Here is a 144179-nt window from a genome sequence, read left to right on the forward strand (position 1 = left end):
GCTAGATATTTTAAATTTCTTTAATTTTTGTATAATTTACTTACGTATTTTGTATTTTAACCTTTTCTTATTATTATCCCAGTAGAGGTAACCTTACACATCATTACATTATCTCCGAGTTTCCTCATTTAAGTCATCTTTCTCTCAGAACAATCCCTTTGCATCGCTGGCTGCACAGGTTTCAAATTTTCTCTCGTTATTCCAAATTCAGAAAATATTGCTGGTCTATTTCGTCGTCCAGCAGAGCAGCACTAGGAGTTTTGCCACCATTTGTTTTCAATTGAAAATTTTATTCTCATTCTTCAGTTATATTCTTTAAGTTTTAATTATTTATACAGGAAGAAAGAAAGAAATCAAACACAGTAAAAAAAATTAGGAAAAGAAATATCTGTTTTCTCCTATATTTATTGTTTCCTGTAATTTCTTTCGCCTGTTCCATTAAATTTATTGAAGGAAAATTTGCTAAGTTTTTCTAAATGTATTTCCTAAATCCTTATGCGAATTAAGCCTTTCTGAGCGTTTCGGCTAATGGCCGAAATCACTTTAATGGCTTTCACAATGTAATGTTTGAATATTGACAGCTGCCTATACTGAAATATTTTCTCCATTGTCCTCGAAAAAGGAAGTATTAAAGTTCCAGGAGATTTTACAATGAAGGACACACATTTCTTATTTGAAGGGCAAGAAAAAAAAAAGATATTTTCGGATGGGAATATGTAGCATTGTAAACAGCGTGTTTGTAAATTTCATCATATAGTAGCAACACTTGAGTCATAAGTAATTATGCACATATATGAGAGAGACGACATCGAGGAAAAATGAAATGGCAAAACAGGGCCGAAACAACTTTCCTGGCCGGTACAAACAACACAAAACACAAGAAAGAACGGACACCAATTATGCTTAGCACAAGAGAAATTAAAAAATAGGAACAAAATTAGACACTTATGGACCTCAAAGAAGGTGTTCGAAATTACGACCTGCACCCTGATGCAGGTATCACATCTCTCGCACATCGACCATAAGATGTTCTGGAAAATACTGTGCATCCTCAGGACTTTCCCAGCAGCTGCCACGATATGTGCCACAAGTTCCTGTTGGACTTCTAACAGGGGTTTCGTGCACGAATGTGTTGAATTACCCCGAGCGGAAGTGATAATGCAAGTGAGGTCTCGTGATCTTGCTGAACAATGCACTGGACTACCTCTAACAAACCCATGTTTAGGATACTTTCCTAAGGAACTTTCGAATACTTTCTTTGATGACAATCCAATTTTTTTGTTCTTATTTCTTAGTTTTCGCTGCGCTAAGAATAATAAAGAAATATCTTTACACTGTTCGTACCCTATTTTTCTTGTGTTGTCTCTCGTCACTATAGCGCCAGGAAAGCGTTTCCGACCATGCATTGCAATAAACGATTATATATATATATAATTTATTTCCTAAACAATATTGATTAATTGATTATATTATCTCCTATGTTTAATTAAAGTAGAATTATTTTAAAAGAGTGAATCCATACTGGTAAGTTATATTTCGAAAGATGTTTTGAAGTAATTTGAAAGCAAATAATGTTTTTGGTTAATAATGTTAATAATGTTTAGCAAAATGCAAAATGTTAATAATGGGGACTAGAGTTAAATCATCGTGAAGAATAAAATTTCAATTGTAAAAGGAAAATTAAAACCATGTAATCATTGTCATTGATCGGAAATTAATTGACTTTTCAAGGGGAACAAACCAACTCCCATTCAACGAACAATAATTTATTAGTTTTATTAGTTAATTTATTAGTAATTAACGAACAATTTATTAGTTCCATTAGCAATAAATCTGAATTTTAATTGTGTTTTATGGAATTTGGGAATCGCATAAAGATTAGTAAATCTGTTGTAGTTTGCATTGAAAGTAATATTGAGTTTCTTATGAAAAGTTTTAAACCTGTTTATTATAGATGTTTCTGTAAGGTTGGCTAATTGATAAGTAGTTGCGTTGAGAAGTTCTTTATGAATAATTTCTGCGTAGAATTGTTTTCATATAATGCTAAAGTTATTAATTGTTTAACTATTTTTGTAATAGTAAAAAGCTGTTTTAATTTTTTAATATCTGATGTAAATTGCGACCAATTCAATGTACTTTTAATCTTGAGGTGACTGATTTCGGTGGATATGCGTTGAAGAATTTTGGCTTTCCATTTTTAGAAGGTATCTATGGGTAAATTCAGTTGATAGCTTGCTTTAACTATAACTTTGTTGATGTTGTTTTCGAAAGTCTTGTAACAGAAATTTGTAGTCATGTTTCTGACTGGTCTAAATTTTGTACCACAACTCATTAGTGTTTTAAGTTGATGGTTTTGTATGATACTCAGGTTGCCAGTAATTATGTGCTGGTGATGAGAATCCACGTAATTGCTATAAATTGGTGTCTTACAATGTCATTCTGCTGTTTCATCTATTTCATGGAGGTTTGTCAGCAAGTTGCTTAAGGTCCTTTGATATTTAAATGCAACCATAGGTAATGTATCAACTGCGGGGAAGTAATCTTTACAATCTCTGATGATTCTTGAGAAATGAATATTGTCAAACTGCGGATGTAGAAAATTGACTTTAAAATAAATTTTGCGTTGAGTTAGACTATTAGAGAGTCCGAAAAAACTAAAATCGAGAATCATGTCTTTAATGATTTGTATGTCGTCGTAGCTTTATTGAATGAATTTTTTTAGTTTGATAAGGAATTTATTAGTACAGGAGTGTAACAGTTGAGAAGTTTCTTGGGAAAGTTGTCTGAGTCAAAGAAACATTTCAATTGTTTTTTCAATGCAAATGTATCCAAAGTGGATAAAAATCTCGCATTATTTTTTATTTTGCTTCCTCTTATCCCTCTCTGCGTTTTGTTGCTGTAGTGCTTAAATTGGCTGAAAATAGACTTCTTAGAACTATCTCTATGACTATGTATATAAGTGTTAAGTCCATATGGATAAAGTGAACGTTGTTTTAGTATATAGAGAGATTCCTGAAAAATTCGTGTTTTGTGATTGGGTATTATATCTAGTATCTAAAGTTGAATAGAGTTGAAGTCATGGTGTTTAAAGTGCTCTAATTCTGCTGTATTGAGTTGTGATGGTGTACTTATTTTAATGCTATTTTTTGTGCGTTGAATTTTTTGATTTAAGCTCTATGGTTATTGATTCGAAAGTTAAGATTGTTTTTAGTCTGTCCTATATATTTTATATGTCAAGTGCCGCATGTAATCATGTAAATACAGTTAAATGTTTTTCATAAAAATTGTATTTTGGGTTTATCTGTAGCAGGCATGGCGTTAAATTTTCAAGTTTTTCATCTAGTGGAATGACATTTAATGATTTCAATTTCAGATAAAGTAGCAAGATATAAAAGTAAGGAGGCTGCTAACCTTCAATACAGTAAAGTTTTTGTATAAGAACTTTATAAAACTTAAAAATTAAAATATTAAAAAAGAAGAATGGAGGTAATATATAAAGTGGGTACATTAGGCAAGAGATAAATAGCGCTAATAGCTGCTATTTAGCATATCCAATGTTGTATGATCTTAAATTCATTAAGTGCGAAAAGAAGTTACAATTACTTGCGCAATTGCTGCAAAGTTAGTTAATAATAATTTATTTCCTAAACAATATTGATTAATTGATTATATTATCTCCTAAGTTTAACTAAACTAGAATTATTTTAAAAGAGTGAATCCATACTGGTAAGTTATATTTCGAAAGACGTTTTGAAGTAAAAGTTTTGAAGTAAAGCAAAATGTTAATAATGTTTTAACGGGGACTAGAGTTAAATCATCATGAAGAATAAAATTTCAATTGTAAAAGGAAAATCATATATATATAATAGTTATATAAATATATATATATATATATATATGTTACCGTGAAAGACCGAAATTGGAGAATGTCGACTTTCACCGGAGAATGTCAACATTCACCAAATACGTCGGTGAAAGATCGAATATTGCATTACATTCTTGTACATTCGGACCCTCACCGGTGTATGTCGACACTCACGGATGTGTTCTGGTGTAGGTTGAAAAGAGAGGAGTATATGTACACGCTGTCATTGCAAAAGGAAGTGTTCCACAAATAAATGCTGTTGTAAAAGCAAGGGCCTCTTGTGCAATTGAAAGTGTCATAAGAGTTTAAGTTTTTGCAATAAATAAGATTTGAATCACGTAATTTACTAAGTTTTAAACTTCTATTATTTTCCTTTCTCATTTTGAATGTACAGTGTGTTTTAAGTTCTTATATTCTTAAGTTCTTAATTTAAGTGCGTTTTTTCATGACCGAATTACGGAGAAAATATAATATTCTTATGTGTTCAACATTCTTATGTGTTCACCATCTACTAATGGTGAATGTTGACATTTACTGGTGTAAGTCAGAAATAAGAGTATTTGGAATATATTTTGGACATACAACAAGCGACTATGTGAATGTTGACATTCACCGGCGAAAGTCGACATTCTACAGATTTCGGCGTTTCACCATAACATATATACGATAAACGTATATATATAGATATATATGTATATGTGTGTGTGTGTGAATTAATGTTAGGAATTCTGATCGCACATATTGATCTATAATACAGAGCAAATTTGGCAGATGAATAAGATAAAATATTCAGATTTATTTCAGTTCACATTTGCGACCCCAATTCATTTGAAATTCTAAACCTACCTATTTCTAGAATATTTATATTTCTCATATTGTTGAAATAGAAAGAAAGTAGCACGACGTCGTGTCAGACGTGACAGAGATAGAAAAAATGTGCATAGTTCGACAATATTGTGGCTTAGTAAGAGAAATATTTGATTCCGGAAATTTTATATTCCGACTTAGCTAGTTCATCATCTTTATGTAAAAATCATGTGATGGGTATATATATATCTACATAAATATATTTTAATTAATTAATTTTTCTTTTTTAATTTTCTATTAATTCAAAATTATTTAATATTATACATTAAAAATATAATTGCAATGAAAAGTTGGAATCTCGAAATTTTTATTATGTTTGATAAGTACATTCTCAAAACTCGAGTTAAATAATATTATAAATCTCTGTAAATCTAGAAATATATAGTCTAACAGAAACAGATGAAGAGAACAATTTATATCAGATTTGTTCCGAATAGAGTATAGGATGGATTTCAGTGTTTACTTAATTTGTTTTACATACATATATATTATTATTTATAAACATAAAGTCCTTTTTGTCTTTGTTAGTCTAATTATATCAACTATTTGACATTCAACAACTAACTTCATAACAACTTCTCATTCACAAATTTTACAAACTGGCCGTTTAAACACGTGTATTTTGTATATTAGCTTTCTGTTTAGATATTTCATTAGTTAATGCAATAACGTTTCCTCATAATCAAAAGGTATGACAATAAATTTGAATTCTTCACAATATGATTTTCCAACTTAAACATTTATAATGTATTTTTGTAATGAAGGAATGAAAAAAACATTAAGCATTATAAATCTGAAAACGTATTATTTTCCAGACCAGCGTTTTTGTCAAAAAATTATTAAATGTATAATTAAACTGGACCTGAAACATTATGTTTGGTTTTATTATTTTTTCCGAAAAGACTTACGTCTCCGACACGTATTGCAATCTTAAACATTGGGGATCCAATTCTTTTAGTAGTTGTTCGCTGTAGTATATTTCTGCTTCTCCTTCTTCTTCTTCAAATAGACGTCGATAATTATTTGCGCTGAAATATTTTTATTTTATTAAATATATATGTTCATATGTTTGAATTCATTAATTTAATAAATGATTACTTATACGTTTTTTGTCAAAAGTAGTAAGTTACAGTTTGCGAGCATTTTTACAGATTGTCAAAGATTTTTAAACGCTCAATGTTCCACGAAGAAAATATCTTTACTTATTCAAAATCTTTTAAAAACAATAAATATGGAAATGAATATTCCTCTTATTAGCCTAAATTCCATTATGAGATTATAGAGGTATAATAGGAAATGAAGCTGAAGCTGCTGGCACCAACAGCTCAGGATGCCATATTAAAAGGTCTGATTGACATCTATCATCTCAAATCAAACCATGCAATCAGGAAAAAATTTTCCAAACACGTTTTAATAAAATAACAAACAGGATGGGACGAGACAGATACAAGAAGATTGCTCGACGGTTACCTCCCGCAAGTATCCCTATAAAGAATAAATTTTTTTCTCCAATTAGATTGGCAACAAGTCATGGAAAGTTCCCATTTTATTACCAGAGATTCTTAAGAAGCACGTAAAATGCGAGCGCTAAAAACCTGCAAATCTAGAAAACCTAAGCTTTATAAATGGCACTCTCCCTTACTTTCCCTTCTTAGAAAAAATAATCAGGATTTGCATCAAAAATTCCAGAGAAACGTGTTTCTACAATATGAAGTGTGTGTCTGCACTTCAACAATTTATGAAATATATTATTGAAAGTGAAGGAACTGTGATTATAAGTATCTAATCATATTACAAAAGTGAATAAGCATATATTTAAGAACAAGAAAATTTTTTAAACGGTGGCTTTCGTTGACCATGCTGATGAAATTTCCAGTCGAGCGCAATTTATCAATGTTTGGGATCTCAACCTGATGGCTGCGTATGCTGAGTCGATGACTGATCATTCATTTGGACAATTTCCGCACAGGATTAAAAATTGCCTTCCTACAGACTTCTTCACTTAACGGGCCATGCGTTCAAAACACAGATTTACACGTTAACTGAAATGTATAAAAAATTAGCGAAAACAAAAAAAGTATTTAAACGCACAATATCTCTTCGGATCTTCTTATGTTCCTGATTATTACATCTGCTGAAAACAATTTAATACGTTTAAATGCAATTACATTTCATTGAAGTTATCTATTAATTGTTTAACAGTTTTCTGCTGTTGACTTCAATAAATTTAATGATGTTTGGTATTTCATTTGTTTCCAGCAACACCTAGTCTCCTTTGCAAAGAAAATTAATATTAACTTTTGTAATTAAGAAATGATTTAGATGAAAAATTAAATTGGACTGAAGATAATGCCTCGGTTGTTTTCGTTAAAAGAAGTTGGTGCTTTCCTAATTCAAAAAATATCTCCATATATATACATAACATACATGTAATTAATTTACACACTTAAAAAAAGTATTCTTCACATGGTATCTTCAAATGGGTAGATACGATAGCTGAAAAACAAGTGTCGGACTAAAGCGGAGCTGCAAAGAGCGATTTGTTGTACTGATACTTCCGTTTATATAATTCTTGTTATTCGATGCATGTAGTTTTGTTGAAATTCGTGTTACATATTGCTTTATTCTCTGATGTAAAATGAATTATCCCAAATTTTATTCAGAAGATTTAAATAACTATAACCAAAATTTATCAAAACATCGCGGTATAAAAATACATAGCAACGAATTTTCAAGCCTAATTTCTTTTTATAAACTGACTAACATATTTACATTTTTGTGAAGTAGCATATTTACATGTATACGAAATGAAAAATAGATATGAGGTAATAATAAAAAACTAAATAAAATATGCTCCCAAATAAAGACGTTAAGGCAATAATTGCTACACAGAGACAGAAAGTTGGTAACTAAACTGAGAACTTTTGCGGCGAAGACATTTATTAGTTCAAAAATCTATAAATATGTCAAAATAGAATAAATTCTATGTAGAAATGTTAGCAAAGATACTGTTACGAATTTGGTATTTAAAAAGATAATGTTAGTTCAATTATAAATTAAATGGTTTTATTTCTCGCGCAGTGCAGCGCGTGACGAATATTAAAAGAAAGCTAAGCAGGAAAATTGAAAATACAAGAGCGCGTGCATTAAATAAATAAATATCTCTTTTTGATTTCGAGAAAGTACTGGAAAATTCTAGCGCGTGATTTTAAAATCTTATAAAAGGAGGAAAACATCTCAGTTCGCAGTAGTTGCTTAGTTTGTTGTTGTTTAGAAAACTGCTCTTGTTGATTGTAGCGAATTCGCGGATTAGCGTTCTTTAGCTGTTTTGAATTACTTTCTATTGGTCATTTGAGTAGTTAAAAGATAACTACTGTGAGATATTGTAATACTGCATGATAATTTGAGAAAATTTAAGCATTTTTGTTGTGATAATAATAAATTTTTGTTCATTTTTCATCGGACTTGCGCATTCATTTCATAACGAACTCGTACGCACGCAACAATTTTTGGTGTCAGAAGTGGGATTTGAATGCCAATAACAAGAGCGATGGAAGAGCAATTAAGGCAGTTGATCTCAGCCTTTACCTTGTTGAAAGAACATATGAAATCTAATCAGGAAAGGATTGAAGCGGGACAAGAATCCGTTAAGGAAGAGAGAAAGGCCATTCAAGCTGGTCAATTAATTTTTAAAGACGAAATAAAAGCCGTACAAGTAAAGATTGAAGAAAGTCAATACGAAATGAAAAGAGAAATTGCCTGCATAATGGAAACCAAATTCGATACTATGGAAGGCAGAATAGATGTGGTTGAAAATAAAGTTGGGCAAATTGAAGAAAAAGTTTCTTCCGTAAAAGGTCAAATTGAAGAAAGAGTTTCTTTGGTGAAAGAAGAAACAGAAGAAAGAGTTTCTTCTGTAAAAGACCATATAGAAGAGCGAATTTCTGCCGTCGAGCAACAAATTGATGATAGGGTTTCAGCCGTTGCGAAAGAAGTTGACACTTTAAAGAAGAGCATAGCGAACGAAAGAAACAATTCTGAGGGTTTTAAATTCTTACCGATGCCTGCTCGTCCATCTCTGAAGATATCCACATATGATGGGGAGACATCCTGGCAAGTGTATAAAACACAATTTTCTATCGTTTAGGATGCTAATGGATGGGATTCCCAAACTAAGGCCTGCCATCTCGCCGCTTCTCTGAGAGCAGACGCAGCGGATATCCTGCAGACGCTTCCAGAAAACCAAAGACTTGACTTCGAAGCTTTATCCGGCGCATTGGAACTGCGCTTTGGCGAGAAATGTTTAAAAGACTATAGCAGGCTTCAATTAAAATCCCGTCAACAGAAGCCCACCGAATCACTCCAGGAACTCGCCACAGATGTTGAAAAGCTGTCCACCTCGCCTTTACGGAGTGCCCGAGAGAAACGAGGGAAATCCTGTCCCTGCAGTACTTTATCGATGGCATCCGGAATCCCGAAATACAGAAGGCTCTACGAATGGCGGATGTTAAAAATTTGAAAAGCGCTTTAGTGTACGCCATGAAATTCGAGGCAGCCCAGCAAGCCACTCGTCGAGACCGCCACCCCGTGAGAGGTGCTCAAGTCCAGCAGCCAGAGAATCAAGTCACTGCTCGTCTAGACGATTTAACTAGACAGCTCAACGCCTTGAGACGGAATATTGGTGATAAGAAACCGACCGTTAAGTGCTGGAACTGCGGTGCTGAAGGACACATACGACGAAACTTCAGAACACCCCAGGGCACGGATGTTAAGACCGCTCCTAGCAAGCAGCAGGGAAACTAATTAGTGGCCATCTCTTGGGGCGGAGGAGGTGCCAGATAATGAAAAGCCCCAGTTTAAAGCGCTTCAGATTTCTGCAGTGAGAGGCGGCAGTAATGGACTTTTTGTAATAGGACATATTAATGGAGTTCCCTGCAATATGACAATAGAAACAGGAGCCAACGTTACCATCATCCGAAAAGATTTGGCTCAACAATTGGGAAGCAAACTTATCTGGACGCCGCCCTGCGTTACCCTCCAGACTGTGTCCGGTGAGAAGATCGATATCGCGGGGAAAGTGAACGTTAATATCAGGTTTGGAAGTGCCGCTTACCATCACATAGCATATGTGGCAGACGTTACAGATCCTTGCATACTCGGATTAGACTTTTTAAGGAAATATAATTTTTCCTTGGACTTTAAAAATAATGAATTGCATTCTGCGTCTGAGGACATAACGTTATTTGGAATTAATAATGCAGAAGTTAAATCTGTCCACAGAATCATAGCACAAGACAATATCACAATACCGGCAAGAACAGAAATTTTACTCCCTGGCTCTATAGCCGAAAATAGAGATTTTCGCTACGGCATCATAGAATATACCAATAACTGTAATACCCCGAAAGGAGTACTAGTAGCCTCAACACTCGTCGACTTATCGAGAATGGTTATTCCTGTGAGAGTTGCCAATGTAACTGAGAAGGCGAGAGTTATTAAGAAAGGCGACGTGGTTGCAGCATGTACTCCAGTAACCAGCTTTGAAAGAAAGAGCAACATCCCAGAACCCGTGTCCTCAGAGAGCATTACATCGGAGTTATTGCAGAATGCGCAATTAAACGATGAAGAGAAGAATGCTGCCGATCGCGTCATTAAAAGTCTTCAAGTTGTTTTCTCCCGCTCGTCTTCTGACGTGGGTCGAACTAGTTTGACGCAACATAGAATCGATACAGGCGATCATCACCCGATCAAGCAACATCCAAGACGCCTACCGTTTGCTAAACAGGAAGAGGTACGATCACTTTTAAAGGATATGGAAGAAAGCGATGTTATCGAGCCTTCAGGAAGTCCATGGGCATCTCCCATCGTTCTTGTCAGAAAGAAAGACGGCTCAACAAGATTTTGCGTTTACTATCGCCGGTTGAATGAGGTTACGAAGAAAGACACTTACCCTCTTCCTAGAATTGACGACATTTTGACACTCTTTCTGGAAGCAAGTGGTTCTCAACACTTGATTTAAAGAGTGGGTATTGGCAGGTAGAAATACACCCTGATGACCGAGAAAAGACGGCATTTACTACGGGACAAGGGCTTTGGCAATTCAAGGTGATGCCGTTTGGACTGTGTAATGCGCCGGCAACATTCGAACGTCTTATGGAGACTGTTTTGAAAGGCCTTTCCTACGAAGCCTGCCTGATATACCTGGACGACATCATCATCGTCGGAAAGAGTTTTGAAGAACATTTAGAAAGTTTTAGGAAGGTACTTCAGAAACTGAAAGAAGCCAATCTGAAGCTGAGTCCCGCTAAATGCAAATTGTTCCGAAAGGAACTGACTTATCTGGGACATGTCATCTCTGCAGAAGGTGTACGCACGGATCCTGAAAAGGCATCAGTGGTTAAATCTGGACACGTCCCGAAAATGTCCATCAGCTGAGAAGCTTCCTAGGGCTTTGCACCTACTATAGGAAATTCGTGAAGGACTTTTCTTCCATCGCAAGACCCCTTCACAAGCTGACAGAGAGCAAGCAAACGTTCTTGTGGACAAAAGAATGCGAGGATGCATTTAACAACTTAAAGGAAGCTTTAACATCTGCTCCAATCCTGACGTATCCTCAGCTCGACAGACCATTTATTCTCGACACGGACGCGAGAAATGAAAGTGTCGGTGCGGTTTTTTTCCAAGAAATAGACGGCCAAGAACGTGTAGTAGCGTACTGGACCAAGTGCCTGTCTAAACCGGAGAGGAATTACTGTGTCACCAGGAAAGAGTTGCTCGCCATAGTCAAAGCTGTAGAACATTTCCATCATTATCTATACGGCAGAAAATTCCTCCTCCGCACGGACCATGCCTCATTAGCCTGGCTTTTAAATTTCAAGAATCTTGAGGGTCAAATAGCCAGGTGGATACAGAGACTCCAAGAATATGACATCACTATCCGTCATCGAAAGGGATCATCACACGGGAACGCCGACGCCCTGTCTAGAAGACCTTGCCCAGAAAGCTGCCGATATTGTTCCAGGGTGGAAGCGAAATACGAGCTGCTGACTCCGGTCGCAAGACAAATTACAACATCAACATCGGCTGATCGAGACTCGTGGAGTGATGATGAAGTCAGGAAAGACCAGCTGGAAGACCGTGACATTAAACCCATACTTGATTTAATAGAGTCATCAAACAGAAAACCTACATGGCAGGACATTTCTATCTGTAGTCCTACAACAAAACAATACTGGGCACTCTGGGACTCACTTTGTAAGGATCTTAAGTTTTACTAACGTTTATTTTATTTTAAATCTTTACTATCACTTCTTATTTTCTACTTCCGGCCAGAATTATAAGCGTTAAGGATTTTATGCAATGTTTGTCTGGCGAACGCCAAGTATTTAAGTGTGGCCTTTTTGCCAAGCAAAAGAGAGAGGAAGCAGTGAGTTCGAAGCAGGCCGCTTACCTTAGAAGTTACGCAGTTGCTATTTGCCTTCCAGGCCAGAGGTTTTAATCCTCTTGATAAATTAAACGTATTGTAGTGTTCACAGTCTCTGTGCTACATACGCTTCCTGTTATTATAAGGCCAATCTTCCACGTGTATTATTCTAAAGTTAAATTAGAGTTTAGTTTTATTTTGATATCTTTTACGTTAGACCCCGAGTGGAGGGTCATTGTATTCCGAAGTACGGAAGTGATTGTATATAAAGAAAAATAAAGGGTTTTGTATACCCTTCGTCTGTATCCTGTCTACTTACTACAATTAGTGAACATAGCTTTAGTAAGCTCTCTGTTCCTAGTCAGGTCCTTGTATGTTTCCGAAGAAGGTTAGAAGAAACATTGAAACCGGCGCGCAGTGTTCCTGTGTGGCAGAAGTCTTTTTTAGAAAGTATTTTCGCAAATACCGCATATATAATGCGGATAATAGGACAGTATTAGCGGCGCAAGGAAAAGAATGTAAGTGCGTAGGTAAAGTACCTTTATATATCCGTATCAAGGACGAACAAGTAAAGGTGATGTTTTTTATAGTAAAGAAACTGCAAGCACATTTGATATTAGGAATAGACTTTCTTTCAGACGCACAAGCTACACTGGATTTTAATGAAGCGTCCCTTAAGCTGACAATGAAACCAGTGCGTGTAGAAAAGGTTGAACCGCCAAGGTTAAATCTTGACCACCTGCCTAATGATGAGCAAGATAGAATCCGACAAGTGGTAAGTGAATTTGCTTCCTTATTTAGTGATATTCCAGGATTTACTCAGGTTACTAACCATAGTATTGACACCGGAGATGCATTGCCAGTTCGTCAAAAACCATACCGGTATGATAAGAATAAGGAAAAAATTATAGAATGGCATATTACCGATATGCTACGTAAAAAGATCATAACGCCCATCTCAAGTAGTTATGCTAGCCCGGTGGTTTTATGTAAGAAAAATAATGATTATCCTTTGGAGCATCCAAAAAGGTGGAGATTTGCTATTGATTACCGTAAATTAAATTCCATAACGAAATATCCGGTATATCCGTTACCGATCATAGAAGAAATTTTAAGGAACATAAAATCAACCAAATTTATGACGACTTTAGACTTAACGAATGGTTATTTTCAAATAGGGGTCAGGCCTGAGGACGTGCCTAAGACTGCTTTTATAACCAAGTCTGGCACTTATGCATTTTTGCGTATGCCGTTTGGCCTTTCTGGGGCCCCAGCAACATTTCAGCGATGCATGGGCATTGTGTTAAGACCTGTTCTTGGAAAGTCCACATTTATCTATTTAGGCGATATCATTATTACTAGTGATAATCTCGACCAACATATACAGGATTTAAGACAGGTGTTTTCTTTATTAAATGAGGCCGGTCTAAAAGTTAATGTCGAAAAGTGCAAATTTGCAGCCCCTGAATTAAAATATTTAGGTTACAAAATATCGCAAAAAGGGATCGAGACAGATGAATCAAAAATAATCGCTGTACAAAAGTATCCGACTCCAAACACGGCAAAGAAGCTCTCTTCTTTTCTAGGACTTTGTTCATATTATAGGTCCTTTATAAAAGATTTTGCGGCTATCGCTGAGCCATTGTTAAAATTAAAAAGGAAAAAGGCAAGATTCTCGTGGACGGCCGAAGCCAATAGTGCTTTCGAAAAATTAAAACAAGCATTAACGCAAGCCCCTGTGTTGAAATTTCCTGAAAAGGATGAAAATTTAGAAATTTCAGCGGATGCTTCGGATTATGCGGTAGGAGCGGTACTTTCGCAAAATCAGCAGCCCGTGGCATTTTTTAGCCGAACTTTAAATCAAACACAAAGAAACTATTCCGCGACCGAGAGAGAGGCACTTGCAGTTCTGTTAGCAGTGCAAAAGTTCCGAGTCTATTTTCGAAAGGCGCCGATAACAGTATATTCTGATCATGCGGCGGTAACTAGATTGTACTCAGGGAAAAATTTATCCCCAAGGTTAACCCTTAGCCTGTCGAGTGATTTTTTGCGAATCCCTTTAAAACTGTCGCTAGTTTTGGACCGAACTCCCCGTAAAATGTCGCGAAAATAACCCTAAACCTCTGAAAATTGTCAAGCAGTTCTTTTGTTATTTCCCATCCCTCCCAGAATTTTACTTCAATGATTCCGCTAAGTGAGATTGATCACTAAGTATTGTTCGGTGAGCTCTCAAGAGAATTGCAAAAGGCTAGACTCTCCGTGATGACCGTCTTAATGCCGCAGGGGGTACAGCTGCGAAACTTAAAAGTTTCCTTCCCTTAAACAATCTTATCTCTACATATCTTCTCTACATATAATAAAAGAAAGAGTTTGTCTGTGTGTGTGCCTTTCGTTCGCGCTGCGCGTAAACTAATAGACCCACGGCTACGAAATTTGGTACATAGGTACATCTACACAAGAGCCAGTGCACTTCGAAGCGATTTTTTCGAAATTCGAATTCGAATTTTTTTTATTTCATGTTTTGTGACGAAATCGTGTCATTTTGAAACATAATGGGCTATAGGAAAGCGAGATTTTACTCTACACACTCCATTTTCACATCGTCATGAAACGTAGGCACTTAGCTATTTTACGAACTTAAAATAAATTTCGTGTTTTAATAAATCGAGTAAATACGAATTTATTGAACAAAGGGAGCTTAACACCTTTTCAACGGAATTTTTTCTAAAAAAGTTTATTTTTAAAAATGTACATTTTATTTTTCTTTGATTTTTGGACACGTTAAACTTTCATCCTTGCGAACGCTTTTACAAAAAGAATTTTGGAAAAATGATAATATTTTGTATTTTTAAAAGATTTTTTAAATGAAGCTTCCGAGTACACTTCTCACATCTCACATCTTTAAAAATGTGATTTGGGCAACAATTTTCCTGTCTTATTGTTGTTGATAGATTTTTGATGAAATCGCATTATTTTGAATAGTTTCATTCTTTTAGAAATATGGGTTTGGCAACAATTTTTCATCGTATTTCTTATGTCACCGTTTTTAAGACATTGGCATATTTCATTGTCATTTTTATATAAATATAATATATTTTTATTGATTTTTTTTTTTTTTTTTTTGATAAAGTTGTTCTCGGAATTTTATGTTTTTTGAGTTGCTTTCATGTTATTTTTTGCTTATTTCACTTTTTATAAGATATTGAAAAGTTTTGTATGATTTTTGTTCTTCTTGTTGGTTAATTTTTTAATTAGGATAATTAATATTTGCATTAAGGGATATAGCTTATTTCATTGTTTTTTTTTTCCTCTTGAAAATACAAGATAAAGTATCATTAATTATACTTTGCTTTTCAGAATTTTTTTGTTTTTTTGTATTCATTTATGTTATTTAGTGCTCATTTCACTGTTTTTAAGATATTGAAAAGTTTTGTGTGATTTTTCGGAAACAAATATCTTAACCTCCTTTATACCATTTGAGTTCTTAAGATTTTGCAAAGGGAATTTGGTTAATTTATTTATTAGGATAATTAATATTTGTATTAAAGGATATTGCTTATTTCATTGTAATTTTGTTATACGTAATAACTTTTTTATGAAGTTGTTCTGCAGAGTAAAATCCTACGCAGTTTTTAAATTTAACGTTTGGAGTTCCCTTCAGCCATTTTCCCGGTACATTTAAAAGCCAGACGAAGGCTCGCAGCGAAGCTGCTAGTTTTCAAATAAATTGGTTTTAAAGTTTACCCGGTTAAATTATAAATTATTACGCATTTTTAACCTAAGTAACCTAAATCTGTATGTCACTGATTATCACCGGAATTTCAATGCAGACTGATTAAACTGTTATCACTAAAATTATATTCTGACAAATATCTGGTGCAACTTTCATTCCTTCTGAGATATTGCTGAAACATTTCGTATTATTTCCGATTTTCTGTATTTTTGTCATTAATTAAAAATCTTTAAAACCTTCAGCATTTTCCTATATTCTTCAACTGCATGCAACTAATAATTATTTTAAATTATTTCTTTTTCCTTAATTATTACGTAGTTTTAAGAGAGTAATAAACGAAATATTTGGGTGTTTTTAAGGGTGATAATATTAATATTAAATTTGCATTTAACTTTTTCATATACATTCAAGATATTCAGAAAGGGAATTATAACTTGAAACCGTTTTCAGTGTATCATAAATTTATTGATTCAAATTAAAAATTCTTGCTTTCCTGTCCAAGAAACACTAGTAAATTTTATCTGAAATAGGAAAGATGAGACATATTAATAACAAACAAAGCAATTAATTTGGAAGTCAAAGAACAAAAATCAGCGTTATATTTTCAAATTTTCACAGGACTAGTTTCGATGGTTTTACCGAACCATCATCTTCAGCTGCAAAAGCGCAAATGAACGAGATACGATATAATGAAAATTAGATTGTGAAAATTTGAAAATATAACGCTGATTTTTGTTGTTTGACTTCCAATTTAATGTTTGTTCGGCTTGTTATTGTATCTTAATTAAACAAAGCAATGTTGTTACTTATTAGCTTACAATATAATTTATTCAATATGGTATTTTTGTAAAGAAAGAGTGTTGCTGTACATTTGGTAAAGTATAAATAAGCATTTCATTTAATAATTATAAAAGTTATTAATTATTTAATAATTAATCATAAGAATATGAATAATTAAATATTTTTTCGGAGATATATTTTCCGGCGATATTTTTTTCCTAGGGATCCCAGCATACATTTTTGAAGCATTATGCTCTAAATAAATGTCTTGTTTGAACATAGCATTTATTGTTGACAAATCTCCAACCAAAGGAAATACCTCACTAGGGAGGATATTCAAACAAAAATTTTTATTAGAATAAATATTTTCGTTATTTTAATACTACTAATAATATACAAACATTAGTTTAAGTTCACTTTAGTTGAGTGAATAAGATTGCTGGATGTTGGTAGTTTGTTGTTGGCAACCGAACAGTTTAGCTGCTTGTGGTCTTTATGATTTTTCCGATGCGTAACGGGAATTCAAGGGAATTTTATTTAGAAAATTGCCCACGAAGGTGTTTTCTTAAAGAAGATAACCCATGACTTCTTAAAAACTGTAAAATATAATCTGTGGATATTTTTCGTTATACGATAACACGAAGAAAATGATTTCCTATACGAAACATATGATCAGCGCTGTTATTGTCCGCCGTTTAATTAAATGCATCCATCTTATTCCTTACAATTTATTTTCCTCTTTCAAAGAAAGTTTGATTTCAGTAAAATGTACTATTTACAATGTGTCATTTTATTTTGCTCGTTTTTTATGCAAATATTCAAATTCAGATAGATATTGCGTAAGTTCAGAAAGCCAACTAGTCTCCAAGCGGTAAGATAGCTGAGCACCGGTAAATTCTAGCGGCTGCATGGGAGGTTTAGGGGTTTTTCATAAGTACAATTGATTGTGAATTAACAGTTTGTTTCCCACAAAAAAAATCTACCCTGAAGACTTCCTTTCCCTTAGACAAATAGGTCCTGTGTGCTTTATCATAATCCAAAATCTTAAGCGTAAAAATCTTTTATCATAGCCGATGACGACGATAAAATATTTTCTATCTGATGTGTCAAGTTAGCATAATTGTATATTTCTAACGAAAATTGTTTGACTCATGCTACCCTATAATGAAAAAAAGATTCAAATTGGTTTTTAGCTTAAACAGTATTTTCATTATTAATTATATCACGAATTTTATCAATAGTATTCGTAGTATTAATTGCAGGCATGTATTCAAGAATATAATATACACAAAGCTGTGTCTAATGATTACGGCTAATTTTTTTTATAAAATTTTATAGTTTTAAAGTTTAGGTTCATAGGTCAGCCATATTTGAAAGAGTACTTGTGTGTTATAAGAAAAGAGAGAGAGAAATTTAAGAATCAAAAAAATTTACCACGAAGTAATATAAAAATGCAATAGAATACAAAAGAGTACAATACTATTTCATGTTTTGTGGATATACTTGAAGACAGAAACATGTTTCAGCTGTATTCGTTCATCGGAGAAAATCTTTTCACATGAAGTTATTTTTTTCAAATTTTTCACTATACAAGTAATACAAAAGCAGTATAGGAATTTCTTTTCTTAATACCCAACCGAAGAGCTGAGGGGACGTACAATGATTAACATACATTGGGTGCCTTGAATTATTTTGCTTTACATGCAGCTTCCTTATATATGTAAAACAAAATAAACTTTCACCCATTACCAGATTCACGCACACACAGAGAGAGAGAAGTATTTATAACAAATTTTATTGCTGTTTGACTGATTGCTTCGGCAACGTCTTCCAACTCAAGCTTTCAAGCTTCAAGCTATTCAAATACGAACGCTTCTCAGCAAAGCCATTTGGACCGCATCTGCTTTGTTAAAGAAAACCTTTTGGGGTAAAATCATCCACTTCATCGGGTTTTTCAAACAAAGCAGTCAGTGGTCCTGTTACTACCTGCTGACCTAGAGAAATTTCTCAGAAACTTTTGTTCGAAAAAAACGAGTTTTATATTTTTAAGAATTTCCATTCTGACAGCCAGATTTTGTTATTTTTCCTATGTAGATGAAAAGAAACTAATTTGTTTTTAATAAAGAAGAAAAAATTAATAAGCTTATTTAAATTTTTTACACAGCACCGAGTAAGGAGACGAAATTTAATTTTCTTTATAAATATTTTTCTCAGACAATACTTTAGTGTTTTTCAAATTACGAGAATAGTGCGTTAGTGCATGCATTTTCAAATCAGATTTATTTAATTAATATATATGGATATGCCGAACAAGCACACTTTCGCACACATACACTGTATATTAGTACATACATAAAAATGAAATAAAATTTGAAAACAAGCAATTTAAAAACTACTGTATTGAAAAATTATTGAAAATTTGTTTTTACCTCATTTTTTTTTCGTTATATACATTTACTTCAGTTTTTTTATATGCATTTACTTAATTTTATTTTCTTATACGCATTTACTTAATTTTATTTTGTTATATGCAGCTGTTAGTCTTTTTTAAAAATTTTTAGATTTTTTGAGTATGGCAAAGGAAACGAGATCTATCAGCCGAAAGCAATGAATGTCTCCATGGACGACTTTCTAAGTAAAACGTACTCATGTTCATGTTACACATAGGGAAAATCACAAAATTCAACCAGTTCGTTTGTTTGGGTTCGAATATGAGTCGAAATAGCGATAATCAGATATCTTAGCCAGGAGGCCATTGATTGGGTTTGACAGATTTGGAAACCTAATAAATAGTATTTAATAAATATAATATTATTAAACGAATCGGATTTATATAAAGCAAATAAAATTCTTATATCGAACACAACTAAAACTCGATATAACTTATACTGATAAACTGATGTGTAATAACACTGATAAATTAAAATACTAAACGGAATATACATTAATTCTACATAGATAATTTTTTGTAATGTATTTCGCTTCGAATGTCTGGCCACAAAATCCTGATTATATATACCCTTATTTTAAGGTTATCACATATCTGATGGTTTGACTTTTACCTCAAAACACAAAGAATCCACAAAATTCAGTAAAATTAATAACTTTATTTCCCTGTTGAAAATGCTCGGAATCTTTTCAAATATAAAAGCACACGCGCCAAGCAGTTTGCTTTAAATAAATATATGCAGCAACGAGAAGATGCGCTTTTGACAGCAACTCGTTTCGAAAATCGAAAATTTTTCTAAATGTAAGAGATTTGTCGCTTAAATTAATTTTTCATTAAACAAAAAAACAAAATGGAATCGCATATTATTAAAAGAATTTTATTGATAATTCAGATTCTGAAAACAAGAACATTGTTGTTATAAAAAACAAAGAAAAAATAAACAATATATTTCATTCAACGGGGGCCAACTTTGGCGCATGAACTTTTCAACATAAAAATATTTGAAGCATGTTATGGATAAAGGTTTATTTGATTATGGCAAAGTACTCTATGGTTATTTGCCTAAGGTGAAGGATGCCTTCGTTCGAGGACTGCCTAACGGAAATTGTCTTGCATACATGTTACACATATGGAAAACTAAGAATATCATCCTGGCAACCAGCCAGGATTCGGGATTCGAACCCCGGACAGAACCACCAGTTGTTCCGTTAGACTCCGCTCAGTCGCTGGTGGGCTGTCCGATAACGAAAAAGTTCAAAATTTCATATTAGAGGAAAAGTGGTAGCATAGTATAATTCGAAGTTATTGCCATTTCAGTAATGTGAAGAGATTTCAAGAATGTTTAATTATTTATATAGCTTATGAAAAACTAAATAAAATAATTAAACATTCTTGGAATTGCTTCTCTTAACATACTGGTAGTTTGACCTGCATTCAAACTCCCGTGAACAAGCTAATTGCATGGGCGTTTTTATGGTTTTAACTTTTTGTAGTGCGAGATTGTTTCCCTTAGAAAATCTGTCACGAAAGCATACCTCCCCTTAGACAGATCGCCTTCACGTGCTTAATAATCTAACAAGCCAAACCAAACACAACCCGAGCGAGGACTCGTAATCAAGGCACGTCATCATGAAAAGCTAACTAAAATTACCTCATATTCACATTAAACATGGGCAGGAAAAATTCTCTAAAACTGCTATGCAGGCAATCCATTCGTCAGGATTTGAACCCGCTTTAATCTATTTAGTATTCAACGATTTTACCGCTACTTCGTTGGCGGCCTTTCTATAAGAAAAGTAAGTATCTATAAGAAAAGTAATCGCAAAGACACAATCATTGCGTACCGACGGATGAATTAAGTTCGGAATTTAAAGAATAACTTTCATCTGTGCTATTGCTGTTAGCATTGACATTTGGACAGGTGTTCATTTGTTTTAAATTCTTTTAATGTAATTAATTTATATCTTTAAAAAATTGATCTTCTGACTGTAATTTTTTGTGCGGAGTATATCTAACCCTTCCGTACACTAACTGTTTTAATTAATTTACACTCCATTAATTTTAAGAGATTTTATATCGATAGATTTCTTTCCAAAAATGTTTCAAGTATTACATATTTTTTTTCTTTAGATTTCAAAACATTTTGGATTTAAAATCTTAATAATAAATTTTTTAAAACAAATATTTCTAGAAATTCCTTCGGCGTATTCATTTATTCCATTTAGTTGAAGTTTCGAGTAGAATATCTTCCTTTCAACATTCATATAATTTTTATATGTCAGTTCACCATTTTTACGGAGCATAGAGCCACACATACGAGTACAAAACTCAGGCATGCTGAAAGCACAGTTTTAACATTTAAGAATGTAAAAAGAAGAATATACCATTATAATAACGCGCATTTGAAATACGAAGGCAAACAAGAAAGCTGGTTGCAACATTTTATATTTTTTCCTGACGAATCAGAAATTGTAATCATTTTTCAATACAAAAATAAAATATTTGATTCTATAACATATAGGCATAAAGGCGTCCTCCGTTACAATTCTTATTTTTTCTTGTTTCTACTAAAATTCGACAATGTACTATAACAACGTCGGATCCTGTTTGACTTTCATTTGTATAAATTACCACAAGGCAAACAGTTGTAAAACGATTTATCTTCTTTCGCAAACTATGAGTCGGCACACAGATAATACATACCTGCTGTCTGACAAAGATACTTCACTCTAAGGACTTTTTCCTAAAGTGCTCTTTTCAAAGAGACTTCACACCCTATTAAGACCTTTGTGTCAACTGACAGCCGCCTGCAGAAAGGTAGGGGAAGGAAGACCAGATCGCGTCGTCTAAACACGTCTTAAGCAATCTTCGCGAAATTCGGGCTTCGTGTATACACGTCTTAAGCATTTTTCGTGCGATTTGAAATTCGTGTAAAGACGTCTTAAGCATTTTTAAAGAAATTCCAAAAACGTTTAAACACGTCTTAAGCAGTTAAAGGGTTAATAAGATGGGCACTCAAGCTGCAAGAATATAATCTGGTAATCAAGCATACCCCCGGAAAGGAAAATATCGTAGCAGATGCCCTATCACGAATTAAATTAGACGAACAGGTAATACCGTAAAAGTTGCAATGCTTACAGCGTGTACAATAAATTCCCGAGAAACTGTAATAACCGAACTGGGTAAAGATCCTGAGTTTGGAAGTATTTATGAGTATTTGAAGGATCCTGAAAATTTTAGCCACCAAGATATTGTGGCGATAAGAAATAGGGCGGCCCATTACGAACTAATAGATGGTCTATTATTTTATACAAAAACTACGAATTCCAACAACGAATTTCGACCTGTTATCCCAGCTAGTCTTAGATTAAATATCCTGCATGAGCTCCATGACAGCCCTTTAGCTTCTCATGCTGGTATTCGAAAAACTATCCAACGCGTACGCGAGGCAGTCTACTTTCCTGAACTGCAAAAGTTAACAAGGGCGTATGTCCAGTCCTGCCCAACATGTCAAGCCGTTAATTATATTAATTTCCGCCCGGCCGGGTTTCTAAATAGTATTAAATCCGAATTTCCAAATGAAATAATTGGCATCGATTTATTGGGCCCTTTCCCAAAAAGTCAGTTAAACAAAAGTCGCTATCTCCTTGTTATGGTTGATCATTTTAGTAAATGGACCGAAATTGTTCCCTTAAAACGAGCCTCCGCGAAATTAGTTACCGATTCTATTTTAAATAAATATATTTTAAAATACGGGGCGCCCCTAAAAGTTATATCGGATAATGGTCCTCGATTTGTAAGTAATATATTTGAAGATATGTGCCAAAAACTGGGCATACGTCATTTAAAAATGGTCCCGTATCGGCCGCCATCAAATATAGCGGAACGGGTCAACAGAAATATAGTGAAAATTATCCGTAGTTATGTTAAAAATTTTCATAAAAGCTGGGATAACTATGTCAATGAATTTGCTTTCGCCCTTAGGACCGCAAAACATGATACAACGGGAAAAACTCCTGCTGAGTTATTTCTAGGCAGAAAGATTATAACACCGTTAGATAAACTATTTTATGTGCAACAAAGAGCCCCAGAATTTAAAATGGGTGATATATAAAAACTAATAAAAGAAGCAAAAAAGAATACGGAAGTAGCACAAAGAAAACAGAAATTATATTATGATTTGAAACGACGGGGAGTAACTTATAAAGTAGGGGATGAAGTTTTAAAAATTAAGCATTCACTTTCTTCAGCACCAGAAGATAAAACTGCCAAATTTTTTCCACGATTTGAAGGACCATATGTTATAGAAAAAATAACTCACGCTGTTGTAGTGTTAAAGGCCAGAAATGGTGAAACCTGTTCCGCAAATATTGATCAAATTAAGCCCTACTTCGGTCGTAATAAAATGCAAATCTTTTCAGATCTTTTGCAGGATCCGGCACCGCAGACACCGCAGGTACAAGTTCCAGAGGTGGGAAAACGACAAGTAAAAGGGCAAGCCAATGAGAGACAGAAGCAAGTGAAAAGAAAATTGCCCCGCGGAAAAATTGAAGGTAAAAAGAAAAAGAAGCCGTTCCACCGTCCAGAAAACAGAGTTCACGAACACCCCCAGAATGAAGAAGGGAGAAGGACGACGTATGTGAAGAGGACCAGGAGAAATGACGGCAACTATAACCCGGCTTTAAAACGGAAGATCGACTCATCCGACAGAACTCTCCGCAGCAAAAGTCGCCGAACTGCGGAAGGGCCATCAGCAGCGGAGGAAAAAGTACAAGAAAAATTTGAACGGCCAACAACGAGGTCAGAGCAGGATCACGACAGAAGTTTCCCGGTTCCACCAAGACCAGCTGCCTTTAAACGGCCAAGACCACAAGCAGAGGAGAAAAGGAAGGTGTTCAAGGGTGGCCGTACTGGTGAAAAACGGAAGCTTCCAGAGGAAAGCACTGAAGGGCGAGCCCGTACAAGAAGGAGGATAAACCAAGCTACTATCTGCTATACCTTTAAAGACTGGGCCCAGAAAAGGATGTCCGAGTATTACAAAGATAAGTAAAATTTTATGTTACTTTGCAAACTTAAGTTAATCTTTCATTCTTACTGCAAGTGGCAGATTTCAAGTAGTTTTACCTCATGCGAGGTCTACCTTTATCGCCAAAAGGGCGAGAAATGAGTTGTGACCGATTTTCTTATTATGTTTTTCAATTACTCGCGCGTAAAACTAAAGTTGATGTATAATAGCATTGTGTAAAGACTTAAATATTGTAAAAAGTTATTGTATAAATTTTATTTAAAACATTCTAGCAAGAGAGAAGTTTTAGTCTGAAAGACTTTTTGAAATGTAGTATTATTTCAATGTAGAAAGAATTGGCACTTGCTTTGAAAAGAATAGAAGTTAACAATGTACTACTAATGTATGTTTTCAAATGTGTAAAATTAACGGCATGTTGATATGTTCTTATATACATGTGAACTGTTATTTTAAATGTTAAGAAATACCGTGATATGGTAAAAGTGAAAGTAATGTTAAAAATTTGTTATTCGTGTGACTGTAAAGACTAAATCATGACGAATATGTGGTAAAGGTTGAATGATGTAGTTAGGCTCTCTGACGCTACACTTTAGAGTTAGCCACTTTTAGAATAGTACCTCAGGGTTTAGAGTTGAAATTAGGGTGTGTTAAGAGGTCTCGTTATGTTGAATTTTAACACGTTAGTGTTTTGATTGTAGGAGGAAGTGTGGCACACGTAGACAGAAACACATTCGTGTTTGGTGTTCTTTTACAACACATGTCAGAGAGCACGGGGAGAGATAATTAAAATAGTCATGAATGAAATAAGAATGTTAAGAGCAGTATAATGGTATATGTTACTTGCCATGTCACTGTGTAACATTTCATTAAACTAGTTTTCCTTCCAGATCTCTGGAAGGAACCAGAATTGAATAAAAGCTCCTGGTTAGATGCAGTACAGATGAAAAAAAAAGATTGTTGTATATCCTGGGAGCTGCTATTGTAACAAATTTCTTTCTTTTAAATTTTCTAGTTTCTAACGAAGTTATGATTGTAAAAGGTTGGCCTCGCGTTATATTCTAGAGCTAAAAGTTTTCAACAAGGTCGTTTTAGACCTCAGTTTCAAACTAATTAACTCTGGCGGGAAGTATGTAAGGATCTTAAGTTTTACTAACGTTTATTTTATTTTAAATCTTTACTATCACTTCTTATTTTCTACTTCCGGCCAGAATTATAAGCTTTAAGGATTTTATGCAAAGTTCGTCTGGCGAACGCCAAGTACTTAAGTGTGGCCTTTTTGCCAAGCAAAAGAGAGAGGAAGCAGTGAGTTCGAAGCAGGCCGCTTACCTTAGAAGTTACGCAGTTGCTATTTGCCTTCCAGGCCAGAGGTTTTAATCCTCTTGATAAATTAAACGTATTGTAGTGTTCACAGTCTCTGTGCTACATACGCTTCCTGTTATTATAAGGCCAATCTTCCACGTGTATTATTCTAAAGTTAAATTAGAGTTTAGTTTTATTTTGATATCTTTTACGTTAGACCCCGAGTGGAGGGTCATTGTATTCCGAAGTACGGAAGTCATGGTATATAAAGAAAAATAAAGGGTTTTGTATACCCTTCGTCTGTATCCTGTCTACTTACTACAATTAGTGAACATAGCTTTAGTAAGCTCTCTGTTCCTAGTCAGGTCCTTGTATGTTTCCGAAGAAGGTTAGAAGAAACATTGAACCTGATAACTTCACATTCGAAACGGCGCCTTATACCGGAAATTCGAGTCGGATGATGGGAAGACGTTCCGATGGCAACTGATACTTCCAAGATCCCGGATTCCTGATGTCCTCAAAGAACTACATAACAGCCCTACAGGAGGTCACTTTGGAATTATGAAGACCTTACAGAGAGTTCGTGAGCGCTTTTACTGGAATAATGCAAAGGATGACGTGCAAAAGTGGTGCCGATCTTGCGATGCCTGTGCAGGTCGGAAAGGACCAAGGAAACGCAGCCGAGGCAAGCTGCAACGTTACAACGTAGGTGCGCCGTTTGAACGTATCGCCTTTGACATCTTGGGACCTCTGCCACGAACTGCTGATGGTAACAAATACATACTCGTTGTCATTGATTACTTCACCAAGTGGCCTGAAGCGTATCCTATTCCTGATCAAGAGGCTGTTACAGTAGCTGAGGTGATGATACAGCACTGGATTTCCAGGTTCGGGGTGCCTGTTCAGTTACATTCCGATCAGGGAAGGAATTTTACTCGGTAGTAATCAAAGAACTATGCAAACTACTCGGCATTGACAAAACCCAAACGACGCCATTACATCCCCAGTCGGACGGCATGGTAGAGAGGTTCAATCGAACCATCCTTAATAACCTCTCATTAGTGGTTTCCAGAAACCAGCAGGACTGGGACAAGAAATTACCACTCTTTTTACTGGCTTACCGCAGTGCTGTTCACGAGACTACCAGCTATTACCCATCACAGATGCTCTTCGGTTGTGACCTTCGTCTGCCTTGTGATCTATTGTTTGGTCGCCCTCCGGATTCTCCTTCATCGTCTAAGGAATATATTCAAGATCTCCAGGCCCGGTTTGAAGTGATGCACAACTTTCAACGAGAGAGAGTCAAATTGGCGACAGAGAAGATTAAGACCCGCTACGACACAAGAGCTACTGAACATCAATTCCACGAAGGAGACAAGGTGTGGTTGTGGAATCCGACTCGACGGAAAGGACTTTGTCCGAAATTACAGTCACCTTGGGATGGCCCGTACACAGTCCTAAATAGGCTGAATGACGTCGTGGTTCGGATTCGTAAGTCTTCGAACTCTAAAGTCGTTCATTACGACAGGTTAGCTCATTACTATGGCCATAGTACGTAATGTAAATAATTGTAAATAGTATAAGACCATGGTCCTTTTTGTTTTTAAATGTATATTTGATTTGATTTGTATTTAGTATTTGATTTGCATTTAGTATTTGATTTGTATTTGATAGCATTTGATTTGTTTTATTTATTGCATTTATTGTTCATGTTGTTCATTATTGTAATGTAATGCTTATTAATGCATGTATGCCACAGTTGTAAGTTTAGCTTCCTGTCCAGGGATTGTACTGCCCGGGACGTGCAGTCCTTGGGAAGGGGGCAGTGTTACGAATTTGGTATTTAAAAAGCTAATGTTAGTTCAATTATAAATTAAATGGTTTTATTTCTCGCGCAGTGCAGCGCGTGACGAATATTAAAAGAAAGCTAAGCAGGAAAATTGAAAATATAAGAGCGCGTGCATTAAATAAATAAATATCTCTTTTTGATTTCGAGAAATTACTGGAAAATTCTAGCGCGTGATTTTAAAATCTTATAAAAGGAGGAAAACATCTCAGTTCGCAGTAGTTGCTTAGTTTGTTGTTGTTTAGAAAACTGCTCTTGTTGATTGTAGCGAATTCGCGGATTAACGTTCTTTAGCTGTTTTGAATTACGTTCTATTGGACATTTGAGTAGTTAAAAGATAACTACTGTGAGATATTGTAATACTGCATGATAATTTGAGAAAATTTAAGCATTTTTGTTGTGATAATAATAAATTTTTGTTCATTTTTCATCGGACTTGTGCATTCATTTCATAACGAACTCGTACGCACGCAACAATACATTACTGAGAGCCTGCAAACACAAATTGTAAAACAAGTTTTCGAAACAGTACAGTGGTTGGCTTGTTTACACTTAGATGTCCATTGCAATGAAATGTTTCCATGGCGTATTTGAAGGGCTCGATTTGCAATAGCAAGAACTTGGCATCCAAAACATATCCTCAGCAATCATTCCGCTAATGTCAATGGCAAGCAACTTAATACGAGAATAAAACTGTGTGCATAACATTTGGCCCATTTCACTTTGGCTGCAAAGAAAGAAAATTTAAATGTTTACCTAACAAACCTAACGGTTTTGGTAATTGCATGACAACTAAATATTCACTAAAACTCGAAAACTGTTTTAATGTTTGGCTCTGAAACCGCCGTACCTTCCACAACGGCGTGGAAAAGACAGTGATCATTGTTAAAAAATACCGCTAGTACTTTTTGGCAGGTTCTTACATGATTTACGTGTAAATACGGCTGGCTTTTACATTTATTTTTTTCTTCTAAACATTGGTCATTGTTTGCCCATATTTTAAGATTACACGTTAATATATAAAAGTATCGTTCAAAATATTCATTGACGTATGCGCTCGATTTTTTAATGTATGTTGCGGTCACTTTAAATTAATATCTGTATGAGTTAAAGAAATGTAGAAAGCAACGAGCGAATGAAGGACAAGAATCGAAAGATAACTTCTTTGTAACCATTTACAGAAAATGTAATAACTGGTTTATTTGGACTGGGTGATGAAAAATCTTCCATCATTTTCATATTTTGGTATATTGGCTTTAGAGCATGAAATAAAGCAAGCTCAAAATATGACCTAAACGTATTTACTCATGTCATCAACAGTAGCAGTTAGATACTCACCTCTCGGAAGTTTTATCAGAGCGTGAAATAAATGAAGCTGGATGTATATAAATTGGCAAGATATAATATCGTTGAAACAAACGTAATTTTCCGGGAAACTTTTATTACAGATCAGGTGGCATGGGCAATCCAATGTAATTCTGAACCCAAATGGCTGTCTGAAAATGGAAATTGTCAGATTCTCGGAAAGAAGAAAAAACTGAAGTCAATCATTAAATCAAGAGCTAATTTTTTCTACATCAAAGAAAACTTTTGACCTAATCTGTAAACGATAGAATATAATCTGTTAGATATAGTCACTTTGTCGACATGGGATTCGGTAAAATAGATGAAAGTTGTAAAATATTTATTCACTTTAATTTACCAGGTATTTTATGGTTACGCATCTTTACTGTGAGTTCTCTCTTACCTCTTCCCTGTCAAAATGTAAACCTTAGTTCGTGCGTATTTAAATGAGGTAGAAAAAGGTAGTATTAAGGGAGGTTTTAGACTAGAACGTGTACGGCTTGCTGAAGGACACATTACCAGTTCAAATTCTACGATAGCAGTAGGTCTTTATTGTTATATATTCTTGGCAATAGTACTTGTCCTCCTCGTATATGATTCAGTGAACTTCGCGTTAATAATTTCTCTGCAGCCTTTGGGCTAGCTTAATATTTAGCTAATTTTTTTAATAGAAATACCTTACTTTTAAATTGCAAAAAAAATATAAAAACATGCGTTAAAAAATCGCGATGCAGTCTTAACTGGTGGCATATATATATATATATATATATTTTCATTTTTCTATTCAGTCGATTTCAGCTAATCACCTCAACGCTCAGATTTCTTACTAAGATGGCTTTAAAAACTTATTTTGCCTTCTGAATATTAACACTCTGTGCGTTTACTTTATTTATTAAATATGATACTTTTTGCCCCTTAAACCACCTAAAATTGGATTCAACTACAAAATTACAATATATTTCACAGCAGCATAAATTTAGAATATCCGATAAACGGTCTCGCGTGCTGGCAATAAAAATGTTTTATTCGGTACAGTGTTGCCACTGCTCGCTGGGTTTGTTAATAAAAAATTTGTTTTACAAAATATGAAATAGGTAATAATTCCAAATTCGGCTTTCCATGGGGCCTTGCTGGGGTAAAGGGCAGCGCTACTCTAAATCTGATGGTTATCGGAACAGTTGTTTCTTCACAGTGCGGAAAACCTACATACATCCACGCAGATTCTTCTTATTGAATTCCTTTAAATAAAATACAGTGCGATAATATTTGGTGGGAATAATCTGAAAACTGATACAGCGCATTTAAATGTTTCGAATCAAACTGTCGTTTCGAGACTGATATCCCGTTCAAGATAAACGTCCATTTTGGGGTAATAAGTACAATATGCGAAACAACTGCAAAATTAACAAAAAAAGCTATTGTAGAGAATTCAATCGCAAAAAGAGATGACACCAAATTACGTGTAATAACGGAGGATGTGATTAGGCTACAGGCGAGGTTGAGAATGTTTTGACTTTTATATTTGAAATGGTAAATTTCCTTTATTAACTGTTATTAGCTATTGTTCTATGTATAATATCCAATCTGTACAAGCAGAATTCGTAAACAGTGCAAGAATGCATTTAATCATTTAAACAGTCCCTTGTGTCAAACGACTCGCAAACATTTTACCAATAAGTTAAGTAATTTCGGAAATATACGAAAAGATTTTTGGTATGAAAGTGTTTCTTCAGGAAAGGGCTCTTTCAGTTTCACAAGAGTATTTCTTGACCTGCAAGTCTGATATCCAAATTAATATGGGTTTCGTAATACTTAATAAATATTTTTAGAGCCACAGCGCATTTAGAGAGGAGCCTTGCAAAGATCAACATTAGAATTATACGTATCGAGTGCTCTCGGAAAAATTAGTAGCCTTCAGAGATGCTATTTTATAAATGTTTGTAGCAAAGGGGAATTAATATTTGTTAAATTCATTTTATCGTTTAGGCTACTAAGTCGATATTTTAAATTTTTCCGTTTATTAAGGTACTGTTAAATAGTTTAAATTTGTTTTCATTTTTCATACTAAGCCGCATCATGAAAGAAAGAGATTGCTTACCAGTCGACAGTCCATGTTTTTAATTATTTTTCCTTTATTGATCTTTTTTAAAACTTTTGTATGGGAACTTATATTATTTCATTAAAATTTTTTGAAATAGATTTGATAAGATCGAATGAAGTGTCAAGAATTTAAGAAAATGCTAAACACTTCTCTGACTCCGATAAAATTAACATTTAATTTTCATTTCTCATATCGAAATTCACAAATAGGAAACCAGGCATTCTTGTTTTTCATTTCATGGTGTTCTAATTTTTCCACTTCAACTGAACTTTATCAGAAACTAGATGATGATGCAATAAATCGATGTCATCGAAACGACACTACTATATTAGTAGTGTTCCTTTATAGGAAATTATCAATATTATAGGTTTTTATAAACAAGATTTTATGCCGCTGTTTACATCAACATCCACACGTTTGATATTTTAATATAAATATTTAATTTTCCTTTGCAGTTAATAACAAAACTTTTGCCTTAGTATATGGCTCTACAATTGCATTGCTTTTATTTCTGAGAATGCATATTTTTATAGTTATTATATCCAGGCTCACCCCAAACCCAATACGGTAATTTAAGTAAAGTGTCCGTGAATATTTGTAGGTTGATGTCGAAGAGTATAAAGCCGTAGATGGCAACACAGGGAATTTCTGAAGACAGCGTAGACGCATTGTATTTTAATATTAAATAAACAAATCTTGTACTCTATATATAAAAAGTATTGCCCGCTTATTGCATACCAGTTTTCGCGTCCGCCTATACGGTATAAAAGTTTGTCTCTTTCTTGCTCAGGACACATTTAGTTTCTAAGTTTAGTTGTTTTACTTTTTTGAATGAAACTGCATTGCTTCTTAGATGTAAAGCGGTGGTTTTGTAATGTCTTGTTGTGGAGAAAATGTTTTTCCGTGATTACTAATTTTATGTAACATATATCCGAACTTGTTGGAAAGGTGAGTGCCGACATTTCTCCTTTTAGTGTTACATGTGTGAACTTATAAGAAACTTCCGAAATTCTTATCTAAGGAAATTTTTCTCAAAAATATGGGTAAACCAGACCGGCTTCATGAAGTAAAAATTTCAGCAATTTGAACGTTTTATTGCGAAAAGTTCTTTCCCGGAGGACATTGCACCAAGCTCCAGTTTTTTATTGTTCCATTTACGGGGATTAAGAAGGCTAATGAGCACGTAACCCAGTGCACCAGCGGTTGTGTCTATGGCGAAAAGGAAGAAGGCAGACAATAAATTGCTATAAAAGTTGCTTAATTTTGAACTCTCCACTTCCACGATTTAGACTCCGTGCTTGTTCTTCCTTGCTTATTGACGCTGAAAAATTAAACTGTGTACATTAGAGATGATGGGATGAACATAAATCTGAATAAAATTACATGAAAGAGGGAAGCCGAATAAACAGTGAAATATTCCTTGGGAGATGTGTTGCAAACGGCCTACTTCCGTTTACTAGCGTATTTTTGACATCTTCGCTGACATTGAATTGACAGATGAAACTCCTACTAAATTTCTTTAAGAATGCTTTACTATTCCCAAATTCAGGATCCCGGTGCAGTTATTTATTGCATAATTCAGCAAACCTGAATTTTTTATGCAAAATTCTAAGTGGCAGAGCGAGCAGGAATTGCGTAGAAAATTGTTGTAGTTTTATTCCGGGATAAAATTTTCTTACAAAGTGAAATAGCTAGTACTATTACACTTTCCAGTTTCCTCCTCTCGTATTGCAGTTTTAAAGCATTATTTTTATTCCTTCCCATTTCAACTAAAACTGTCAGTGAAATTCAGTCACTAAACATTGGGGTCGAGCGGAAACAAATAAGAAAAGCTACCTTCAATATCGATGCAGTGGTGAATAGGAAAAATTTGACAGAAGCAAAGATTTAGAAATAAAATATTTAGGAATGAGATTACTATGAACGAGTGCTACTTCAACGAGTGTTTCGTAAAGTTAATTTAAAATAAAAACTCGGATGCAAATTTAAAGGTTCAAATCCCGCGAACGGGCTGGCTGCATGGGCGTTTTCGTGGTTTTCCCCATGTGTAACGTGCATACGAGCCAGTTTCCCTTAGAAAGTCCTCCACGAAGGCATCCCTCCCTTTAGGCAGATAGCTCTCGTGTGCTTTGCCATAATTGAATAATCCAATCCAATCCAATGTGAGCGCAAATTTGAGAGCAAAATGTTGGAACGGCTGCTTCGGACAGACAATTACGGATGATCTGCTCGGAGGATTCGACAGAAGGAGAGAGGCTTGTGACTCGATTAGTTTTCATTATTATCATTTTTTTCTTTTCTGCGAACAAAACGGGGAAATCCCTTTTTATGTCTATGTATAAATTAGAGTAATGTAACATTTCCACTTGTGTGAAATATCGAAAAAGATCTCGACATTGAATGATCCGTGCTCCGATTATTTCAACTGTAACGTGCACTTTGTAACCTAGTGGGTTGCAATATATTGAATCTCGAGAACATAGAGTCCGCGATTTTATTTTTCGTTAAGTACGGATACCAAAATTTTGAAAGCAAAACGAAAGTCGCATTTAGGGTACAGAAATAGCTCAGTCGTATTTAGGGTGCAGATTTAGAATAAAATCGCATTTAGGTTACAGATATTAGTCGCCCAGATATAGCTCAGAAGATTGAAAACAAAAGTTTTAAAAGTGACGAAGTCAGTACGTTGTTTAAACAAATTCAGGACAAAATTCGCACGTTTAACAAACAACTCAAGAATAAATTTCGAATTCGTTGCTAAATGATAATACGCTTCAAGATGAATATTCCGAAGGACTTTCGAAAGTGGAAGAATACCGAGACAAATTCTGTTTAATTTGGTTCGCTGTTGAAAAAATGCAAAGAAGGGAAATTCGGCTACGGAAGGAATAAAAAGCGAGCAAAAAGGGAAATTCAAACTTCCGAAACTAAAATTGAGGAAATTTAGTGGAGAACCGAAAGACATTCTTGCCTTTTAATCCAAGTTTGAAACAATTTCACAAAGATGATGCTATTGTGGATTAAGACCAATCTCAATATCTGTTACAATGTGTGGTAGTAGATCTTAAAACGGCAAGGTTGGTGGCAAGTTTTCCGCCAACTAATGAAAACTATTCAAAGATAATTGCACAACTTAAAGATGGCTTAGAGAGAGATTAACTTTTGGTTCAGATTTATGTACGGGATCCATTTTCCATGGTAACGAAAAATGCTGCTGGTCGGATTAAATGAGATTTAGCTGAACTTTATGATTTACTTGAGAGCAAGCTCATGGCCCTCGAAAGGTCAAAGGTAGAACTAAGGAAGAATTTGCTGAATTTTTGGAGCCACTTGTTGAGTCCTGCTTACCAGAAACTGTTCAATGGATGATACTTCGTCCCAGCAAGATAGTGCGGGCTCTTTGGATAAACGTTTGTGCTTTCTTCGAAACCAAGTGCAAAGGGGGGAAAGGATTAAGCTCGCACGTAACCGGGTCGGGAGCTTCCCTTTCTGCTCATTCACGTCCACATTCTGATGTTCCCTATTGCTCTACAGCTGCTGCCTTCGTAAATTTCCAAGGCACTACAGGTAGGCGGAATTTAGGTTGTATTTTTTGTTAGAAATCGCACAATTCTGCCGAATGTTTTTCTGCTCGCAAAATGTGTTTAGAAGATAAACTAAAGCCTTTGGTGCAAACGCCTGTCTATTCTCGCCGCCTACGAGTTGGACATAGCTCACAGGCCTTCAGAAAAAAAGTAAAATGTTTAACATGTGTATAAATTTCACTATACCAATATGTGCTCTAATAGCGAAACTGTAAAGCGAAATGAAACTGAAAGTACTGTTTTTTCAAGTAATGCATTGTCTAATCAGCCAACTGTTAATAAAAATGTGTATTTGCAAACATTTGATTTAAAAATAGTTTTCGAAGGTACACAACTTACAGTTCGTACGATTTTCGACAGTAGTTCACATAATCTTATCTTTCAGAAAGGGTCATCACGTTTTTGCAACTGCGTCCCAAATCGAAACAAACCATTCTTGGGGAGAGAGAGACAAGTCCTAATTGCCATTTAGTGTTTGATGTTAATTTAAGAAATTTTGAGGGAACGTATGAACATAACTTTGAAGTACTTACTCATAACAAAATATGCGAATTTGTTCCAAAAATAGTTGATCACAATAACCTAAATTAAAAGGTAGAAATATCACCTTGTCTGATTTGCAAGCTAAGGAATATAACATTGAATTACTTTTAGGAGCAGATGCCATCGGGGACATTATTGCTGGCAGCTCTCTGAAACTGAACTCGGGTGTGTCTGTAGTGGCGACTGAATTCGGATACACTGTGATTGGTAAAGTAAACAGCTTATCTGAAGAACCTACTTCAGCTACTATTCTAGCATTACTGGAAAATAATTTGTTCAACAATATAGTGTCGTTGCATTCCTCTAATCTTGTGTAACCGAACTCTGGAATTTAGATGCCATTGGCATAACAGACCCAACCGAAGATGTTAAACTAGAACTTGCTCACACCAACACAGTTAAGCAATTCAAAGAGATATTAAATTTTCTTTCCGATGGCCGATATGAATTGCTACCATCCTTTAAATTTGAAATTCTGTTACCTAACAATAAGTTTATGACCTTTAAAAGTCACAAAAGAATGTGTCGACGAATTAATGAGAAAATCAGTTAGATGAATATAAGGTAGTTTTTGAAGCAACGGGAAGATCTAAAAGTAATAGAAAAGAATTTAGTATGCTTGATTTTTTTCGCCATTTATTTTAACAGAAAGTTGCTTAGTAAGATTTTGTCCAGGTTTTGTCCAGGTTGCTTAGTAAGATTTTGTCCAGTTCTTTGAAGATTTATTTTGAGAAAGCGGATGCCATTGTTATTCTTTTTATTGATGGAAAGGGTCTATAGATAGTCTGCAGGATCTTGCATTATTGTTGATAATATGTATTGGATTTTACTCGTCTAACTTCTGTTTGATATGTGGACCAAGAAATAGCTAAAGCTGGATGTTTACAGTCAAATTTTGTTTCATACTTTTCATTGTTAATCCAACAGTTTATGCAGTACGGAGTTTGGGAATAACAGCAAGAAACATGATATTTTCCGCCGTAGAATGAGCATTTTGGTTGGTTTGTCTTATGAGAGAAATCCTGACAGACTTGACATCTGCGTACACCGATAAACTCGGTTATTTTATTGGTGCGCCATCCAATATATATTTGTTTTTTACTCATAAAATTTTGGAAAGTTTGACCGTGACATTTTATGATCCATTTATCAATATTATTTTGATAATTCAGTTTAAATAAAGGCCTTAGGTGGAAAATATTTGATTATGTTTCTTGGGCTATAATTTGATTCAGTTCATCAGAGTTGAAATTTTTTGGAGTATTATGAATTGTGCATTTTGGTATTGTGGCTTCCGGAAGTTTTACGTTAACTATATCTTTTGCAACTGTTTTGGGAATGAGGTTATAGCTGATTTTTTCTATACCTTCTGGGTTATGACAGTGTATTGCAAGGCTTCCTTGAAGAAAGGTGTTTATTCTTTTGACGTTGATATTTAATGCTTGCAGTGGTATTATTTGCAGTGGTATATGATTTATTTGTTCTATTTTTCTTTTTCGGGTCTTGCTTCGTTTGGTCATTAAATCAATCGTTCTACAGTCGTTATCCAGTTCTAGCTCTTTTCGCAGTTCATCCGGTTTCCTTTTCGGGTTTGACAGTTCTTTTCCGGTTCCTGCTGGTTTTGCAGATTTGGATTCTTTTCCGTTTTTTGCTTCTTTTCCAGGTATTGCGTCTTTTCTGACTCATCTATCTTTCCAGTTCTGGCATCTTTTCCGGCTCTTGCTTCTTTTCCATTTTTTGCATTTTTTCCAGTTTCTTCTTCTTTTTCAGTTCTTCTTTGTTTTTTAGTTTTTGCATTTTTTCCAGTTTCTTCTGCCTTTTCAGTTCTTCTTTCTTCACTTGTTTTTGTATCTCTTCCAGTTGTTTCTCTATTTTCACTTCTTCTATCTTTTCTAGTTTCTGTATCTCTTCCAGTTTTTTCTTGTTTTTCAGTTCTTCTTTCTTTTCTAGTTTTTGAATCCATTCCAGTGTTTGCTTCTTTTTCAGTTCTTGCTTCTTTTCTAGTTTCTGTTGCTTCTCCAGTTTTTGTTTGTTTTTTAGTTCTTCCTTCTTTTCCAGTTTTTGCTTCTTTTTCTGCTTTTTCAGTTCTTCTTTGTTTTTTAGTTTTTGCATTTTTTCCAGTTCCTTCTGCCTTTTCAGTTCTTCTTTGTTCACTTGTTTTTGTATCTCTTCCAGTAGTTTCTCCATTTTCAGTTCTTCTTTCTTTTCTAGTTTTTGAATCCATTCCAGTGTTTGCTTCTTTTTCAGTTCTTGCTTCTTTTCTAGTTTCTGTTGCTTCTCCAGTTTTTGTTTTTCAGTTCTTCCTTCTTTTCCAGTTTTTGCTTCTTTTTCTGCTCTTGTTTCATTTTCAGTTCTTGCTTCTTTTCCAGTTTTTGCTTCGCTTCCTGCTCTTGCTTCTTTTTCAGTTCTTGCTTCTTTACCAGTTCTTGTATCTTCTCCGGTTCTTGCTTCTTTTCTAGTTTTTGTATCTTTTCCAGCTTTTGCTTCTTTTTCATTTCTTGCTTCTTTTCTAGTTTTTGTGTCAATTCCAGTTATTTCTTGTTTTTCAGTTCTTGCTTCTTTTCCAGTTTCTCCTTCTTTTCCAGTTTCTCCTTCTTTTCCGGTTCTTCCTTTTTATTCAGTTCTTGTTTCTTTTCCAGTTCTTGCATCTTTTCCGGTTCTCGCTTCTTTTCTAGTTCTCTCTCGTTTTCCAGTTTTTGCTCCTTTTCATCATCACAAGGAGGGTTTTCCAATCTACAAAATAATCAGTATATCTTTATTTCAGTAGTAAGAAAGTGAAAGTAATGCAACGACGATCACGTTTAACATGTACAACACTTTAATATTTAGATACTATATAACACTTTGGGCTCAGTTTCATAGGGAAAAATCTCCCCGTAGATTTATTGCCTGACAGAATATTTTTCTACAAAGGGCGAATTTGTGTTTTTCGTTATAAGGACCTAAAGCCAAGCAGAGAAGTTAAAGAATTTGGCGTGATTTGTATGCAATAAGCGACCACCATGAATCTCACGTAGAGTGTGATAATTTGCAAAGTTTCAGTGCCTTACTTTTCCTTACTTAATTTTTACATAAGTTGTAATAATAATAATAGTAATAATAAACAGGTGGCTTAAAAACAGAGGGGAAACAATGGGGAAAATTGCAAAATAGGAGAAAAAAATGAAACTGAAATCAAAAATGAAACAACTACAAAAAAGGATGGAAAAAGCATCTTAGAAGATATACACGTAACGTTCTTTCTGAATCAGAAAAACCTATATTTAAACGAGTATAAGTTTGAGAGCTTTAGATTCATTTAGTTTTTGAATCAATTACTATTTCTTACGCTTGCTAGATATTTTAAATTTCTTCAATTTTTGTATAATTTACTTACGTATTTTGTATTTTAACCTTTTCTTATTATTATCCCAGTAGAGGTAACCTTACACATCATTACATTATCTCCGAGTTTCCTCATTAAAGTCATCTTTCTCTCAGAACAATACCTTTGCATCGCTGGCTGCACAGGTTTCAAATTTTCTCTCGTTATTACAAATTCGGAAAAATGTTGCTGGTCTATTTCGTCGTCCAGCAGAGCAGCACTAGGAGTTTTGCCACCATTTGTTTTCAATTGAAAATTTTATTCTCATTCTTCAGTTACATTCTTTAAGTTTTAATTATTTATACAGGAAGAAAGAAAGAAATCAAACACAGTAAAACAAATTAGGAAAAGAAATATCTGTTTTCTCCTATATTTATTGTTCCCTGTAATTTCTTTTGCCTGTTCCATTAAATTTATTGAAGGAAAATTTGCTAAGTTTTTCTAAATGTATTTCCTAAATCCTTATGCGAATTAAGCCTTTCTGAGCGTTTCGGCTAATGGCCGAAATCACTTTAATGGCTTTCACAATGTAATGTTTGAATATTGACAGCTGTTATACTGAAATATTTTCTCCATTGTCCTCGAAAAAGGAAGTATTAAAGTTCCAGGAGATTTTACAATGAAGGATACACATTTCTTATTTGAAGGGCAAGAGGAAAAAAAAGATATTTTCGGATGGGAATATGTAGCATTGTAAACAGCGTGTTTGTAAATTTCATCATATAGTAGCAACACTTGAGTCATAAGTAATTATGCACATATATGAGAGAGACGACATCGAGGAAAAATGAAATGGCAAAACAGGGCCGAAACAACTTTCCTGGCCGGTACAAACAACACAAAACACAAGAAAGAACGGACACCAATTATGCTTAGCACAAGAGAAATTAAAAAATAGGAACAAAATTAGACACTTATGGACCTCAAAGAAGGTGTTCGAAATTACGACCTGCACCCTGATGCAGGTATCACATCTCTCGCACATCGACCATAAGATGTTCTGGAAAATACTGTGCATCCTCAGGACTTTCCCAGCAGCTGCCACGATATGTGCCACAAGTTCCTGTTGGACTTCTAACAGGGGTTTCGTGCACGAATGTGTTGAATTACCCCGAGAAGTGATAATGCAAGTGAGGTCTCGTGATCTTGCTGAACAATGCACTGGACTACCCCTACCAAACCCATGTTTAGGATACTTTCCTAAGGAACTTTCGAATACTTTCTTTGATGACAATCCAATGTTTTTGTTCTTATTTCTTAGTTTTCGCTGCGCTAAGAATAATAAAGAAATATCTTTAAACTATTTGTACCCTATTTTTCTTGTGTTGTCTCTCGTCACTATAGCGCCAGGAAAGCGTTTCCGACCATGCATTGCAATAAACGATTATATATATATATAATTTATTTCCTAAACAATATTGATTAATTGATTATATTATCTCCTATGTTTAATTAAAGTAGAATTATTTTAAAAGAGTGAATCCATACTGGTAAGTTATATTTCGAAACATGTTTTGAAGTAATTTGAGAGCAAAATGTTAATAATGTTTTTGGTTAAAAATGTTAATAATGTTTAGCAAAATGCAAAATGTTAATAATGGGGACTAGAGTTAAATCATCATGAAGAATAAAATTTCAACTGTAAAAGGAAAATTAAAAACATATAATCATTGTCATTGATCGGAAATTAATTGACTTTTCAAGGGGAACAAACCAACTCCCATTCAACGAACAATAATTGATAAAAATACGTAAAGCCGAAGGTGTTTCGTCTTTACTCGAGTTATAAGTTAAACCCGAACCGGCAATTCTAGTCAGGCCAAATATCTCCGCGAATAGAAGGGATTATGATCCAATGCTTATACTCAAAGAACTTATTCTTATGAAGCAATTTAGTCAATTCAATTTGGAGTAAAAAGCAAAATCTGTAGAGAAATGCGATATATCCCGAGTAACCGTCCCCGACACCTTCATGTTTATGCATTTTAGTTCTATATTATTTTTAAAAATTAAACATTGGAAATTCAATTTGGAGTAAAAAGCAAAATCTGTAGAGGAAGCCGATATAACCCGAGTAACCGTCCCCGACTCCTTCATGTTTATGCATTTGAGTTCTATATTATTTGTAAAAATTAAACATTGGAAATTGTTATTATGAAATCGAATTCAAAGTAAAGTTGAAATAAACATAGAACATTACAAAATAAGATAAATAATGCAAAGTTTGTAAAAACAAATCAAAGACAATATGAAGTAATATAAAAAAATGTAAAAAATAATATATAATAAGAACAGTGAATGTACATGAAGATATAAACGCCAGAAAAGGTATTAAGTAACTTACATTCTTTCTAGTGGGGGAATTGGCAAAGTATTCTCTTCATGTCTGACTCATAAGTGTTGGGTGTCCGAAAATTCTTAGCGGCAGTGGGGGCTTTGAATAATATCAGTCGGTAAGACTTGGGTGAAGTAATTTATGGTAGTGGGTTGGACTCGGAATTCTTGAGGGATGTATTATGTGGAGTTCTTATTTGAGGGAGACTGTCTGTTAAGATTTTTTTGAAAATACTAGTGAATGGAAATTAATTAATTTCTGGCTAATTGTCGTGTCGCAATGATTAAGAATTTAAGAAAGGAAAAAAGGAATTTTCACTGTCCAAGAGCTATTAGACAGACTAAAGTCATGAAATAGGCCCATTTTTTTTAGTAACAGTATAGTAACAGCATGAGTCTGAAGACAATTAGCTTTTTACAAAATATACAATTGAGTAATTACACTATATACAAATCCTTCAACTGATAGTCATCCAACTTATATCGCCTTCTCAGGTTTAGGAACAAATTATCATATCCCTATCAGTTACATGATTTAGAGTGAGTATTTAACGCCTGCTCTTTTAAGGCAATGGTTGATAAATTGAATGGGTATTAGATTATTTTTGAGAATTTTAATAAGGAGCAAAATTTCGCGTTGTAAATCTATTGTATCTGTGCATATAATTTTAATTCGTTGTATTTGATTAATTATAGTATTGTTAATTACTTTTTTGGATATGTTGGAGTTCCAATTTATTAATTTGTTAGTACTGAAATTGAAGTTTCTTGTTTTGTCAAAAAGTAAAATTTTTTTGTAGTTAATGATTTGAAGATCTAGAAAGTCTATGCTGTTTTGTGAATTATTAGTTTTATTAAGTGTAAGACAATTCGGATAAATCTCGGAGTGTTCAATTTTATCAAAATTATTAATTGTAATAAGGTCATCAATATATCTGTAGGTGTGTTTGTAGTAATTTAACTCTTGTGGTTGTAGATTTTTTTGGAAGTTAAAGTCTTTGACAAATAAAAAGATATTACAGATCAAAGTGCTGGAATGTAAGCCCATTGACAATCCTCTGACTTGTTTAAAAATTTGATTTTGAAACTTGATGTAGTTATGAAAAAGTGTGCATTTTAGGTAGGGTTCCCATTTGTCAAGAGTCATGATATTGAGCATATCAGGGAAGAGTTTAGTTAGATCAAGTAGACTGGTATAGATTTCTTCTAGAGGAAGTGAGGTATATAAGTTTTCAAAGTCATAGCTATTAATGTTTTGGATGTTAATGGTTTGAATAGTATTAATGACAGGAGTGTTATTATGAATGATCCAGGATGGTTATGATTAGTGTTACAATCATTGAAAATAAATTTACAGATTTTATTAAGTTGAATTGAAAAATAATAGTCTACATTTTTCTTGTAATTTATTAGTTCCATTAGCAATAAATCTGAATTTTAATTGTGTTTTATGGAATTTGGGAATCGCATAAAGATTAGTAAATCTGTTGCAGTTTGCATTGAAAGTAATATTGAGTTTCTTATGAAAAGTTTTAAACCTGTTTATTATAGATGTTTCTGTAAGGTTGGCTAATTGATAAGTAGTTGCGTTGAGAAGTTCTTTATGAATAATTTCTGCGTAGAATTGTTTTCATATAATTCTAAAGTTATTAGTTGTTTAACTATTTTTGTAATAGTAAAAAGCTGTTTTAATTTTTTAATATCTGATGTAAATTGCGACCAATTCAGTGTACTTTTAAACTTGAGGTGACTGATTTCGGTGGATATGCGTTGAAGAATTATGGCTTTCCATTTTTAGAAGGTATCTATGGGTAAATTCAGTTGATAGCTTGCTTTAACTATAACTTTGTTGATGTTGTTTTCGAAAGTCTTGTAACAGAAATTTGTAGTCATGTTTCTGACTGGTCTAAATTTTGTACCATAACTCATTAGTGTTTTAAGTTGATGGTTTTGTATGATATTCAGGTTGCCAGTAATTATGTGCTGGTGATGAGAATCCACGTAATTGCTGTAAATTGGTGTCTTACAATGTCATTCTGCTGTTTCATCTATTTCATGGTGGTTAGTGAGCAAGTTGCTTAAGGTCCTTTGATATTTAAATGCAACCATAGGTAATGTATCAACTGCGGGGAAGTACTCTTTACAATCTCTGATGATTCTTGAGAAATGAATATTGTCAAACTGCGGATGTAGAAAATTGACTTTAAAATAAATTTTGCGTTGAGTGAGACTATTAGAGGGTCCGAAAAAACTAAAATCGAGAATCATGTCTTTAATGATTTGTATGTCGTCGTAGCTTTATTGAATGAATTTTTTTAGTTTGATAAGGAATTTATCAGTACAGGAGTGTAACACTTGAGAAGTTTCTTGGGAAAGTTGTCTGAGTCAAAGAAACATTTCAATTGTTTTTTCGATGCAAATCTATCCAAAGTGGATAAAAATCTCGCATTATTTTTTATTTTGCTTCCTCTTATTCCTCTCTGCGTTTTGTTGCTGTAGTGCTTAAATTGGCTGAAAATAGACTTCTTAGAAGTATCTCTATGACTATGTATATAAGTGTTAAGTCCATATGGATAAAGTGAACGTTGTTTTAGTATATAGAGAGATTCCTGAAAAATTCGTGTTTTGTGATTGGGTATTATATCTAGTATCTGAAGTTGAACAGAGTTGAAGTCATGGTGTTTAAAGTGCTCTAATTCTGCTGTATTGAGTTGTGATGGTGTACTTATTTTAATGCTATTTTTTGTGCGTTGAATTTTTTTGATTTAAGCTCTATGGTTATTGATTCGAAAGTTAAGATTGTTTTTAGTCTGTCCTATATATTTTATATGTCAAGTGCCGCATGTAATCATGTAAATACAGTTAAATGTTTTTCATAAAAATTGTATTTTGGGTTTATCTGTAGCAGGCATGGCGTTAAATTTTCAAGTTCTTCATCTAGTGGAATGACATTTAATGATTTCAATTTCAGATAAACTAGCAAGATATAAAAGTAAGGAGGCTGCTAACCTTCAATACAGTAAAGTTTTTGTATAAGAACTTTATAAAACTTAAAAATTAAAATATTAAAAAAGAAGAATGGAGGAAATATATAAAGTGGGTACATTAGGCAAGAGATAAATAGCGCTAATAGCTGCTATTTAGCATATCCAATGCTGTATGATCTTAAATTCATTAAGTGCGAAAAGAAGTACAATTACTTGCGCAATTGCTGCAAAGTTAGTTAATAATAATTTATTTCCTAAACAATATTGATTAATTGATTATATTATCTCCTAAGTTTAACTAAACTAGAATTATTTTAAAAGAGTGAATCCATACTGGTAAGTTATATTTCGAAAGATGTTTTGAAGTAATTTGAAAGCAAAATGTTAATAATGTTTTAACGGGGACTAGAGTTAAATCATCATGAAGAATAAAATTTTAATTGTAAAAGGAAAATCATATATATATATATATATATAATAGTTATATATATATATATATAAAATCTTTATATATATATATATATATATATATATATATATATGTTACCGTGAAAGACCGAAATTGGAGAATGTCGACTTTCACCGGAGAATGTCAACATTCACCAAATACGTCGGTGAAAGATCGAATATTGCATTACATTCTTGTACATTAGGACCCTCACCGGTGTATGTCGACACTCACGGATGTGTTCTGGTGTAGGTTGAAAAGAGAGGAGCATATGTACACGCTGTCATTGCAAAAGGATGTGTTCCACAAATAAATGCTGTTGTAAAAGCAAGGGCCTCTTGTGCAATTGAAAGTGTCATAAGAGTTTAAGTTTTTGCAATAAATAAGATTTGAATCACGTAATTTAGTAAGTTTTAAACTTCTATTATTTTCCTTTCTCATTTTGAATGTACAGTGTGTTTTAAGTTCTTATATTCTTAAGTTCTTAATTTAAGTGCGTTTTTTCATGACCGAATTACGGAGAAAATATAATATTCTTATGTGTTCAACGTTCACCATTAGTAGATGGTGAATGTTGACATTTACCGGTGTAAGTCAGAAATAAGAGTATTTGGAAAATATTTCGGACATACAACAAGCGACTATGTGAATGTTGACATTCACCGGTGAAAGTCGACATTCTCCAGATTTCGGCGTTTCACCATAACATATATACGATAAACGTATATATATAGATATATATGTATATGTGTGTGAGTGTGAATTAATGTTAGGAATTCTGATCGCACATATTGATCTATAATACAGAGCAAATTTGGCAGATGAATAAGATAAAATATTCAGATTTATTTCAGTTCACATTTGCGACCCCAATTCATTTGAAATTCTAAACCTACCTATTTCTAGAATATTTATATTTCTCATATTGTTGAAATAGAAAGAAAGTAGCACGACGTCGTGTCAGACTTGACAGAGATAGAAAAAATGTGCATAGTTCGACAATATTGTGGCTTAGTAAGAGAAATATTTGATTCAGGAAATTTTATATTCCCACTTAGCTAGGTCATCATCTTTATGTAAAAATCATGTGATGGGTATATATATATCTACATAAATATATTTTAATTAATTAATTTTTGTTTTTTAATTTTCTATTAATTGAAAATTATTTAATATTATACATTTAAAAATTAATTGCAATGAAAAGTTGGAATCTCGAAATTTTTATTATATTTGATAAGTACATTCTCAAAACTCGAGCTAAATAATATTATAAATCTCTGTAAATCTAGAAATATATAGTCTAACAGAAACAGATGAAGAGAACAATTTATATCAGATTTGTTCCGAATAGAGTATAGGATGGATTTCAGTGTTTACTTAATTTGTTTTACATACATATATATTATTATTTATAAACATAAAGTCCTTTTTGTCTTTGTTACTCTAATTATATCAACTATTTGACATTCAACAACTAACTTCATAACAACTTCTCATTCACAAATTTTACAAACTGGCCGTTTAAACACGTGTATTTTGTATATTAGCTTTCTGTTTAGATATTTCATTAGTTAATGCAATAACGTTTCCTCATAATCAAAAGGTATGACAATAAATTTGAATTCTTCACAATATGATTTTCCAACTTAAACATTTATAATATATTTTTGTAATGAAGGAATGAAAAAAACATTAAGCATTATAAATCTGAAAACGTATTATTTTCCAGACCAGCGTTTTTATCAAAAAATTATTAAATGTATAATTAAACTGGACCTGAAACATTATGTTTGGTTTTATTATTTTTTCCGAAAAGACTTACGTCTCCGACACGTATTGCAATCTTAAACATTGGGGATCCAATTCTTTTAGTAGTTGTTCGCTGTAGTATATTTCTGCTTCTCCTTCTTCTTCTTCAAATAGACGTCGATAATTATTTGCGCTGAAATATTTTTATTTTATTAAATATATATGTTCATATGTTTGAATTCATTAATTTAATAAATGATTTCTTATACGTTTTTTGTCAAAAGTAGTAAGTTACAGTTTGCGAGCGTTTTTACAGATTGTCAAAGATTTTTAAACCCTCAATGTTCCACGAAGAAAATATCTTTACTTATTCAAAATCTTTTAAAAACAATAAATATGGAAATGAATATTCCTCTTATTAGCCTAAATTCCATTATGAGATTATACAGGTATAATAGGAAATGAAGCTGCTGGCACCAACAGCTCAGGATGCCATATTAAAAGGTCTGATTGACATCTATCATCTCAAATCAAACCATGCAATCAGGAAAAAATTTTCCAAACACGTTTTAATAAAATAACAAACAGGATGGGACGAGACAGATACAAGAAAATTGCTCGACGGTTACCTCCCGCAAGTATCCCTATAAAGAATAAATTTTTTTCTCCAATTAGATTGGCAACAAGTCATGGAAAGTTCCCATTTTATTACCAGAGATTCTTAAGAAGCACGTAAAATGCGAGCGCTAAAAACCTGCAAATCTAGAAAACCTAAGCTTTATAAATGGCACTCTCCCTTACTTTCCCTTCTTAGAAAAAATAATCAGGATTTGCATCAAAAATTCCAGAGAAACGTGTTTCTACAATATGAAGTTTGTGTCTGCACTTCAACAATTTATGAAATATATTATTGAAAGTGAAGGAACTGTGATTATAACTATCTAATCATATTACAAAAGTGAATAAACATATATTTAAGAACAAGAAAATTTTTTAAACGGTGGCTTCCGTTGACCATGCTGATGAAATTTCCAGTCGAGCGCAATTTATCAATGTTTGGGATCTCAACCTGATGGCTGCGTATGCTGAGTCGATGACTGATCATTCATTTGGACAATTTCCGCACAGGATTAAAAATTGCCTTCCTACAGACTTCTTCACTTAACGGGCCATGCGTTCAAAACACAGATTTACACGTTAACTGAAATGTATAAAAAATTAGCGAAAACAAAAAAAGTATTTAAACGCACAATATCTCTTCGGATCTTCTTATGTTCCTGATTATTACATCTGCTGAAAACAATTTAATACGTTTAAATGCAATTACATTTCATTGAAGTTATCTATTAATTGTTTAACAGTTTTCTGCTGTTGACTTCAATAAATTTAATGATGTTTGGTATTTCATTTGTTTCCAGCAACACCTAGTCTCCTTTGCAAAGAAAATTAATATTAACTTTTGTAATTAAGAAATGATTTAGATGAAAAATTAAATTGGACTGAAGATAATGCCTCGGTTGTTTTCGTTAAAAGAAGTTGCTGCTTTCCTAATTCAAAAAATATCTCCATATATATACATAACATACATGTAATTAATTTACACACTTAAAAAAAGTATTCTTCACATGGTATCTTCAAATGGGTAGATACGATAGCTGAAAAACAAGTGTCGGACTAAAGCGGAGCTGCAAAGAGCGATTTGTTGTACTGATACTTCCGTTTATATAATTCTTGTTATTCGATGCATGTAGTTTTGTTGAAATTCGTGTTACATATTGCTTTATTCTCTGATGTAAAATGAATTATCCCAAATTTTATTCAGAAGATTTAAATAACGGTTTCGATCACAATACACAGCAGTTACTAGTAAAATATCTCGATCAGTGATTTTTTGACGTCATTTAAAACGCTTAATTACAGGGCCGTAGTACAATTCCCAACCGGGCCCGAACCCAGGGGTATAGCGATATACAATAGTGAAATGATCGAAGATTCTTTGGAAATAATCGCTGTCATCGAATGACATGCATAATCTATTTAAGTAATCATAGTCATCAGCTTTTAATATTCGTTGCAAATAATCATTGTCATCGAATAATCATTGTAAAGAATTATTCTCATCGGATAATCATTGAAAATAATCTTTGTCGTTACATAAAGGGGCATAATAGCTGATGTATAAAGAATTTTACTCAAATTCTCAATAAAACAATTGAATATGTATAGCAATTTATCATATGATCATTATTTACAGCAATGATTCTTAAATGTTTTCGACCTACGGCTCCTAATGACGCCGAGGAAAACTTGCGCAACTGTGACAAAAAGAATATTTAAAAATACAATAAAAGCTTGAAAGCTAGGAAAAATGTCTGAATTTAATTTCTTTTTAATTAAATGAAGCTTAATGTTTTTAAAGGAAACTGAATATAACGTCATTGTATGTCGAAAATCTTTCGTTAATATCAGTATTTTAAATGAATAGCTGCTTTTGGCAACTTTTATGTTTCACCTTTGGATACGTGACACGATATGCTATCGCTACGTTAATTCCTTTATTGAGATTTTTAAATTTTGTTATATTGAAATAAATTTAAATCATAAACTCTAATGTATTACCTGAAGTGTCAAAGGTCTTTGTTTTCTGAGTTGGCAAGAAAAATTTATTTACGAATCGCTGGTTGCTTGGAAAGAATGAATACATTTTCATCATAATGAAATGTTTCTATGCAATTTATGCTATTCTAATTTTATTTATAAAAAATTAATTTCTTTTATTGTATAGTTCCTTTCTGAGTAGAAGTTTAAACTTCTGTAGGTATTTAACGTAATTTAGATGCAATGTTACTTTACTACAGTTACATAATTTTTTTTTCAATTTACTAAGATGCCTGAACGCAAGAAGACAGCACAAACGTTACAGCGAGCTACAGAAAAATGAAGTAAAAAACACTAGGAGACTCAGCAGGCAAGTACAATAAAACTTGCGTACTTCAAAGATGAAAGAAGATACAACTAGAAACTCAGCAGGCAAGCATAGTTACAAGAAAGTTTACACATTCAAGAAAGTGAAGAAGAAACGAATAGGAGTTCCAGCAGACAAGCAGCAACTCAAGAAACTTCGCGTGCTCAAACTGTATCAGAAACTAGTAGAACACACAAAAGACATTCAGAAAACCAAGAAACAATGCGTGCTCCGGAAAGGGAAGCCGAAGCGAAACGGAGGCCCATTAGATAAGTGGAACTTCAACAGAATATGCGCGATGAAGAGAAGCGATGAAGATAAGTTGCGCGATGAAGATACGTTGCAAGTAAACGAAGGATACAAGACTCTCCGCGTCACCGTAAGATTCGACAGGAAATACCAGAACAGCTCAAGAACCTGCATAAACAACTCAAGACGCTGCAGATTACGAACAATTTCGGTTCGAAGAGGCAGAGCTTGTACGAGAAAACAAGCTTCGCAAGAACGCATTAAGTACTCTTCACAATGCAGGAAGTTTACTTTGAGCAACACACTGTATACATAGAACTGGTAGACATATATAGTAAAGATTTTGCTTTGGCAACAGCCCCCTAGTAAAATGTATGAAGTTTATATTGGTATCTCACAATACCTGAACGAAATTGTTCTATTTACTTCTTCATTTACTATTTTCTGAAATTTTTTATCAGTAATCCTGTCTATATATTATAGATATCAAAATCAGAAAAATTTAATTAATTATTAATTATCTTTACATGTATCTAAGTAATGAAAACTTCGCCCCTGTTCATACCGAAACAACACGATGTAATTGTAGATAGCTAGAAAGTAAAATGTATTCAGCAGGCAAGCGACATTTATAAATGGTGATAACACAAGAATGGTATTTAATGTTATATACCGGCAGAGTTTTAAAATAAGAACATATACATCAGTGTTTTAAAAATACGAATTTTGCATCAAATTGCAAAACAAATATCTTAAAATCTGCCTTTTCATGCATAAGAGTTCAGCATTCGGAAAATTATATTTTCGTAAACGGTTTAGCAAAAATAACAAAAATTATTGCCTTGAGAAATGGATAATCTTGGTATGAATCCGAATTACGCCAAGACTACCCGTCAATGGTTGTTTTGAACACGCCCTTAATGTATATATATATAACCCTTAAAAAACGTCAAGTGAGTGAATCTACTATCCGAGTGTGTAATAGTATGATAATGCTATGTCGTATGAACATAACTTCTTGCATTGTAAATAATCTGTAATATTATGATAATGCTATGTCGTATGAACATAACGTTTTGCATTGTAAATAATCTGTAATAGTATGATAATGCTATGTCCTATGAACATAACTTCTTGCATTGTAAATAATCTGTAATAGTATGATAATGGTATGTCCTATGAACATAACTTCTTGCATTGTAAATAATCTGTAATAGTATGATAATGCTATGTCCTATGTGTTGAAGTATGTTGTAACAGTATGTTGCGCTATGTCCTAAACGTTGTTAGTGCTATGTCCTATGTTTACTGTAATCAGGTCCCCTGTGTCCAGAGAGCTAGTACATGGGGGCTATACCATTTTTGTCGATGGCGATGGCGTGGTGCCCCCTGTACTTGTTCCTGTCCTGTCCTGTCCTATCCGAGTGTGTCTTTATGTCTTGAGAATTTAAGAAATAAGAAATGCATTTATCAATCTGGATAAAGGTAACGCTATTGCCCGAATAACAACGTTTATTTAACACTTGATATAACCAATTTCATATACATCTTGAAAGAAAAACATAAATTTCCTAATCAGATTCTACCAATTGCAGAAAAAAGACAGAAATAATGGAATTTCTAATAACACTACAAGTAACATACCGAGGAATAAATTGCGCGGCAAATCTGATGCAATCTACAATATGTAAACCAAAAAATTTAGGTTCCGCTATAGAAATGCAATAGAATGAGAAATGAAACTATGATGAGATTTATAATGAAAAATTTACCATAAAGTATTAATATATGATATTAGTAAATATATACTTTTAATACTACTCATTTAAATATGCTGAAACTTTCATAATATTCATTACTTACAAACGCTTTTTCATCCATCGAAGCATAGCACAAGCCATTCTCAATTCAGTGCTGGTGCACGTCAATAAAATAAGGATAAATCCAAATTTTCACAAAAAATCAATCGCTTTGACTCGTTTCTCAAAAACGTTTACCTACAAATGCAGTATTAATATATCACATCAATATAATTCTGGATCATAAAATCTCCAAACAACGCATTAAACGCAAAAAATCACATTAAGGCAGAATGAAGAATTTTCACTCTTACAATGGCTTTTACAACAATATACAATAGAATCTAATTTCTAAACTAAGTGTTCATTGTTACACCATATTTCATTCTTGAGGAATCTTTCATGGTTGTTCAGTAATTCTAACTGTTAACTGGTTTAAATCGAATTATGATTTCATATATATGCACAGACTTATATATTTATATATTAATACGTATCTGTAGTAACATACATCATCTTATTATATGTAGGCACATAATACTAAATTAATTATACTAGTCAACATAATTTATATATTGATAGCATCAGACTTTAAAAATTATTGATTACTATCTGCTTGCTAACTATTATATAATTACGTACAGTGGTACCTCGACATACGAGTTTAATTCGTTTCGTAACCTTGCTCGTATCTCAAAGCAATTTTCCCCATTGAAATAATTCGAAATGCCATTAATCTGTGCCAGCTCTCAAATCACGACCTCATTTGTTTTTGTTAAGTGTTTTCGAATAAGGAAAATGTATTTTCTTATTCAAAAACAAGAATAAGAAATATGCATTTTCTTATTCAAAAACAAGAAGAAACAATTATTTATAAATAACAAATACATATTCTATAAAAACATAATTAAAAGAAAAAGTGAAGTGCCTACGGAAGCGCTTAATTTTTTTCTCTGGTCTTCGCTTTTTTCGTCATGCTCTGCTCATTTTCACCTGCAGATCGTTTAAAAAACTGTCGAACGAGGTTTGTTTCTTCCTCCGTGTCAAGGATGCGCGACTAGTTGCAACTTTTTCGCGTTGATTTTTATCCACGCACTCTACAACTTTCTCCCACATTCCCAAGACCTAAGATCACGCTCTCTAGAAGAATTTCGGCTCGACAGCAGTTGTCGCCCAACAGTGGCGGAGGGGTAAAATCGCTGAGCACTGGTAGTTTCAAACTGGTTTCGATTCTAGGCGAATAGGTTGACTGCATGGGAGGTTTCGGAGTTTTTCCTATGTGTAACGTGTATATTAGCCAGATTCCCTTAGAATGTTCTCCACGAAGGCATCCTTCATCCTAGGCAGATAGCGCAAGTGTGCTTCGTTATAATCAACTAAATCAAACCAAACACCAGAATTGCCTGTGTGGCACAGACAGACTAAACACTTGTCGAGCACCGAAGCTAGAATCCTAAGATTCGAGGACGAATACGAAGGTTGTGGAAACCGGCTTTCCTATCTCCATGCCAGAAAACCGCTAAGCGGAAAATATTTTCAAGTTTTTTGTGGTGAGTAGGCGAAATAAAGCAGGATTACGATTATCGTAGGATTTACGTTATAATCATGATGGTAAAGGTATATATGGTTCAAAGGTAGCATTTATGACATTGAAGCATCCTTTTTGAATATTTATATAAATATGTCGCGAGACTGCTCAACTAAGATGAGATCGTTATAGTCAAGGTCGATTATGCTGACATTTTCTCAAGTCAGTAAATTGACCAAAGTATTATACTTTGGTACTTTACTTTTACACTAATGTTGAGAGGAAATAAATGTTTCTTTGCTCTTATCTGTTCCGTAATAGAGTTTCAGGTAGAGTGTGATATATGTAGGGATTATAGCGATGTTCAAAGTAAAAGGTATACAGGAAAGAAAAGTGACAAAAAGAAAAATGTGCCTTAAGTTATAGTTGATTTCTTTCTTTCAGCAAATCATGTATATTCTAAACGCGATCGTCTAATACTATAACCAAAATTTATCAAAACATCGCGGTATAAAAATACATAGAAACGAATTTTCAAGCATAATTTCTTTTTATAAACTGACTAACATATTTACATTTTTGAAGTAGCATATTTACATGTATACGAAATGAAAAATAGATATGAGGTAATAATAAAAAACTAAATAAAATATGCTCCCAAATAAAGACGTTAAGGCAATAATTGCTACACAGAGACAGAAAGTTGGTAACTAAACTGAGAACTTTTGCGGCGAAGACATTTATTAGTTCAAAAATCTATAAATATGTCAAAATAGAATAAATTCTATGTAGAAATGTTAGCAAAGATACTGTTACGAATTTCGTATTTAAAAAGATAATGTTAGTTCAATTATAAATTAAATGGTTTAATTTTTGCGCAGTGCAGCGCGTGACGAATATTAAAAGAAAGCTAAGCAGGAAAATTGAAAATACAAGAGCGCGTGCATTAAATAAATAAATATCTCTTTTTGATTTCGAGAAAGTACTGGAAAATTCTAGCGCGTGATTTTATAATCTTATAAAAGGAGGAAAACATCTCAGTTCGCAGTAGTTGCTTAGTTTGTTGTTGTTTAGAAAACTGCTCTTGTTGATTGTAGCGAATTCGCGGATTAGCGTTCTTTAGCTGTTTTGAATTAAGTTCTATTGGACATTTGAGTAGTTAAAAGATAACTACTGTGAGATATTGTAATACTGCATGGTAATTTGAGAAAATTTAAGCATTTTTGTTGTGATAATAATAAATTTTTGTTCATTTTTCATCGGACTTGCGCATTCATTTCATAACGAACTCGTACGCACGCAACAATTTTTGGTGTCAGAAGTGGGATTTGAATGCCAATAACAAGAGCGATGGAAGAGCAATAAAGGCAGTTGATCTCAGCCTTTACCTCGTTGAAAGAAGATATGAAATCTAATCAGGAAAGGATTGAAGCGGGACAAGAATCCGTTAAGGAAGAGATAAAGGCCATTCAAGCTGGTCAATTAATTTTTAAAGACGAAATAAAAGCCGTACAAGTAAAGATTGAAGAAAGTCAATACGAAATGAAAAGAGAAATTGCCTGCATAATGGAAACCAAATTCGATACTATGGAAGGCAGAATAGATGTGGTTGAAAATAAAGTTGGGCAAATTGAAGAAAAAGTTTCTTCCGTAAAAGGTCAAATTGAAGAAAGAGTTTCTTCGGTGAAAGAAGAAATAGAAGAAAGAGTTTCTTCTGTAAAAGACCATATAGAAGAGCGAGTTTCTGCCGTCGAGCAACAAATTGATGATAGGGTTTCAGCCGTTGCGAAAGAAGTTGACACTTTAAAGAAGAGCATAGCGAACGAAAGAAACAATTCTGAGGGTTTTAAATTCTTACCGATGCCTGCTCGTCCATCTCTGAAGATATCCACATATGATGGGGAGACATCCTGGCAAGTGTATAAAACACAATTTTCTATCGTTTAGGATGCGAATGGATGGGATTCCCAATCTAAGGCCTGCCATCTCGCCGCTTCTCTGAGAGCAGACGCAGCGGATATCCTGCAGACGCTTCCAGAAAACCAAAGACTTGACTTCGAAGCTTTATCCGGCGCATTGGAACTGCGCTTTGGCGAGAAATGTTTAAAAGACTACAGCAGGCTTCAATTAAAATCCCGTCAACAGAAGCCCACCGAATCACTCCAGGAACTCGCCACAGATGTTGAAAAGCTGTCCCACCTCGCCTTTACGGAGTGCCCGAGAGAAACGAGGGAAATCCTGTCCCTGCAGTACTTTATCGATGGCATCCGGGATCCCGAAATACAGAAGGCTCTACGAATGGCGGATGTTAAAGATTTGAAAAGCGCTTTAGTGTACGCCATGAAATTCGAGGCAGCCCAGCAAGCCACTCGTCGAGACCGCCACCCCGTGAGAGCTGCTCAAGTCCAGCAGCCAGAGAATCAAGTCACTGCTCGTCTAGACGATTTAACTAGACAACTCAACGCCTTGAGACGGAATATTGGTGATAAGAAACCGACCGTTAAGTGCTGGAACTGCGGTGCTGAAGGACACATACGACGAAACTTCAGAACACCCCAGGGCACGGATATTAAGACCGCTCCTAGCAAGCAGCAGGGAAACTAATTAGTGGCCATCTCGAGGGGCGGAGGTTGCCAGATAATGAAAAGCCCCAGTTTAAAGCGCTTCAGATTTCTGCAGTGAGAGGCGGCAGTAATGGACTTTTTGTAATAGGACATATTAATGGAGTTCCCTGCAATATGACAATAGATACAGGAGCCAACGTTACCATCATCCGAAAAGATTTGGCTCAACAATTGGGAAGCAAACTTATCTGGACGCCGCCCTGCGTTACCCTCCAGACTGTGTCCGGTGAGAAGATCGATATCGCGGGCAAAGTGAACGTTAATATCAGGTTTGGAAGTGCCGCTTACCATCACAGAGTTGCCAATGTAACTGAGAAGGCGAGAGTTATTAAGAAAGGCGACGTGGTTGCAGCATGAACTCCAGTAACCAGCGTTGAAAGAAAGAGCAACATCCCAGAACCCGTGTCCTAAGAGAGCATTACATCGGAGTTATTGCAGAATGCGCAATTAAACGATGAAGAGAAGAATGCTGCCGATCGCGTCATTAAAGATCTTCAAGTTGTTTTCTCCCGCTCGTCTTCTGACGTGGGTCGAACTAGTTTGACGCAACATAGAATCGATACAGGCGATCATCACCCGATCAAGCAACATCCAAGACGCCTACCGTTTGCTAAACAGGAAGAGGTACGAACACTTTTAAAGGATATGGAAGAAAGCGATGTTATCGAGCCTTCAGCAAGTCCATGGGCATCTCCCATCGTTCTCGTCAGAAAGAAAGACGGCTCAACAAGATTTTGCGTTGACTATCGCCGGTTGAATGAGGTTACGAAGAAAGACAGTTACCCTCTTCCTAGAATTGACGACATTTTGGACACTCTTTCTGGAAGCAAGTGGTTCTCAACACTTGATTTAAAGAGTGGGTATTAGCAGGTAGAAATACACCCTGATGACCGAGAAAAGACGGCATTTACTACGGGACAAGGGCTTTGGCAATTCAAGGTGATGCCGTTTGGACTGTGTAATGCGCCGGCAACATTCGAACGTCTTATGGAGACTGTTTTGAAAGGCCTTTCCTACGAAGCCTGCCTGATATACCTGGACGACATCATCATCGTCGGAAAGAGTTTTGAAGAACATTTAGAAAATTTTAGGAAGGTGCTTCAGAAACTGTAAGAAGCGAATCTGAAGCTGAATCCCGCTAAATGCAAATTGTTCCGAAAGGAACTGACTTATCTGGGACATGTCATCTCTGCAGAAGGTGTACGCACGGATCCTGAAAAGGTATCAGCGGTTAAATCCTGGACACGTCCCGAAAATGTCCATCACCTGAGAAGCTTCCTAGGGCTTTGCACCTACTATAGGAGATTCGTGAAGGAATTTTCTTCCATCGCAAGACCCCTTCACAAGCTGACAGAGAGCAAGCAAACGTTCTTGTGGACAAAAGAATGCGAGGATGCATTTAACAACTTAAAGGAAGCTTTAACATCTGCTCCAATCCTGACGTATCCTCAGCTCGACAGACCATTTATTCTCGACACGGACGCGAGCAATGAAAGTGTTGGTGCGGTTTTGTCCCAAGAAATAGACGGCCAAGAACGTGCAGTAGCGTACTGGAGCAAGTGCCTGTCTAAACCGGAGAGGAATTACTGTGTCACCAGGTAAGAGTTGCTCGCCATAGTCAAAGCTGTAGAACATTTCCATCATTATCTATACGGCAGAAAATTCCTCCTCCGCACGGACCATGCCTCATTAGCCTGGCTTTTAAATTTCAAGAACTTGAGGTTCAAATAGCCAGGTGGATACAGAGACTCCAAGAATATGACATCACTATCCGTCATCGAAAGTGATCATCGCACGGGAACGCCGACGCCCTGTCTAGAAGACCTTGCCCAGAAAGCTGCCGATATTGTTCCAGGGTGGAAGCGAAATACGAGCTGCTGACTCCGGTCGCAAGACAAATTACAACATCAACATCGGCTGATCGAGACCCGTGCAGTGATGATGAAGTCAGGAAAGACCAGCTGGAAGACCGTGACATTAAACCCATACTTGATTTAATAGAGTCATCAAACAGAAAACCTACATGGCAGGACATTTCTATCTGTAGTCCTACAACAAAACAATACTGGGCACTCTGGGATTCACTTCACATTCGAAACGGCGTCTTATACCGGAAATTCGAGTCGGATGATGGGAAGACGTTCCGATGGCAACTGATACTTCCAAGATCCCGGATTACTGATGTCCTCAAAGAACTACATGACAGCCCTACAGGAGGTCACTTTGGAATTATGAAGACCTTACAGAGAGTTCGTGAGCGCTTTTACTGGAATAATGCAAAGGATGACGTGCAAAAGTGGTGTCGATCTTGCGATGCCTGTGCAGGTCGGAAAGGACCAAGGAAACGCAGCCGAGGCAAGCTGCAACGTTACAACGTAGGTGCGCCGTTTGAACGTATCGCCTTTGACATCTTGGGACCTCTGCCACGAACTGCTGATGGTAACAAATACATACTCGTTGTCATTGATTACTTCACCAAGTGGCCTGAAGCGTATCCTATTCCTGATCAAGAGGCTGTTACAGTAGCTGAGGTGATGATACAGCACTGGATTTCCAGGTTCGGGGTGCCTCGTCAGTTACATTCCGATCAGGGAAGGAATTTTACCTCGCTAGTAATCAAAGAACTATGCAAACTACTCGGCATTGACAAAACCCAAACGACGCCATTACATCCCCAGTCGGACGGCATGGTAGAGAGGTTCAATCGAACCATCCTTAATAACCTCTCGTTAGTGGTTTCCAGAAACCAGCAGGACTGGGAGAAGAAATTACCACTCATTTTACTGGCTTACCCCAGTGCTGTTCACGAGACTATCGGCTATTCCCCATCACAGATGCTCTTCGGTCGTGACCTTCGTCTGCCTTGTGATCTATTGTTTGGTCGCCCTCCGGAATCTCCTTCATCGTCTGAGGAATATATTCAAGATCTCCAGGCCCGGTTTGAAGTGATGCACAACTTTGCACGAGAGAGAGTCAAATTGGCGACAGAGAAGATTAAGACCCGCTACGACACAAGAGCTACAGAACATCAATTCCACGAAGGAGACAAAGTGTGGTTGTGGAATACGACTCGACGGAAAGGACTTTGTCCGAAATTACAGTCACCTTGGGATGGCCCGTACACAGTCCTAAATAGGCTGAATGACGTCGTGGTTCGGATTCGTAAGTCTTCGAACTCTAAACCTAAAAAACTTTCGAACTCTAAAGTCGTTCATTACGACAGGTTAGCTCATTACTATGGCCATAGTACGTAATGTAAATAATTGTAAATAGTATAAGACCATGGTCCTTTTTGTTTTTAAATGTATATTTGATTTGATTTGTATTTAGTATTTGATTTGCATTTAGTATTTGATTTGTATTTGATAGCATTTGATTTGTTTTATTTATTGCATTTATTGTTCATGTTGTTCATTATTGTAATGTAATGCTTATTAATGCATGTATGCCACAGTTGTAAGTTTAGCTTCCTGTCCAGGGATTGTACTGCCCGGGACGTGCAGTCCTTGGGAAGGGGGCAGTGTTACGAATTTGGTATTTAAAAAGCTAATGTTAGTTCACTTATAAATTAAATGGTTTTATTTCTCGCGCAGTGCTGCGCGTGACGAATATTAAAAGAAAGCTAAGCAGGAAAATTGAAAATACAAGAGCGCGTGCATTAAATAAATAAATATCTCTTTTTGATTTCGAGAAAGTACTGGAAAATTCTAGCGCGTGATTTTAAAATCTTACAAAAGGAGGAAAACATCTCAGTTCGCAGTAGTTGCTTAGTTTGTTGTTGTTTAGAAAACTGCTCTTGTTGATTGTAGCGAATTCGCGGATTAGCGTTCTTTAGCTGTTTTGAATTACGTTCTATTGGACATTTGAGTAGTTAAAAGATAACTACTGTGAGACATTGTAATACTGCATGATAATTTGAGAAAATTTAAGCATTTTTGTTGTCATAATAATAAATTTTTGTTCATTTTTCATCGGACTTGTGCATTCATTTCATAACGAACTCGTACGCACGCAACAATACATTACTGAGAGCCTGCAAACACAAATTGTAAAACAAGTTTTCGAAACAGTACAGTGGTTGGCTTGTTTACACTTAGATGTCCATTGCAATGAAATGTTTCCATGGCGTATTTGAAGGACTCGATTTGCAATAGCAAGAACTTGGCATCCAAAACATATCCTCAGCAATCATTCCGATAATGTCAATAGCAAGCAACTTAATAAGAGAATAAAACTGTGTGCATAACATTTGGCCCATTTCACTTTGACTGAAAGAAAGAAAATTTAAATGTTTACCTAACAAACCTAACGGTTTTTGTAATTGCATAACAACTAAATATTCACTAAAACTCGAAAACTGTTTTAATGTTTGGCTCTGAAACCGCCGTACCTTCCACAACGGCGTGGAAAAGACAGTGATCATTGTTAAAAAATACCGCTAGTACTTTTTGGCAGGTTCTTACATGATTTACGTGTAAATACGGCTGGCTTTTACATTTATTTTTTTTTTCTAAACATTGGTCATTGTCTGCCCATATTTTAAGATTACACGTTAATATATAAAAGTATCGTTCAAAATATTCATTGACGTATGCGCTCGATTTTTTAATATATGTTGCGGTCACTTTAAATTAATATCTGTATGATTTAAAGAAATGTAGAAAGCAACAAGCGAATGAAGGACAAGAATCGAAAGATAACTTCTTTGTAACCATTTACAGAAAATGTAATAACTGGTTTAATTGAACTGGGTGATGAAAAATCTTCCATAATTTTCATATTTTGGTATATTGGCTTTAGAGCATGAAATAAAGCAAGCTCAAAATATGACCTAAACGTATTTACTCATGTCATCAACAGTAGCAGTTAGATACTCACCTCTCGGAAGTTATATCAGAGCGTGAAATAAATGAAGCTGGATGTATATAAATTGGCAAGATATAATATCGTTGAAACAAACGTAATTTTCCGGGAAACTTTTATTACAGATCAGGTGGCATGGGCAATCCAATGTAAATCTGAACCCAAATGGCTGTCTGAAAATGGAAATTGTCAGATTCTCGGAAAGAAGGAAAAACTGAAGTCAATCATTAAATCAAGAGCTAATTTTTTCTACATCAAAGAAAACTTTTGACCTAATCTGTAAACGATAGAATATAATCTGTTAGATATAGTCACTTTGTCGACATGGGATTCGGTAAAATAGATGAAAGTTGTAAAATATTTATTCATTTTAATTTACCAGGTATTTTATGGTTACGCATCTTTACTGTGAGTTCTCTCTTACCTCTTCCCTGTCAAAATGTAAACCTTAGTTCGTGCGTATTTAAATGAGGTAGAAAAAGGTAGTATTAAGGGAGGTTTTAGACTAGAACGTGTACGGCTTGCTGAAGGACACATTACCAGTTCAAATTCTACGATAGCAGTCTGTCTTTATTGTTGTATATTCTTGGCAATAGTACTTGTCCTCCTCGTATATGATTCAGTGAACTTCGCGTTAATAATTTCTCTGCAGCCTTTGGGCTAGCTTAATATTTAGCTAATTTTTTTAATAGAAATACCTTACTTTTAAATTGCAAAAAAATATAAACACATGCGTTTAAAAATCGCGATGCAGTCTTAACTGGTGGCATATATATTTTTTTTTTTTCATTTTTCTATTCAGTCGTTTTTCAGCTAATCACCTCAACGCTCAGTTTTCTTACTAAGATGGCTTTAAAAACTTATTTTGCCTTCTTAATATTAACACTCTGTGCGTTTACTTTATTTATCAAATATGATACGTTTTGCCCCTTAAACCACCTAAAATTGGATTCAACTACAAAATTACAATATATTTCACAGCAGCATAAATTTAGAATATCCGATAAACGGTCTCGCGTGCTGGCAATAAAAATGTTTTATTCGGTACAGTGTTGCCACTGCTCGCTGGGTTTGTTAATAAAAAATTTGTTTTACAAAATATGAAATAGATAATAATTCCAAATTCGGCTTTCCATGGGGCCTTGCTGGGGTGAAGGGCAGCGCTACTCTAAATCTGATGGTTATCGGAACAGTTGTTTCTTTACAGTGCGGAAAACCTACATACATCCACGCAGATTCTTCTTATTGAATTCCTTTAAATAAAATACAGTGCGATAATATTTGGTGGGAATAATCTGAAAACTGATAGCGCATTTAAATGTTTCGAATCAAACTGTCGTTTCGAGACTGATATCCTGTTCAAGATAAACGTCCATTTTGGGGTAATAAGTACAATATGCGAAACAACTGCAAAATTAACAAAAAAAAGCTATTGTAGAGAATTCAATCGCAAAAAGAGAATGATTCAATCGCAAAAAGAGATGACACCAAATTACGTGTAATTACGGAGGAGGTGATTAGGCTACAGGCGAGGTTGAGAATGTTTTGAATTTTATATTTGAAATGGTAAATTTCCTTTATTAACTGTTATTAGCTATTGTTGTATGTATAATATCCAATCTGTACAAGCAGAATTCGTAAACAGTGCAAGAATGCATTTAATCATTTAAACAGTCCCTTGTGTCAAACGACTCGCAAACATTTTACCAATACGTTAAGTAATTTCGGAAATATACGAAAAGATTTTTGGTATGAAAGTGTTTCTTCAGGAAAGGGCTCTTTCAGTTTCACAAGAGTATTTCTTGACTTGCAAGTCTGATATCCAAATTAATATGGGTTTCGTAATACTTAATAAATATTTTTAGAGCCACAGCGCATTTAGAGAGGGGCCTTGCAAAGATCAACATTAGAATTATACGTATCGAGTGCTCTTGGAAAAATTAGTAGCCTTCAGAGATGCTATTTTATAAATGTTTGTAGAAAAGGGGAATTGTTAAATTCATTTTATCGTTTAGGCTACTAAGTCGATATTTTAACTTTTTCCGTTTATTAACGTACTGTTAAATAGTTTAAATTTGTTTTCATTTTTCATACTAAGCCGCATCATGAAAGAAAGAGATTGCTTACCAGTCGACAATGCATGTTTTTTAATTATTTTTCCTTTAATGATCTTTTTTAAAACTTTTGTATGGGAACTTATATTATTTCATTAAAAGTTTTTGAAATAGATTTGATAAGATCGAATGAAGTGTCAAGAATTTAAGAAAATGCTAAACACTCCTCTGACTCCGATAAAATTAACATTTAATTTTCATTTCTCATATCGAAATTCACAAATAGGAAACCAGGCATTGTTCTTTTTCATTTCATGGTGTTCTAATTTTTCCACTTCAACTGAACTTTATCAGAAACTAGATGATGATGCAATAAATCGATGTCATCGAAACGACACTACTATATTAATAGTGTTCCTTTATAGGAAATTATCAATATTATAGGTTTTTTTAAACAAGATTTTATGCCGCTGTTTACATCAACATCCACACGTTTGATATTTTAATATAAATATTTAGTTTTCCTTTGCAGTTAATAACAAAACTTTTGCCTAAGTATATGGCTCTACAATTGCATTGCTTTTATTTCTGAGAATGCACATTTTTATAGTTATTATATCCAGGCTCACCCCAAACCCAATACGGTAATTTAAGTAAAGTGTCCGTGAATATCTGTAGGTTGATGTCGAAGAATATAAAGCCGTAGATGGCAACACAGGGAATTTCTGAAGACAGCGTAGACGCATTGTACTTTAATATTAAATAAACAAATCTTGTACTCTATATATAGAAAGTATTGCCCGCTTATTGCATACCAGTTTTCTCGTCCGCCTATACGGTATAAAAGTTTGTCTCTTTCTTGCTCAGGACACATTTAGTTTCTAAGTTTAGTTGTTTTACTTTTTTGAATGAAACTGCATTGCTTCTTAGATGTAAAGCGGTGGTTTTGTAATGTCTTGGTGTGGAGAAAATGTTTTTCCGTGATTACTAATTTTATGTAACATATATCCGAACTTGTTAGAAAGGTGAGTGCGGACATTTCTCCTTTTAGTGTTACAAGTGTGAACTTATAAGAAACTTCCGAAATTCTTATCTAAGGAAATTTTTCTCAAAAATATGGGTAAACCAGACCGGCTTCATGAAGTAAAAATTTCAGCAATTTGAACGTTTTATTGCGAAACGTTCTTTCCCGGAGGACATTGCACCAAGCTCCAGTTTTTTATTGTTCCATTTACGGGGATTAAGAAGGCTAATGAGCACGTAACCCAGTGAACCAGCTGTTGTGTCGATGGCGAAAAGGAAGAAGGCAGACAATAAATTGCTATAAAAGTTGCTTAATTTTGAACTCTCCACTCCCACGATTTAGACTCCGTGCTTGTTCTTCCTTGCTTATTGACGCTGAAAAATTAAACTGTGTAGATTAGAGATGATGGGATGAACATAAATCTGAATAAAATTACATGAAAGAGGGAAGCCGAATAAACAGTGAAAGATTCCTTGGGAGATGTGTTGCAAACGGCCTACTTCCGTTTACTAGCGTATTTTTGATATCTTCGCTGACATTGAATTTACAGATGAAACTCCTACTAAATTTCTTTAAGAATGCTTTACTATTCCCAAATTCAGGATCCCGGTGCAGTTATTTATTGCATAATTCAGCAAACCTGAATTTTTTATGCAAAATTCTAAGTGGCAGAGCGAGCAGGAATTGTGTAGAAAATTGATGTAGTTTTATTCCGGGATAAAATTTTCTTACAAAGTGAAATAGCTAGTACTATTACACTTTCCAGTTTCCTCCTCTCGTATTGCAGTTTTAAAGCATTATTTTTATTCCTTCCCATTTCAACTAAAACTGTCAGTGAAATTCAGTCACTAAACATTGGGGTCGAGCGGAAACAAATAAGAAAAGCTACCTTCAATATCGATGCAGTGGTGAATAGGAAAAATTTGACAGAAGCAAAGATTTAGAAATAAAATATTTAGGAATGAGATTACTATGAACGAGTGCTACTTCAACGAGTGTTTCGTAAAGTTAATTTAAAATAAAAACTCGGATGCAAATTTAAAGGCTCAAATCCCGCGAACGGGCTGGCTGCATGGGCGTTTTCGTGGTTTTCCCCATGTGTAACGTGCATACGAGCCAGTTTCCCTTAGAAAGTCCTCCACGAAGGCATACCTTCCTTTAGGCAGATAGCTCTCGTGTGCTTTGCCATAATTGAATAATCCAATCCAATCCAGTGTGAGAACAAATTTGAGAGCAAAATGTTGGAAACGGCTGCTTCGGACAGACAATTACGGATGATCTGCTCGGAGGATTTGACAGAAGGAGAGAGGCTTGTGACTCGATTAGTTTTCATTATTATCATTTTTTTCTTTTCTGAGAAGAAAACGGGGAAATCCCTTTTTATGTCTATGTATAAATTAGAGTAATGTAACATTTCCACTTGTGTGAAATATCGAAAAAGATCTCGACATTGAATGATCCGTGCTCCGATTATTTCAACTGTAACGTGCACTTTGTAACCTAGTGGGTTGCAATATATTGAATCTCGAGAACATAGAGTCCGCGATTTTATTTTTCGTTAAGTACGGATACCAAAATTTTGAAAGCAAAACGAAAGTCGCATTTAGGGTACAGAAATAGCTCAGTCGTATTTAGGGTGCAGATTTAGAATAAAATCGCATTTAGGTTACAGATATTAGTCGCCCAGATATAGCTCAGAAGATTGAAAACGAAAGTTTTAAAAGTGACGAAGTCAGTACGTTGTTTAAACAAATTCAGGACAAAATTCGCACGTTTAACAAACAACTCAAGAATAAATTTCGAATTCGTTGCTAAATGATAATACGCTTCAAGATGAATATTCCGAAGAACTTTCAAAAGAGGAAGAATACCGAGACAAATTCTGTTTAATTTGGTTCGCTGTTGAAAAAATGCAAAGAAGGGAAATTCGACTACGGAAGGAACAAAAAGCGAGCAAAAAGGGAAATTCAAACTTCCGAAACTAGAATTGAGGAAATTTAGTGGAGAACCGAAAGACATTCTTGCCTTTTAATCCGAGTTTGAAACAATTTCACAAAGATGATGCTATTGTGGATTAAGACCAATCTCAATATCTGTTACAATGTGTGGTAGTAGATCTTAAAACGGCAAGATTGGTGACAAGTTTTCCGCCAACTAATGAAAACTATTCAAAGATAATTGCACAAATTAAAGATGGCTTAGAGAGAGATTAACTTTTGGTTCAGATTTATGTACGGGATCCATTTTCCATGGTAACGAAAAATGCTGCTGGTCGGATTAAATGAGATTTAGCTGAACTTTATGATTTACTTGAGAGCAAGCTCATGGCCCTCGAAAGCTCAAAGGTAGAACTAAGGAAGAATTTGCTGAATTTTTGGAGCCACTTGTTGAGTCCTGCTTACCAGAAACTGTTCAATGGATGATACTTCGTCCCAGCAAGATAGTGCGGGCTCTTTGGATAAACGTTTGTGCTTTCTTCGAAACCAAGTGCAAAGGGAGGAAAGGATTAAGCTCGCACGTAACCGGGTCGGGAGCTTCCCTTTCTGCTCATTCACGTCCACATTCTGATGTTCCCTGTTGCTCTACAGCTGCTGCCTTCGTAAATATCCAAGGCAATACAGGTAGGCGGAATTTAGGTTGTATTTTTTGTTAGAAATCCCACAATTCTGCCGAATGTTTTTCTGCTCGCAAAATGTGTTTAGAAGATAAACTAAAGCCTTTGGTGCAAACGCCTGTCTATTTTCGCCGCCTACGAGTTGGACATAGCTCACAGGCCTTCAGAAAAAAAGTAAAATGTTTAACATGTGTATAAATTTCACTATACCAATATGTGCTCTAATAGCGAAACTGTAAAGCGAAATGAAACTGAAGGTACTGTTTTTTCAAGTAATGCATTGTCTAATCAGCCAACTGTTAATAAAAATGTGTATTTGCAAACATTTGAATTAAAAATAGTTTTCGAAGGTACACAACTTACAGTTCGTACGATTTTCGACAGTAGTTCACATAATTTTATCTTTCAGAAAGGGTCATCACGTTTTTGCAACTGCGTCCCAAATCGAAACAAACCATTCTTGGGGAGAGAGAGACAAGTCCTAATTGCCATTTAGTGTTTGATGTTCATTTAAGAAATTTTGAGGGAACGTATGAACATAACTTTGAAGTACTTACTCATAAGAAAATATGCGTATCTGTTCCAAAAATAGTTGATCACAATACCCTAAATTAAAAGGTAGAAATATCACCTTGTCTGATTTGCAAGCTAAGGAATATAACATTGAATTACTTTTAGGAGCAGATGCCATCGGGGACATTATTGCTGGCAGCTCTCTGAAACTGAACTCGGGTGTGCCTGTAGTGGCGACTGAATTCGGATACACTGTGATTGGTAAAGTAAACAGCTTATCTGAAGAACCTACTTCAGCTACTATTCTAGCATTACTGGAAAATAATTTGTTCAACAATATAGTGTCGTTGCATTCCTCTAATCTTGTGTAACCGAACTCTGGAATTTAGATGCCATTGGCATAACAGACCCAACCGAAGATGTTAAACTAGAACTTGCTCACACCAACACAGTTAAGCAATTCAAAGAGATATTAAATTTTCTTTCCGATGGCCGATATGAATTGCCACCATCCTTTAAATTTGAAATTCTGTTACCTAACAATAAGTTTATGACCTTTAAAAGTCACAAAAGAATGTGTCGACGAATTAATGAGAAAATCAGTTAGATGAATATAAGGTAGTTTTTGAAGCAACGGGAAGATCTAAAAGTAATAGAAAAGAATTTAGTATGCTTGATTTTTTTCGCCATTTATTTTAACAGAAAGTTGCTTAGTAAGATTTTGTCCAGGTTTATTATTTGTCATGATTCTAGATTTGGAGGATGAAATTTCAAGTTTAATTTTCTTGCATTCTTGCTGGAATATGGCTATTATTTCTTGACAATTTCTTCGAAGGATTAAATGGGACCTTCCACTCATAACAAATGCGACATCATCGGCGAAAGCAGTAATTTTAGCAAAAGGAAGCCAAGCACTTTTTATAATTTTATTAAATGTAATATTCCATAATTCTGCGCTTATACATGCGCCTTGTGAACATGCACGAACTTGTTTTTTTCTGACTAAAGTATTATTATATAAAATGTGACTATGCCGATTATCAAGGAAATTATTGATAATTTAATAGATATTATAAGTACATTCAATATTTCTAAGTGCTTCTTTAATTGAGGGCCGCCATAATGAATCAAAGGCTGATTTGAGACCTAAGCTGATTATTGCGGAGTGTAGGTTATTGATTTTATTAACATGGATTCGGTTTAGGACTGCACTGGTTGCATGAATGGTAGATTTTTGCTGCCTAAATCCACACTGATTTTCATTAATGAATTTATGATGGTGAAAATGGTATTCAAGTCTTCCTATAATACAACTTTCAGATTTTCTCCAAGGGCTGGTAGAAGGTTAATTGGCCGATAGGAATTAGGATTTTCATGAGCTTTGTTCTTTTTGAGGAAGAGTATGATTTGTCTTGTTTTATAGCAGTCTTGAAAAATACCAAGTTGGAGACATTTATTGCAGATTAGAATTAGCTTAGGATTACTTTTATGTATAATTTGATAGCAGATTCTATCTGGTCCAGGAGCATTTTCGTTATTGAGTTTTTTAATAAATAGATTGAGTTCCATGGCTGTAAATGTGTTATCATTTTCTTGGAAGTAGATTACAACGAATTAATCTTTGTTCAGTTAAATCATCATATATGTTTTCTTTTGGTAGAATAACATCTAGAATGTTTTCTAAAGTGATCTTCGTAACATTTTTATCATTATTTCCCCTATTAGTGACTGTAAGTTGCGTTGGGTGGAAGATTTTGTTGTTTCAATTTTGTACAATGAGCCATACGTATACTGGTTGTTTGAAAAATAGTTGCAACATGCTTAAAGCTTTGCAGACATTATTTGCTTTTTATATGAGGCTTTTCGTTTTTTGTATTTTTGAAGTAGGTTGAGTCGTTCTTCATCAGTTTGCGATGATTTCAGTTTTCTTCGTAATGCTCGTGTTTTGTGTTTGACTTAGCGGAGTTCTTTCGTCACCAGTTGATTTTTATAATGGGTATTGATGATCTTTTGAAGAAGGTACGTTCGTAGGTATCTTGAAACTTTCTGATAAGTTCCTTGGTAATATTATTAAGTTCTGTTTTGGTTGTACACAGAATAATAGCATTTAGAAAGTCATTTGAAATTGGATTGAACTTTTGTTGAAATTTCTTTTCTTTGTTATTATTGATTTCAAATCTGGTAAGTGCAGTAAAGGACGTATATTCAGTTATATCAAAAGAGATATATTTGTTATAAGATTCGGTATGTTCATCTAGTATTGATCTGTTGTTAGTTTTATTATCAAGATGCGTTGTAGAAATAAGAAGATCAGTCCAATATTTATTGTAGGTATTATCAAAGGTAGGTCGGTCAGTAAAATGATTATATAGAATGAGAATGTTTGCATTTAAAAATTGTTCAAGTATTCCTCCTCTGTGATCGGTTTGTAAGAATCCCCATTAAGTACTTTGCGAGTTAAAGTCTCCACTAATAACATGCGGACTATTATTATTGTTGTAAGATTTCATTTAGTATGGATAAGGTTTGATTTGGATTTTTGACGGAGATATATAGATACTAGTAATAAGAAGCTGAGATGCATTAGTATTGATTGAAATTGTGATTATATCTCGAGTATTAATAATTATTGTAGAATTCCATTTATTGTTTGGAATGAATATGGCTGTACGAGGAGATAAAACACCCGTTGAAGCATGACGTTGAATAATTGCCCAGTTATTTGGACTTCTTCCTAATTTGCCAGTGATGCAATAATGTTCTTGTTTTATAATAAAATCTGCCAGATAATCTACTTGATACTGACATAGTTGGTCGGTGGCGGTCTTTGCTCTTTGAAGATTTATTTTGAGAAAGCGGATGCCATTGTTATTCTTTTTATTGATGGAAAGGGTCTATAGATAGTCTGCAGGATCTTGCATTATTGTTGATAATATGTATTGGATTTTACTCGTATAACTTCTGTTTGATATGTGGACCAGGAAATAGCTAAAGCTGGATGTTTACAGTCAAATTTTGTTTCATACTTTTCATTGTTAATCCAACAGTTTATGCAGTACGGAGTTTGGGAATAACAGCAAGAAACATGATATTTTCCGCCGTAGAATGAGCATTTTGGTTGGTTTGTCTTATGAGAGAAATCCTGACAGACTTGACATCTGCGTACACCGATAAACTCGGTTATTTTATTGGTGCGCCATCCAATATATATTTGTTTTTTACTCATAAAATTTTGGAAAGTTTGACCGTGACATTTTATGATCCATTTATCAATATTATTTTGATAATTCAGTTTAAATAAAGGCCTTAGGTGGAAAATATTTGATTATGTTTCTTGGGCTATAATTTGATTCAGTTCATCAGAGTTGAAATTTTTTGGAGTATTATGAATTGTGCATTTTGGTATTGTGGCTTCCGGAAGTTTTACGTTAACTATATCTTTTGCAACTGTTTTGGGAATGAGGTTATAGCTGATTTTTTCTATACCTTCTGGGTTATGACAGTGTATTGCAAGGCTTCCTTGAAGAAAGGTGTTTATTCTTTTGACGTTGATATTTAATGCTTGCAGTGGTATTATTTGCAGTGGTATATGATTTATTTGTTCTATTTTTCTTTTTCGGGTCTTGCTTCGTTTGGTCATTAAATCAATCGTTCTACAGTCGTTATCCAGTTCTGGCTCTTTTCGCAGTTCATCCGGTTTCCTTTTCGGGTTTGACAGTTCTTTTCCGGTTCCTGCTGGTTTTGCAGATTTGGATTCTTTTCCCTTTTTTGCTTCTTTTCCAGGTATTGCGTCTTTTCTGACTCATCTATCTTTCCAGTTCTGGCATCTTTTCCGGCTCTTGCTTCTGTTCCATTTTTTGCATTTTTTCCAGTTTCTTCTTCTTTTTCAGTTCTTCTTTGTTTTTTAGTTTTTGCATTTTTTCCAGTTCCTTCTGCCTTTTCAGTTCTTCTTTGTTCACTTGTTTTTGTATCTCTTCCAGTTGTTTCTCTATTTTCAGTTCTTCTTTCTTTTCTAGTTTTTGTATCTCTTCCAGTTTTTTCTTGTTTTTCAGTTCTTCTTTCTTTTCTAGTTTTTGTATCTCTTCCAGTTTTTTCTTGTTTTTCAGTTCTTCTTTCTTTTCTAGTTTTTGAATCCATTCCAGTGTTTGCTTCTTTTTCAGTTCTTGCTTCTTTTCTAGTTTCTGTTGCTTCTCCAGTTTTTGTTTCTTTTTGAGTTCTTCCTTCTTTTCCAGTTTTTGCTTCTTTTTCTGTTTTTTCAGTTCTTCTTTGTTTTTTAGTTTTTGCATTTTTTCCAGTTCCTTCTGCCTTTTCAGTTCTTCTTTGTTCACTTGTTTTTGTATCTCTTCCAGTAGTTTCTCCATTTTCAGTTCTTCTTTCTTTCCTAGTTTTTGTATCTCTTCCAGTTTTTTCTTGTTTTTCAGTTCTTCTTTCTTTTCTAGTTTTTGAATCCATTCCAGTGTTTGCTTCTTTTTCAGTTCTTGCTACTTTTCTAGTTTCTGTTGCTTCTCCAGTTTTTGTTTGTTTTTCAGTTCTTTCTTCTTTTCCAGTTTTTGCTTCTTTTTCTGCTCTTGTTTCATTTTCAGTTCTTGCTTCTTTTCCAGTTTTTGCTTCGCTTCCTGCTCTTGCTTCTTTTTCAGTTCTTGCTTCTTTTCCAGTTCTTGTATCTTCTCCGGTTCTTGCTTCTTTTCTAGTTTTTGTATCTTTTCCAGCTTTTGCTTCTTTTTCATTTCTTGCTTCTTTTCTAGTTTTTGTGTCAATTCCAGTTTTTTTCTTGTTTTTCAGTTCTTGCTTCTTTTCCAGTTTCTCCTTCTTTTCCAGTTTCTCCTTCTTTTCCGGTTCTAAATTTTTATTCAGTTCTTGTTTCTTTTCCAGTTCTTGCATCTTTTCCGGTTCTCGCTTCTTTTCTAGTTCTCTCTCGTTTTCCAGTTTTTGCTCCTTTTCATGATCACAAGGAGGGTTTTCCAATCTACAAAATAATCAGTATATCTTTATTTCAGTAGTAAAAAAGTGAAAGTAATGCAACGACGATCACGTTTAACATGTACAACACTTTAATATTTAGATACTATATAACACTTTGGGCTCAGTTTCATAGGGAAAAATCTCCCCGTAGATTTATTGCCTGATAGAATATTTTTCTACAAAGGGCGAATTTGTTGTTTTCGTTATAAGGACCTAAAGCCAAGCAGAGAAGTTAAAGAATTTGGCGTGATTTGTATGCAATAAGCGACCACCATGAATCTCACGTAGAGTGTGATAATTTGCAAAGTTTCAGTGCCTTACTTTTCCTTACTTAATTTTTACATAAGTTGTAATAATAATAATAGTAATAATAAACAGGTGGCTTAAAAACAGAGGGGAAACAATGGGGGAAATTGCAAAATAGGAGAAAAAAATGAAACTGAAATCAAAAATGAAACAACTACAAAAAAAGGATGGAAAAAGCATCTTAGAAGATATACACGTAACGTTCTTTCTGAATCAGAAAAACCTGTATTTAAACGAGTATAAGTTTGAGAGCTTTAGATTCATTTAGTTTTTGAATCAATTACTATTTCTTACGCTTGCTAGATATTTTAAATTTCTTCAATTTTTGTATAATTTACTTACGTATTTTGTATTTTAACCTTTTCTTATTATAATCCCAGTAGAGGTAACCTTACACATCATTACATTATCTCCGAGTTTCCTCATTTAAGTCATCTTTCTCTCAGAACAATCCCTTTGCATCGCTGGCTGCACAGGTTTCAAATTTTCTCTCGTTGTTCCAAATTCGGAAAATATTGCTGGTCTATTTCGTCGTCCAGCAGAGCAGCACTAGGAGTTTTGCCACCATTTGTTTCCAATTGAAAATTTTATTCTCATTCTTCAGTTACATTCTTTAAGTTTTAATTATTTATACAGGAAGAAAGAAAGAAATCAAACACAGTAAAACAAATTAGGAAAAGAAATATCTGTTTTCTCCTATATTTATTGTTCCCTGTAATTTCTTTTGCCTGTTCCATTAAATTTATTGAAGGAAAATTTGCTAAGTTTTTCTAAATGTATTTCCTAAATCCTTATGCGAATTAAGCCTTTCTGAGCGTTTCGGCTAATGGCCGAAATCACTTTAATGGCTTTCACAATGTAATGTTTGAATATTGACAGCTGCCTATACTGAAATATTTTCTCCATTGTCTTCGAAAAAAGAAGTATTAAAGTTCCAGGAGATTTTACAATGAAGTACACACATTTCTTATTTGAAGGGCAAGAGGAAAAAAAAGATATTTTCGGATGGGAATATGTAGCATTGTAAACAGCGTGTTTGTAAATTTCATCATATAGTCGCAACACTTGAGTCATAAGTAATTATGCACATATATGAGAGAGACGACATCGAGGAAAAATGAAATGGCAAAACAGGGCCGAAACAACTTTCCTGGCCGGTACAAACAACACAAAACACAAGAAAGAACGGACACCAATTATGCTTAGCACAAGAGAACTTAAAAATAGGAACAAAATTAGACACTTATGGACCTCAAAGAAGGTGTTCGAAATTACGACCTGCACCCTGATGCAGGTATCACATCTCTCGCACATCGACAATAAGATGTTCTGGAAAATACTGTGCATCCTCAGGACTTTCCCAGCAGCTGCCACGATATATGCCACAAGTTCCTGTTGGACTTCTAACAGGGGTTTCGTGCACGAATGTGTTGAATTACCCCGACCGGAAGTGATAATGCAAGTGAGGTCTCGTGATCTTGCTGAGCAATGCACTGGACTACCCCTACCAAACCCATGTTTAGGATACTTTCCTAGGGAACTTTCGAATACTTTCTTTGATGACAATCCAATGTTTTTGTTCTTATTTCTTAGTTTTCGCTGCGCTAAGAATAATAAAGAAATATCTTTACACTGTTCGTACCCTGTTTTTCTTGTATTGTCTCTCGTCACTATAGCGCCAGGAAAGCGTTTCCGACCATGCATTGCAATAGACGATTATATATATATATAATTTATTTCCTAAACAATATTGATTAATTGATTATATTATCTCCTATGTTTAATTAAAGTAGAATTATTTTAAAAGAGTGAATCCATACTGGTAAGTTATATTTCGAAAGATGTTTTGAAGTAATTTGAAAGCAAAATGTCAATAATGTTTTTGGTTAATAATGTTAATAATGTTTAGCAAAATGCAAAATGTTAATAATGGGGACTAGAGTTAAATCATCATGAAGAATAAAATTTCAATTGTAAAAGGAAAATTAAAACCATGTAATCATTGTCATTGATCGGAAATTAATTGACTTTTCAAGGGGAACAAACCAACTGCCATTCAACGAAAAATAATTGATAAAAATACGTAAATACGAAGGTGTTTCGTCTTTACTCGAGTTATAAGTTAAAGCCGAACCGGCAATTCTAGTCAGGCCAAATATCTCCGCGAATAGAAGGGATTATGATCCAATGCTTATACTCAAAGAACTTATTCTTATGAAGCAATTTAGTCAATTCAATTTGGAGTAAAAATCAAAATCTGTAGAGAAATCCGATATAACCCGAGTAACCGTCCCCGACACCTTCATGTTTATGCATTTGAGTTCTATATTATTTTTAAAAATTAAACATTGGAAATTCAATTTGGAGTAAAAAGCAAAATCTGTAGAGAAAGCCGATATAACCCGAGTAACCGTCCCCGACTCCTTCATGTTTATGCTTTTGAGTTCTATATTATTTGTAAAAATTAAACATTGGAAATTGTTATTATGAAATCGAATTCAAAGTAAAGTTGAAATAAACATAGAACATTACAAAATAAGATAAATAATGCAAAGTTTGTAAAAACAAATCAAAGACAATATAAAGTAATATAAAAAATGTAAAAAATAATATATAATAAGAACAGTGAATGTACATGAAGATATAAAGGCCAGAAAAGTTATTAAGTAACTTACATTCTTTCTAGTGGGGGAGTTGGCAAAGTATTCTCTTCATGTCTGACTCATAAGTGTTGGGTGTCCGAAAATTCTTAGCGGCAGTGGGGGCTTTGAATAATATCAGTCGGTAAGACTTGGCAGAAGTAATTTATGGTAGTGGGTTGGACTCGGAATTCTTGAGGGATGTATTATGTGGAGTTCTTATTTGAGGGAGACTGTCTGTTAAGATTTTTTTGAAAATACTAGTGAATGGAAATTAATTAATTTCTGGCTAATTGTCGTGTCGCAATGATTAAGAATTTAAGAAAGGAAAAAAGGAATTTTCACTGTTCAAGAGCTATTAGACAGACTAAAGTCATGAAATAGGCCCATTTTTTTAGTAACAGTATAGTAACAGCATGAGTCTGAAGACAATTAGGTTTTTACAATATATACAATTGAGTAATTACACTATATACAAATCCTTCAACTGATAGTCATCCAACTTATACCGCCTTCTCAGGTTTAGGAACAAATTATCATATCCCTATCAGTTACATGATTTAGAGTGAGTATTTAACGCCTGCTCCTTTAAGGCAATGGTTGATAAATTGAATGGGTATTAGATTATTTTTGAGAATTTTAATAAGGAGCAAAATTTCGCGTTGTAAATCTATTGTATCTGTGCATATAATTTTAATTCGTTGTATTTGATTAGTTATAGTATTGTTAATTACTTTTTTGGATATGTTGGAGTTCCAATTTATTAATTTGTTAGTACTGAAATTGAAGATTCTTGTTTTGTCAAAAAGTAAAATTTTTTTGTAGTTAATGATTTGAAGATCTAGAAAGTCTATGCTATTTTGTGAATTATTAGTTTTATTAAGTGTAAGACAATTCGGATAAATCTCGGAGTGTTCAATTTTATCAAAATTATTAATTGTAATAAGGTCATCAATATATCTGTAGGTGTGTTTGTAGTAATTTAACTCTTGTGGTTGTAGACTTTTTTGGAAGTTAAAGTCTTTGACAAATAAAAAGATATTACAGATCGAGGTGCTGGAATGTAATCCCATTGGCAATCCTCTGACTTGTTTAAAAATTTGATTTTCTAACTTGATGTAGTTATGAAAAACTGTGCATTTTAGGTAGGTTTCCCATTTGTCAAGAGTCATGATATTGAGCATATCAGGGAAGAGTTTAGTTAGATCAAGTAGACTGGTATAGATTTCTTCTAGAGGAAGTGAGGTATATAAGTTTTCAAAGTCATAGCAATTAATGTTTTGGATGTTAATGGTTTGAATAGTATTAATGACAGGAGTGTTATTATGAATGATCCAGGATTGTTATGATTAGTGTTACAATCATTGAAAATAAATTTACAGATTTTATTAAGTTGAATTGAAAAATAATAGTCTACATATTTCTTGTAATTTATTAGTTCCATTAGCAATAAATCTGAATTTTAATTGTGTTTTATGGAATTTGGGAATCGCATAAAGATTAGTAAATCTGTTGTAGTTTGCATTGAAAGTAATATTGAGTTTCTTATGAAAAGTTTTAAACCTGTTTATTATAGATGTTTCTGTAAGGTTGGCTAATTGATAAGTAGTTGCGTTGAGAAGTTCTTTATGAATAATTTCTGCGTAGAATTGTTTTCATATAATTCTAAAGTTATTAGTTGTTTAACTATTTTTGTAATAGTAAAAAGCTGTTTTAATTTTTTAATATCTGATGTAAATTGCGACCAATTCAGTGTACTTTTAAACTTGAGGTGACTGATTTCGGTGGATATGCGTTGAAGAATTTTGGCTTTCCATTTTTAGAAGGTATCTATGGGTAAATTCAGTTGATAGCTTGCTTTAACTATAACTTTGTTGATGTTGTTTTCGAAAGTCTTGTAACAGAAATTTGTAGTCATGTTTCTGACTGGTCTAAATTTTGTACCATAATTCATTAGTGTTTTAAGTTGATGGTTTTGTATGATATTCAGGTTGCCAGTAATTATGTGCTGGTGATAAGAATCCACGTAATTGCTGTAAATTGGTGTCTTACAATGTCATTCTGCTGTTTCATCTATTTCATGGTGGTTAGTCAGCAAGTTGCTTAAGGTCCTTTGATATTTAAATGCAACCATAGGTAATGTATCAACTGCGGGGAAGTACTCTTTACAATCTCTGATGATTCTTGAGAAATGAATATTGTCAAACTGCGGATGTAGAAAATTGACTTTAAAATAAATTTTGCGTTGAGTGAGACTATTAGAGAGTCCGAAAAAACTAAAATCGAGAATCATGTCTTTAATGATTTGTATGTCGTCGTAGCTTTATTGAATGAATTTTTTTAGTTTGATAAGGAATTTATTAGTACAGGAGTGTAACAGTTGAGAAGTTTCTTGGGAAAGTTGTCTGAGTCAAAGAAACATTTCAATTGTTTTTTCAATGCAAATGTATCCAAAGTGGATAAAAATCTCGCATTATTTTTTATTTTGCTTCCTCTTATCCCTCTCTGCGTTTTGTTGCTGTAGTGCTTAAATTGGCTGAAAATAGACTTCTTAGAAGTATCTCTATGACTATGTATATAAGTGTTAAGTCCATATGGATAAAGTGAACGTTGTTTTAGTATATAGAGAGATTCCTGAAAAATTCGTGTTTTGTGATTGGGTATTATATCTAGTATCTGAAGTTGAATAGAGTTGAAGTCATGGTGTTTAAAGTGCTCTAATTCTGCTGTATTGAGTTGTGATGGTGTACTTATTTTAATGCTATTTTTTGTGCGTTGAATTTTTTGATTTAAGCTCTATGTTTATTGATTCGAAAGTTAAGATTGTTTTTAGTCTGTCCTATATATTTTATATGTCAAGTGCCGCATGTAATCATGTAAATACAGTTAAATGTTTTTCATAAAAATTGTATTTTGAGTTTATCTGTAGCAGGCATGGCGTTAAATTTTCAAGTTTTTCATCTAGTGGAATGACATTTAATGATTTCAATTTCAGATAAACTAGCAAGATATAAAAGTAAGGAGGCTGCTAACCTTCAATACAGTAAAGTTTTTGTATAAGAACTTTATAAAACTTAAAAACTAAAATATTAAAAAAGAAGAATGGAGGTAATATATAAAGTGGGTACATTAGGCAAGAGATAAATAGCGCTAATAGCTGCTATTTAGCATATCCAATGTTGTATGATCTTAAATTCATTAAGTGCGAAAAGAAGTTACAATTACTTGCGCAATTGCTGCAAAGTTAGTTAATAATAATTTATTTCCTAAACAATATTGATTAATTGATTATATTATCTCCTAAGTTTAATTAAAGTAGAATTATTTTAAAAGAGTGAATCCATACTGGTAAGTTATATTTCGAAACATGTTTTGAAGTAATTTGAAAGCAAAATGTTAATAATGTTTTAACGGGGACTAGAGTTAAATCATCATGAAGAATAAAATTTCAATTGTAAAAGGAAAATCATATATATATATATATATATATATATATATATATATAAAAGTTATATAAATATATATATAAATATATATAAAATCTTTATATATATATATATATATATATGTTACCGTGAAAGACCGAAATTGGAGAATGTCGACTTTCACCGGAGAATGTCAACATTCACCAAATACGTCGGTGAAAGATCGAATATTGCATTACATTCTTGTACATTCGGACCCTCACCGGTGTATGTCGACACTCACGGATGTGTTCTGGTGTAGGTTGAAAAGAGAGGAGTATATGTACACGCTGTCATTGCAAAAGGAAGTGTTCCACAAATAAATGCTGTTGTAAAAGCAAGGGCCTCTTGTGCAATTGAAAGTGTCATAAGAGTTTAAGTTTTTGCAATAAATAGGATTTGAATCACGTAATTTAGTAAGTTTTAAACTTCTATTATTTTCCTTTCTCATTTTGAATGTACAGTGTGTTTTAAGTTCTTATATTCTTAAGTTCTTAATTTAAGTGCGTTTTTTCGTGACCGAATTACGGAGAAAATATAATATTCTTATGTGTTCAACATTCACCATTAGTAGATGGCGAATGTTGACATTTACCGGTGTAAGTCAGAAATAAGAGTATTTGGAAAATATTTCGGACATACAACAAGCGACTATGTGAATGTTGACATTCACCGGTGAAAGTCGACATTCTCCAGATTTCGGCGTTTCACCATAACATATATACGATAAACGTATATATATAGATATATATGTATATGTGTGTGTGTGTGAATTAATGTTAGGAATTCTGATCGCACATATTGATCTATAATACAGAGCAAATTTGGCAGATGAATAAGATAAAATATTCAGATTTATTTCAGTTCACATATGCGGCCCCAATTCATTTGAAATTCTAAACCTACCTATTACTAGAATATTTATATTTCTCATATTGTTGAAATAGAAAGAAAGTAGCACGACGTCGTGTCAGACGTGACAGAGATAGAAAAAATGTGCATAGTTCGACAATATTGTGGCTTAGTAAGAGAAATATTTGATTCAGGAAATTTTATATTCCCACTTAGCTTGGTCATCATCTTTATGTAAAAATCATGTGATGGGGATATATATATCTACATAAATATATTTTAATTAATTAATTTTTATTTTTTAATTTTCTATTAATTCAAAATTATTTAATATTATATATTAAAAAAATAATTGCAATGAAAAGTTGGAATCTCGAAATTTTTATTATGTTTGATAAGTACATTCTCAAAACTCGAGCTAAATAATATTATAAATCTCTGTAAATCTAGAAATATATAGTCTAACAGAAACAGATGAAGAGAACAATTTATATTAGATTTGTTCCGAATAGAGTATAGGATGGATTTCAGTGTTTACTTAATTTGTTTTACATACATATATATTATTATTTATAAACATAAAGTCCTTTTTGTCTTTGTTACTCTAATTATATCAACTATTTGACATTCAACAACTAACTTCATAACAACTTCTCATTCACAAATTTTACAAACTGGCCGTTTAAACACGTGTATTTTGTATATTAGCTTTCTGTTTAGATATTTCATTAGTTAATGCAATAACGTTTCCTCATAATCAAAAGGTATGACAATAAATTTGAATTCTTCACAATATGATTTTCCAACTTAAACATTTATAATATATTTTTGTAATGAAGGAATGAAAAAAACATTAAGCATTAGAAATCTGAAAACGTATTATTTTCCAGACCAGCGTTTTTGTCAAAAAATTATTAAAGGTATAATTAAACTGGACCTGAAACATTATGTTTTGTTTTATTATTTTTTCCGAAAAGACTTACGTCTCCGACACGTATTGCAATCTTAAACATTGGGGATCCAATTCTTTTAGTAGTTGTTCGCTGTAGTATATTTCTGCTTCTCCTTCTTCTTCTTCAAATAGACGTCGATAATTATTTGCGCTGAAATATTTTTATTTTATTAAATATATATGTTCATATGTTTGAATTCATTAATTTAATAAATGATTACTTATACGTTTTTTGTCAAAAGTAGTAAGTTACAGTTTGCGAGCATTTTTACAGATTGTCAAAGATTTTTAAACGCTCAATGTTCCACGAAGAAAATATCTTTACTTATTCAAAATCTTTTAAAAACAATAAATATGGAAATGAATATTCCTCTTATTAGCCTAAATTCCATTATGAGAATATACAGGTATAATAGGAAATGAAGCTGCTGGCACCAACAGCTCAGGATGCCATATTAAAAGGTCTGATTGACATCTATCATCTCAAATCAAACCATGCAATCAGGAAAAAATTTTCCAAACACGTTTTAATAAAATAACAAACAGGAAGGGACGAGACACATACAAGAAGATTGCTCGACGGTTACCTCCCGCAAGTATCCCTATACGGAATAAATTTTTTTCTCCAATTAGATTGGCAGCATGTCATGGAAAGTTCCCATTTTATTACCAGAGATTCTTAAGAAGCACGTAAAATGCGAGCGCGAAAAACCTGAAAATCTAGAAAACCTAAGCTTTATAAATGGCACTCTCCCTTACTTTCCCTTCTTAGAAAAAATAACCAGGATTTGCATCAAAAATTCCAGAGAAACGTGTTTCTACAATATGAAGTGTGTGTCTGCACTTCAACAATTTATGAAATATATTATTGAAAGTGAAGGAACTGTGATTATAACTATCTAATCATATTACAAAAGTGAATAAGCATATATTTAAGAACAAGAAAATTTTTTAAACGGTGGCTTCCGTTGACCATGCTGATGAAATTTCCAGTCGAGCGCAATTAATCAATGTTTGGGATCTCAACCTGATGGCTGCGTATGCTGAGTCGATGACTGATCATTCATTTGGACAATTTCCGCACAGGATTAAAAATTGCCTTCCTACAGACTTCTTCACTTAACGGGCCATGCGTTCAAAACACAGATTTACACGTTAACTGAAATGTATAAAAAAATTAGCGAAAACAAAAAAAGTATTTAAACGCACAATATCTCTTCGGATCTTCTTATGTTCCTGATTATTACATCTGCTGCAAACAATTTAATACGTTTAAATGCAACTACATTTCATTGAAGTGATCTATTAATTGTTTAACAGTTTTCTGCTGTTGACTTCAGTAAATTTAATGATGTTTGGTATTTCATTTGTTTCCAGCAATACCTAGTCTCCTTTGCAAAGAAAATTAATATTAACTTTTGTAATTAAGAAATGATTTAGATGAAAAATTAAATTGGACTGGAGATAATGTCTCAGTTGTTTCCGTTAAAAGAAGTTGGTGCTTTCCTAATTCAAAAAATATCTCCATATATATACATAACATACATGTAATTAATTTACACACTTAAAAAAAGTATTCTTCACATGGTATCTTCAAATGGGTAGATACGATAGCTGGAAAAGAAGTGTCGGACTAAAGCGGAGCTGCAAAGAGCGATTTGTTGTACTGATACTTCCGTTTATATAATTCTTGTTATTCGATGCATGTAGTTTTGTTGAAATTCGTGTTACAAATTGCTTTATTCTCTGATGTAAAATGAATTATCCCAAATTTTATTCAGAAGATTTAAATAACGGTTTCGATCACAATACACAGCAGTTACTAGTAAAATATCTGGATCAGTGACTTTTTGACGTTATTTAAAACGCTTAATTACAGGGCCGTAGTACAATTCCCAACCGGCCCAAAACCCAGGGGTATAGCGATATACAATAGTGACATGATCGATGATTCTTTGAAAATAATCGCTGTCATCGAATGACATGCATATTCTATTTAAGTAATCATAGTCATCAGCTTTTAATATTCGTTGCAAATAATCATTGTCATCGAATAATCATTGTAAAGAATTATTCTCATCGGATAATCATTGAAAATAATCTTTGTCGTTACATAAAGGGGCATAATAGCTGATGTATAAGGAATTGTACTCAAATTCTCAATAAAACAATCGAATATGTATTGCAATTTATCATATGATCATTATTTACAGGAATGATTCTTAAATGATTTCGACCTACGGCTCCTAATGACGCCGAGGAAAACTTGCGCAACTGTGACAAAAAAAAGATTTTAAAATACAATAAAAGCTTGAAAGCTAGGAAAAATGTCTGAATTTAATTTCCTTTTGTTCAAATGAAGCTTAATGTTTTTAAAGGAAACTGAATATTCATTCTTTGTCATTGAATACGTCATTCTTTGTCGAAAATCTTTCGTTAATATCAGTATTTTAAATGAATAGCTGCTTTTGGCAACTTTTATGTTTCACCTTTGGATACGTGACACGATATGCTATCGCTACGTTAATTCCTTTATTGAGATTTTGAAATTTTGTTATATTGAAATAAATTTAAATCATAAACTCTAATGTATTACCTGAAGTGTCAAAGGTCTTTGTTTCCTGAGTTGGCAAGAAAAATTTATTTACGAATCGCTGGTTGCTTGGAAAGAATGAATACATTTTCTTCATAATGAAATGTTTCTATGCAGTTTATGCTATTCTAATTTTATTTATAAAAATTTAATTTCTTTTATTGTATAGTTCCTTTCTGAGTAGAAGTTTAAACTTCTGTAGGTATTTAACGTAATTTAGATGCAATGTTACTTTACTACAGTTACATAATTTTTTTTTCAATTTACTAAAATGCCTGAACGCAAGAAGACAGCACAAATGTTACAGCGAGCTACATAAAAATGAAGTAAGAAACACTAGGAAACTCAGCAGGCAAGTACAAGAAAACTTGCGAGCTTCAAAAATGAATGAAGATACAACTAGAAACTCAGCAGGCAAGCATAGTGACAAGAAAGCTTACACATTCAAGAAAGTGAAGAAGAAACGAATAGGAGTTCCAGCAGCATATGCGCGATGAAGAGAAGCGATGAAGATAAGTTTCGCCATGAAGATACGTTGCAAGTAAACGAAGGATACAAGACTCTCCGCGTCACCGTAAGATTCGACAGGAAATACCAGAACAGCTCAAGAACCTGCATAAACAAATCAAGACGCTGCAGATTACGAACAATTTCGGTTCGAAGAGGCAGAGCTTGTACGAGAAAACAAGCTTCGCAAGAACGCATTAAGTACTCTTCACATTAAGTACACAATGCAGGAAGTTTACTTTGAGCAACACACTGTATACATAGAACTGGTAGACATATATAGTAAAGATTTTGCTTTGGCAACAGCCCCCTAGTAAAATGTATGAAGTTTATATTGGTATCTCACAATACCTGAACGAAATTGTTCTAGTTACTTCTTCATTTACTATTTTCTTAAATTTTTTATCAGTAATCCTGTCTATATATTATAGATATCAAAATCAGAAAAATTTAATTAATTATCTTTAAATGTATCTAAGTAATGAAAACTTCGCCCCTGTTCATACCGAAACAACACGATGTAATTGTAGATAGCTAGAAAGTAAAATGTATTCAGCAGGCAAGCGACATGTATAAATGGTGATAACACAAGAATGGTATTTAATGTTATATACTGGCACAGTTTTAAAATAAGAACATATACATCAGTGTTTTAAAAATACGAATTTTGCATCAAATTGCAAAACAAATATCTTAAAATCTGCCTTTTCATGCATAAGAGTTCAGCATTCGGAAAATTATATTTTCGTAAACGGTTTAGCAAAAATAACAAAAATTATTGCCTTGAGAAATGGATAATCTTGGTATGAATCCGAATTACGCCAAGACTACCCGTCAATGGTTGTTTTGAACACGCCCTTAATGTATATATATATAACCCTTAAAAAACGTCAAGTGAGTGAATCTACTATCCGAGTGTGTAATAGTATGATAATGCTATGTCGTATGAACATAACTTCTTGCATTGTAAATAATCTGTAATATTATGATAATGCTATGTCGTATGAACATAACGTTTTGCATTGTAAATAATCTGTAATAGTATGATAATGCTATGTCCTATGAACATAACTTCTTGCATTGTAAATAATCTGTAATAGTATGATAATGGTATGTCCTATGAACATAACTTCTTGCATTGTAAATAATCTGTAATAGTATGATAATGCTATGTCCTATGTGTTGAAGTATGTTGTAACAGTATGTTGCGCTATGTCCTAAACGTTGTTAGTGCTATGTCCTATGTTTACTGTAATCAGGTCCCCTGTGTCCAGAGAGCTAGTACATGGGGGCTATACCATTTTTGTCGATGGCGATGGCGTGGTGCCCCCTGTACTTGTTCCTGTCCTGTCCTGTCCTATCCGAGTGTGTCTTTATGTCTTGAGAATTTAAGAAATAAGAAATGCATTTATCAATCTGGATAAAGGTAACGCTATTGCCCGAATAACAACGTTTATTTAACACTTGATATAACCAATTTCATATACATCTTGAAAGAAAAACATAAATTTCCTAATCAGATTCTACCAATTGCAGAAAAAAGACAGAAATAATGGAATTTCTAATAACACTACAAGTAACATACCGAGGAATAAATTGCGCGGCAAAACTGATGCAATCTACAATATGTAAACCAAAAAATTTAGGTTCCGCTATAGAAATGCAATAGAATGAGAAATGAAACTATGATGAGATTTATAATGAAAAATTTACCATTAAGTATTAATATATGATATTAGTAAATATATACTTTTAATACTACTCATTTAAATATGCTGAAACTTTCATAATATTCATTACTTACAAACGCTTTTTCATCCATCGAAGCATAGCACAAGCCATTCTCAATTCAGTGCTGGTGCACGTCAATAAAATAACGATAAATCCAAATTTTCACAAAAAATCAATCGCTTTGACTCGTTTCTCAAAAACGTTTACCTACAAATGCAGTATTAATATATCACATCAATATAATTCTGGATCATAAAATCTCCAAACAACGCATTAAACGCAAAAAATCGCATTAAGGCAGAATGAAGAATTTTCACTCTTACAATGGCTTTTACAACAATATACAATAGAATCTAATTTCTAAACTAAGTGTTCATTGTTACACCATATTTCATTCTTGAGGAATCTTTCATGGTTGTTTAGTAATTCTAACCGTTAACTGGTTTAAATCGAATTATGATTTCATATATATGCACAGACTTATATATGTATATATTAATACGTATCTGTAGTAACATACATCATCTTATTATATGTAGGCGCATAATTCTAAATAAATTATACTAGTCAACATAATTTATATATTGATAGCATCAGACTTTAAAAATTATTTATTACTATCTGCTTGCTAACTATTATATAATTAGGTACAGTACCTCGACATACGAGTTTAATTCGTTTCGTAACCTTGCTCGTATCTCAAAGCAATTTTCCCCATTGAAATAATTCGAAATGCCATTAATCTGTGCCAGCTCTCAAATCACGACCTCAGTTATTTTTGTTAAGTGTTTTCGAATAAGGAAAATGTATTTTCTTATTCAAAAACAAGAATAAGAAATATGTATTTTCTTATTCAAAAACAAGAAGAAACAATTATTTATAAGTAACAAATACATATTCTATAAAAACATAATTAAAAGAAAAAGTGAAGTGCCTACGGAAGCGCTTAATTTTTTTCTCTGGTCTTCGCTTTTTTCGTCATGCTCTGCTCATTTTCACCTGCAGATCGTTTATAAAACTGTCGAAGGAGGTTTGTTTCTTCCTCCGTGTCAAGGATGCACGACTAGTTGCAACTTTTTCGCGTTGATTTTTATCCACGCACTCTACAACTTTCTCCCACATTCCCAAGACCTAAGATCACGCTCTCTAGAAGAATTTCGGCTCGACAGCAGTTGTCGCCCAACAGTGGCGGAGGGGTAAAATCGCTGAGCACTGGTAGTTTCAAACTGGTTTCGATTCTAGGCGAAAAGTTTGACTGCATGGGAGGTTTCGGAGTTTTTCCTATGTGTAACGTGTATATTAGCCAGATTCCCTTAGAATGTTCTCCACGAAGGCATCCTTCATCCTAGGCAGATAGCGCAAGTGTGCTTCGTTATAATCAACTAAATCAAACCAAACACCAGAATTGCCTGTGTGGCACAGACAGACTAAACACTTGTCGAGCACCGAAGCTAGAATCCTAAGATTCGAGGACGAATACGAAGGTTGTGGAAACCGGCTTTCCTATCTCCATGCCAGAAAACCGCTAAGCGGAAAATATTTTCAAGTTTTTTGTGGTGAGTAGGCGAAATAAAGCAGGATTACGATTATCGTAGTATTTACGTTATAATCATGATGGTAAAGTAATGTAATTATATTAAAATCATGACCAGTATATGAAATTATTCGTCAAAGTTTTGGACTGATTTTGGTATATATGGTTCGAAGGTAGCATTTATGACATTGAAGCATCCTTTTTGAATATTTATATAAATATGTCGCGAGACTGCTCAACTAAGGTGAGATCGTTATAGTCAAGGTCGATTATGCTGACATTTTCTGAAGTCAGTAAATTGACCAAAGTATTATACTTTGGTACTTTAGTTTTACACTAATGTTGAGAGGAAATAAATGTTTCTTTGCTCTTATCTGTTCCGTAATAGAGTTCCAGGTAGAGTTTGATATATGTAGGGATTATAGCGATGTTCAAAGTAAAAGGTATACAGGAAAGAAAAGTGACAAAAAGAAAAATGTGCCTTAAGTTATAGTTGATTTCTTTCTTTCAGCAAATCATGTATATTCTAAACGCGATCGTCTAATACTATAACCAAAATTTATCAAAACATCGCGGCATAAAAATACTTAGCAACGAATTTTCAAGCATAATTTTTTTTACAAACTTACTAACGTATTTACATTTTTGTGAAGTAGCATATTTACATGTATACGAAATGAAAAATAGATATGAGGTAATAATAAAAAACTAAATAAAATATGCTCCCAAATAAAGACGTTAAGGCAATAATTGCTACACGAAGACAGAAAGTTGGTAACTAAACTGAGAACTTTTGCGGCGAAGACATTTATTAGTTCAAAAATCTATAAATATGTCAAAATAGAATAAATTCTATGTAGAAATGTTAGCAAAGATACTGTTACGAATTTGGTATTTAAAAAGCTAATGTTAGTTCAATTATAAATTAAATGGTTTTATTTCTCGCGCAGTGCAGCGCGTGACGAATATTAAAAGAAAGCTAAGCAGGAAAATTGAAAATACAAGAGCGCGTGCATTAAATAAATAAATATCTCTTTTTGATTTCGAGAAAGTACTGGAAAATTCTAGCGCGTGATTTTAAAATCTTATAAAAGGAGGAAAACATCTCAGTTCGCAGTAGTTGCTTAGTTTGTTGTTGTTTAGAAAACTGCTCTTGTTGATTGTAGCGAATTCGCGGATTAGCGTTCTTTAGCTGTTTTGAATTACGTTCTATTGGACATTTGAGTAGTTAAAAGATAACTACTGTGAGATATTGTAATACTGCATGATAATTTGAGAAAATTTAAGCATTTTTGTTGTGATAATAATAAATTTTTGTTCATTTTTCATCGGACTTGTGCATTCATTTCATAACGAACTCGTACGCACGCAACAATTTTTGGTGTCAGAAGTGGGATTTGAATGCCAATAACAAGAGCGATGGAAGAGCAATTAAGGCAGTTGATCTCAGCCTTTACCTCGTTGAAAGAAGATTTGAAATCTAATCAGGAAAGGATTGAAGCGGGACAAGTTTCCGTTAAGGAAGAGATAAAGGCCATTCAAGCTGGTCAATTAACTTTTAAAGAGGAAATAAAAGCCGTACAAGTAAAGATTGAAGAAAGTCAATACGAAATGAAAAGAGAAATTGCCTGCATAATGGAAACCAAATTCGATGCTATGGAAGGCAGAATAGATGTGGTTGAAAATAAAGTTGGGCAAATTGAAGAAAAAGTTTCTTCCGTAAAAGGTCAAATTGAAGAAAGAGTTTCTTCGGTGAAAGAAGAAATAGATGAAAGAGTTTCTTCTGTAAAAGACCATATAGAAGAGCGAGTTTCTGCCGTCGAGCAACAAATTGATGATAGGGTTTCAGCCGTTGCGAAAGAAGTTGACACTTTAAAGAAGAGCATAGCGAACGAAAGAAGCAATTCTGAGGGTTTTAAATTCTTACCGATGCCTGCTCGTCCATCTCTGAAGATATCCACATATGATGGGAATACATCCTGGCAAGTGTATAAAACACAATTTTCTATCGTTTAGGATGCGAATGGATGGGATTCCCAAACTAAGGCCTGCCATCTCGCCGCTTCTCTGAGAGCAGACGCAGCGGATATCCTGCAGACGCTTCCAGAAAACCAAAGACTTGACTTCGAAGCTTTATCCGGCGCATTGGAACTGCGCTTTGGCGAGAAATGTTTAAAAGACTACAGCAGGCTTCAATTAAAATCCCGTCAACAGAAGCCCACCGAATCACTCCAGGAACTCGCCACAGATGTTGAAAAGCTGTCCCACCTCGCCTTTACGGAGTGCCCGAGAGAAACGAGGGAAATCCTGTCCCTGCAGTACTTTATCGATGGCATCCGGGATCCCGAAATACAGAAGGCTCTACGAATGGCGGATGTTAAAGATTTGAAAAGCGCTTTAGTGTACGCCATGAAATTCGAGGCAGCCCAGCAAGCCAATCGTCGAGACCGCCACCCCGTGAGAGGTGCTCAAGTCCAGCAGCCAGAGAATCAAGTCACTGCTCGTCTAGACGATTTAACTAGACAGCTCAACGCCTTGAGACGGAATATTGGTGATAAGAAACCGACCGTTAAGTGCTGGAACTGCGGTGCTGAAGGACACATACGACGAAACTTCAGAACACCCCAGGGCACGGATGTTAAGACCGCTCCTAGCAAGCAGCAGGGAAACTAATTAGTGGCCATCTCGTGGGGCGGAGGTTGCCAGATAATGAAAAGCCCCAGTTTAAAGCGCTTCAGATTTCTGCAGTGAGAGGCGGCAGTAATGGACTTTTTGTAATAGGACATATTAATGGAGTTCCCTGCAATATGACAATAGATACAGGAGCCAACGTTACCATCATCCGAAAAGATTTCGCTCAACAATTGGGAAGCAAACTTATCTTTACGCCGCCCTGCGTTACCCTCCAGACTGTGTTCGGTGAGAAGATCGATATCGCGGGGAAAGTGAACGTTAATATCAGGTTTGGAAGGGCCGCTTACCATCACATAGCATATGTAGCAGACGTTACAGATCCTTGCATACTCGGATTAGACTTTTTAAGGAAATATAATTTTTCCTTGGACTTTAAAAATAATGAATTGCATTCTGCATCTGAGGACATAACGTTATTTGGAATTAATAATGCAGAAGTTAAATCTGTCCACAGAATCATAGCACAGGACAATACCACAATACCGGCAAGAACAGAAATTTTACTCCCTGGATCTATAGCCGAAAACAGAGATTTTCGCTACGGCATCATAGAATATCCCAATAACTGTAATACCCCGAAAGGAGTACTAGTAGCCTCAACACTCGTCGACTTATCGAGAATGGTTATTCCTGTGAGAGTTGCCAATGTAACTGAGAAGGCGAGATTTATTAAGAAAGGCGACGTGGTTGCAGCATGTACTCCAGTAACCAGCGTTGAAAGAAAGAGCAACATCCCAGAACCCGTGTCCTCAGAGAGCATTACATCGGAGTTATTGCAGAATGCGCAATTAAACGATGAAGAGGAGAATGCTGCCGATCGCGTCATTAAAGATCTTCAAGTTGTTTTCTCCCGCTCGTCTTCTGACGTGGGTCGAACTAGTTTGACGCAACATAGAATCGATACAGGCGATCATCACCCGATCAAGCAACATCCAAGACGCCTACCGTTTGCTAAACAGGAAGAGGTACGAACACTTTTAAAGGATATGGAAGAAATCGATGTTATCGAGCCTTCAGCAAGTCCATGGGATCTCCCATCGTTCTTGTCAGAAAGAAAGACGGCTCAACAAGATTTTGCGTTGACTATCGCCGGTTGAATGTCGTTACGAAGAAAGACAGTTACCCTCTTCCTAGAATTGACGACATTTTGGACACTCTTTCTGGAAGCAAGTGGTTCTCAACACTTGATTTAAAGAGTGGGTATTGGCAGGTAGAAATACACCCTGATGACCGAGAAAAGACGGCATTTACTACGGGACAAGGGCTTTGGCAATTCAAGGTGATGCCGTTTGGACTGTGTAATGCGCCGGCAACATTCGAACGTCTTATGGAGACTGTTTTGAAAGGCCTTTCCTACGAAGCCTGCCTGATATACCTGGACGACATCATCATCGTCGGAAAGAGTTTTGAAGAACATTTAGAAAATTTTAGGAAGGTGCTTCAGAAACTGAAAGAAGCCAATCTGAAGCTGAGTCCCGCTAAATGCAAATTGTTCCGAAAGGAAGTGACTTATCTGAGACATGTCTTCTCTGCAGAAGGTGTACGCACGGATCCTGAAAAGGTATCAGCGCTTAAATCCTGGACACGTCCCGAAAATGTCCATCAGCTGAGTAGCTTCCTAGGGCTTTGCACCTACTATAGGAGATTCGTGAAGGACTTTTCTTCCATCGCAAGGCTTCTTCACAAGCTGACAGAGAGCAAGCAAACGTTCTTGTGGACAAAAGAATGCGAGGATGCATTTAACAACTTAAAGGAAGCTTTAACATCTGCTCCAATCCTGACGTATCCTCAGCTCGACAGACCATTTATTCTCGACACGGACGCGAGCAATGAAAGTGCCAGTGCGGTTTTGTCCCAAGAAATAGACGGCCAAGAACGTGTAGTAGCGTACTGGAGCAAGTGCCTGTCTAAACCGGAGGGGAATTACTGTGTCACCAGGAAAGAGTTGCTCGCCATAGTCAAAGCTGTAGAACATTTCCATCATTATCTATACGGCAGAAAATTCCTCCTCCGCACGGACCATGCCTCATTAGCCTGGCTTTTAAATTTCAAGAATCTTGAGGGTCAAATAGCCAGGTGGATACAGAGACTCCAAGAATATGACATCACTATCCGTCATCGAAAGGGATCATCACACGGGAACGCCGACGCCCTGTCTAGAAGACCTTGCCCAGAAAGCTGCCGATATTGTTCCAGGGTGGAAGCGAAATACGAGCTGCTGACTCCGGTCGCAAAACAAATTACAACATCAACATCGGCTGATCGAGACTCGTGCAGTGATGATGAAGTTAGGAAAGACCAGCTGGAAGACCGTGACATTAAACCCATACTTGATTTAATAGAGTCATCAAACAGAAAACCTACATGGCAGGACATTTCTATCTGTAGTCCTATAACAGAACAATACTGGGCACTCTAGGATTCACTTCACATTCGAAACGGCGTCTTATACCGGAAATTCGAGTCGGATGATGGGAAGACGTTCCGATGGCAACTGATACTTCCAAGATCCCGGATTCCTGATGTCCTCAAAGAACTACATACATCGAACGTATAACAGCCCTACAGGAGGTCACTTTGGAATTATGAAGACCTTACAGAGAGTTCGTGAGCGCTTTTACTGGAATAATGCAAAGGATGACGTGCAAAAGTGGTGCCGATCTTGCGATGCCTGTGCAGGTCGGAAAGGACCAAGGAAACGCAGCCGAGGCAAGCTGCAACGTTACAACGTAGGTGCGCCGTTTGAACGTATCGCCTTTGACATCTTGGGACCTCTGCCACGAACTGCTGATGGTAACAAATACATACTCGTTGCCATTGATTACTTCACCAAGTGGCCTGAAGCATATCCTATTCCTGATCAAGAGGCTGTTACAGTAGCTGAGGTGATGATACAGCACTGGAGTTCCAGGTTCGGGGTGCCTCTTCAGTTACATTCCGATCAGGGAAGGAATTTTACCTCGGTAGTAATCAAAGAACTATGCAAACTACTCGGCATTGACAAAACCCAAACGACGCCATTACATCCCCAGTCGGACGGCATGGTAGAGAGGTTCAAACGAACCATCCTTAATAACCTCTCATTAGTGGTTTCCAGAAACCAGCAGGACTGGGACAAGAAATTACCACTCTTTTTACTGGCTTACCGCAGTGCTGTTCACGAGACTACCGGCTATTCCCCATCACAGATGCTCTTCGGTCGTGACCTTCGTCTGCCTTGTGATCTATTGTTTGGTCGCCCTCCGGATTCTCCTTCATCGTCTGAGGAATATATTCAAGATCTCCAGGCCCGGTTTGAAGTGATGCACAACTTTGCACGAGAGAGAGTCAAATTGGCGACAGAGAAGATTAAGACCCGCTACGACACAAGAGCTACTGAACATCAATTCCACGAAGGAGACAAGGTGTGGTTGTGGAATCCCACTCGACGGAAAGGACTTTGTCCGAAATTACAGTCACCTTGGGATGGCCCGTACACAGTCCTAAATAGGCTGAATGACGTCGTGGTTCGGATTCGTAAGTCTTCGAACTCTAAACCTAAAAAACCTTCGAACTCTAAAGTCGTTCATTACGACAGGTTAGCTCATTACTATGGCCATAGTACGTAATGTAAATAATTGTAAATAGTATAAGACCATGGTCCTTTTTGTTTTTAAATGTATATTTGATTTGATTTGTATTTAGTATTTGATTTGCATTTAGTATTTGATTTGTATTTGATAACATTTGATTTGTTTTATTTATTGCATTTATTGTTCATGTTGTTCATTATTGTAATGTAATGCTTATTAATGCATGTATGCCACAGTTGTAAGTTTAGCTTCCTGTCCAGGGATTGTACTGCCAGGGACGTGCAGTCCTTGGGAAGGGGGCAGTGTTACGAATTTGGTATTTAAAAAGCTAATGTTAGTTCAATTATAAATTAAATGGTTTTATTTCTCGCGCAGTGCAGCGCGTGACGAATATTAAAAGAAAGCTAAGCAGCAAAATTGAAAATACAAGACCGCGTGCATTAAATAAATAAATATCTCTTTTTCATTTCGAGAAAGTACTGGAAAATTCTAGCGCGTGATTTTAAAATCTTATAAAAGGAGGAAAACATCTCAGTTCGCAGTAGTTGCTTAGTTTGTTGTTGTTTAGAAAACTGCTCTTGTTGATTGTAGCGAATTCGCGGATTAGCGTTCTTTAGCTGTTTTGAATTACGTTCTATTGGACATTTGAGTAGTTAAAAGATAACTACTGTGAGATATTGTAATACTGCATGATAATTTGAGAAAATTTAAGCATTTTTGTTGTGATAATAATAAATTTTTGTTCATTTTTCATCGGACTTGTGCATTCATTTCATAACGAACTCGTACGCACGCAACAATACATTACTGAGAGCCTGCAAACACAAATTGTAAAACAAGTTTTCGAAACAGTACAGTGGTTGGCTTGTTTACACTTAGATGTCCACTGCAATGAAATGTTTCCATGGCGTATTTGAAGGGCTCGATTTGCAGTAGCAAGAACTTGGCATCCAAAACATATCCTCAGCAATCATTCCGCTAATGTCAATGGCAAGCAACTTAATAAGAGAATAAAACTGTGTGCATAACATTTGGCCCATTTCACTTTGGCTGCAAAGAAAGAAAATTTAAATGTTTACCTAACAAACCTAACGGTTTTGGTAATTGCATGACAACTAAATATTCACTAAAACTCGAAAACTGTTTTAATGTTTGGCTCTGAAACCGCCGTACCTTCCACAACGGCGTGGAAAAGACAGTGATCATTGTTAAAAAATACCGCTAGTACGTTTTGGCAGGTTCTTACATAATTTACGTGTAAATACGACTGGCTTTTACATTTATGTTTTTCTTCTAAACATTGGTCATTGTCTGCCCATATTTTAAGATTACACGTTAATATATAAAAGTATCGTTCAAAATATTCATTGACGTATGCGCTCGATTTTTTAATATATGTCGCGGTCACTTTAAATTAATATCTGTATGAGTTAAAGAAATGTAGAAAGCAACGAGCGAATGAAGGACAAGAATCGAAAGATAACTTCTTTGTAACCATTTACAGAAAATGCAATAACTGGTTTAATTGGACTGGGTGATGAAAAATCTTCCATCATTTTCATATTTTGGTATATTGGCTTTAGAGCATGAAATAAAGCAAGCTCAAAATATGACCTAAACGTATTTACTCATGTCATCAACAGTAGCAGTTAGATACTCACCTCTCGGAAGTTATATCAGAGCGTGAAATAAATGAAGCTGGATGTATATAAATTGGCAAGATATAATATCGTTGAAACAAACGTAATTTTCCGGGAAACTTTTATTACAGATCAGGTGGCATGGCCAATCCAATGTAATTCTGAACCCAAATGGCTGTCTGAAAATGGAAATTGTCAGATTCTCGGAAAGAAGAAAAAACTGAAGTCAATCCTTAAATCAAGAGCTAATTTTTTCTACATCAAAGAAAACTTTTGACCTAATCTGTAAACGATAGAATATAATCTGTTAGATATAGTCACTTTGTAGACATGGGATTCGGTAAAATAGATGAAAGTTGTAAAATATTTATTCATTTTAATTTACCAGGTATTTTATGGTTACGCATCTTTACTGTGAGTTCTCTCTTACCTCTTCCCTGTCAAAATGTAAACCTTAGTTCGTGCGTATTTAAATGAGGTAGAAAAAGGTAGTATTAAGGGACGTTTTAGACTAGAACGTGTACGGCTTGCTGAAGGACACATTACCAGTTCAAATTCTACGATAGCAGTCTGTCTTTATTGTTGTATATTCTTGGCAATAGTACTTGTCCTCCTCGTATATGATTCAGTGAACTTCGCGTTAATAATTTCTCTGCAGCCTTTGGGCTAACTTAATATTTAGCTAATTTTTTTAATAGAAATACCTTACTTTTAAATTGCAAAAAAAAATATAAAAACATGCGTTTAAAAATCGCGATGCAGTCTTAACTGGTGGCATATATTTTTTTTTTTTCATTTTGCTATTCAGTCGTTTTATTAACTGTTATTAGCTATTGTTGTATGTATAATATCCAATCTGTACAAGCAGAATTCGTAAACAGTGCAAGAATGCATTTAATCATTTAAACAGTCCTTTGTGTCAAACGACTCGCAAACATTTTACCAATAAGTTAAGTAATTTCGGAAATATACGAAAAGATTTTTGGTATGAAAGTGTTTCTTCAGGAAAGGGCTCTTTCAGTTTCACAAGAGTATTTCTTGACTTGCAAGTCTGATATCCAAATTAATATGGGTTTCGTAATACTTAATAAATATTTTTAGAGCCACAGCGCATTTAGAGAGGGGGCTCGCAAAGATCAACATTAGAATTATACGTATCGAGTGCTCTTGGAAAAATTAGTAGCCTTCAGAGATGCTATTTTATAAATGTTTGTAGCAAAGAGGAATTAATATTTGTTAAATTCATTTTATCGTTTAGGCTACTAAGTCGATATTTTAACTTTTTCCGTTTATTAAGGTACTGTTAAATAGTTTAAATTTGTTTTCATTTTTCATACTAAGCCGCATCATGAAAGAAAGAGATTGCTTACCAGTCGACAATGCATGTTTTTAATTATTTTTCCTTTAATGATCTTTTTTAAAACTTTTGTATGGGAACTTATATTATTTCATTAAAATTTTTTGAAATAGATTTGATAAGATCGAATGAAGTGTCAAGAATTTAAGAAAATGCTAAACACTTCTCTGACTCCGATAAAATTAACATTTAATTTTCATTTCTCATATCGAAATTCACAAATAGGAAACCAGGCATTGTTCTTTTTCATTTCATGGTGTTCTAATTTTTCCACTTTAACTGAACTTTATCAGAAACTAGATGATGATGCAATAAATCGATGTCATCGAAACGACACTACTATATTAATAGTGTTCCTTTATAGGAAATTATCAATATTATAGGTTTTTATAAACAAGATTTTATGCCACTGTTTACATCAACATCCACACGTTTGATATTTTAATATAAATATTTAATTTTCCTTTGCAATTAATAACAAAACTTTTGCCTTAGTATATGGCTCTACAATTGCATTGCTTTTATTTCTGAGAATGCATATTTTTATAGTTATTATATCCAGGCTCACCCCAAACCCAATACGGTAATTTAAGTAAAGTGTCCCTGAATATCTGTAGGTTGATGTCGAAGAATATAAAGCCGTAGATGGCAACACAGGGAATTTCTGAAGACAGCGTAGACGCATTGTATTTTAATATTAAATAAAAAAATCTTGTACTCTATATATAGAAAGTATTGCCCGCTTATTGCATACCAGTTTTCTCGTCCGCCTATACGGTATAAAAGTTTGTCTCTTTCTTGCTCAGGACACATTTAGTTTCTAAGTTTAGTTGTTTTACTTTTTTGAATGAAACTGCATTGCTTCTTAGATGTAAAGCGGTGGTTTTGTAATGTCTTGGTGTGGAGAAAATGTTTTTCCGTGATTACTAATTTTATGTAACATATATCCGAACTTGTTGGAAAGGTGAGTGCCGACATTTCTCCTTTTAGTGTTACATGTGTGAACTTATAAGAAACTTCCGAAATTCTTATCTAAGGAAATTTTTCTCAAAAATATGGGTAAACCAGACCGGCTTCATGAAGTAAAAATTTCAGCAATTTGAACGTTTTATTGCGAAACGTTCTTTCCCGGAGGACATTGCACCAAGCTCCAGTTTTTTATTGTTCCATTTACGGGGATTAAGAAGGCTAATGAGCACGTAACCCAGTGAACCAGCTGTTGTGTCGATGGCGAAAAGGAAGAAGGCAGACAATAAATTGCTATAAAAGTTGCTTAATTTTGAACTCTCCACTCCCACGATTTAGACTCCGTGCTTGTTCTTCCTTGCTTATTGACGCTGAAAAATTAAACTGTGTAGATTAGAGATGATGGGATGAACATAAATCTGAATAAAATTACATGAAAGAGGGAAGCCGAATAAACAGTGAAAGATTCCTTGGGAGATGTGTTGCAAACGGCCTACTTCCGTTTACTAGCGTATTTTTGACATCTTCGCTGACATTGAATTTACAGATGAAACTCCTACTAAATTTCTTTAAGAATGCTTTACTATTCCCAAATTCAGGATCCCGGTGCAGTTATTTATTGCATAATTCAGCAAACCTGAATTTTTTATGCAAAATTCTAAGTGGCAGAGCGAGCAGGAATTGTGCAGAAAATTGATGTAGTTTTATTCCGGGATAAAATTTTCTTACAAAGTGAAATAGCTAGTACTATTACACTTTCCAGTTTCCTCCTCTCGTATTGCAGTTTTAAAGCATTATTTTTATTCCTTCCCATTTCAACTAAAACTGTCAGTGAAATTCAGTCACTAAACATTGTGGTCGAGCGGAAACAAATAAGAAAAGCTACCTTCAATATCGATGCAGTGGTGAATAGGAAAAATTTGACAGAAGCAAAGATTTAGAAATAAAATATTTAGGAATGAGATTACTATGAACGAGTGCTACTTCAACGAGTGTTTCGTAAAGTTAATTTAAAATAAAAACTCGGATGCAAATTTAAAGGTTCAAATCCCGCGAACGGGCTGGCTGCATGTGCGTTTTCGTGGTTTTCCTCATGTGTAACGTGCATACGAGCCAGTTTCCCTTAGAAAGTCCTCCACGAAGGCATCCCTTCCTTTAGGCAGATATCTCTCGTGTGCTTTGCCATAATTGAATAATCCAATCCAATCCAATCTGAGAGCAAATTTGAGAGCAAAATGTTGGAAACGGCTGCTTCGGACAGACAATTACGGATGATCTGCTCGGAGGATTCGACAGAAGGAGAGAGGCTTGTGACTCGATTAGTTTTCATTATTATCATTTTTTTCTTTTCTGCGAACAAAACGGGGAAATCTCTTTTTATGTCTATGTATAAATTAGAGTAATGTAACATTTCCACTTGTGTGAAATATCGAAAAAGATCTCGACATTGAATGATCCGTGCTCCGATTATTTCAACTGTAACGTGCACTTTGTAACCTAGTGGGTTGCAATATATTGAATATCGAGAACATAGAGTCCGCGATTTTATTTTTCGTTAAGTACGGATACCAAAATTTTGAAAGCAAAACGAAAGTCCCATTTAGGGTACAGAAATAGCTCAGTCGTATTTAGGGTGCAGATTTAGAATAAAATCGCATTTAGGTTACAGATATTAGTCGCCCAGATATAGCTCAGAAGATTGAAAACGAAAGTTTTAAAAGTGACGAAGTCAGTACGTTGTTTAAACAAATTCAGGACAAAATTCGCACGTTTAACAAACAACTCAAGAATAAATTTCGAATTCGTTGCTAAATGATAATACGCTTCAAGATGAATATTCCGAAGAACTTTCGAAAGTGGAAGAATACCGAGACAAATTCTGTTTAATTTGGTTCGCTGTTGAAAAAATGCAAAGAAGGAAAATTCGGCTACGGAAGGAACAAAAAGTGAGCAAAAAGGGAAATTCAAACTTCCGAAACTAGAATTGAGGAAATTTAGTGGAGAACCGAAAGACATTCTTGCCTTTTAATCCAAGTTTGAAACAATTTCACAAAGATGATGCAATTGTGGATTAAGACCAATCTCAATATCTGTTACAATGTGTGGTAGTAGATCTTAAAACGGCAAGATTGGTGACAAGTTTTCCGCCAACTAATGAAAACTATTCAAAGATAATTGCACAACTTAAAGATGGCTTAGAGAGAGATTAACTTTTGGTTCAGATTTATGTACGGGATCCATTTTCCATGGTAACGAAAAATGCTGCTGGTCGGATTAAATGAGATTTAGCTGAACTTTATGATTTACTTGAGAGCAAGCTCATGGCCCTCGAAAGCTCAAAGGTAGAACTAAGGAAGAATTTGCTGAATTTTTGGAGCCACTTGTTGAGTCCTGCTTACCAGAAACTGTTCAATGGATGATACTTCGTCCCAGCAAGATAGTGCGCGCCCTTTGGATAAACGTTTGTGCTTTCTTCGAAACCAAGTGCAAAGGGAGGAAAGGATTAAGCTCGCACGTAACCGGGTCGGGAGCTTCCCTTTCTGCTCATTCACGTCCACATTCTGATGTTCCCTATTGCTCTACAGCTGCTGCCTTCGTAAATTTCCAAGGCAATACAGGTAGGCGGAATTTAGCTTGTATTTTTTGTTAGAAATCCCACAATTCTGCCGAATGTTTTTCTGCTCGCAAAATGTGTTTAGAAGGTAAACTAAAGCCTTTGGTGCAAACGCCTGTCTATTTTCGCCGCCTACGAGTTGGACATAGCTCACAGGCCTTCAGAAAAAAAGTAAAATGTTTAACATGTGTATAAATTTCACTATACCAATATGTGCTCTAATAGCGAAACTGTAAAGCGACATAAAACTGAAAGTACTGTTTTTTCAAGTAATGCATTGTCTAATCAGCCAACTGTTAATAAAAATGTGTATTTGCAAACATTTGATTTAAAAATAGTTTTCGAAGGTACACAACTTACAGTTCGTACGATTTTCGACAGTAGTTCACATAATCTTATCTTTCAGAAAGGGTCATCACGTTTTTGCAACTGCGTCCCAAATCGAAACAAACCATTCTTGGGGAGAGAGAGACAAGTCCTAATTGCCATTTAGTGTTTGATGTTAATTTAAGAAATTTTGAGGGAACGTATGAACATAACTTTGAAGTACTTACTCATAAGAAAATATGCGAATCTGTTCCAAAAATAGTTGATCACAATACCCTAAATTAAAAGGTAGAAATATCACCTTGTCTGATTTGCAAGCTAAGGAATATAACATTGAATTACTTTTAGGAGCAGATGCCATCGGGGACATTATTGCTGGCAGCTCTCTGAAACTGAACTCGGGTGTGTCTGTAGTGGCGACTGAATTCGGATACACTGTGATTGGTAAAGTAAACAGCTTATCTGAAGAACCTACTTCTACTATTCTAGCATTACTGGAAAATAATTTGTTCAACAATATAGTGTCGTTGCATTCCTCTAATCTTGTGTAACCGAACCCTGGAATTTAGATGCCATTGGCATAACAGACCCAACCGAAGATGTTAAACGATAACTTGCTCACACCAACACAGTTAAGCAATTCAAAGAGATATTAAATTTTCTTTCCGATGGCCGATATGAATTGCCCCCATCCCTTAAATTTCAATTTTTTCTGTTACCTAACAGTAAGTCTATGACCTTTAAAAGTCACAAAACAATGTGTCGACGAATTAATGAGAAAATCAGTTAGATGAATATAAGGTAGTTTTTGAAGCAACGGGAAGATCTAAAAGTAATAGAAAAGAATTTAGTATGCTTGATTTTTTTCGCCATTTATTTTAACAGAATGTTGCTTAGTAAGATTTTGTCCAGGTTTATTATTGTCATGATTCTAGATTTGGAGGATGAAATTTCAAGTTTAATTTTCTTGCATTCTTGCTGGAATATGGCTATTATTTCTTGACAATTTCTTCGAAGGATTAAATGGGACCTTCCACTCATAACAAATGCGACATCATCGGGGAAAGCAGGAATTTTAGCAAAAGGAAACCAAGCACTTTTTATAATTTTATTAAATGTAATATTCCATAATTCTGCGCTTATACATGCGCCTTGTGAACATGCACGGACTTGATTTCTTCTGATTAAAGTATTATTATATAAAATGAGACTATGCCGATTATCAAGGAAATTATTGATAATTTAATAGATATTATAAGTACATTCAATATTTCTAAGTGCTTCTTTAATTGAGGGCCGCCATAATGAATCAAAGGCTGATTTGAGACCTAAGCTGATTATTGCGGAGTGTAGGTTATTGATTTTATTAACATGGATTTGGTTTAGGACCGCACTGGTTGCATGAATGGTAGATTTTTGCTGCCTAAATCCACACTGATTTTCATTAATGAATTTATGATGGTGAAAATGGTATTCAAGTCTTCCTATAATACAACTTTCAGATTTTCTCCAAGGGCTGGTAGAAGGTTAATTGGCCGATAGGAATTAGGATTTTCATGAGCTTCAAATCTTTTTGAGTTCTTTTTGAGGAAGAGTATGATTTGTCTTGTTTTTAGCAGTCTTGAAAAATACCAAGTTGGAGACACTTATTGCAGATTAGAATTAGCTTAGGATTACTTTTATGTATAATTTGATAGCAGATTCTATCTGGTCCAGGAGCATTTTCGTTATTGAGTTTTTTGATAAATAGATTGAGTTCCATGGCTGTAAATGTGTTATCATTTTCTTGGAAGTAAATTACAACGAATTAATCTTTGTTCAGTTAAATCATCATATATGTTTTCTTTTGGTAGAATAACATCTAGAATGTTTTCTAAAGTGATCTTCGTAACATTTTTATCATTATTTCCCCTATTAGTGACTGTAAGTTGCGTTGGATGGAAGATTTTGTTGGTTTCAATTTTGTACAATGAGCCATACGTATACTTGTTTGAACAATAGTTGCACCATGCTTAAAGCTTTGCAGACAGTATTTGCTTTTTATATGAGGCTTTTCGTTTTTTGTATTTTTGAAGTAGGTTGAGTCGTTCTTCATCAGTTTGCGATGATTTCACTTTTCTTCGTAATGCTCGTGTTTTGTGTTTGACTTAGCGGAGTTCTTTCGTCACCAGTTGATTTTTATAATGGGTATTGATGATCTTTTGAAGAAGGTACGTTCGTAGGTATCTTGAAACTTTCTGATAAGTTCCTTGGTAATAGTATTAAGTTCTGTTTTGGTTGTACACAGAATAATAGCATTTAGAAAATCATTTGAAATCGGATTCTACTTTTGTTGAAATTTCTTTTCTTTGTTATTCTTGATTTTAAATCTGGTAAGTGCAGTAAAGGACGTATATTCAGTTATATCAAAAGAGATATATTTGTTATCAGATTCGGTATGTTCATCTAGTATTGATCTGTTGTTAATTTTATTATCAAGATGTGTTGTAGAAATAAGAAGATCAGTCCAATATTTATTGTAGGTATTATCAAAGGTAGGTCGGTCAGTAAAATGATTATGTAGAATGAGATTGTTTGCATTTAAAAATTCTTCAAGTATTCCTCCTCTGTGTTCGGTTTGTAAGTATCCCCATTAAGTACTTTGCGAGTTAAAGTCTCCACTAATAACATGCGGACTATTATTATTGTTGTAAGATTTCATTTAGTATGGATAAGGTTTGATTTTGATTTTTGACGGAGATATATAGATACTAGTAATAAGAAGCTGAGATGCATTAGTATTGATTGAAATTGTGATTATATCTCGAGTATTAATAATTATTGTAGAATTCCATTTATTGTTTGGAATGAATATGGCTGTACGAGGAGATAAAACACCCGTTGAAGCATGACGGTGAATAATTGCCCAGTTATTTGGACTTCTTCTTAATTTGCCAGTAATGCAATAATGTTCTTGTTTTATAATAAAACCTGCCAGATAATCTACTTGATACTGACATAGTTGGTCGGTGGCGGTCTTTGCTCTTTGAAGATTTATTTTGAGAAAGCGGATGCCATTGTTATTCTTTTTATTGATGGAAAGGGTCTATAGATAGTCTGCAGGATCTTGCATTATTGTTGATAATATGTATTGGATTTTACTCGTCTAACTTCTGTTTGATATGTGGACCAAGAAATAGCTAAAGCTGGATGTTTACAGTCAAATTTTGTTTCATACTTTTCATTGTTAATCCAACAGTTTATGCAGTACGGAGTTTGGGAATAACAGCAAGAAACATGATATTTTCCGCCGTAGAATGAGCATTTTGGTTGGTTTGTCTTATGAGAGAAATCCTGACAGACTTGACATCTGCGTACACCGATAAACTCGGTTATTTTATTGGTGCGCCATCCAATATATATTTGTTTTTTACTCATAAAATTTTGGAAAGTTTGACCGTGACATTTTATGATCCATTTATCAATATTATTTTGATAATTCAATTTAAATAAAGGCCTTAGGTGGGAAATATTTGATTATGTTTCTTGGGCTATAATTTGAATCAGTTCATCAGAGTTGAAATTTTTTTGAGTATTATGAATTGTGCATTTTGGTATTGTGGCTTCCGGAAGTTTTACGTTAACTATATCTTTTGCAACTGTTTTGGCAATGAGGTTATAGCTGATTTTTTCTATACCTTCTGGGTTATGACAGTGTATTGCAAGGCTTCCTTGAAGAAAGGTGTTTATTCTTTTGACGTTGATATTTAATGCTTGCAGTGGTATTATTTGCAGTGGTATATGATTTATTTGTTCTATTTTTCTTTTTCGGGTCTTGCTTCGTTTGGTCATTAAATCAATCGTTCTACAGTCGTTATCCAGTTCTGGCTCTTTTCGCAGTTCATCCGGTTTCCTTTTCGGGTTTGACAGTTCTTTTCCGGTTCCTGCTGGTTTTGCAGATTTGGATTCTTTTCCGCTTTTTGCTTCTTTTCCAGGTATTGCGTCTTTTCTGACTCATCTAGCTTTCCAGTTCTGGCATCTTTTCCGGCTCTTGCTTCTTTTCCATTTTTTGCATTTTTTCCAGTTTCTTCTTCTTTTTCAGTTCTTCTTTGTTTTTTAGTTTTTGCATTTTTTCCAGTTTCTTCTGCCTTTTCAGTTCTTCTTTGTTCACTTGTTTTTGTATCTCTTCCAGTTGTTTCTCTATATTCAGTTCTTCTTTCTTTTCTAGTTTTTGTATCTCTTCCAGTTTTTTCTTGTTTTTCAGTTCTTCTTTCTTTTCTAGTTTTTGAATCCATTCCAGTGTTTGCTTCTTTTTCAGTTCTTGCTTCTTTTCTAGTTTCTGTTGCTTCTCCAGTTTTTCTTTGTTTTTCAGCTCTTCCTTCTTTTCCAGTTTTTGCTTCTTTTTCTGTTTTTTCAGTTCTTCTTTGTTTTTTAGTTTTTGCATTTTTTCCAGTTCCTTCTGCCTTTTCAGTTCTTCTTTCTTGTTTTTGTATCTCTTCCAGTAGTTTCTCCATTTTCAGTTCTTCTTTCTTTTCTAGTTTTTGTATCTCTTCCAGTTTTTTCTTGTTTTTCAGTTCTTCTTTCTTTTCTACTTTTTGAATCCATTCCAGTGTTTGCTTCTTTTTCAGTTCTTGCTTCTTTTCTAGTTTCTGTTGCTTCTCCAGTTTTTGTTTGTTTTTCAGTTCTTCCTTCTTTTCCAGTTTTTGTTTCTTTTTCTGCTCTTGTTTCATTTTCAGTTCTTGCTTCTTTTCCAGTTTTTGCTTCGCTTCCTGCTCTTGCTTCTTTTTCAGTTCTTGCTTCTTTTCCAGTTCTTGTATCTTCTCCGGTTCTTGCTTCTTTTCTAGTTTTTGTATCTTTTCCAGCTTTTGCTTCTTTTTCTTTTCTTGCTTCTTTTCTAGGTTTTGTGTCAATTCCAGTTTTTCTTGTTTTCCAGTTCTTGCTTCTTTTCCAGTTTCTCCTTCGTTTCTAGTTTCTCCTTCTTTTCCGGTTCTTCCTTTTTATTCAGTTCTTGTTTCTTTTCCAGTTCTTGCATCTTTTCCGGTTCTCGCTTCTTTTCTAGTTCTCTCTCGTTTTCCAGTTTTTGCTCCTTTTCATGATCACAAGGAGGGTTTTCCAATCTACAAAATAATCAGTATATCTTTATTTCAGTAGTAAGAAAGTGAAAGTAATGCAACGACGATCACGTTTAACATGTACAACACTTTAATATTTAGATACTAGATAACACTTTGGGCTCAGTTTCATAGGGAAAAATCTCCCCGTAGATTTATTGCCTGACAGAATATTTTTCTACAAAGGGCGAATTTGTTGTTTTCGTTATAAGGACCTAAAGCCAAGCAGAGAAGTTAAAGAATTTGGCGTGATTTGTATGCAATAAGCGACCACCATGAATCTCACGTAGAGTGTGATAATTTGCAAAGTTTCAGTGCCTTACTTTTCCTTACTTAATTTTTACATAAGTTGTAATAATAATAATAGTAATAATAAACAGGTGGCTTAAAAACAGAGGGAAAAAGTGGGGAAAATTGCAAAATAGGAGAAAAAAATGAAACTGAAATCAAAAAAAACGATGGAAAAAGCATCTTAAATATACACGTAACGTTCTTTCTGAATCAGAAAAACCTGTATTTAAACGAGTATAAGTTTGAGAGCTTTAGATTCATTTAGTTTTTGAATCAATTACTATTTCTTACGCTTACTAGATATTTTAAATTTCTTCAATTTTTATATAATTTACTTACGTATTTTGTATTTTAACCTTTTCTTATTATTATCCCAGTAGAGGTAACCTTACACATCATTACATTATCTCCGAGTTTCCTCATTTAAGTCATCTTTCTCTCAGAACAATCCCTTTGCATCGCTGGCTGCACAGGTTTCAAATTTTCTCTCGTTATTCCAAACTCGGAAAATATTGCTGGTCTATTTCGTCGTCCAGCAGAGCAGCACTAGGAGTTTTGCCACCATTTGTTTTCAATTGAAAATTTTATTCTCATTCTTCAGTTACATTCTTTAAGTTTTAATTATTTATACAGGAAGAAAGAAAGAAATCAAACACAGTAAAACAAATTAGGAAAAGAAATATCTGTTTTCTCCTATATTTATTGTTCCCTGTAATTTCTTTTGCCTGTTCCATTAAATTTATTGAAGGAAAATTTGCTAAGTTTTTCAAAATGTATTTCCTAAATCCTTATGCGAATTAAGCCTTTCTGAGCGTTTCGGCTAATGGCCGAAATCACTTTAATGGCTTTCACAATGTAATGTTTGAATATTGACAGCTGCCTATACTGAAATATTTTCTCCATTGTCCTCGAAAAAAGAAGTATTAAAGTTCCAGGAAATTTTACAATGAAGGACACACATTTCTTATTTGAAGGGCAAGAGGAAAAAAAAGATATTTTCGGATGGGAATATGTAGCATTGTAAACAGCGTGTTTGTAAATTTCATCATATAGTAGCAACACTTGAGTCATAAGTAATTATGCACATATATGAGAGAGACGACATCGAGGAAAAATGAAATAGCAAAACAGGGCCGAAACAACTTTCCTGGCCGGTACAAACAACACAAAACACAAGAAAGAACGGACACCAATTATGCTTAGCACAAGAGAAATTAAAAAATAGGAACAAAATTAGACACTTATGGACCTCAAAGAAGGTGTTCGAAATTACGACCTGCACCCTGATGCAGGTATCACATCTCTCGCACATCGACCATAAGATGTTCTGGAAAATACTGTGCATCCTCAGGACTTTCCCAGCAGCTGCCACGATATGTGCCACAAGTTCCTGTTGGACTTCTAACAGGGGTTTCGTGCACGAATGCGTTGAATTACCCCGAGCGGAAGTGATAATGCAAGTGAGGTCTCGTGATCTTGCTGAACAATGCACTGGACTACCCCTACCAAACCCATGTTTAGGATACTTTCCTAAGGAACTTTCGAATACTTTCTTTGATGACAATCCAATGTTTTTGTTCTTATTTCTTAGTTTTCGCTGCGCTAAGAATAATAAAGAAATATCTTTACACTGTTCGTACCCTATTTTTCTTGTGTTGTCTCTCGTCACTATAGCGCCAGGAAAGCGTTTCCGACCATGCATTGCAATAAACGATTATATATATATATAATTTATTTCCTAAACAATATTGATTAATTGATTATATTATCTCCTATGTTTAATTAAAGTAGAATTATTTTAAAAGAGTGAATCCATACTGGTAACTTATATTTCGAAACATGTTTTGAAGTAATTTGAAAGCAAAATGTTAATAATGTTTTTGGTTAATAATGTTAATAATGTTTAGCAAAATGCAAAATGTTAATAATGGGGACTAGAGTTAAATCATCATGAAGAATAAAATTTCAATTGTAAAAGGAAAATTAAAACCATGTAATCATTGTCATTGATCGGAAATTAATTGACTTTTCAAGGGGAACAAACCAACTGCCATTCAACGAACAATAATTGATAAAAATACGTAAATACGAAGGTGTTTCGTCTTTACTCGAGTTATAAGTTAAAGCCGAACCGGCAATTCTAGTCAGGCCAAATATCTCCGCGAATAGAAGGGATTATGATCCAATGCTTATACTCAAAGAACTTATTCTTATGAAGCAATTTAGTCAATTCAATTTGGAGTAAAAAGCCAAATCTGTAGAGAAATCCAATATAACCCGAGTAACCGTCCCCGACACCTTCATGTTTATGCGTTTGAGTTCTATATTATTTCTAAAAATTAAAAATTGGAAATTCAATTTGGAGTAAAAAGCAAAATCTGTAGAGAAAGCCGATATAACCCGAGTAACCGTCCCCGACTCCTTCTTGTTTATGCTTTTGAGTTCTATATTATTTGTAAAAATTAAACATTGGAAATTGTTATTATGAAATCGAATTCAAAGTAAAGTTGAAATAAACATAGAACATTACAAAATAAGATAAATAATGCAAAGTTTGTAAAAACAAATCAAAGACAATATAAAGTAATATAAAAAATGTAAAAAATAATATATAATAAGAACAGTGGATGTACATGAAGATATAAAGGCCAGAAAAGTTATTAAGTAACTTACATTCTTTCTAGTGGGGGAGTTGGCAAAGTATTCTCTTCATGTCTGACTCATAAGTGTTGGGTGTCCGAAAATTCTTAGCGGCAGTGGGGGCTTTGAATAATATCAGTCGGTAAGACTTGGGTGAAGTAATTTATGGTAGTGGGTTGGACTCGGAATTCTTGAGGGATGTATTATGTGGAGTTCTTATTTGAGGGAGACTGTCTGTTAAGATTTTTTTGGAAATACTAGTGAATGGAAATTAATTAATTTCTGGCTAATTGTCGTGTCGCAATGATTAAGAATTTAAGAAAGGAAAAAAAGAATTTTCACTGTCCAAGAGCTATTAGACAGACTAAAGTCATGAAATAGGCCCATTTTTTTAGTAACAGTATAGTAACAGCATGAGTCTGAAGACAATTAGGTTTTTACAATATATACAATTGAGTAATTACACTATATACAAATCCTTCAACTGATAGTCATCCAACTTATACCGCCTTCTCAGGTTTAGGAACAAATTATCATATCCCTATAAGTTACATGATTTAGAGTGAGTATTTAACGCCTGCTCTTTTAAGGCAATGGTTGATAAATTGACTGGGTATTAGATTATTTTTGAGAATTTTAATAAGGAGCAAAATATCGCGTTGTAAATCTATTGTATCTGTGCATATAATTTTAATTCGTTGTATTTGATTAATTATAGTATTGTTAATTACTTTTTTGGATATGTTGGAGTTCCAATTTATTAATTCGTTATTACTGAAATTGAAGTTTCTTGTTTTGTCAAAAAGTAAAATTTTTTTGTAGTTAATGATTTGAAGATCTAGAAAGTCTATGCTATTTTGTGAATTATTAGTTTTATTAAGTGTAAGACAATTCGGATAAATCTCGGAGTGTTCAATTTTATCAAAATTATTAATTGTAATAAGGTCATCAATATATCTGTAGGTGTGTTTGTAGTAAACTAACTTGTACTTTCAAAGCAAACTACAACAGATTTACTAATCTTTATGCGATTCCCAAATTCCATAAAACACAATTAAAATTCAGATTTTTTGCTAATGGAACTAATAAATTACAAGAAAAATGTAGACTATTATTTTTCAATTCAACTTAATAACATCTGTAAATTTATTTTCAATGATTGTAACACTAATCATAACAATCCTGGATCATTCATAATAACACTCCTGTCATTAATACTATTCAAACCATTAACATCCAAAACATTAATTGCTATGACTTTGAAAACTTATATACCTCACTTCCTCTAGAAGAAATCTATACCAGTCTACTTGATCTAACTAAACTCTTCCCTGATATGCTCAATATCATGACTCTTGACAAATGGGAAACCTACCTAAAATGCACACTTTTTCATAACTACATCAAGTTTCAAAATCAAATTTTTAAACAAGTCAGAGGATTGCCAATGGGCTTACATTCCAGCACCTCGATCTGTAATATCTTTTTATTTGTCAAAGACTTTAACTTCCAAAAAAATCTACAACCACATTTTTTATATTGCTTCCTCTTATTCCTCTCTGCGTTTTGTTGCTGTAGTGTTTAAATTGGCTGAAAATAGACTTCTTAGAAGTATCTCTATGACTATGTATATAAGTGTTACGTCCATATGGATAAAGTGAACGTTGTTTTAGTATATAGAGAGATTCCTGAAAAATTCGTGTTTTTTCATTGGGTATTATATCTAGTATCTGAAGTTGAATAGAGTTGAAGTCATGGTGTTTAAAGTGCTCTAATTCTGCTGTATTGAGTTGTGATGGTGTACTTATTTTAATGCTATTTTTTGTGCGTTGAATTTTTTGATTTAAGCTCTATGGTTATTGATTCGAAAGTTAAGATTGTTTTTAGTCTGTCCTATATATTTTATATGTCAAGTGCCGCATGTAATCATGTAAATACCGTTAAATGTTTTTCATAAAAATTGTATTTTGGGTTTATCTGTAGCAGGCATGGCGTTAAATTTTCAAGTTTTTCATCTAGTGGAATGACAATTAATGATTTCAATTTCAGATAAACTAGCAAGATATAAAAGTAAGGAGGCTGCTAACCTTCAATACAGTAAAGTTTTTGTATAAGAACTTTATAAAACTTAACAATTAAAATATTAAGAAAGCAGAATGGAGGTAATATATAAAGTGGGTACATTAGGCAAGAGATAAATAGCGCTAATAGCTGCTATTTAGCATATCCAATGTTGTATGATCTTAAATTCATTAAGTACGAAAAGAAGTTACAATTACTTGCGCAATTGCTGCAGAGTTAGTTAATAATAATTTATTTCCTAAACAATATTGATTAATTGATTATATTATCTCCTAAGTTTAATTAAAGTAGAATTATTTTAAAAGAGTGAATCCATACTGGTAAGTTATATTTCGAAAGATGTTTTGAAGTAATTTGAAAGCAAAATGTTAATAATGTTTTAACAGGGACTAGAGTTAAATCATCATGAAGAATAAAATTTCAATTGTAAAAGGAAAATCATATATATATATATATATATATATATATATATATATATATATAATAGTTATATAAATATATATATAAATATATATAAAATCTTTATATATATATATATATATATATATGTTACCGTGAAAGACCGAAATTGGAGAATGTCGACTTTCACCGGAGAATGTCAACATTCACCAAATACGTCGGTGAAAGATCGAATATTGCATTACATTCTTGTACATTCGGACCCTCACCGGTGTATGTCGACACTCACGGATGTGTTCTGGTGTAGGTTGAAAAGAGAGGAGTATATGTACACGCTGTCATTGCAAAAGGAAGTGTTCCACAAATAAATGCTGTTGTAAAAGCAAGGGCCTCTTGTGCAATTGAAAGTGTCATAAGAGTTTAAGTTTTTGCAATAAATAAGATTTGAATCACGTAATTTAGTAAGTTTTAAACTTCTATTATTTTCCTTTCTCATTTTGAATGTACAGTGTGTTTTAAGTTCTTATATTCTTAAGTTCTTAATTTAAGTGCGTTTTTTCATGACCGAATTACGGAGAAAATATAATATTCTTATGTGTTCAACATTCACCATTAGTTGATGGTGAATGTGGACATTTACCGGTGTAAGTCAGAAATAAGAGTATGTGGAAAATATTTCGGACATACAACAAGCGACTATGTGAATGTTGACATTCACCGGTGAAAGTGGACATTCTCCAGATTTCGGCGTTTCACCATAACATATATACGATAAACGTATATATATAGATATATATGTATATGTGTGTGTGTGTGAATTAATGTTAGGAATTCTGATCGCACATATTGATCTATAATACAGAGCAAATTTCGCAGATGAATAAGATAAAATATTCAGATTTATTTCAGTTCACATTTGCGGCCCCAATTCATTTGAAATTCTAAACCTACCTATTTCTAGAATATTTATATTTCTCATATTGTTGAAATAGAAAGAAAGTAGCACGATGTCGTGTCAGACGTGACAGAGATAGAAAAAATGTGCATAGTTCGACAATATTGTGGCTTAGTAAGAGAAATATTTGATTCAGGAAATTTTATATTCCCACTTAGCTAGGTCATCATCTTTATGTAAAAATCATGTGATAGGTATATATATATCTACATAAATATATTTTAATTAATTAATTTTTATTTTTAATTTTCTATTAATTCAAAATTATTTAATATTATACATTAAAAAAATAATTGCAATGAAAAGTTGGAATCTCGAAATTTTTATTATGTTTGATAAGTACATTCTCAAAACTCGAGCTAAATAATATTATAAATCTCTGTAAATCTAGAAATATATAGTCTAACAGAAACAGATGAAGAGAACAATTTATATTAGATTTGTTCCGAATAGAGTATAGGATGGATTTCAGTGTTTACTTAATTTGTTTTACATACATATATATTATTATTTATAAACATAAAGTCCTTTTTGTCTTTGTTACTCTAATTATATCAACTATTTGACATTCAACAACTAACTTCATAACAACTTCTCATTCACAAATTTTACAAACTTGCCGTTTAAACACGTATTTTGTATATTAGCTTTCTGTTTAGATATTTCATTAGTTAATGCAATAACGTTTCCTCATAATCAAAAGGTATGACAATAAATTTGAATTCTTCACAATATGATTTTCCAACTTAAACATTTATAATATATTTTTCTAATGAAGGAATGAAAAAAACATTAAGCATTAGAAATCTGAAAACGTATTATTTTCCAGACCAGCGTTTTGTCAAAAATTATTAAATGTATAATTAAACTGGACCTGAAACATTATGTTTTGTTTTATTATTTTTTCCGAAAAGACTTACGTCTCCGACACGTATTGCAATCTTAAACATTGGGGATCCAATTCTTTTAGTAGTTGTTCGCTGTAGTATATTTCTGCTTCTCCTTCTTCTTCTTCAAATAGACGTCGATAATTATTTGCGCTGAAATATTTTTATTTTATTAAATATATATGTTCATATGTCAAATTCATTAATTTAATAAATGATTACTTATACGTTTTTTGTCAAAAGTAGTAAGTTACAGTTTGCGAGCATTTTTACAGATTGTCAAAGATTTTTAAACGCTCAATGTTCCACGAAGAAATTATCTTTACTTATTCAAAATCTTTTAAAAACAATAAATATGGAAATGAATATTCCTCTTATTAGCCTAAATTCCATTATGAGAATATACAGGAATAATAGGAAATGAAGCTGCTGGCACCAACAGCTCAGGATGCCATATTAAAAGGTCTGATTGACATCTATCATCTCAAATCAAACCATGCAATCAGGAAAAAATTTTCCAAACACGTTTTAATAAAATAACAAACCGGATGGGACGAGACAGATACAAGAAGATTGCTCGACGGTTACCTCCCGCAAGTATCCCTATACAGAATAAATTTTTTTCTCCAATTAGATTGGCAACAAGTCATGGAAAGTTCCCATTTTATTACCAGAGATTCTTAAGAAGCACGTAAAATGCGACCGCGAAAAACCTGCAAATCTAGAAAACCTAAGCTTTATAAATGGCACTCTCCCTTACTTTCCGTTCTTAGAAAAAATAAGCAGGATTTGCATCAAAAATTCCAGAGAAACGTGTTTCTACAATATGAAGTGTGTGTCTGCACTTCAACAATTTATGAAATATATTATTGAAAGTGAAGGAACTGTGATTATAAGTATCTAATCATATTACAAAAGTGAATAAGCATATATTTAAGAACAAGAAAATTTTTTAAACGGTGGCTTCCGTTGACCATGCTGATGAAATTTCCCGTCGAGCGCAATTAATCAATGTTTGGGATCTCAACCTGATGGCTGCGTATGCTGAGTCGATGACTGATCATTCATTTGGACAATTTCCGCACAGGATTAAAAATTGCCTTCCTACAGACTTCTTCACTTAACGGGACATGCGTTCAAAACACAGATTTACACGTTCACTGAAATGTATAAAAAAGTAGCGAAAACAAAAAAAGTATTTAAACGCACAATATCTCTTCGGATCTTCTTATATGTTCCTGATTATTACATCTGCTGAAAACAATTTAATACGTTTAATTGCAATTACATTTCATTGAAGTTATCTATTAATTGTTTAACAGTTTTCTGCTGTTGACTTCAATAAATTTAATGATGTTTGGTATTTCATTTGTTTCCAGCAACACCTAGTCTCCTTTGCAAAGAAAATTAATATTAACTTTTGTAATTAAGAAATGATTTAGATGAAAAATTAAATTGGACTGAAGATAATGTCTCGGTTGTTTTCGTTAAAAGAAGTTGGTGCTTTCCTAATTCAAAAAATATCTCCATATATATACATAACATACATGTAATTAATTTACACACTTAAAAAAAGTATTCTTCACATGGTATCTTCAAATGGGTAGATACGATAGCTGAAAAACAAGTGTCGGACTAAAGCGGAGCTGAAAAGAGCGATTTGTTGTACTGATACTTCCGTTTATATAATTCTTGTTATTCGATGCATGTAGTTTTGTTGAAATTCGTGTTACAAATTGCTTTATTCTCTGATGTAAAATGAATTATCCCAAATTTTATTCAGAAGATTTAAATAACGGTTTCGATCACAATACACAGCAGTTACTAGTAAAATATCTGGATCAGTGACTTTTTGACGTGATTTAAAACGCTTAATTACAGGGCCGTAGTACAATTCCCAACCGGCCCCAAACCCAGTGGTATAGCGATATACAATAGTGACATGATCGAAGATTCTTTGGAAATAATCGCTGTCATCGAATGACATGCATATTCTATTTAAGTAATCATAGTCATCAGCTTTTAATATTCGTTGCAAATAATCATTGTCATCGAATAATCATTGTAAAGAATTATTCTCATCGGATAATCATTGAAAATAATCTTTGTCGTTACATAAAGGGGCATAATAGCTGATGTATAAAGAATTGTACTCAAATTCTCAATAAAACAATCGAATATGTATTGCAATTTATCATATGATCATTATTTACAGGAATGATTCTTAAATGATTTCGACCTACGGCTCCTAATGACGCCGAGGAAAACTTGCGCAACTGTGACAAAAAGAAGATTTTAAAATACAATAAAAGCTTGAAAGCTAGGAAAAATGTCTGAATTTAATTTCCTTTTGTTTAAATGAAGCTTAATGTTTTTAAAGGAAACTGAATATAACGTCATTGTATGTCGAAAATCTTTCGTTAATATCAGTATTTTAAATGAATAGCTGCTTTTGGCAACTTTTATGTTTCACCTTTGGATACGTGACACGATATGCTATCGCTACGTTAATTCCCTTATTGAGATTTTGAAATTTTGTTATATTGAAATAAATTTAAATCATAAACTCTAATATATTACCTGAAGTGTCAAAGGTCTTTGTTTCCTGAGTTGGCAAGAAAAATTTATTTACGAATCGCTGGTTGCTTGGAAAGAATGAATACATTTTCTTCATAATGAAATGTTTCTATGCAGTTTATGCTATTCTAATTTTATTTATAAAAATTTAATTTCTTTTATTGTATAGTTCCTTTCTGAGTAGAAGTTTAAACTTCTGTAGGTATTTAACGTAATTTAGATGCAATGTTACTTTACTACAGTTACATAATTTTTTTTTCAATTTTCTAAAATGCCTGAACGCAAGAAGACAGCACAAATGTTACAGCGAGCTACATAAAAATGAAGTAAGAAACACTAGGAAACTCAGCAGGCAAGTACAAGAAAACTTGCGAGCTTCAAAAATGAATGAAGATACAACTAGAAACTCAGCAGGCAACCATAGTGACAAGAAAGCGTACACATTCAAGAAAGTGAAGAAGAAACGAATAGGAGTTCCAGCAGACAAGCAGCAACTCAAGAAACTTCGCGTGCTAAAACTGTATCAGAAACTAGTAGAACACACAAAAGACATTCAGAAAACCAAGAAACACTGCGTGCTCCGGAAAGGGAAGCCGAAGCGAAACGGAGGCCCATTAGATAAGTGGTACGTCAACAGAATATGCGCGATGAAGAGAAGCGATGAAGATAAGTTGCGCGATGAAGATACGTTGCAAGTAAACGAAGGATACAAGACTCTCCGCGTCACCGTAAGATTCGACAGGAAATACCAGAACAGCTCAAGAACCTGCATAAACAACTCAAGACGCTGCAGATTACGAACAATTTCGGTTCGAAGAGGCAGAGCTTGTACGAGAAAATAAGCTTTGCAAGAACGCATTAAGTACTCTTCACAATGCAGGAAGATTACTTTGAGCAACACACTGTATACATAGAACTGGTAGACATATATAGTAAAGATTTTGCTTTGGCAACAGCCCCCTAGTAAAATGTATGAAGTTTATATTGGTATCTCACAATACCTGAACGAAATTTTTCTATTTACTTCTTCATTTACTATTTTCTTAAATTTTTTATCAGTAATCCTGTCTATTTATTATAGATATCAAAATCAGAAAAATTTAATTAATTATCTTTAAATGTATCTAAGTAATGAAAACTTCGCCCCTGTTCATACCGAAACAACACGATGTAATTGTAGATAGCTAGAAAGTAAAATGTATTCAGGAGGCTGTACAGCAAGCGACATGTATATATGGTGATAACACAAGAATGGTATTTAATGTTATATACTGGCAGAGTTTTAAAATAAGAACATATACATCAGTGTTTTAAAAATACGAATTTTGCATCAAATTGCAAAACAAATATCTTAAAATCTGCCTTTTCATGCATAAGAGTTCAGCATTCGGAAAATTATATTTTCGTAAACGGTTTAGCAAAAATAACAAAAATTATTGCCTTGAGAAATGGATAATCTTGGTATGAATCCGAATTACGCCAAGACTACCCGTCAATGGTTGTTTTGAACACGCCCTTAATGTATATATATATAACCCTTAAAAAACGTAAAGTGAGTGAATCTACTATCCGAGTGTGTAATCGTATGATAATGCTACGTCGTATGAACATAACTTCTTGCATTGTAAATAATCTGTAATATTATGATAATGCTATGTCGTATGAACATAACGTTTTGCATTGTAAATAATCTGTAATAGTATGATAATGGTATGTCCTATGAACATAACTTCTTGCATTGTACATAATCTGTAATAGTATGATAATGCTATGTCCTATGTGTTGAAGTATGTTGTAACAGTATGTTGCGCTATGTCCTAAACGTTGTTAGTGCTATGTCCTATGTTTACTGTAATCAGGTCCCCTGTGTCCAGAGAGCTAGTACATGGGGGCTATACCATTTTTGTCAATGGCGATGGCGTGGTGCCCCCTGTACTTGTTCCTGTCCTGTCCTGTCCTATCCGAGTGTGTCTTTATGTCTTGAGAATTTAAGAAATAAGAAATGCATTTATCAATCTGGATAAAGCTAACGCTATTGCCCGAATAACAACGTTTATTTAACACTTGATATAACCAATTTCATATACATCTTGAAAGAAAAACATAAATTTCCTAATCAGATTCTACCAATTGCAGAAAAAAGACAGAAATAATGGAATTTCTAATAACACTACAAGTAACATACCGAGGAATAAATTGCGCGGCAAAACTGATGCAATCTACAATATGTAAACCAAAAAATTTAGGTTCCGCTATAGAAATGCAATAGAATGAGAAATGAAACTATGATGAGATTTATAATGAAAAATTTACCATCAAGTATTAATATATGATATTAGTAAATATATACTTTTAATACTACTCATTTAAATATGCTGAAACTTTCATAATATTCATTACTTACAAACGCTTTTTCATCCATCGAAGCATAGCACAAGCCATTCTCAATTCAGTGCTGGTGCACGTCAATAAAATAAGGATAAATCCAAATTTTCACAAAAAATCAATCGCTTTGACTCGTTTCTCAAAAACGTTTACCTACAAATGCAGTATTAATATATCACATCAATATAATTCTGGATCATAAAATCTCCAAACAACGCATTAAACGCAAAAAATCGCATTAAGGCAGAATGAAGAATTTTCACTCTTACAATCACTTTTACAACAATATAAAATAGAATCGAATTTCTAAACTAAGTGTTCATTGTTACACCATATTTCATTCTCTAGGAATCTTTCATGGTTGTTCAGTAATTCTAACTGTTAACTGGTTTAAATCGAATTATTTTTTCATATATATGCACAGACTTATATATGTATATATTAATACGTATCTGTAGTAACATACATCATCTTATTATACGTAGGCGCATAATTCTAAATTAATTATACTAGTCAACATAATTTATATATTGATAGCATCAGGCTAACTATTATATAATTACGTACAGTGGTACCTCGACATACGAGTTTAATTCGTTTCGTAACCTTGCTCGTATCTCAAAGCAATTTTCCCCATTGAAATAATTCGAAATGCCATTAATCTGTGCCAGCTCTCAAATCACGACCTCAGTTGTATTTGTTAAGTGTTTTCGAATAAGGAAAATGTATTTTCTTATTCAAAAACAAGAATAAGAAATATGTATTTTCTTATTCAAAAACAAGAAGAAACAATTATTTATAAATAACAAATACATATTCTATAAAAACATAATTAAAAGAAAAAGTGAAGTGCCTACGGAAGCGCTTAATTTTTGTCTCTGGTCTTCGCTTTTTTCGTCATGCTCTGCTCATTTTCACCCGCAGATCGTTTAAAAAACTGTCGAAGGAGGTTTGTTTCTTCCTCCGTGTCAAGCTTTTCAAAAGCTTGCAACTTTTTCGCGTTGATTTTTATCCATGCACTCTACAACTTTCTCCCACATTCCCAAGACCTAAGATCACGCTCTCTAGAAGAATTTCGGCTCGACAGCAGTTGTCGCCCAACAGTGGCGGAGGGGTAAAATCGCTGAGCACTGGTAGTTTCAAACTGGTTTCGATTCTAGGCGAATAGGTTGACTGCATGGGAGGTTTCGGAGTTTTTCCTATGTGTAACGTGTATATTAGCCAGATTCCCTTAGAATGTTCTCCACGAAGGCATCCTTCATCCTAGGCAGGTAGCGCAAGTGTGCTTCGTTATAATCAACTAAATCAAACCAAACACCAGAATTGCCTGTGTGGCACAGACAGACTAAACACTTGTCGAGCACCGAAGCTAGAATCCTAAGATTCGAGGACGAATACGAAGGTTGTGGAAACCGGCTTTCCTATCTCCATGCCAGAAAACCGCTAAGCGGAAAATATTTTCAAGTTTTTTGTGGTGAGTAGGCGAAATAAAGCAGGATTACGATTATCGTAGGATTTACGTTATAATCATGATGGTAAAGTGATGTAATTATATTAAAATCATGACCAGTATATGAAATTATTCGTCAAAGTTTTGGACTGATTTTGGTATATATGGTTCGAAGGTAGCATTTATGACATTGAAGCATCCTTTTTGAATATTTATATAAATATGTCGCGAGACTGCTCAACTAAGGTGAGATCGTTATAGTCAAGGTCGATTATGCTGACATTTTCTCAAGTCAGTAAATTGCCCAAAGTATTATACTTTGGTACTTTAGTTTTACACTAATGTTGAGAGGAAATAAATGTTTCTTTGCTCTTATCTGTTCCGTAATAGAGTTCCAGGTAGAGTGTGATATATGTAGGGATTATAGCGATGTTCAAAGTAAAAGGTATACAGGAAAGAAAAGAGACAAAAAGAAAAATGTGCCTTCAGTTATAGTTGATTTCTTTCTTTCAGCAAATCATCTATATTCTAAACGCGATCGTCTAATACTATAACCAAAATTTATCAAAACATCGCGGCATAAAAATACATAGCAACGAATTTTCAAGCATATTTTTTTTTTTTATAAACTGACTAACATATTTACATTTTTGTGAAGTAGCATATTTACATGTATACGAAATGAAAAATAGATATGAGGTAATAATAAAAAACTAAATAAAGTATGCTCCCAAATAAAGACGTTAAGGCAATAATTGCTACACAAAGACAGAAAGTTGGTAACTAAACTGAGAACTTTTGCGGCGAAGACATTTATTAGTTCAAAAATCTATAAATATGTCAAAATAGAATAAATTCTATGTAGAAATGTTAGCAAAGATACTGTTACGAATTTGGTATTTAAAAAGCTAATGTTAGTTCAATTATAAATTAAATGGTTTTATTTCTCGCGCAGTGCAGCGCGTGACGAATATTAAAAGAAAGCTAAGCAGGAAAATTGAAAATACAAGAGCGCGTGCATTCAATAAATAAATATCTCTTTTTGATTTCGAGAAAGTACTGGAAAATTCTAGCGCGTGATTTTAAAATCTTATAAAAGGAGGAAAACATCTCAGTTCGCAGTAGTTGCTTAGTTTGTTGTTGTTTAGAAAACTGCTCTTGTTGATTGTAGCGAATTCGCGGATTAGCGTTCTTTAGCTGTTTTGAATTACGTTCTATTGGACATTTGAGTAGTTAAAAGATAACTACTGTGAGATATTGTAATACTGCATGATAATTTGAGAAAATTTAAGCATTTTTGTTGTGATAATAATAAATTTTTGTTCATTTTTCATCGGACTTGTGCATTCATTACATAACGAACTCGTACGCACGCAACAATTTTTGGTGTCAGAAGTGGGATTTGAATGCCAATAACAAGAGCGATGGAAGAGCAATTAAGGCAGTTGATCTCAGCCTTTACCTCGTTGAAAGAAGATTTGAAATCTAATCAGGAAAGGATTGAAGCGGGACAAGAACCCGTTAAGGAAGAGATAAAGGCCATTCAAGCAGGTCAATTAACTTTTAAAGACGAAATAAAAGCCGTACAAGTAAAGATTGAAGAAAGTCAATACGAAATGAAAAGAGAAATTGCCTGCATAATGGAAACCAAATTCGATGCTATGGAAGGCAGAATAGATGTGGTTGAAAATAAAGTTGGGCAAATTGAAGAAATAGTTTCTTCCGTAAAAGGTCAAATTGAAGAAAGAATTTCTTCGGTGAAATAAGAAATAGAAGAAAGAGTTTCTTCTGTAAAAGACCATATAGAAGAGCGAGTTTCTGCCGTCGAGCAACAAATTGATGATAGGGTTTCAGCCGTTGCGAAAGAAGTTGACACTTTAAAGAAGAGCATAGCGAACGAAAGAAGCAATTCTGAGGGTTTTAAATTCTTACCGATGCCTGCTCGTCCATCTCTGAAGATATCCACATATGATGGGAATACATCCTGGCAAGTGTATAAAACACAATTTTCTATCGTTTAGGATGCGAATGGATAGTATTCCCAAACTAAGGCCTGCCATCTCGCCGCTTCTCTGAGAGCAGACGCAGCGGATATCCTACAGACGCTTCCAGAAAACCAAAGACTTGACTTCGAAGCTTTATCCGGCGCATTGGAACTGCGCTTTGGCGAGAAATGTTTAAAAGACTACAGCAGGCTTCAATTAAAATCCCGTCAACAGAAGCCCACCGAATCACTCCAGGAACTCGCCACAGATGTTGAAAAGCTGTCCCACCTCGCCTTTACGGAGTGCCCGAGAGAAACGAGGGAAATCCTGTCCCTGCAGTACTTTATCGATGGCATCCGGGATCCCGAAATACAGAAGGCTCTACGAATGGCGGATGTTAAAGATTTGAAAAGCGCTTTAGAGTACGCCATGAAATTCGAGGCAGCCCAGCAAGCCACTCGTCGAGACCGCCACCCCGTGAGAGCTGCTCAAGTCCAGCAGCCAGAGAATCAAGTCACTGCTCGTCTAGACGATTTAACTAGACAACTCAACGCCTTGAGACGGAATATTGGTGATAAGAAACCGACCGTTAAGTGTTGGAACTGCGGTGATGAAGGACACATACGACGAAATTTCAGAACACCCCAGGGCACGGATGTTAAGACCGCTCCTAGCAAGCAGCCAGATAATGAAAAGCCCCAGTTTAAAGCACTTCAGATTTCTGCAGTAAGAGGCGGCAGTAATGGCCTTTTTGTAATAGGACATATTAATGGAGTTCCCTGCAATATGACAATAGATACAGGAGCCAACGTTACCATCATCCGAAAAGATTTGGCTCAAGAATCGGGAAGCAAACTTATCTGGTCGCCGCCCTGCGTTACCCTCCAGACTGTGTCCGGTGAGAAGATCGATATCGCGGGGAAAGTGAACGTTAATATCAGGTTTGGAAGTGCCGCTTACCATCACATAGCATATGTAGCAGACGTTACAGATCCTTGCATACTCGGATTAGACTTTTTAAGGAAATATAATTTTTCCTTGGACTTTAAAAATAATGAATTGCATTCTGCGTCTGAGAACATAACGTTACTTGGAATTAATAATGCAGAAGTTAAATCTGTCCACAGAATCATAGCACAAGACAATATCACAATACCGGCAAGAACAGAAATTTTACTCCCTGGATCTATAGCCGAAAACAGAGATTTTCGCTACGGCATCATAGAATATCCCAATAACTGTAATACCCCGAAAGGAGTACTAGTAGCCTCAACACTCGTCGACTTATCGAGAATGGTTATTACTGTGAGAGTTGCCAATGTAACTGAGAAGGCGAGAGTTATTAAGAAAGGCGACGTGGTTGCAGCATGTACTCCAGTAACCAGCGTTGAAAGAAAGAGCAACATCCCAGAACCCGTGTCCTCAGAGAGCATTACATCGGAGTTATTGCAGAATTCGCAATTAAACGATGAAGAGAAGAATGCTGCCGATCGCGTCATTAAAGATCTTCAAGTTGTTTTCTCCCGCTCGTCTTCTGACGTGGGTCGAACTAGTTTGACGCAACATAGAATCGATACAGGCGATCATCACCCGATCAAGCAACATCCAAGACGCCTACCGTTTGTTAAACAGGAAGAGGTACGAACACTTTTAAAGGATATGGAAGAAATCGATGTTATCGAGCCTTCAGCAAGTCCATGGGCATCTCCCATCGTTCTTGTCAGAAAGAAAGACGGCTCAACAAGATTTTGCGTTGACTATCGCCGGTTGAATGAGGTTACGAAGAAAGACAGTTACCCTCTTCCTAGAATTGACGACATTTTGGACAATCTTTCTGGAAGCAAGTGGTTCTCAACACTTGATTTAAAGAGTGGGTATTGGCAGGTAGAAATACACCCTGATGACCGAGAAAAGACGGCATTTACTACGGGACAAGGGCTTTGGCAATTCAAGGTGATGCCGTTTGGACTGTGTAATGCGCCGGCAACATTCGAACGTCTTATGGAGACTGTTTTGAAAGGCCTTTCCTACGAAGCCTGCCTGATATACCTAGACGACATCATCATCGTCGGAAAGAGTTTTGAAGAACATTTAGAAAATTTTAGGAAGGTGCTTCAGAAACTGAAAGAAGCCAATCTGAAGCTGAGTCCCGCTAAATGGAAATTGTTCCGAAAGGAAGTGACTTATCTGGGACATGTCATCTCTGCAGAAGGTGTACGCACGGATCCTGAAAAGGTATCAGCGGTTAAATCCTGGACACGTCCCGGAAATGTCCATCAGCTGAGAAGCTTCCTAGGGCTTTGCACCTACTATAGGAGATTCGTGAAGGACTTTTCTTCCATCGCAAGACCCCTTCACAAGCTGACAGAAAGCAAGCAAACGTTCTTGTGGACAAAAGAATGCGAGGATGCATTTAACAACTTAAAGGAAGCTTTAACATCTGCTCCAATCCTGACGTATCCTCAGCTCGACAGACCATTTATTCTCGACACGGACGCGAGCAATGAAAGTGTCGGTGTGGTTTTGTCCCAAGAAATAGACGGCCAAGAACGTGTAGTAGCGTACTGGAGCAAGTGCCTGTCTAAACCGGAGAGGAATTACTGTGTCACCAGGAAAGAGTTGCTCGCCATAGTCAAAGCTGTAGAACATTTCCATCATTATCTATACGGTAGAAAATTCCTCCTCCGCACGGATCATGCCTCATTAGGCTGGCTTTTAAATTTCAAGAATCTTGAGGGTCAAATAGCCAGGTGGATACAGAGACTCCAAGAATATGACATCACTATCCGTCATCGAAAGGGATCATCACACGGGAACGCCGACGCCCTGTCTAGAAGACCTTGCCCAGAAAGCTGCCGATATTGTTCCAGGGTGGAAGCGAAATGCGAGCTGCTGACTCCGGTCGCAAGACAAATTACAACATCAACATCGGCTGATCGAGACCCGTGGAGTGATGATGAAGTCAGGAAAGACCAGCTAGAAGACCGTGACATTAAATCCATACTTGATTTAATAGAGTCATCAAACAGAAAACCTACATGGCAGGACATTTCTATCTGTACTCCTACAACAAAACAATACTGGGCACTCTGGGATTCACTTCACATTCGAAACGGCGTCTTATACCGGAAATTCGAGTCGGATGATGGGAAGACGTTCCGATGGCAACTGATACTTCCAAGATCCCGGATTCCTGATGTCCTCAAAGAACTACATACATCGAACGTATAACAGCCCTACAGGAGGTCACTTTGGAATTATGAAGACCTTACAGAGAGTTCGTGAGCGCTTTTACTGGAATAATGCAAAGGATGACGTGCAAAAGTGGTGCCGATCCTGCGATGCCTGTGCAGGTCGGAAAGGACCGAAGAGACGCAGCCGAGGCAAGCTGCAACGTTACAACGTAGGGGCGCCTTTTGAACGTATCGCCTTTGACATCTTGGGACCTCTGCCACGAACTGCTGATGGCAACAAATACATACTCGTTGTCATTGATTACTTCACCAAGTGGCCTGAAGCGTACCCTGTTCCTGATCAAGAGGCTGTCTGAGTAGCTTAGGTAATGATACAGCACTGGATTTCCAGGTGCGGAGTGCCTCTTCAGTTACATTCCGATCAGGGAAGGAATTTTGCCTCGGCAGTAATCAAAGAACTATGCAAACTACTCGGCATAATTAACTCAAACGACGCCATTGCATCCCCAGTCGGACGGCATGGTAGAGAGGTTCAATCGAACCATCCTTAATAACCTCTCATTAGTGGTTTCCAGAAACCAACAGGACTGGGACAAGAAATTACCACTCTTTTTACTGGCTTACCGCAGTGCTGTCCACGAGACTACCGGCTATTCTCCATCACAGATGCTCTTCGGTCGTGATCTTCCTTTTTCTTGTGATCTACTGTTTGGCCGCCCTCCGGATGCTCCTTCTTCGTCTGAGGAATATATTCAAGATCTCCAGACCCGGTTTGAAGTGAAGCACAACTTTGCATGAGAGCGAGTCAACTTGGCGACAGAGAAGATTAAGACCCGCTACGACACAAGAGCTACTGAACATCAATTCCACGAAGGAGACAAGGTGTGGTTGTGGAATCCGACTCGACGGAAAGGACTTTGTCCGAAATTACAATCACCTTGGGATGGCCCGAACACAGTCCTAAATAGGCTGAATGACGTCGTGTTTCGGATTCGTAAGTCTTCGAACTCTAAACCTAAAAAACCTTCGAACTCTAAAGTCGTTCATTACGACAGGTTAGCTCATTACTATGGCCATAGTACGTAATGTAAATAATTGTAAATAGTATAAGACCATGGTCCTTTTTGTTTTTAAATGTATATTTGATTTGATTTGTATTTAGTATTTGATTTGCATTTAGTATTTGATTTGTATTTGATAGCATTTGATTTGTATTTGATAGCATTTGATTTGTTTTATTTATTGCATTTATTGTTCATGTTCTTCATTATTGTAATGTAATGCTTATTAATGCATGTATGCCACAGTTGTAAGTTTAGCTTCCTGTCCAGGGATTGTACTGCCAGGGACGTGCAGTCCTTGGGAAGGGGACAGTGTTACGAATTTGGTATTTAAAAAGCTAATGTTAGTTCAATTATAAATTAAATGGTTTTATTTCTCGCGCAGTGCAGCGCGTGACGAATATTAAAAGAAAGCTAAGCAGGAAAATTGAAAATACAAGAGCGCGTGCATTAAATAAATAAATATCTCTTTTTGATTTCGAGAAAGTACTGGAAAATTCTAGCGCGTGATTTTAAAATCTTATAAAAGGAGGAAAACATCTCAGTTCGCAGTAGTTGCTTAGTTTGTTGTTGTTTAGAAAACTGCTCTTGTTGATTGTAGAGAATTCGCGGATTAGCGTTCTTTAGCTGTTTTGAATTACGTTCTATTGGACATTTGAGTAGTTAAAAGATAACTACTGTGAGATATTGTAATACTGCATGATAATTTGAGAAAATTTAAGCATTTTTGTTGTGATAATAATAAATTTTTGTTCATTTTTCATCGGACTTGTGCATTCATTACATAACGAACTCGTACGCACTCAGTACATTACTGAGAGCCTGCAAACACAAACTGTAAAACAAGTTTTCGAAACAGTACAGTGGTTGGCTTGTTTACACTTAGATGTCCATTGCAATGAAATGTTTCCATGGCGTATTTGAAGGGCTCGATTTGCAATAGCAAGAACTTGGCATCCAAAACATATCCTCAGCAATCATTCCGCTAATGTCAATGGCAAGCAACTTAATAAGAGAATAAAACTGTGTGCATAACATTTGGCCCATTTCACTTTGGCTGCAAAGAAAGAAAATTTAAATGTTTACCTAACAAACCTAACGGTTTTGGTAATTGCATGACAACTAAATATTCACTAAAACTCGAAAACTGTTTTAATGTTTGGCTCTGAAACCGCCGTACCTTCCACAACGGCGTGGAAAAGACAGTGATCATTGTTAAAAAATACCGCTAGTACGTTTTGGCAGGTTCTTACATAATTTACGTGTAAATACGGCTGGCTTTTACATTTATGTTTTTCTTCTAAACATTGGTCATTGTCTGCCCATATTTTAAGATTACACGTTAATATATAAAAGTATCGTTCAAAATATTCATTGACGTATGCGCTCGATTTTTTAATATATGTTGCGGTCACTTTAAATTAATATCTGTATGAGTTAAAGAAATGTAGAAAGCAACGAGCGAATGAAGGACAAGAATCGAAAGATAACTTCTTTGTAACCATTTACAGAAAATGTAATAACTGGTTTAATTGGACTGGGTGATGAAAAATCTTCCATCATTTTCATATTTTGGTATATTGGCTTTAGAGCATGAAATAAAGCAAGCTCAAAATATGACCTAAACGTATTTACTCATGTCATCAACAGTAGCAGTTAGATACTCACCTCTCGGAAGTTATATCAGAGCGTGAAATAAATGAAGCTGGATGTATATAAATTGGCAAGATATAATATCGTTGAAACAAACGTAATTTTCCGGGAAACTTTTATTACAGATCAGGTGGCATGGCCAATCCAATGTAATTCTGAACCCAAATGGCTGTCTGAAAATGGAAATTGTCAGATTCTCGAAAAGAAGAAAAAACTGAAAAAATTGAAAAAAAGTTGAAAAAAAGTCAATCCTTAAATCAAGAGCTAATTTTTTCTACATCAAAGAAAACTTTTGACCTAATCTGTAAACGATAGAATATAATCTGTTAGATATAGTCACTTTGTCGACATGGGATTCGGTAAAATAGATGAAAGTTGTAAAATATTTATTCATTTTAATTTACCAGGTATTTTATGGTTACGCATCTTTACTGTGAGTTCTCTCTTACCTCTTCCCTTTCAAAATGTAAACCTTAGTTCGTGCGTATTTAAATGAGGTAGAAAAAGGTAGTATTAAGGGAGGTTTTAGACCAGAACGTGTACGGCTGGCTGAAGGACACATTACCAGTTCAAATTCTACGATAGCAGTCTGTCTTTATTGTTGTATATTCTTGGCAATAGTACTTGTCCTCCTCGTATATGATTCAGTGAACTTCGCGTTAATAATTTCTCTGCAGCCTTTGGGCTAGCTTAATATTTAGCTAATTTTTTTAATAGAAATACCTTACTTTTAAATTGCAAAAAAAATATAAAAACATGCGTTTAAAAATCGCGATGCAGTCTTAACTGGTGGCATATTTTTTTTTTTTTTTTTTTTTTTTTTTTTTTTCATTTTTCTATTCAGTCGTTTTTCAGCTAATCACCTCAACGCTCAGTTTTCTTACTAAGATGGCTTTAAAAACTTATTTTGCGTTCTTAATATTAACACTCTGTGCGTTTACTTTATTTATTAAATATGATACTTTTTGCCCCTTAAACCACCTAAAATTTGATTCAACTACAAAATTACAATATATTTCACTGCAGCATAAATTTAGAATATCCGATAAACGGTCTCGCGTGCTGGAAATAAAAATGTTTTATTCGGTACAGTGTTGCCACTGCTCGCTGGGTTTGTTAATAAAAAATTTGTTTTACAAAATATGAAATATGAATATGAATAATAATTCCAAATTCGGCTTTCCATGGGGCCTTGCTGGGGTGAAGGGCAGCGCTACTCTAAATCTGATGGTTATCGGAACAGTTGTTTCTTCACAGTGCGGAAAACCTACATACATCCACGCAGATTCTTCTTATTGAATTCCTTTAAATAAAATACAGTGCGATAATATTTGGTGGGAATAATCTGAAAACTGATACAGCGCATTTAAATGTTTCGAATCAAACTGTCGTTTCGAGACTGATATCCCGTTCAAGATAAACGTCCATTTTGGGTTAATAAGTACAATATGCGAAACAACTGCAAAATTAACAAAAAAAAGCTATTGTAGAGAATTCAATCGCAAAAAGAGAATGATTCAATCGCAAAAAGAGATGACACCAAATTACGTGTAATTACGGAGGAGGTGATTAGGCTACAGGCGAGGTTGAGAATGTTTTGACTTTTATATTTGAAATGGTAAATTTCCTTTATTAACTGTTATTAGCTATTGTTGTATGTATAATATCCAATCTGTACAAGCAGAATTCGTAAACAGTGCAAGAATGTATTTAATCATTTAAACAGTCCCTTGTGTCAAACGACTCGCAAACATTTTACCAATAAATTAAGTAATTTCGGAAATATACGAAAAGATTTTTGGTATGAAAGTGTTTCTTCAGGAAAGGGCTCTTTCAGTTTCACAAGAGTATTTCTTGACTTGCAAGTCTGATATCCAAATTAATATGGGTTTCGTAATACTTAATAAATATTTTTAGAGCCACAGCGCATTTAGAGAGGGGGCTCGCAAAGATCAACATTAGAATTATACGTATCGAGTGCTCTTGGAAAAATTAGTAGCCTTCAGAGATGCTATTTTATAAATGTTTGTAGCAAAGAGGAATTAATATTTGTTAAATTCATTTTATCGTTTAGGCTACTAAGTCGATATTTTAACTTTTTCCGTTTATTAACGTACTGTTAAATAGTTTAAATTTGTTTTCATTTTTCATACTAAGCCGCATCATGAAAGAAAGAGATTGCTTACCAGTCGACAATGCATGTTTTTAATTATTTTTCCTTTAATGATCTTTTTTAAAACTTTTGTATGGGAACTTATATTATTTCATTAAAATTTTTTGAAATAGATTTGATAAGATCGAATGAAGTGTCAAGAATTTAAGAAAATGCTAAACACTTCTCTGACTCCGATAAAATTAACATTTAATTTTCATTTCTCATATCGAAATTCACAAATAGGAAACCAGGCATTGTTCTTTTTCATTTCATGGTGTTCTAATTTTTCCACTTTAACTGAACTTTATCAGAAACTAGATGATGATGCAATAAATCGATGTCATCGAAACGACACTACTATATTAATAGTGTTCCTTTATAGGAAATTATGAATATTATAGGTTTTTATAAACAAGATTTTATGCCACTGTTTACATCAACATCCACACGTTTGATATTTTAATATAAATATTTAATTTTCCTTTGCAGTTAATAACAAAACTTTTGCCTTAGTATATGGCTCTACAATTGCATTGCTTTTATTTCTGAGAATGCATATTTTTATAGTTATTATATCCAGGCTCACCCCAAACCCAATACGGTAATTTAAGTAAAGTGTCCCTGAATATCTGTAGGTTGATGTCGAAGAATATAAAGCCGTAGATGGCAACACAGGGAATTTCTGAAGACAGCGTAGACGCATTGTATTTTAATATTAAATAAAAAAATCTTGTACTCTATATATAGAAAGTATTGCCCGCTTATTGCATACCAGTTTTCTCGTCCGCCTATACGGTATAAAAGTTTGTCTCTTTCTTGCTCAGGACACATTTAGTTTCTAAGTTTAGTTGTTTTACTTTTTTGAATGAAACTGCATTGCTTCTTAGATGTAAAGCGGTGGTATTGTAATGTCTTGGTGTGGAGAAAATGTTTTTCCGTGATTACTAATTTTATGTAACATATATCCGAACTTGTTGGAAAGGTGAGTGCCGACATTTCTCCTTTTAGTGTTACATGTGTGAACTTATAAGAAACTTCCGAAATTCTTATCTAAGGAAATTTTTCTCAAAAATATGGGTAAACCAGACCGGCTTCATGAAGTAAAAATTTCAGCAATTTGAACGTTTTATTGCGAAACGTTCTTTCCCGGAGGACATTGCACCAAGCTCCAGTTTTTTATTGTTCCATTTACGGGGATTAAGAAGGCTAATGAGCACGTAACCCAGTGAACCAGCTGTTGTGTCGATGGCGAAAAGGAAGAAGGCAGACAATAAATTGCTATAAAAGTTGCTTAATTTTGAACTCTCCACTCCCACGATTTAGACTCCGTGCTTGTTCTTCCTTGCTTATTGACGCTGAAAAATTAAACTGTGTAGATTAGAGATGATGGGATGAACATAAATCTGAATAAAATTTCATGAAAGAGGGAAGCCGAATAAACAGTGAAAGATTCCTTGGGAGATGTGTTGCAAACGGCCTACTTCCGTTTACTAGCGTATTTTTGACATCTTCGCTCACATTGAATTTACAGATGAAACTCCTACTAAATTTCTTTAAGAATGCTTTACTATTCCCAAATTCAGGATCCCGGTGCAGTTATTTATTGCATAATTCAGCAAACCTGAATTTTTTATGCAAAATTCTAAGTGGCAGAGCGAGCAGGAATTGTGTAGAAAATTGATGTAGTTTTATTCCGGGATAAAATTTTCTTACAAAGTGAAATAGCTAGTACTATTACACTTTCCAGTTTCCTCCTCTCGTATCGCAGTTTTAAAGCATTATTTTTATTCCTTCCCATTTCAACTAAAACTGTCAGTGAAATTCAGTCACTAAACATTGTGGTCGAGCAGAAACAAATAAGAAAAGCTACCTTCAATATCAATGCAGTGGTGAATAGGAAAATTTTGACAGAAGCAAAGATTTAGAAATAAAATATTTAGGAATGAGATTACTATGAACGAGCGCTACTTCAACGAGTGTTTCGTAAAGTTAATTTAAAATAAAAACTCGGATGCAAATTTAAAGGTTCAAATCCCGCGAACGGGCTGGCTGCATAGGCGTTTCCGTGGTTTTCCCCATGTGTAACGTGCATACGAGCCAGTTTCCCTTAGAAAGTCCTCCACGAAGGCATCCCTCCCTTTAGGCAGATATCTCTCGTGTGCTTTGCCATAATTGAATAATCGAATCCAATCCAATCTGAGAGCAAATTTGAGAGCAAAATGTTGGAAACGGCTGCTTCGGACAGACAATTACGGATGATCTGCTCGGAGGATTCGACAGAAGGAGAGAGGCTTGTGACTCGATTAGTTTTCATTATTATCATTTTTTTCTTTTCTGCGAACAAAACGGGGAAATCTCTTTTTATGTCTATGTATAAATTAGAGTAATGTAACATTTCCACTTGTGTGAAATATCGAAAAAGATCTCGACATTGAATGATCCGTGCTCCGATTATTTCAACTGTAACGTGCACTTTGTAACCTAGTGGGTTGCAATATATTGAATATCGAGAACATAGAGTCCGCGATTTTATTTTTCGTTAAGTACGGATACCAAAATTTTGAAAGCAAAACGAAAGTCCCATTTAGGGTTTAGAAATAGCTCAGTCGTATTTAGGGTGCAGATTTAGAATAAAATCGCATTTAGGTTACAGATATTAGTCGCCCAGATATAGCTCAGAAGATTGAAAACGAAAGTTTTAAAAGTGACGAAGTCAGTACGTTGTTTAAACAAATTCAGGACAAAATTCGCACGTTTAACAAACAACTCAAGAATAAATTTCGAATTCGTTGCTAAATGATAATACGCTTCAATATGAATATTCCGAAGAACTTTCGAAAGTGGAAGAATACCGAGACAAATTCTGTTTAATTTGGTTCGCTGTTGAAAAAATGCAAAGAAGGGAAATTCGACTACGGAAGGAACAAAAAGCGAGCAAAAAGGGAAATTCAAACTTCCGAAACTAGAATTGAGGAAATTTAGTGGAGAACCGAAAGACATTCTTCCCTTTTAATCCAAGTTTGAAACAATTTCACAAAGATGATGCTATTGTAGATTAAGACCAATCTCAATATCTGTTATAATGTGTGGTAGTAGATCTTAAAACGGCAAGATTGGTGACAGGTTTTCCGCCAACTAATGAAAACTATTCAAAGATAATTGCACAACTTAAAGATGGCTTAGAGGGAGATTAACTTTTGGTTCAGATTTATGTACGGGATCCATTTTCCATGGTAACGAAAAATGCTGCTGGTCGGATTAAATGAGATTTAGCTGAACTTTATGATTTACTTGAGAGCAAGCTCATGGCCCTCGAAAGCTCAAAGGTAGAACTAAGGAAGAATTTGCTGAATTTTTGGAGCCACTTGTTGAGTCCTGCTTACCAGAAACTGTTCAATGGATGATACTTCGTCCCAGCAAGATAGTGCGCGCTCTTTGGATAAACGTTTGTGCTTTCTTCGAAACCAAGTGCAAAGGGAGGAAAGGATTAAGCTCGCACGTAACCGGGTCGGGAGCTTCCCTTTCTGCTCATTCACGTCCACATTCTGATGTTCCCTATTGCTCTACAGCTGCTGCCTTCGTAAATTTCCAAGGCAATACAGGTAGGCGGAATTTAGGTTGTATTTTTTGTTAGAAATCCCACAATTCTGCCGAATGTTTTTCTGCTCGCAAAATGTGTTTAGAAGATAAACTAAAGCCTTTGGTGCAAACGCCTGTCTATTTTCGCCGCCTACGAGTTGGACATAGCTCACAGGCCTTCAGAAAAAAAAGTAAAATGTTTAACATGTGTATAAATTTCACTATACCAATATGTGCTCTAATAGCGAAACTGTAAAGCGAAATGAAACTGAAAGTACTGTTTTTTCAAGTAATGCATTGTCTAATCAGCCAACTGTTCATAAAAATGTGTATTTGCAAACATTTGATTTAAAAATAGTTTTCGAAGGTACACAACTTACAGTTCGTACGATTTTCGACAGTAGTTCACATAATCTTATCTTTCAGAAAGGGTCATCACGTTTTTGCAACTGCGTCCCAAATCGAAACAAACCATTCTTGGGGAGAGAGAGACAAGTCCTAATTGCCATTTAGTGTTTGATGTTAATTTAAGAAATTTTGAGGGAACGTATGAACATAACTTTGAAGTACTTACTCATAAGAAAATATGCGAATCTGTTCCAAAAATAGTTGATCACAATACCCTAAGTTAAAAGGTAGAAATATCACCTTGTCTGATTTGCAAGCTAAGGAATATAACATTGAATTACTTTTAGGAGCAGATGCCATCGGGGACATTATTGCTGGCAGCTCTCTGAAACTGAACTCGGGTGTGTCTGTAGTGGCGACTGAATTCGGATACACTGTGATTGGTAAAGTAAACAGCTTATCTGAAGAACCTACTTCTACTATTCTAGCATTACTGGAAAATAATTTGTTCAACAATATAGTGTCGTTGCATTCCTCTAATCTTGTGTAACCGAACCCTGGAATTTAGATGCCATTGGCATAACAGACCCAACCGAAGATGTTAAACGATAACTTGCTCACACCAACACAGTTAAGCAATTCAAAGAGATATTAAATTTTCTTTCCGATGGCCGATATGAATTGCCCCCATCCCTTAAATTTCAATTTTTTCTGTTACCTAACAATAAGTCTATGACCTTTAAAAGTCACAAAACAATGTGTTGACGAATTAATGAGAAAATCAGTTAGATGAATATAAGGTAGTTTTTAAGCAATGGGAAGATCTAAAAGTAATAGAAAAGGTTCCTGAAATAGAAATTGATAATTTGAGTTATTATTCTCCCCATAGACCTGTTATAAAGCACACTAGCCACACAATGAAAGTAAGGGCGGCCTTCGACGCTTCAGCTCGAGAGAGAAATCAACCGTCCCTAACTGATTGTTTAAATAGAGGGCCGAAAACTTAAATGAACTCATAACTGTCATAATTTTCAGGTTTAGACTGCATGCAGTTAGTTTATCATCGGGAATTGAGAAAGCGTTTCTTCAGCTGTGTATTATCCCAGAACACAAAGATTATTTAAGGTTTTTTTCCGAACTCTTGAAGAATCTATGATTTACAGACGCTGCAGAGTGATATTCGGCTTTTGTTCGTCTCCATTCCAACTCTCAGTATCGATAGAGCATCTTTTGGACAATTCACCTGCCGAGTTTGACGATGTGACTCAAAAATTAAAGCATTCGTTTTATGTTGACAATTGTGTCACTGCGACTCACGCTATCAAATAGCAAGAAAATTTTATAGTTAAGGCGACAGAAGTAATGGCCTGGGGATGTTTTAACGTTTGGAGTTGGTAGAGTAAAATTCTAGGTCATTGTATTTGCCGTAGTTCAGGTACGACTTCTCTTATTGGAATCTTATAGGATTCGGTTTGGTTTGGTTTGGTTTATTTAATTATCGCCAAGCACACTAGGGCTATCTGCCTAAGGGGAGGAATGCCTTTTTGGAGGACTTTCCAACGGAAACAGACTCGTATACACGTTACACATGGTGAAAACCACGAAAACGTCCATGCAACAGCTCATTCGCGGGATTTGAACCTCGGACCGAACTACCAGTGATCAGCGACTTTACCGCTCGGCCGCTGGTGGGCTATGGGATTTGGATAAGGATACTTTAAAATGTAATCTTAATTATTCAATGGATAATGAGATAAGTAAACGTAGTATTTTGGCTATAGTACATAAAATGTTTGATCCTCAAGGTTTTTTGAGTCCATCTACCTTGTTACCTAAGTTACTATTACAGGAAGCTTGGACTATGAAATTAAAATGGGATGGCCCCTTGCCAGACAACATTCAGAAAGCTTTTCAGAAATGGCAGGATGAAATTAAATATCTTGGGAAAACTAGTATTCCACGATTTGTAGAGATAAATGAGAATTCAGCGTTACATCTATTCGTTGACGCATGTAAGACTTCCTATGGTGCATGTGTCAAAATTCTGTTGATTAGAGCCAAATCTAGGGAAGCGCCGTTAAAACCTCTGACAAAAGCCCGGTTGAAATTGATGACCTGTTGCAGTGGCGCGAGATTGGTTCAAGGAGTATATCCGCCTTAGATTTTCCCGATTTGAAAATTATTGCATAGAGTGACTCTATGGTAGCATTCTGGTGGATTATGAACTGTGGTGATTGGTCAGTTGTCTATGCAAATAGAGTAAAAGAAATAGACAGTTTGATTCCTTCTCAGTGTTGGCGCCATGTACCACGTGATTTAAACCCGGCAGATATACTTTAAAGAGGCAGTTCCCCTCGTTAATTTTCTGATTCTCTATTGTGGGAAGGTCCGTCCTGGCTTCTGGAACCTACTAACAGTAGACCGTTTGGCTTACGAGACCTCTGAGGTAGAACGAGAAGAAAAGGAAATTCAGGTTATGTAACCTTAATTCAACTGAAGGGTAAATACCTTGATAGACCATTAGGTTTCCGAATTTTCATGGATCCTCATGGATATTGCGGTATGTGAAATAAGCAAAAAGTAAACGCGCATGTCGAGACATTGGAGATTTAACCGTTCATGAGAAGGAATATGCCGAAAACAGTCTTTTAAAAATTGTACAAATTAAATATTTCTCTCTTCCGACTCTATTTCTAATATGAGTGTCATATCAGACAGAGAGTGTATAAAAAGGGTGAAAACGACGATCAGACGACCCTGATTTTATTTGTCCATTATTTTACCAGACCGGTGCATTTTCACCCAGCGTCTGATCGAATATTATCATTTACAAAATTGTAACGATGGGACCCAAATATTAGTACTTGGAATATTATGGAGCAATTTTGCATAGTGAAGGGTAGAAGAGCGGTCAGGAAAATCGTAAAAAATTGTGTAAGATGCAATCTATACAAGGCGAAGTCTCCCGGTTGCAAGCCAGTGTCTCTACCAGGCGATCGTGTCAATGACGCAGCGGTGTTCGAGGTGGTATGAGTTGATTTGGCAGGACCCTTGCTTGTGAAGGTAGGTGAAAAAGTTTGGATTGTTTTCTTCACATGTGCAATATTTAGAGCCGTTCATTTGGAATTGACTTCCTCGTTGTCTACGGACGCATTCTTGTTGTCGTTGAAACGATTCGTAGCCAGAAGGGGTGGCCGAGAATAATTTATTCAGACAACGGGACCAATTTTCGAGGAGCGCAAAGAGAACTTAATAACCTCGATTGGGTATACATTTTGAGGCAAATGGCTATACAACGCGTAATATGGAAATGCAATCCCCCCAGCCACTTGGTGGGGAGGGTCGTGGGAGAGGTTAGTTCGTGTAGTAAAGGAACTCTTGAGAAGGACACTCGATAACGCGGTTCTTACAACTGAGGAGTTATACACGGTATTCTGCGACTGTGAGTCAATAATTAATTCTAGATCTCTTACCTATCTGTCCGAAAATTCGAATGATTTACTTCCACTTTCCCCAGCCATGTTTCTCATCGAGAGTCATAGCTTAGGTGTTCCCGATGTTGACTTCTGCTATTCAAAAGGGCTTCGAAAAATGGCTAGACATCGCCAAAAACTTCTTAATCATTTAAGGCATAGATTTAGGAAAGAATATGTAGGCCTTCTGGTCCAAAATAAGAAGTGTCAATCATCAGAGCTACGGCTGGGTGAAATTGTTCTAATTGGAGATTACATCAAAAAACGGATGCACTAGCCTTCAGCTAAGTTCATTCGATTGATTCCTGGGAAAGATGGCAAGGTACGAACTGTAGAACTAAAGACTCAAACTGGTATGCTGCTTCGTCCCATTCAGCGAGTTTTTCCATTAGAAGTGCACTGCTTCAGACAGATGATTACGCAACGGCTGGGCGAAGCCGACAGAAGGAGAGCCGCTTCTGATTGGACTATTATTTTATTATTCTTATTTTTTCTTTTAACTGCGAACTAAGCGGGGAATTCCCTTTTTTCACTCAGTATATTTATGTACTAGTTAGAGTAATGTAACGTTTCCGTTTGCGTGAGATATCCGTATTAAAATCTTGAGATTAATAATCCCTGTTGTGATTATTTCATTTGTAACCTGCACGTTGTAACCCTGAGGCTTGCCACAGTATGTTTAAATACGGTGACAGATAATTTTCGAATTTTTGAAGAGCGAGTCAACATGTGCTCAATCCGAAGTATCACATTTTTAAAATTACGGAGATGGTAATTTATCGAAATAAATGTCGTCGACCATCTTGTTATTCAGGAATTCCAACCTATCCGGAGTATCGCACACATAAAATTTTATAGCAGATTCCACATCAAGGCACATATCATCTTCATGCAAAGGGAAGAGGCTTCGGCGTACGAAGTAGACCAAGCGCCATTTTCACACATACTATTGGAAGTATTTACTGTTGGTTGTGAATTAGCACTGAAGGCGTAATGAGTACGTTTCCTCAAGCACAGAATTAAAGAATCATAAGTCAAAAGATTAACTACGAAATCTTTATTTTATAAAATAGGATAATTTTGCTTAACTTAAGCATAACAAAAAGTAATAATGTTCACGGACATTAAAATTCTGAAGCATTCAAAAGAATAACTTACATAGAATCATCATCAGTCCTAAATATCATCAGGCTTACCTATATTAGGCAATAAGAAAAATAAACAGGAATATACTTTGCCATCGTACCTGAAAGAGAAGAAAGTACTACTGGATTAGACCTTTGGTCAGATACAAGTAGCTAGGGTGAAAATCAAATATACTGCATTGCACAGGAGCTTTACTTTCTCTCGCCAATATATACCTTGGCGCACGTTCGTTTCGTATGCCTTTCGAGTTTCATTATGCAAAATATCTAAATTTATGCTAACATTGCCCCTGTTTTGCTAATGAAACTCATACCAATTGTAATTCATTCCTGCAAAACTGAAATTTAGCTTGGTTTAGGAATTGGTTTAGTCATAATATCAGGAACCATTTCCTCTGTTTAAAGATAAGCAAATTTTACTATTCCTTTGTTATTCAAGTCGCGTATATGATGAACTTTTGTATCAATATGTTTAGTGCGTGAACTGAATTTTTCAGATTCTACAAGTCTTATAGTAGACTGATTATCTTCAAATACCTTTATCGGTAGAGTTTGGGGTAGATTGAAATCTTCTGATAATTTTAATAGCCATAATAGTTCTTTAATAGCCATAATAGCCAAACCCAATACGGCAATTTACGTGAAGTGTTTATCTACATCTGTTGGTTGATACCCAAAACGCAAAGCTGAAGAAGCCAATACAGAGAATTTCTGGAAACAAGCATTCGTACGAAAATGCATTGGATTTTAATACTAAATACCAAATCTTCCACTGTGTATTAAAAAAAACTTTTTCCCGTTTATTGCGTACCTGTTTTTTAGTGTACTTATATGGCCTAAAAATTTAGATACTTTTTTTTACCTTGCATTGTTCCGTCGAAAGCGTTGTTCATTATTTTAATGAAACTGCACTGCCTTTTAGAGGCAAAGCGGTTATAATGATTAGTGCTCCAGCTAGAATATTTTTATGATTGCTAGGATATTTCCGAACCCACATTGGAAATTTGATTCCATACTATTCTGTTTTAAGTGTAAAATGTGCTAATTTATGAGAAAATTCTTATCTAGGGAAATGTTTTACAAAAATACGGATAAACGAGATTAGTTTTTTCAACTAAAAATAAAGTTACCAATTTGAACATATTATTGCAAAAAGTGTTTTGCCGGAAAACATTGCACTAAGCTGCAATTTTCATTTATTACCTTGACGGAGAACTAACAGGCTATGAGTACCTAATGCAGTGAACCAGCTATTCTATCGAAGGCGAGAAAAAACAAAGAAAGACATTAACTGCTGTAACTGCTGCTCAATTTTGAAGTCTCACTCCGCCGTACGACTCCGTGCTTGTTCTTAACTGCTTACTGATGCAGAAAAATTAAACTGCATAGATTTGAGATGATGGGATGAGCATAAAGATGAATAAAATTGCCTAAAAGAGGGAGACTAATTGATCACAAACTGTGAATGCTTTCTTAAGAGATGTGTTGCAAATGGCCATTGTCCGTATTTTGGACATCCTCATTAACAGTGTGTTTACAGAGAAAACTATTATTAAATTTTCTGAAGAATACTTCACTGTTTCCCAGTTCATGTTCCCAGTGCAGATTTCAAAGCAGAACTTAACAAAGCTGAGAGCTTAATTTTTTATACTAATTTTTCTAGCGACACAGCGAGCAGTAATTGCGTAGAAAATTCAATGTAATTTTATTTCGGGAAGGAAATTTCTTACAAAATGAACACAGTAGTACTATTACACTTTTTAGTTTTTTCCTGTCGTTATATCCAATGCTGCGGTTTTAAGGAATTATTTTTATTCTTTATCATTTCAGTTAAAACTATCAGTGAAATTATGTTAATATCCATTTTGATTGTGGTTAAAGTAAACAAGAAAAGCTCTCATTATTCTAGATGCAAGGGTGAATAGAAAAAATTTGACAGAAGCATATATTTAGAAATAAAACATTTAGGAATGAGGTTATTCAGGTAAATACAGGGATAATACTCCTATGAACAACTGTAACTTCAGCTGAAGATTCCAAGCTGTGGCTCAGACAGTTAATCTGAAATGAAAACTCTGTAACAAAATTCGACAGCCAAATAAGTTTTCAGGAGAATACATAGCTTTGCATTTCAGGAAATATGAAGCTGTAAAAATGCAAGTGCATCTTTACACATACATGCTTCGCTTTCTTAATTATATATGCTTCGCTTTCTTAATAATATAATTTTATTTATTTATATATTTACTTAAAATATATATTTTGAATGTAAAAATTATACTATCATATAAATCTAAAAGCCTCTTTTAACTATAAATTAGTTTAACATACCTTGTGTAACTAATAAAGAATTTTCAACTAGGCATTTAGCAATTTGATGTTAATGATAACCTAGGAAAAAAATCTGAATTGATTCTTTTACAAATTAATAAAATATGCATATGCATAAGTAACTCAAATGCTTCAAAGTGTGTGGTTAAGGCTACCGGAAATTCACAGAATGATAAATGGCACAGTAAGAAAACGTTTAAGTAAGAAAAAAGATTATTCGAAAAACAGAAACTCATAAAATGCATAAGGATAAACAACGTATTTAAGATTTTGAAACATAGAGACACTGAAATTTCAATGATGGGACAGGAGTTCTGTGATGTTTGTCTTATGCCGTTTACATCACTTATAATTCTTTCTTTTTATCATGTGAATATTAAAATGTGACTGCATTTACCGGTACAGTTTTCTGTTATAATACCAACACATACCTTCAGTGCAATGCAAATGTTAAGGGGAAGAATAAAATATTTAAGAATCTAATAACCCTTAGAACTACCGCATTGGATTAAGCATAATAACTATTCATAGTTTAGTGCTTCAAATAGACGCATCGAATGGAAATTATTTAAAATATAAAAATTGAACATTTAAGGATTACTAAATAATATACAGATTCATAGCCCTGCTATACAACTTTTCAACCTGCTATTGCACTTTCTACCTACCTAAATGGTACAAACACCCCTTGCGAAGAATATCTACTTTCAAAATGATATCTCCTAAGCTAAGAGAAAATGATGTTGAACTTTTTGTATCCAAATGATATGTCTTATGCTAAGGGATTACTAATGTTCTTTGGTTACAGCAATGATTCAAAAACATCATACGAATACACGTACGATATGATACACGAAATACCACGTCCTCATAGCATACATATTTAGTCTTTAATTATAAGTACATATATAACATAAAATGTTATATAGTATAAAAAAACCTGACTGATAAACAGTCATATATTTCAAAAATGGTTCGGTTTGTTTGATTATGGGAAAGCAGGCTATGGTTATCAGTCTAAGGGGAAACATGCCTTCTTGGAGGGCTTTGTAAGGGGAGCTGGCTCTTAGTTACGTTTCACATCGGGAAAACCATACAAACGCATTTGCAGCCAGCGCGTTCCGGACTTCTGCAATGTTTTCGCTTTTCGATATATCTAATCACCTCCGAAAAAATACCAATAGGGATGTTGTTTGTGTGTGTTATTGAAAAGAATTGTATATTGAGTAATAACACAACTTTTGTTTGAGGGTGGGATATGCTGGGTGTGGAAAATTCAAATGCGCAGTGACGTGCTAGATACTAATCTTTCTAAATCTCTTTGTATGCGATCCCGTTAGGGCCATTAAGAAGCGTAATATTTGTGTAGTGTCTTTATACTTAGAAACTGCATTCCAGACTGATCTATCATCTGCTGAAAGTGATTCCAAGTATCTGGTCCAGCCCAGTTGGTGCTTGTGTTTTGATAAGGGTCCTGACCTCGTGATTGAGTGTATTCATAATTCTTTCGTCTTGCGGACAACATAATATTTTCCAGTTTCTATTTGCATGGTTTCTATTATTTAATATGTTCTCTTAAGGCAGGAGTTTTATATCGTTTTTCTTCTGCAAATTACTTGGTGATGTAGTAGATAAAAATTGATATAATATTAGTTTATTTTTTTCGGACTTTTAATAATTTTCCAAGTGGATCGGAGAGGGCTGACCATTTCTGGACACGAATTGCTTTCAGATAGTGAATCTAATACAGATAACGGCACATGTGCAAAACATGCAATATTTGGTTGTGCCTTTTCAAAAGTGGCGTCTCTTTCTTCGAAAGGTTCCACCACGAAAAAATAGACGAAAGTGTAAATATGAAATGTAAATAATATAAATATCATATACTTAAGTTATATTTTTCCATTCCTACGCATGTAATCATCATATAACAAAGAAGAGCATTTTTAGGTGGTGTAGAGTAGCATGCCTCTGCATGACACACCCTGGGTAATGCTAAATCTGCTACGGTATTCAGAATATAGTATTTTTTAACCGTAGGCAAAATCTCTTATTCTTTTACGCGCTTCCCAGCAATGCTCGTTTTAGCACTTTTTTCGAAGCTCTATTCATTCAGTGTGACCGCTTCGAGCACACCCACAGAATTAAAAGGATAAGACCTATCGTCACAAAATTTTACCTGTGTACACCTCTATGCTTGATTATACTGCCTACCTTTATTTTGTGTCGAAATTACAACTTTAAAAGGTAGCGCGCCTGAAAATTTTAAGACCTAATTTATTCTATGTAAAATTACTAGGTATGATATTTTTAATCTCTCAAATGCATAAAAATGTTATTTACAGAATCAAATTTTGAAATGCTATCCAGGCGATGCAAGGTCATAGCCATGTCCAAGTGACAGGCTGGTTACGCCTCTTCGATCCTGTCTTCCTGGACTTACTGTGCTGCACTCATTCTACTTGAAGCGTCCTTCTATGGCACACAAAGATCTGACAGCCGGAATAGAGCATGAACTTTTTATGTTAATCTCGGCATACAGTTATAAGTCTCAGCATACAACATAAGTTGGAGTTAGAGCTGTATGTTATGCCTATTAAAATTGCTTTATTTTTTAATAAAGTGTGAAGTCTCTCTGAGGCAAAGGGGTGTTAGGACAATATTGTTAAATCTGTGATTCGTGTCGTTTGGATTATTTTATACCAGGTATAACGATTTGCTAGAGCCGGCCGTTAGATGGCACTCCGATCGTCATGTCACTGGAGTTATTTGATTAACTTACTTTCTATCTGAAGAACGAAAGTGTTAAGCCTAACAATAGCGTAGGTGCATGCTTAATGGTTTGGTTTGGTTTATTAGATTACGGCAAAGCACTCGAATGCTATCTGCTTTAAGGAAGGGATACCTTCGTGGAGGACATTTTAAAGCATGCCTAATGATTCTGGTTGTATGCATCTCAATTTAGTATGTGTGTTTGTTAATAAAAACACGGATCATCGTATTTCTTACTCGAAAGAAAATCTAATGAATTGTAATATAAATAGTTACCGCAAAAATACGACTCATGAGCATCAGGGATTTTAGAAATATATAGCATACGAAAAAGGAATTGTTTGACAAGAAAAAAAGAGAAAAGTAAAATTTTCCTCTTATATAATGACAACACTTGAGAAAAATATATGATGCTCACGGTGAAAGAACAGCTACAACAAAATTTATTAAAAAAATTAGAAACGGAACTAAATCTCACTCCCTCGAGCACTGAAGAGATTGAAAACGGTTTTTAGTATTAACAGAGCATTAAAATCAAAGAAATCAGTTACAGTAAAGTAAAGAAATAGAAGTAGAACGTGTCGAACGTGAATCAATTATAAAGGACATAACATATAGGAAAATTTACAAAGAAAAATTTTAATTATCAAAACACGCATAAACAGATATACGAACAGATGTCCCACGTAAAATTAGACTGCAGGATTAAACTAGGTATTCTAACTAATTCCACAATATCGGAAATCATTTCTGCGCAAATTAAAATTTCACATTTAATCGAAGCATTTTGTGACGAAATACACTATTGACAAAATATTTGGTCTTTGGACTTAGTTTAAAAATATTATTCACGATAACGAATCGCTTAATGACGTAGAAATGTTAAATTACTAACTATTTAACAGCTGTTGCGAAACCTTCCATAGGAGGTATATTGCTGATTTCTGAAAATTATAACACGTCAAATGAGATATTGAAATCGCTCTTTGGTAGAAAAGAATTACAGCTAGACATCTGTATATCTCGATTACCCAATTTGACTCCATGTAGATATTAAAAAGCCATAACGTCATTAACAATAATTCAAGGCCACGTTAGTATCGAAACACAAACTTCAGCCAGTTTTGTTATTGATCTAAACGCATGGGGAGCCCTTTTTCCCCCATTTTAATTAGAGAGTTACCAAATTAAATAGCTTTTGAATTTAACCGATTTCATGATCCCGAAAAAATAAAAGCAACAGACATCTGAAAATTTTTTGAAGAAAGAAACTGAATCTAAAAAATGTACATTTCTTTTAACTAACTGATGGATTGCGATAATATTTTTTAAAAACGTACAGATAAATAAATTCGCTCTAATAAACAAAATAAAGAAAATGTCTTATCCTAAGAAAAAAAATGTGAAGAAAGTGTCAAAGACTGCAGCCATAAATAGGCTTGCTGAAAATTCAAATCCTTTTTCAGATAAATAACGGATCATTTATCGGATGGTTGTAATGAATTGAAATAAGAAGTTTTAATAAGAAGAAATGATAGATACTTTAAAAAGTTTCTAGTGTTATAAAAAGCTCCATGCTAAAAAAATTGTACAGAATTAAAGTTGAATGTAATATATTCCATAAAAGACAACAACACAGAAAAAAAAGTTATAGGAAAATGTTTATCCATTTGGCAAATGATTCTTTATGTGAACAGGTAAATTCTGCTAATAACTCTGAAAAAGTACTGAAGCCACTAATGCCGGAAAAGATAGAAATTACAAATGGTAAATAAATTGTTTTTCTACAAATATTTCTGGCCGTTGTTCTTCGCATGAATCAGGAAAGTTCGTTATTTACTTGATTGAGAAAGTCAAAAAATATGTATTCACATAAATTTATTGAACAAATTAAATTTGAGTATAATTAAGAAAAAATAAATTCACAGACTTTATATAAAATTCTTCAGTAAACATTACAATATATAAGGTAATTCCAGTTATGTAACATCGAAAATCAAAGTAAATGTTTATCTTTTGAAGCAGCATAAAATCACCAGAAATTCGGGTTGCTTTAAAAGAAGTTCCTAGCGAGGAACTGAATAAACAGATTGAAGGATTAATTATTACTTTATCTCACTATGAAAATTATGAATGTAATAATCGTAAAATTGACATACGAGTTGAATCAGATTACTTTTGGGATATCGTTTCCAGTAAAACAAAACGCTTGGGTTTGTGGATGAATTTTAATAGGTATACTGATGGGATAGTAATATAATGTCTAGTCACACACTCATTTTTAAATTCAAAACCATCCTGAATTGGAGTTTTAAACGTTGTTCTTACGAAACGTTTTTATAAGGATCTGTTAAAAGCTTTTTGGATATTAGAAGTTCTATGTATTCGTAATGACTCCTTCTGATGTCCACTTCTGATGAAGAAGCTCTTCGAAGTTTCGAATCAAGTTTGACTTTTATAGAAGGTCGCTATGAATGCAGCTTTCTCGGATACATGATTGTGGTAATTATGATATAATTACGGTAGAGCTAAGAAAAATTTCGTTTCGTAGGTTCGAAAATCTTACAAGGATCCATCCTTTTATGTTGACTTTAAATCTGTAACAGAAGAACAGTGGAAATTGGGTATGGTATATTCAGTAACTGAAGAAAATGATTTTCAATGCTTCTTCGCATCCACCTAATGTTCTCTCACGAAACGAATAGCTGCATCCTGGACCAAAATTAAAACCAGATTTCTTGAAACTTCTACTTCAATTTCGAATTAACAAAGTTGCATTTGTTTCTGATATTAAGAAAGCATCTCTTCAAATTAGTATAACAGAGACGAATCGTTATATTGTACGTTTTCAGTGGGCAGACGATTTACTAGATAATGTTTCTGATGCTGAATCCAAAATTCTGTGAATGACTAGATTCCTGTTTTGTATTACTTCCAGTCTTTTTCTTTTAGCTGATGTAATTAAATTCCACTTGAAGCTATATTTCAGAACGTATCGGGATATTTGTCTTATATTATACGAATCGATGTACTTCGACG

Source organism: Stegodyphus dumicola, chromosome 11 (genome assembly GCF_044657685.1).
Source record: "Stegodyphus dumicola isolate Sdum_Otavi_A_Nest chromosome 11, ASM4465768v1".
NCBI classification, from domain to species: domain Eukaryota; kingdom Metazoa; phylum Arthropoda; class Arachnida; order Araneae; family Eresidae; genus Stegodyphus; species Stegodyphus dumicola.